At 47.6% G+C, this 140,651-nt stretch overlaps 3 protein-coding genes across 3 annotated transcripts in view; 2 read left to right on the top strand and 1 right to left on the bottom strand.

The window, feature by feature from the left end:
- Positions 1-19,540: 19,540 nt before the first annotated feature.
- Positions 19,541-88,115, top strand: kcnq1.1 (potassium voltage-gated channel, KQT-like subfamily, member 1.1). The gene is made up of 14 exons (XM_065012386.1): positions 19,541-20,290; positions 29,600-29,690; positions 61,782-61,892; positions 62,144-62,239; positions 62,713-62,829; positions 64,309-64,447; positions 64,717-64,734; positions 65,558-65,614; positions 65,796-65,919; positions 75,499-75,574; positions 79,932-80,026; positions 80,633-80,679; positions 81,687-81,748; positions 83,443-88,115. The coding sequence occupies exons 1-14, from the start codon at positions 19,926-19,928 to the stop codon at positions 83,674-83,676; spliced, it is 1,632 nt and encodes a 543-aa protein (XP_064868458.1). The 5' UTR covers positions 19,541-19,925; the 3' UTR covers positions 83,677-88,115.
- Positions 88,116-93,762: 5,647 nt separating this feature from the next.
- Positions 93,763-94,957, bottom strand: LOC115117106 (cyclin-dependent kinase inhibitor 1B-like). Its single transcript, XM_029645568.2, has 2 exons — positions 94,315-94,957; positions 93,763-94,166 (listed from the first exon to the last, which is right to left on the bottom strand). Exons 1-2 carry the CDS (start codon positions 94,853-94,855, stop codon positions 94,051-94,053), a joined length of 657 nt encoding a protein of 218 aa, XP_029501428.2. The 5' UTR covers positions 94,856-94,957; the 3' UTR covers positions 93,763-94,050.
- A 28,762-nt stretch (positions 94,958-123,719) lies between these two features.
- trpm5 (transient receptor potential cation channel, subfamily M, member 5) overlaps positions 123,720-140,651 on the top strand; it is a 94,526-nt gene continuing 77,594 nt past the window's right edge. The window contains exon 1 of the mRNA XM_065012385.1: positions 123,720-123,788. Within this exon, the coding sequence (XP_064868457.1) occupies positions 123,762-123,788 (27 nt within the window). The 5' untranslated portion in view covers positions 123,720-123,761. The remainder of the gene's footprint in view (positions 123,789-140,651) is intronic.

Below are 140,651 nucleotides of genomic sequence, written 5' to 3'. Positions count from 1 at the left end.
GTTACATTTCTTGTAATAGGAAAGATAATTCTCAGTGGTGCAAAAAGTACCCAATTATCATACTTGAGTAAAAGTATAGATACCTTGATAGAAAGTTACTCAAGTAAAAGTGAAAGTCACCCAGTAAAATACTACTTGAGTAAAAACCTAAAAGTATTTAGTTGTAAATATACTTAAGTATCAAAGTACATGTAATTGCTAAAATACACTGCTCAAAAAAATAAAGGGAACACTTAAACAACACAATGTAACTCCAAGTCAATCACACTTCTGTGAAATCAAACTGTCCACTTAGGAAGCAACACTGATTGACAATAAATTTCACAGGCTGTTGTGCAAATGGAATAGACAACAGGTGGAAATTATAGGCAATTAGCAAGACACCCCCAATAAAGGAGTGGTTCTGCAGGTGATAACCACAGACCACTTCTCAGTTCCTATGCTTCCTGGCTGATGTTTTGGTTACTTTTGAATGCTGGCGGTGCTTTCACTCTAGTTGTAGCATGAGACGGAGTCTATAACCCACACAAGTGGCTCAGGAAGTGCAGCTCATCAATGCGAGCTGTGGCAAGGTTTGCTGTGTCTGTCAGCGTAGTGTCCAGAGCATGGAGGCGCTACCAGGAGACAGGCCAGTACATCAGGAGACATGGAGGAGGCCAACAACCCAGCAGCAGGACCGCTACCTCCGCCTTTGTGCAAGGAGGAGCAGGAGGAGCACTGCCAGAGCCCTGCAAAATGACCTCCAGCAGGCCACAAATGTGCATGTGTCTGCTCAAACGGTCAGAAACAGACTCCATGAGGGTGGTATGAGGGCCCGACGTCCACAGGTGGGGGTTGTGCTTACAGCCCAACACTGTGCAGGACGTTTGGCATTTGCCAGAGAACACCAAGATTGGCAAATTCACCACTGGCGCCCTGTGCTCTTCACAGATGAAAGCAGGTTCACACTGAACACATGTGACAGACGTGACAGTCTGGAGACGCCGTGGAGAACGTTCTGCTGCCAGCAACATCCTCCAGCATGACCGGTTTGGTGGTGAGTCAGTCATGGTGTGGGTTGGCATTTCTTTGGGGGGCCGCACAGCCCTCCATGTGCTCGCCAGAGGTAGCCTGACTGCCATTAGGTACCGAGATGAGATCCTCAGACCCCTTGTGAGACCATATGCTGGTGCGGTTGGCCCTGGGTTCCTCCTAATGCAAGACAATGCTAGACCTCATGTGGCTGGAGTGTGTCAGCAGTTCCTGCAAGAGGAAGGCATTGATGCTATGGACTGGCCCGCCCGTTCCCCAGACCTGAATCCAATTGAGCACATCTGGGACATCATGTCTCGCTCCATCCACCAACGCCACGTTGCACCACAGACTGTCCAGGAGTTGGCGGATGCTTTAGTCCAGGTCTGGGAGGAGATCCCTCAGGAGACCATCCGCCACCTCATCAGGAGCATGCCAAAGCGTTGCAGCGAGGTCATACAGGCACGTGGAGGCCACACACACTACTGGGCCTCATTTTGACTTGTTTTAAGGACATTACATCAAAGTTGGATCAGCCTGTAGTGTGGTTTTCCACTTTATTTTTGAGTGTGACTCCAAATCCAGACCTCCATGGGTTGATAAATTTGATTTCCATTGATAATTTTTGTGTGATTTTGTTGTCAGCACATTCAACTATGTAAAGAAAAAAGTATTTAATAAGAATATTTCATTCATTCAGATCTAGGATGTGTTATTTTAGTGTTCCCTTTATTTTTTTTGAGCAGTGTATACTTTAGGATCAAAAATAAAAGTAGAAGTATAAATAATTTCAAATTCCTTATTTTAAGCAAAGCAGACAGCACCATTTTCTTGTTTTTAAAATTGATGGATAGCCAGGGGCACACTCCAACACTCAGACATCATTAACAAAAGATGCATGTGTTTAGTGAGTCTACCAGATAAGAGGCTGCAGAGCTGACCAGGGATGTTCTCTGTTTAATGAGTCTACCAGATAAGAGGCTGTAGAGATGACCAGGGATGTTCTCTGTTTAGTGAGTCTACCAGATAAGAGGCTGTAGAGATGACCAGGGATGTTCTCTGTTTAATGAGTCTACCAGATAAGAGGCTGTAGAGATGACCAGGGATGTTCTCTGTTTAGTGAGTCTACCAGATAAGAGGCTGTAGAGATGACCAGGGATGTTCTCTGTTTAGTGAGTCTACCAGATAAGAGGCTGTAGAGATGACCAGGGATGTTCTCTGTTTAGTGAGTCTACCAGATAAGAGGCTGTAGAGATGACCAGGGATGTTCTCTGTTTAGTGAGTCTACATCTGCACTCGGTCCGCAGGTAGTATTACATTTCATTACATTTCATTATAGTACGACGGTTTGATTTGTCTAATCTTAGCAATTTTTCTTCTTAGCTAGCTACATAGCCGTCTTTGTATCATAGATAATTGCGTAATTATCGTATTTCGTCGTCCTAACGCAGTCTACACCGCCCTGCAGCTAGCTAGCTAGCTAACGTCTACCGTTAGCTAGTCCACCGTCTACCGATTAGCAGCACAACTTACACTCAACTGAACGACTTGATTAGTGTAGTGTTAGCTAGCTACATTGTTGTCTTTGCTGTCTTCGTATCCAAGATAATTGTGTAGTTTAGAGTGTGTAGTTTTAGAGTGATTATCTTAATTTACCGAGGTTAGCTAGCCAGCTATTCGTCGTCCTTAACGTAACAGAACTTCCGCACTCAACAATCCGGTCGCATTTCGCTTCGCTCCACAGGTAGTATCACATTTTTCATTTCATTACAGTACAACGGCTTGATTTGTTTGATCGTAGCTAGCTACATAGCTAGCTACATAGCCGTCTTTGTATCAAAGATAATTGTGTAGTCTTGAGCGATTTCCTAGGTTAGCTAGCCAGCTATTGTCGTTCTTTTAACGCAACGTAACGTAAATCAACACTGCTAGCTAGCCAGCTAGCCCCGAATAGCAGCACAGTAGCACCGTAGAAACCATTACACTCAACGGAACGACTTGATTAGTGTAGTGTCAACAACGCAGACACTGCCAGCTAGCCTACATAGTCAACAACGCAGCCTCTGCCAGCTAGCCTACTTCAGCAGTACTGTATCATTTTAATCATTTTAGTCAATAAGATTCTTGCTACGTAAGCTTAACTTTCTGAACACTCGAGACGTGTAGTCCACTTGTCATTCCAATCTCCTTTGCATTAGCGTAGCCTCTTGTGTAGCCTGTCAACTATGTGTCTGTCTATCCCTGTTCTCTCCTCTCTGCACAGACCATACAAACGCTCCACACCGCGTGGCCGCGGCCACCTAATCTGGTGGTCCCAGCGCGCACGACCCACGTGGAGTTCCAGGTCTCCGGTAGCCTCTGGAACTGCCGATCTGCGGCCAACAAGGCAGAGTTCATCTCAGCCTATGCCTCCCTCCAGTCCCTCGACTTCTTGGCACTGACGGAAACATGGGTCACCACAGACAACACTGCTACTCCTACTGCTCTCTCTTCGTCTGCCCACGTGTTCTCGCACACCCCGAGAGCTTCTGGTCAGCGGGGTGGTGGCACCGGGATACTCATCTCTCCCAAGTGGTCATTCTCTCTTTCTCCCCTTACCCATCTGTCTATCACCTCCTTTGAATTCCATGCTGTCACAGTTACCAGCCCTTTCAAGCTTAACATCCTTATCATTTATCGCCCTCCAGGTTCCCTCGGAGAGTTCATCAATGAGCTTGATGCCTTGATAAGCTCCTTTCCTGAGGACGGCTCACCTCTCACAGTTCTGGGCGACTTTAACCTCCCCACGTCTACCTTTGACTCATTCCTCTCTGCCTCCTTCTTTCCACTCCTCTCCTCTTTTGACCTCACCCTCTCACCTTCCCCCTACTCACAAGGCAGGAAATACGCTCGAACTCATCTTTACTAGATGCTGTTCTTCCACTAACCTCATTGCAACTCCCCTCCAAGTCTCCGACCACTACCTTGTATCCTTCTCCCTCTCGCTCTCATCCAACACTTCCCACACTGCCCCTACTCGGATGGTATCGCGCCGTCCCAACCTTCGCTCTCTCTCCCCCGCTACTCTCTCCTCTTCCATCCTATCATCTCTTCCCTCTGCTCAAACCTTCTCCAACCTATCTCCTGATTCTGCCTCCTCAACCCTCCTCTCCTCCCTTTAGGCATCCTTTGACTCTCTATGTCCCCTATCCTCCAGGCCGGCTCGGTCCTCCCCTCCCGCTCCGTGGCTCAACGACTCATTGCGAGCTCACAGAACAGGGCTCCGGGCAGCCGAGCGGAAATGGAGGAAAACTCGCCTCCCTGCGGACCTGACATCCTTTCACTCCCTCCTCTCTACATTTTCCTCTTCTCTCTCTGCTGCTAAAGCCACTTTCTACCACTCTAAATTCCAAGCATCTGCCTCTAACCCTAGGAAGCTCTTTGCAACCTTCTCCTCCCTCCTGAATCCTCCTCCCCCTCCCCCTCCTCCCTCTCTGCAGATGACTTCGTCAACCATTTTGAAAAGAAGGTCGACGACATCCGATCCTCGTTTGCTAAGTCAAACGACACCGCTGGTTCTGCTCACACTGCCCTACCCTGTGCTCTGACCTCTTTCTCCCCCTCTCTCCAGATGAAATCTCGCGTCTTGTGACGGCCGGCCGCCCAACAACCTGCCCGCTTGACCCTATCCCCTCCTTTCTTCTCCAGACCATTTCCGGAGACCTTCTCCCTTACCTCACCTCGCTCATCAACTCATCCCTGACCGCTGGCTACGTCCCTTCCGTCTTCAAGAGAGCGAGAGTTGCACCCCTTCTGAAAAAACCTACACTCGATCCCTCCGATGTCAACAACTACAGACCAGTATCCCTTCTTTCTTTTCTCTCCAAAACTCTTGAACGTGCCGTCCTTGGCCAGCTCTCCCGCTATCTCTCTCAGAATGACCTTCTTGATCCAAATCAGTCAGGTTTCAAGACTAGTCATTCAACTGAGACTGCTCTTCTCTGTATCACGGAGGCGCTCCGCACTGCTAAAGCTAACTCTCTCTCCTCTGCTCTCATCCTTCTAGACCTATCGGCTGCCTTCGATACTGTGAACCATCAGATCCTCCTCTCCACCCTCTCCGAGTTGGGCATCTCCGGCGCGGCCCACGCTTGGATTGCGTCCTACCTGACAGGTCGCTCCTACCAGGTGGCGTGGCGAGAATCCGTCTCCACACCACGTGCTCTCACCACTGGTGTCCCCCAGGGCTCTGTTCTAGGCCCTCTCCTATTCTCGCTATACACCAAGTCACTTGGCTCTGTCATAACCTCACATGGTCTCTCCTATCATTGCTATGCAGACGACACACAATTAATCTTCTCCTTTCCCCCTTCTGATGATCAGGTGGCGAATCGCATCTCTGCATGTCTGGCAGACATATCAGTGTGGATGACGGATCACCACCTCAAGCTGAACCTCGGCAAGACGGAGCTGCTCTTCCTCCCGGGAAGGACTGCCCGTTCCATGATCTCGCCATCACGGTTGACAACTCCATTGTGTCCTCCTCCCAGAGCGCTAAGAACCTTGGCGTGATCCTGGACAACACCCTGTCGTTCTCAACTAACATCAAGGCGGTGGCCCGTTCCTGTAGGTTCATGCTCTACAACATCCGCAGAGTACGACCCTGCCTCACACAGGAAGCGGCGCAGGTCCTAATCCAGGCACTCGTCATCTCCCGTCTGGATTACTGCAACTCGCTGTTGGCTGGGCTCCCTGCCTGTGCCATTAAACCCCTACAACTCATCCAGAACGCCGCAGCCCGTCTGGTGTTCAACCTTCCCAAGTTCTCTCACGTCACCCCGCTCCTCCGCTCTCTCCACTGGCTTCCAGTTGAAGCTCGCATCCGCTACAAGACCATGGTGCTTGCCTACGGAGCTGTGAGGGGAACGGCACCTCAGTACCTCCAGGCTCCGATCAGGCCCTACACCCAAACAAGGGCACTGCGTTCATCCACCTCTGGCCTGCTCGCCTCCCTACCACTGAGGAAGTACAGTTCCCGCTCAGCCCAGTCAAAACTGTTCGCTGCTCTGGCCCCCCAATGGTGGAACAAACTCCCTCACGACGCCAGGACAGCGGAGTCAATCACCACCTTCCGGAGACACCTGAAACCCCACCTCTTTAAGGAATACCTAGGATAGGATAAAGTAATCCCTCTCACCCCCCCTTAAAAGATTTAGATGCACTACTGTTCCACTGGATGTCATAAGGTGAATGCACCAATTTGTAAGTCGCTCTGGATAAGAGCGTCTGCTAAATGACTTAAATGTAAATGTACCAGATAAGAGGCTGTAGAGATGACCAGGGATGTTCTCTGTTTAGTGAGTCTACCAGATAAGAGGCTGTAGAGATGACCAGGGATGTTCTCTGTTTAGTGAGTCTACCAGATAAGAGGCTGTAGAGATGACCAGGGATGTTCTCTGTTTAGTGAGTCTACCAGATAAGAGGCTGTAGAGATGACCAGGGATGTTCTCTGTTTAGTGAGTCTACCAGATAAGAGGCTGTAGAGATGACCAGGGATGTTCTCTGTTTAGTGAGTCTACCAGATAAGAGGTTGTAGAGATGACCAGGGATGTTCTCTGTTTAGTGAGTCTACCAGATAAGAGGTTGTAGAGATAACCAGGGATGTTCTCTTGATAAGTGTGTGAATTGAACCATTTCTGTCCTGCTAAGCGTTCAAAATGTAATGAGTACTTTTGGCTGTCAGGTCAAATGTACGGAGTAAAAAGTACATTCGTTTTCTTTATGAATGTAGTGAAGTAAAAGTTGACAAAAATATAAATAGTAAAGTAAAGTACACATAACACCCAAAACGACTTAAGTAGTACTTTAAAGTATTTTTTACTTAAGTACTTTACACCACTGAGTATAATAGACCATATATTCTATGAAAGGGTCTCACATAAAGCAGTTAACCAAATAGCTACCCAGGCTCTCTGCATTGACCCTTTTGCACTAACCCTTTAGACTCGTCACATACGCTGCTGCTGCTGTTTATTACTTATCATGTTGCCTAGTCACTTTACCCCTACCTATACGTTAGTGGAGGCTGGTGACTTGATAAATAGAGGACGGTGGGAGACGCGCAGTATAGACGCACAGGGACGACAAAGTGGGCTTAAAGAAATCATCGAAGACAAATGATTTTAAACTGAAGCATGTAATAAAGACATTTATAGTACCATATTCTAAGGAAAGGGAATGAGAAGGTGACTTACAGTGTTGGGAAGGGATCACAGCAGTGACTGAATGAGGGTATGAGGCATGAGTTGGTGTTCAGAGGCTTGACTTCAGTGCAGGACAGGATTTGACTGGGAAGACAAAAAAACAATAACACTACACAGTCAGACAATAGAGCTAATAATGAGTTAGTCCAAGTAAGGAGTAAAATCATTGATGTGTAATAATGTGATTGACTCTACATACAGTAATGAGAGAAAATGGATAGAGGTACTCACAGTGCTTGGAGAGGAAACACTCAATGTTCCAGTGGATGAACGGGCACATGAGACGTGGCTTCAGTTCATGTCAGGAGAAAGTTGACAATGGCAGTAGAGTGGAGTCGTCATCACCTCTTAATCAGTGAACAGGAGGGGACTGAGCTGTAAATACAAAATGGCAGATACATTCCATTACAGTTGCGCCATCGTAGGTTTGAATAACGAGTTTCTCCATGAAGTTAAACTCGGATATCTCAAAATTCACAAAGTCAAATAGACTGAGCATCTCGCCCACTTGACACATCAAAGTACGTGACGATAACGGAAAACAAGCAAGCAGACTGGTGGCACCATAGGTCCCAGAGTGGTGGGGCAATTTTTACCCCTGGGGCCCGGAGTTTTTCCTTATCTGTTAACCTAACCAGGAAAACTCTGGACCCTATAAGGTATGACAGTGATGAATCAGTTGTCAAAAGGTTTTACAAGGGACCTGTTTTTCAGGGCACAGGGTTTTCTATGATGGGACCAGTTTTTTTCAGGTCCCATGGTTTTAAAAAACTGAAGAAAAAAACTCCTGGCCCTTGGGGAAGCAACTTTATACTTGTTCATATGAATCACATTCAGACTAAATTAGGAGGGGAATTTCCTCTACCCAGACACAGAGACAACAATTGATAGAGAATAGAACTCACAGGGATGAGCTTTATGCATGTTTGTATCGTGCAGGTCTATGCAACTGTAGGCCTTAAAAATGTTTTACTCACATCTGTAACCACTATTATGTTGATTGATTCATTCCAGTTAATCATTTGGGATTGAAAACGTATAGACAGCCTAGCCAGCCTAATTTGGAATATGAACCACATTTGATCACATCCACATTTTCTCCTGACACACAAATGTACTATAAACACAATACGTTACTAATTAGTTTACCCTGACCAAATGGACAGCGCGCATAGGCTGTATGCAGCAGCATTTATTAGTCTACCGTTGATCAGACTGAAACATTGCCTCGTTTTCATCGCATACACCATGTCAGATCTCTAATTGTAAGGTGTAGCCTAGGCTGCTGCAACATTTATGTAACAAGTTTGTGCTTGTGTTTGTCCCGAGTAATTATGTGGTATCATCTTTGATAAATACATATCGGAGGAATGTGGAAAGCCTACATGAACGCGCGCGAAAAAAAGCGTCAACCTCTCTTTAATCAAATGTTTAATGTATGATACGATGGAAGCTGTCAATTCCTTCTGATTTGATTTCGACATCCCAGAAAAGACAGTCGAAAGTTCCATATGTTCAGGAAGTAAAGCATCGTAACGTGCAATGTCCGCTAACAGCGCGATTTCCCTCTTGTGGTGTCCTCTAAAAGCCTATTATTGCGTGCCCAAAAACGCAATGGTATGGATAATCCGTTTTAGAACATCCCAATTTCTTTTTACTGTCTCGTTGTGTTGTGCAGTTTGAATACGCAGACCTTCGTTGTGATCTATGCGGCTTTTTCCCAGAAACTTAAATCTGATGTGGGCATGTATATGCTCCCTGCTTTTGTTTTGCCGTTTAGCTGAACGATCGATGTTCTTCAGGTCACTGCTTGCTGTTTGGGATTTTAGGCTGGGTTTCTGTACAGCACTTTGAGATATCAGCTGATGTACGAAGTGCTATATAAATACATTTGATTTGATTTTTATCTGTACCCACCTTTCGACTAAGGCTCAGACTTCCCAAAAAAGCAGGCTAGCAATACAGGCGGCTTGATGACAGGCTCCCTGTAACCAGCTATACTGATACCAATTGGTATTGAACGCCCTCACCTTTGCATCTGTATTCATGAAACGAATTCTCAGTTTTAATTCGCATCTTTTCCGTGTACCCCAGAGAATGAACGTTTTTTTTTTCAACAAAGTCAATAAAATTGTAGGTAATGTTGGCGTCGAAAACTGCACATTGGAGCTGGTAACGTTAGCAAGCTAGCTACTGCTACTAACAGGGCAAATTGAAATAAATTGCACTAACTGGGCACAAACATACATTCTAAAACCAAGAAAACAATTTTTAATCTACTTCCTCCGGCTCTTGTAATTTGAAGAAACTAATTTGAAAAAATGCTCAACTATCTCTTTTCAATCTCTATCCAATAATGTCACCAAGTTTCTCAACACACAGAAACCCCAATACAACTCACTTGGTTTGTTTTCTGATCCTAATCCTATGATTGGATGAACAACATGTCAGTTTATTCTGAAAATGCTTTGATTGGTTGGAGGTCGTCCTCCGGGAAGTGGTCATAATTACCATGTATGTCTATGGAAGGGGGGGAGGCCTACAAGCCTCCTAGGTTTTCTATTGAAGTCAATGAACCCAGAGGAGGACAGAAACTAGCTGTTCCCTGGCTACACCATGGTGCTACCCCAGAGAGTGCTGTTGAAGTTACTGTAGACCTTCATTGCAAAACAATGTGTTTTAATTATTTGGTGACATGAATATATTAGTATAGTTTAATCTAAAAATGATCACTTTTTTAGTGTTTCACTATTTTTATTTGTAGGATATTTCACTGAGGAGGATGGTCCTCCCCTTCCTCCTCTGAGGAGCCTCCACTGGTATATGTACATATCTACCTCGATTACCTCGTACCGCTGCATAGTTTTTGTAACTTTTAGGGCCCAGGCTATCCACCTATTTTTGTGACTGTTAGGGCTCAGGCTATCCACTTGTTTTTGTGACTGTTACAATAGTTAGCCTGGATTATATCCCAGAACACATATTGCAGGATCTTGGTAAATGGTGAACCCTACAATACTGTGAACCCTACAACAGTAACCGTTGGGTTGCTAGACGCTCGTGTTATACGCCCGACCAAGCACCCTACTTTAGTTTTTGCCTTAAGTGACCTTGTGTCTTACAGTATTTAACCATACCTAACATAACATATCATACTAATTTGAGTGTCCCGGATTTACATGTACTATGTTACATCTAGTCTATGAGAAATATACAAGCCTCTCCAATGACCTCACTGGCACTGCTGACACCAATGTAGTGAATTCTAAGATTTCTCTTCTTAAAATCAGATTTTAAAATACCACTATTTTGGTATTTGTTTCATTAGTCCACTGCTGATACAGTCCAAAATGTTTTGCATGTCAGCAATCAAGATATAGAATTTTTTAAAAAATAGAGTGATGCATTTTGCTGGCCTACACGAATCTCTTCATGAATCTTGTGATTTTGACATCCTAATAAACAACTTCTAGGATGGTAGGTTCAAACTGATTTATGGAGTGATCGATAGAGCAGCCGAATTTAATGCAGGATGAGTCGTCAGGCAAACTTTAACCCTAACACTAACCACACTGTTGCTGAGCATAGCATTGAATGCAAAGCCAGGGAAGCCAGCGAGCATTTGGTCTCAATTGATAAAAAATGATAAAATAATAACCAATCAGTGTTGAGCTAAACTGGGTGAGCTCAGCTGTAAATGGTCCTGGCACACCAACACAAAGTGTCAAGGGAAGCCAGTTTGGATTTGGCTCAGACCAATCACATCACATCAAGCCAAATATCATTGACAGAAAACTTGAATTGTTGCATCTTGTTGTGTCGTTGTCCTTCGGTGGCTAGCTAGCTAGCTAAAATCGTTCATTTGCCATTTGAATGGAGATAGGGATTTGGAATTGTGCTATTACCGTTCAAAAGTTTGGGGTTATTTAGAAATGACCTTGTTTTTGAAAGAAAAGCAAAAAAAAATGTCCATTAATTAAAATAACATTAAATTGATTAGAAATACAGTGTAGACATTGTTAATGTTGTAAATGACTGTTGTAGCTGAAAATGGTTTTTGCAAAGAAAAAGCCATATCTCAGACTGGCCAATAAAAAGAAAAGATTAAGATGGGCAAAATAACACAGACACTGAACAGCGGAACTCTGTCTAGAAGGGCAGCATCCCGGATTCGCCTCTTCACTGTTGACGTTGAGACTGGTGTTTTGCGGGTACTATTTAATGAAGCTGCCAGTTGAGGACTTATGAGGTGTCTGTTTTTCAAACTAGATACTCTAATGTACTTGTCCTATTACTCAGTTGTGCACCGGGTCCTCCCACTCCTCTTTCTATTCTGGTTAGAGCCAGTTTGCACTGTTCTGTGAAGGGAGTAGTACACAGCGTTGTACGAGATCTTCAGTTTCTTGGCAATTTCTTGCATGTAATAGCCTTCATTTCTCAGAACAAGAATAGACTGACGAGTTTCAGAAGAAAGGTCTTTGTTCTGGCCATATTTTAATGGACATAAAATGTGCTTTTCTTTCAAAAACAAGGACATTTCTAAGTGACCCCAAACATTTGAATGGTAGTGTAATTCTCCGTACTGGCCAATGATCATAATGGCGATTCTGGTCCTACCATAAATTCATACATTGTGCCCCTGGCCTGAGAGGATGAAAGTTCAACATGTAGATCGATGTAGTAACGTTAGCCTAATGTTAACTAGCTGGCCTGGCGCATCATTGCCCATGAAAGGAAGTTAGGCTAACAAGCAAGCATTTTAGCCAGGTAGCCTAGGACAACAAAAACTAAAAGAGTGTACTGTATGTTATGATTTTGAGTTATAGACCGTTTCAGAAACATTATAAAGAGGAGGATGGCATGGGAGGTTCACTACAAAATAGGGTGAGTCAACATGTTTTTTTCGCTTGCTTGCTTGCGCGCACACACACACACACACACACACACACACACACACACACACACACACACACACACACACACACACACCAGTACCATGGACAGCCACATCATATTTAGCTTACTTTGATAGGACTAAATCACTTGTAGTTGCCACTGTATTAGACTAAGCATAGGTGATTAGATGATGTTGAAATGTTGATGTTGAAATGGTGCTGGAATAGTGGAGGCAAAGCCTGTTTTCTATGTGACTTGCGGTATCTCTTCATGGTTCTAAATCAATAGTTGTTTAGTGGTCAGAAAATGTCAGAAACATTACCTTGCTTGACCATGCAGTAGGTCACGTGAAGGGGGTTGTAACATGTTTTGTGGACTTCACCTGATATAGGTTGCTCTCCGGTTTTATGATAAAACAATGTAGTGGTTGAATCTATTCTTATTGTCTCGGCATTTAGGCCTATTTATCACAGTGGCAAGGCATATGCAGCCGAGTGATTAGATCGTTGGGCCAGTAACTGAAAGGTTGCTGGATCGAATCCCAGAGCTGACAAGGTAAAAAAAATCTGTAATTCTGCCACTGAACAAGGCAGTTAACCCACTGTTCCCCAGGCACCGAAGACGTGGATGTCGATTAAGCAGCTCCCCGCACCTCTCTGATTCAGAGGGGTTGGGTTAAATGGGGAAGACACATTTCAGTTGAATGCATTCATTTGTACTACTGACTAGGTATCCCCCTTTCCCTATGAACTAACAGGTTATAGAGCAAACAACGCAATTACCGTAACTTGACTTCCCGGTGATTTTACCCACGCATCGCTACTGGAACCATGTAGTAGGTTGTGCTGAGATATTAACAAAAACGTTTGTTATTTTTCAGTTTATAAACAACTAATTGACTGACATCAGTTCATTTATTTTGAATTCCATTTCATTCTGTTTTTTTCTGTGAGCTCAATGTCCAATTTCTGTAGAGATAAATTAGATCGAACCTGAACTGTGCGATGTAGTAGGGAGTTGTAGTTTTCAACCGGCCAATATTCTACGTAGTTTAACGCAGAAAACATGGTAATTAACTATAATGACCATAATCCATTGCGTGCACGCTTAAACTTGTCTGGTCTGTGCGGAGCATGCGATCGAGAGGGGTAGAAAGCAGTTTCTTCACGAGTCTGAAAATACATGATCTAAGTGATTGATAGCAGAGTATGTTGAGTGGAGCGGAGCTGGAGCGGACCGTGCCCAATTTGACTGGACCACTGAGCGAGATTCCCAAAGGATGGAGCGTTGGTCTTCTCGCCCGCTCTAATTTCGCTCCTACAGCGCTTACTTCACGAGCGCATTTGATGTCTACTTGTGTGCTGCTACAGCCCCTTGCTTTAGCTACTGTCATGGAGTTCACTAAATATTTTCATAAGGAAACTGATAAAACACCCAGGTGTTAAATCAAGGTGACTTACAAAGATGAGGAGGAGCAAGAGAGGGAGTGTGGTGATGTAGTGTCCACAACTAAAGAATCATTGTGGAATCTGAAAAGACACATATCCCTAAAGAATGATACATTTAAAAATCAAGTCAAATGTTATTTGTCACATGCACGTGGAATTCTTACTTACAAGCCCTCAACCAACAATGCAGTTTTAACTAAATATTTTTTTTGTAAAACTCAAGTCAACCAAAAAAAGAAAATAAATAACTTAACACAATAAAATAATAATAATGAGGCTATATACAGGGGGTACTGGTACCGAGTCAATGTGCAGAGGTACACGTTAGAAGAGGTCATTTGTACATGTACTGTAGTAGGGGTATAGTGACTATGCATAAATAATAAGCAGCGAGTAGCAGTAAATAGTCTGGTGGCCATTTGATTCATTGTTCAGCAGTCTTATGGCTTGCTGCTTTTGGAGGATCTGGGGACCCAGGCCAAATCTGTTCAGTCTCCTGAGGGGGAAAAGGCGTTTCTTGGTGTGTTTGGACCATGATAGTTTGTTGGTGATGTGGACACCAAGGAACTTGAAACTCTCGACCCGCTCCACTACAGCCCGTCTATGTGAATGGGGGCGTGTTCGGCCTTTTCCTGTAGTCCACTATCAGTTCCTTTGTTTTGTTCACATTAAGGGAGAGGTTGTTGTCCTGGCACCACACTGCCAATTCTCTGACCTCCCTGTAGGCTGTCTCATCGTTGTCGGTGATCAGGCCTACCACTGTTGTGTCCTCAGCAAACTTAATGGTGGTGTTGGAGTTGTGTTTGGCCACACAGTCGTAGGTGAACAGCGGCTACAAGAGCTGACTAAGCACGCACCCCTAAAGGGCTCCCCATGCTGAGGATCAGCGTGGCAGATGTGTTGTTGCCTACCCTTACCACCTGGGGGCGGCCCGTCAGGAAGTCCAGGATCCAGTTGAAGAGGGAGGTGTTTAGTCGTCGTGTCCTTAGCTTAGTGATGAGCTTTGTGGCCACTATGGTGTTTAACGCTGAGCTATAGTCAATGAATACCATTCTCAATGGAGAAGTAACAGCTAGTACTCTCATGCATTCAGTGTTGCTAGCCTCGAAGCGAGCATAAAAGGCATTTAGCCTGTCTGGTAGGCTTACATCACTGGGCGGCAGGGTAGCCTAATGGTTAGAGCGTTGGACTAGTAATTGAAAGGTTGCAAGTTCGTATCCCCGAGCTGACAAGGTACAAATCTGTCGTTCTGCCCCTGAACAGGCAGTTAACCCACTGTTCCTAGACTGTCATTGAAAATAAGAATTTGTTCTTAACTGACTTGCCTAGTAAACTTAAAAAATAGAAATGGGCAGCTCGTGGCTGGTTTTCCCTTTGTAGAATGTAATAGTTTTCAAGCCCTGCCACATCCGACGAGCGTCGGAGTCGGTGTAGTAGCATTCAATCTTAGTCCTGTATTGACGTTTTGCCTGTTTGATGGTTCGTCTGAGGGGATAGCGGGATTTCTTATAAGCGTCCGGATTAGTGTCCAGCTCCTTGAAAGCAGCAGCTGTAGCCTTTATTTCAGTGCGGATGTTGCCTGTAATCCATGGCTTCTGGTTTGGATATGTACTGTGGGGAAGACGTCTTCGATGCACTTATTGATGAAGCTGGTGACTGAGGTGGTTTACTCCTCAATGCCATTGGCTGAATCCCGGAACATATTCCAGTCTGTGGTGTACTTACTATGTGCACATGCTAAAAGAAAGAAATGAAGTGGGTAGATAACAAGGTGTGTCAATGTAGCAAAGTACAGTATTTATAAACAAAAAATCAGATCTCTTAAACGTTTCCTTCATTTTTGTTCTGTTATCTATACAATAGGCCATTGATTGTGGCCTGACATATTCCAACTTTCAAGGAGATTTCCATTTTGAGTGGGTTATTTTGCCTAAAAACCTTTAGGCCTACCTATAGAAAAAATAAAATAAACTCTGCATCCCTGCCCAGACTGGCAAGAGTCAAAGGGTGTTTAGCATTCCCAGTGGCTCTGCAAGCACAGAGAAGATATTCTCCCCTGCTGGCCTGCTCTCCAGGCACCATCACATGAGCCTGAATCCATAGACTCTGGCCAAACTGGTGTTTCTAGAAATTAATTCAATGACACTGTTGACTGAGCCTAATAAGGAATTTTTAGTTTAATTTGTATTTAATTCTAAGTAAGTATATTCGCAATTGATAGACTATAATAATTTAATACAACAAAATGTTGTTAAAAAGCTGAGCGCTTAATGTCACTGTCACGACTTCAGCCGAAGTCGGTCCCTCTCCTTGTTCCTACGGCGTTCAGTGGTCGACGTCACCGGTCTTCTAGCCATCGCCGCTCCACCTTTCATTTTCCATTTGTTTTGTCTTGTTTTCCTGCACACCTGGTTTACATCTCCTCATAATTACTATGTGTATTTAGCCCTCTGTTCCCCTCATGTCTGTGTGGGGTACTGTTTATTGTCAGGTTGGTTCGTTTCCGGCTGGTTTGCGCCGGGTTTTGTTTTGTACCCGTGCTTTGTGGCAGCCGGTACTTTGTACTGGGTTGTTGTACTTTGTGCTGGGTTGTTGTACTTTGTACTGGGTTGTTGTACTTTGTACTGGGTTGTTGTACTTTGTACTGGGTTGTTGTACTTTGTGCTGGGTTGTTGTACTTTGTGCTGGGTTGTTGTACTTTGTACTGGGTTGTTGTACTTTGTGCTGGGTTGTTGTACTTTGTGCTGGGTTGTTGTACTTTGTGCTGGGTTGTTGTACTTTGTGCTGGGTTGTTGTACTTTGTGCTGGGTTGTTGTACTTTGTACTGGGTTGTTGTACTTTGTACTGGGTTGTTGTACTTTGTACTGGGTTGTTGTACTTTGTACTGGGTTGTTGTACTTTGTACTGGGTTGTTGTACTTTGTACTGGGTTGTTGTACTTTGTACTGGGTTGTTGTACTTTGTACTGGGTTGTTGTACTTTGTACTGGGTTGTTGTACTTTGTGCTGGGTTGTTGTACTTTGTGCTGGGTTGTTGTACTTTGTGCTGTCTCACTTGTTCTTTGGGCATTTGTTTTTGTGACGTGTTCTGTTCTAATTATATTGCCTCAGTAAAGTGCTTTGTCCACTCATCTCTGCTCTCCTGCGCCTGACTTCCATGCACCAGCTACACCCACCACTTGACAGTCACCGACTCCCTACCAGCCTAGTGTGTCACACTCGCTAATGCTTCACAATGTGTTTATTTGTAGGCTATAGCCTTGAAATAATAGAAATAATATAGCCTAAATAATTCATATTCTTAGGCTCCCTGTCTGGGTCCTGACCTATTTAAAGTGTTTCTATGATGTTAACTATGACATAGAGACTATTTGAAATGATGAGAACTTCTTACATTCACCTTTTCATGTTAATTATAATACTTTTCATTAAAATCATATGGTTTGGTTTCAATACTTCAAACCCAAATGGTAATGTAGGTCCAGGTAGTCACAACAATAGATTTGTGTTGGTTAAATGGTATGTCCAGGAAGTCCCAACAATAGATGAGTGTTGGTTCAATTGTAGGTCCAGGTAGTCACAACAATAGATGGGTCTTGGTTAAACTGTTATTTTAATGAATGGATCAAATTTGGGGTGGCAGTTTTTTGGGGGGATTTGAAGCGCAAGAGCGAAGAGCAACCGTTCAACTCCGCTCACATACTCTGATTGATAGTTGGTATTCAGCAGTCATGAAATGATACCTTATTTACACTGAACAAAAATATAAAACGCAACATGTAAAGTGTTGGTCCCATGTTTCATGAGCTAAAATAAAAGTTCTCAGAAGTTTTCCATGCGCACAAAAAGCATATATATATAATATAAAAAATATATATGTATATCCCTGTTAGTCAGCATTTCTCTTTTGCCAAGATAATCCACCTGACAGGTGTGGCATATCAAGAAGCTGATTAGACAGCATGATCGTTACACAGGTGCACCTTGTGCTGGGAGACAATAAAATGCCACTCTATTAGTTTGCCACACAACACAATGCCACAGATGTCTCAAGTTTTGAGTGAGCACGCAATTGGCTTACTGACTGCAGGAATGTGCACCAGAGCTGTTGCCAGATAATTTCATTTTAATTTCTCTACCATAAGCCACCTCCAACATCGTTTTAGAGAATTTGGCAGTACGCCAACCGGCCTCACAACCGTGGACCACGTGTAACCATGCCAGCCCAGGACCTCCATATCCGGCTTCTTCAACTGCGGGATCGTCTGAGACCAGCCACCTGGACAGCTGATGAAACTGTGGGTTTGCACAACCGAAGAATTTCTGCACAAACTGTCAGAAACGATCTCAGTGAAGCTCATTTGCGTGCTTGTCGTCCTCACAAGGGTCTTGATCTGGCTGCAGTTTGGAGTTGTAATCCTACTTCAATGGGTAAATGCTCACCTTCGATGGCCATTGGCACGCTGGGGAATTGTGCTCTTTACGGATGAAGCCCGGTATTAACTGTACCGGGCAGATAATGCATGTCGCAAGGACCTGTCCACAATTCCTGGAAGCTGAAAATGTCCCAGTTCTTCCATGGTCTGCATACTCACCAGACATGTCACCCATTGAGCATGTTTGGGATGCTCTGGATCAACGTGTACGACAGCCTGTTCCAATTCCAGCCAATATCCAGCAATTTTGCACAGCCATTGAAAGGAGTGGGACAACATTCCACATGCCACAGTCAACAGCCTGATCAACTCTATGCAAAGGAGATGTGTCGGGCTGCATGAGGCAAATTGTGGTCACACCAGATACTGACTGGTTTTCTGATCCACGCCCCTATCTTTTTTTTAAAGGTATCTGTGACCAACAGATGCACATCTGTATTCCCAGTCATGTGAAATCCATAGATTAAGGCCTTATGCATTTATTTAAATTGACTGATTTCCTTATATGTAACTCAGTAAAATCTTTGAAATTGTTGCATGATGCTTTTATATTTTTGTTCGGTGTACTTTGAAAAACTAATAAAATAGTTATTTTGTTAGACAGAATAGGCAGCAGCTCTACAGAGATGAGATGTCTTGGAATGAAATAATAAAGTCATCAAATAAAACATATTTAATGAAGGTAAAGTAATGTGAATAAATGATGGTTAGGAAGTGATAAACAGGGCAGCGACAACCATCATGGGACTTGTATTCATTGTTTTATTCTGTGTTACAGCGGCGTTCAACCAACATAATGCGTAGTGCATTTCATGTATTACAAAAAAAAATGATCGAAACCGAACCATAATTAATTTTTAAATAATCGAACCGAAACTGAACCGACATTAAAAAGCACTAATCGCTCAGCACTAGCAGTAGGCTAGTGCTCTCTCACATTCAGGTCATCAGGTAAGGTAGGTTAATGTGTACCTGACAACAGAATCTGTCATCACTGGAACGCCACATTACTTTTCTCAATTAAAAGCCTTGTATAAGGCAAGCAAACCAGTGTCCCTCGTTCACTATCAAGGATGGTCAAGGTCATTTAAATGAATTCCGCATTGTAACTTTACACAGAGACAGTCAAGCATGGTATTGTTACTGATGTTACCATTACAGGACACATAAACTGCCAGTAGGGTATGGTATGCTTTCGTGGAGTTCATTGGTAAAGAGATGGGAAGAGCGTGTTGGAGAGAGAGAGATAACGAAAGAGAGAGGGGAGAGAGATATAATGAAAGAGAGAGGGGGAGAAAGAGAGATAATGAAGGTGAGGGGGGAGAGATAGCGAGATAGGGGGGAGAGAGGGAGATATAGGGGGGGCGAGCGAGATAAGGGGAGGGAGAGCGAGCGAGATAGGGGGAGAGCGAGCGAGAGAGAGAGCGAGAGAGTGTGTGTGTGTGTGTGTGTGTGTGTGCTGTTGTTCTATGCTGTTTTGAGGGGTCAACACTCACCAACTCAACACTCACAGCTGCAAATTATTGTTGTTCAATGCTGCCCAGAGGGCACTGCCTCCCCTTTTGTGCGATCAAGCGCGAAACAAGCACGCACAAGTAAGTCAACTGATGATAAGTAGTAGTCTAACCGTCCAGCAACAGGTAGGGACATTTCTTCCGTAATTTAACATGTGTCGGATACTTGCTCCACCAATGTAAGCTATTATAATAGGATTTCGGAAAGCTGCGGTCAGTGAGACATATCCGACAAGGCAGCGGCTTTAGTACGATTTTTGTTTTTCTTCTTTCGCGCACCGCATGCAGGCTCTGTTTTGTCCCACTTCATTTATCCACCAAGTCCGCAATACGCGGAGACTAAAGCGTGTGTCCGTCCCATTGATGAGAAAACAAACATCATGTCATCTCCAGACAAGACAACCCAAAGGAATGAAGTCCTGAATAACATACGGAGGTCCTCGATGGTGGCGGGACATGGGAGAAAACAGACGGAGTTTGAGATGTCACAAGCCGCGTCAGCCTCACAACCTGGAGCGCTTATTTCTAACAACAGGTTTCCGTGTGACGCCGAGGGCATCACCATTCACACAACTGTCACTCGACCGTCGGTGTCTCACCTACCCGGGCTCAATCTGAACCCCCGGATGTCCGTATACAGCACAACTCGTCAAGTTATCGTCAGCCGTGCTTACATTCAAGGACGCGCTTATAACTTTCTGGAAAGACCATCTGGGTGGAAATGCTTCGTGTATCACTTCTCGGTGTGAGTGTTTATAATGAATAACGTTGATATAACAATAACACATGACAACCATGCCAAGTGCTTTGTGGGCGTTTTGCCAAATGATTCAAAGCAGTTGAAGGGCATGACACTAGGCTATCCTTTTGATTATTTCTAGTAGTCCTAATACAATACTTTACACGTGATTAACGGTACAATTATGTTACTGAATTACACTATAGGCTATATGTAGATGTATACAGCTGAATCAACTCCCTTCAGTATTTAATGAACATCATGGGGACACTGGCGTCAGACTGCTATTATGTAGTATTGACCGTTTTGTCTGAACGTGGCATTTCTGCCGATCTCCACGGTCTGGTTTCCTGGACACATATTAAGCCCATGACTGGTCTAAAAATACTGTATGTTTCAATGGAGATTCTCAGTTTAGCATACTTTTTAGTCTAGGGGAAACCAGCCCTATATCATCATGTTGCCCAGGGGAAACCAGCCCTATATCATCATGTTGCCCAGGGGAAACCAGCCCTATATCATCATGTTGTCCAGGGGAAACCAGCCCTATATCATCATGTTGCCCAGGGGAAACCAGCCCTATATCATCATGTTGTCCAGGGGAAAACAGCCCTATATCATCATGTTGTCCAGGGGAAACCAGCCCTATATCATCATGTTGCCCAGGGGAAACCAGCCCTATATCATCATGTTGCCCAGGGGAAACCAGCCCTATATCATCATGTTGTCCAGGGGAAACCAGCCCTATATCATCATGTTGTCCAGGGGAAACCAGCCCTATATCATCATGTTGCCCAGGGGAAACCAGCCCTATATCACCATGTTGCCCAGGGGAAACCAGCCCTATATCATCATGTTGTCCAGGGGAAACCAGCCCTATATCATCATGTTGCCCAGGGGAAACCAGCCCTATATCACCATGTTGCCCAGGGGAAACCAGCCCTATATCATCATGTTGTCCAGGGGAAACCAGCCCTATATCATCATGTTGTCCAGGGGAAACCAGCCCTATATCATCATGTTGTCCAGGGGAAACCAGCCCTATATCATCATGTTGCCCAGGGGAAATCAGCCCTATATCATCATGTTGTCCAGGGGAAACCAGCCCTATATCATTATGTTGCCCAGGGGAAACCAGCCCTATATCATTATGTTGTCCAGGGGAAACCAGCCCTATGTCATCATGTAGTCCAGGGGAAACCAGCCCTATATCATAGCATGTTGCCCAGGGGAAACCAGCCCTATATCACCATGTTGCCCAGGGGAAACCAGCCCTATATCATAGCATGTTGTCCAGGGGAAACCAGCCCTATATCATCATGTTGCCCAGGGGAAACCAGCCCTATATCACCATGTTGCCCAGGGGAAACCAGCCCTATATCATCATGTTGTCCAGGGGAAACCAGCCCTATATCATCATGTTGTCCAGGGGAAACCAGCCCTATATCATCATGTTGTCCAGGGGAAACCAGCCCTATATCATCATGTTGCCCAGTGGAAACCAGCCCTATATCATCATGTTGTCCAGGGGAAACCAGCCCTATATCATCATGTTGTCCAGGGGAAACCAGCCCTATATCATTATGTTGTCCAGGGGAAACCAGCCCTATGTCATCATGTAGTCCAGGGGTAACCAGCCCTATATCATCATGTTGCCCAGGGGAAACCAGCCGCGTTGTCCAGGGACGTGGGCATACTGTAAGTGTTTCGGGGGCTGAGGAATGTTCAGTCTGAAGACCAACCCCCAGTGCTCAGTATCTCCTCTCACTGGAGTTGATAGCAGGCAGCTAAACTTGGCAGGCTGGCTGCTTTGAGAGCAGTAGCTTGATACTGCCACTCCATGACCTGCTGGTGAGGGATGGCTGCTTTGGGTGAGCTTGATGCATCAGGGCAGAGATAGTCGTGATGCATCAGGGCAGAGATAGTCCCGATGCATCAGGGCAGAGATAGTGATGCATCAGGGCAGAGATAGTCGTGATGCATCAGGGCAGAGATAGTCCCGATGCATCAGGGCAGAGAGAGAGTCCTGATGCATCAGGGCAGAGAGATAGTCCTGATGCATCAGGGCAGAGATAGTCCCGATGCATCAGGGCAGAGATAGTCCCGATGCATCAGGGCAGAGAGAGTCCCGATGCATCAGGGCAGAGATAGTCCCGATGCATCAGGGCAGAGATAGTCCCGATGCATCAGGGCAGAGATAGTCCTGATGCATCAGGGCAGAGATAGTCCCGATGCATCAGGGCAGAGATAGTCCATCAGGGCAGAGATGCCCGATGCATCAGGGCAGAGATAGTCCCGATGCATCAGGGCAGATAGTCCCGATGCATCAGGGCAGAGATAGTCCCAGGGCATGCATGCAGGGCAGAGATAGTCCCGATGCATCAGGGCAGAGATAGTCCCGATGCATCAGGGCAGAGATAGTCCTGATGCATCAGGGCAGAGATAGACCTGATGCATCAGGGCAGAGATAGTCCTGATGCATCAGGGCAGAGATAGACCTGTTAGCACTGGATACCAAAGGACCACCACTACAATGTATAGCGTTCCAACGAGCGTGCAAGGTAAACTAAATAACTACTTAATAGATTCATTTGTATTTAGGCAGTATTTTCCTCACCTGTTTAGGAGGCCAATCACAGCACTGTCCTAATTGTGACATATCAGATGTTAAGAGTCTGGACAGTTGGGTTCTGACTTTCTAAGTAACTTTACAAAGCCAAAACCATCTTAACAAAGGTAATGTCTAGCGTTCCAATGAGGGTGCAAGGTAAACCCTTTCCCTTTTTACACTAAACACGTGTCTTTTCTTACTACCACTGGCTTTGCTGATAGCTGCTTTAACGAGGGAAGTATTTACTATAGCTAGGTGTCCATCCAATTGGCGACAGTTTTTCATGCGAATATTCTAAAACCTTAATTTTCCCACCCACATATGTGTTACCATCTAATGTACTTGTGTCAGATAAAAAGGCTGTGCGTGATGACGTAGTGCACATAAACATACCCTTTCGCGCTTAAATTCCACGTACGGAATAAAAAAATAAAAATGACATTGATTTCCATCGCATTTTCAACTGTTATAGTTTTCTCACAACAAAATGTTGCGTTATGTAGAGACTGTGCCCACTCTAGTATTGGCACGGTGTGCTCTAGCCAACAGCGCGCAGATACGCATATCCGACATTACATGATGAGATTATTATGGACAAAAGAGCAAGATTATTTTTATTTGTCAAATGGCAGCTAAGCATCGATGATCATGTCATCAGAATAAGACCTTTCATTTTTGGAGCATCAAACTCATCACCTTGCACTTTCACCAACCTGTGAATTTCTTCCTAATGTATTTAATCTGTAGCCTAATACACTGGCTGCTTTCCCGACGAGTCTTAGTGGGAGGACCACACAACAGGTCATCGTGTGACTCAAAGTTTACGTTGAAAAAAGCGTTTCCAATGAAATTTCTCGCATACTAATTAATTTTACCGACACAAAAAGATCCCACCTTGTCTATTTTTTTGTTCTTGTGGACTTTTGGAAAGTATACATAATTGTTTTCTGTTTCCATGTCAAGCCTGGAATGACTTTTTAATTGTTTTAAAATCGGAAATGTACTTTACTTACATGAAAAGGTTGGATGGAAACCTGGTTTATAACTGTGATATGTGGTTGTCTCACCTAGCTACCTTGAGATGAATGCACCAACTTTAAGTCACTCTGGGTACTAGCGTCTGCTAAATAACTCAAATGTAATGTTAATGTTATTTCATTGTTGTGTAACTATAAGAGTGGGAGGCAGGAATGAACATTGGCTTATCACTGACCCAGAGTGAGCGCTCCAGACAGAGTGCTATCAGGACTGCAGGACCTCCCCCACAAGAGAGAGAGAGAGAGTGTGTGTATGTGTGTGTGTGTTTGCATGGTTGAATAGTTCCGTTACACCATGACCTCTGTAGTGTTGGCATGTTGCCTCAAGCTATGTGCTTGTGCTACTTACTGTATGCTGTTTACAATGCTTCCATTGATAATGACATGGCAACATTCTGTTGGATACATACATTTACCCTCAGATCCTGAGACTGTACTAAACATTGTCGAGTCATGACGTTCACAATGATTGAGCTACATAACAGGGAGACTGAGACCCTACACAGTGACACTGCCACATGAAACTATCACATTGTCCCTTCGCTCCACAAGCCAGCCGTCTATGACGTCACAAGTCAACCTGCCTTAGATGTGTTCTAGTGCCTGATAGTAAAACCTTATGATGTGATTACCTGTACACAGTGCTGCTGTCTACCCCTTTCTGCTCAGTCCTGCTACCCCCTGCAGACACAGTAGACTGGAAGAGATCCTGCCCATCAATAATACATGGAGCTTGGAGACGTGATGCTTACAGTATTGTGTAGAGCTCAATAGGGCCCACACAGCCCACTAAATAGGGGCCAGTAAAAGCCCATGTTATTTGTATTTATTAAGGATCCCCATTACTTCCTGCCAAGACAGCATTTACTCTTCCTGGGGGTTATTATGGATCCCCATTACTTCCTGCCAAGACAGCATTTACTCTTCCTGGGGTTTATTATGGATCCCCATTAGTTCCTGCCAAGGCAGCAGCTACTCTTCCTGGGGTTTATTATGGATCCCCATTAGTTCCTGCCAAGGCAGCAGCTACTCTTCCTGGGGTTTATTATGGATCCCCATTAGTTCCTGCCAAGGCAGCAGCTACTCTTCCTGGGGGTTATTATGGATCCCCATTAGTTCCTGCCAAGGCAACAGCTACTCTTCCTGGGGTTTATTATGGATCCCCATTAGTTCCTTCCAAGGCAGCAGATACTCTTCCTGGGGGTTATTATGGATCCCCATTAGTTCCTGCCAAGGCAGCAGCTACTCTTCCTGGGGTCCAGCAACATTAAGGCAGTTATATACAATTACAAATATTACATGACATTACATTTCATAACACTTTTCACAATGCATTGTGTGTGCCCTCAGGCCACTACTCTACTACCACATATCTACAATACAACATCCATGTGTTCATGTGTGTAGAGTGCTTGTGTTAGCATGTGTGTGTCTTTACAGTCCCAGCTATTCCATAAGGTTCTATCAGTTTTTTAAATGATTCTACTTGCATCAATTACCTGATGTGGAATAGAGTTCCATGTAGCCATGGCTCCATGTAGTACTGTGTGCCTCCCATAGTCTGTTCTGGACAGTGGATCCCTCTTCTTCTCTGTTCTACTGTCTGCTGCTGCATCCCTCTTCTTCTCTGTTCTACTGGCTGCTGCACAGTGGATCCCTCTTCTTCTCTGTTCTACTGGCTGCTGCACAGTGGATCCATCTTCTTCTCTGTTCTACTGGCTGCTGCACAGTGGATCCTTCTTCTTCTCTGTTCTACTGGCTGCTTCACAGTGGATCCCTCTTCTTCTCTGTTCTACTGGCTGCTGCACAGTGGATCCCTCTTCTTCTCTGTTCTACTGGCTTCTTCACAGTGGATCCTCTTCTTCTCTGTTCTACTGTCTGCTGCACAGTGGATCTGTTCTGGCTGCTGTGGATCCCTCTTCTTCTCTGTTCTACTGGCTGCTGCACAGTGGATCCCTCTTCTTCTCTGTTCTACTGGCTGCTGCACAGTGGATCCTCTTCTTCTCTGTTCTACTGGCTGCTGCACAGTGGATCCCTCTTCTTCTCTGTTCTACTGGCTGCTGCACAGTGGATCCCTCTTCTTCTCTGTTCTACTGGCTGCTGCACAGTGGATCCTCTTCTTCTTCTCTGTTCTACTGTTCTGCTGCACCCCTCTTCTTCTCTGTGGATCCCTCTTCTTCTCTGTTCTACTGGCTGCTGCACAGTGGATCCTCTTCTTCTCTGTTCTACTGGCTGCTGCACAGTGGATCCTCTTCTTCTCTGTTCTACTGGCTGCTGCACAGTGGATCCCTCTTCTTCTCTGTTCTACTGGCTTTCTCTGTTCTACTGGCTGGATCCCTCTTCTTCTCTGTTCTACTGGCTGCTGCACAGTGGATCCTTCTTCTTCTCTGTTCTACTGGCTGCTGCACAGTGGATCCCTCTTCTTCTCTGTTCTACTGGCTGCTGCACAATGGATCCTTCTTCTCTGTTCTACTGGCTGCTTCACAGTGGATCCCTCTTCTTCTCTGTTCTACTGTCTGCTGCACAGTGGATCCCTCTTCTTCTCTGTTCTACTGGCTGCTGCACAGTGGATCCCTCTTCTTCTCTGTTCTACTGGCTGCTGCACAGTGGATCCTTCTTCTTCTCTGTTCTACTGGCTGCTGCACAGTGGATCCCTCTTCTCTGTTCTACTGTCTGCTGCACAGTGGATCCCTCTTATTCTCTGTTCTACTGGCTGCTGCACAGTGGATCCTTCTTCTTCTCTGTTCTACTGGCTGCTTCACAGTGGATCCTTCTTCTTCTCTGTTCTACTGGCTGCTGCACAGTGGATCCTTCTTCTTCTCTGTTCTACTGGCTGCTGCACAGTGGATCCTTCTTCTTCTCTGTTCTACTGGCTGCTGCACAGTGGATCCCTCTTCTCTGTTCTACTGGCTGCTGCACAGTGGATCCCTCTTCTCTGTTCTACTGGCTGCTTCACAGTGGATCCCTCTTCTCTGTTCTACTGGCTGCTTCACAGTGGATCCCTCTTCTCTGTTGTACTGTCTGCTGCACAGTGGATCCCTCTTCTTCTCTGTTCTACTGGCTGCTGCACAGTGGATCCCTCTTCTTCTCTGTTCTACTGGCTGCTGCACAGTGGATCCTTCTTCTTCTCTGTTCTACTGGCTGTTCTTCTCTGTTCTACTGGCTGCTGCACAGTGGATCCTTCTTCTTCTTCTCTGTTCTACTGGCTGCTTCACAGTGGATCCCTCTTCTTCTCTGTTCTACTGGCTGCTGCACAGTGGATCCTTCTTCTTCTCTGTTCTACTGGCTGCTTCACAGTGGATCCCTCTTCTTCTCTGTTCTACTGGCTGCTGCACAGTGGATCCCTCTTCTTCTCTGTTCTACTGGCTGCTGCACAGTGGATCCCTCTTCTTCTCTGTTCTACTGTCTGCTGCACAGTGGATCCTTCTTCTTCTCTGTTCTACTGTCTGCTTCACAGTGGATCCCTCTTCTTCTCTGTTCTACTGGCTGCTGCACAGTGGATCCCTCTTCTTCTCTGTTCTACTGGCTGCTGCACAGTGGATCCCTCTTCTTCTCTGTTCTACTGGCTGCTGCACAGTGGATCCTTCTTCTTCTCTGTTCTACTGGCTGCTGCACAGTGGATCCCTCTTCTTCTCTGTTCTACTGGCTGCTTCTTCTCTGTTCTACTGTCTGCTGCACAGTGGATCCTTCTTCTTCTCTGTTCTACTGTCTGCTGCACAGTGGATCCCTCTTCTTCTCTGTTCTACTGGCTGCTGCACAGTGGATCCCTCTTCTTCTCTGTTCTACTGGCTGCTTCACAGTGGATCCTTCTTCTTCTCTGTTCTACTGGCTGCTGCACAGTGGATCCCTCTTCTTCTCTGTTCTATGTGTGGTGGTGAGGTGGTTGAATTCCAGACCAGTCATCAGTAAGCACACCGGACATAAGGGGATAAGGGCCTCAATGGAACAAACACTAACCGCAAACAAAACAGCAACCCCTCTCCCTACAGATGTAGGACCTTAATTTGATCACTCTTTTGTTGTAGATAATTTTCCTGCACTGCAGGAAATGCAAACCAGTAGTGTATTTGAGTTTTAAAAAGGCTTCTAAAGTTTGTAATTTCCACTTTGAAATTTCAGACTTGATTTGCCCTAACGAAAAATGTATCAACCCCAACAAAAATGTCCATTAATTCTAATTCACATAATAATTCACATTTCCTGTTGCTGCAGGATTATTTTCCTGCTGTAGCAAACTGGCTCAAAATAAGATCCTACATCTGTAGTTTTGCTATAGGTTCATACGGTAGGTCTATCATTACTATCTGGCCACTGGTGTAGACCTACACAAACTGCTGGATATCATCTCAATAGGATTCCCATTGACTGAGGGAAAATCAACTTGTCAAGGGGTGGAAATTGGCATTTACAACGTCATCTGCATTGTGTCTGTGTCAGTAGTATTGTAGCAGCTTGTAGCCTTATCTTGTACAAAGAAAAGCATTTTATCTCTTGAGGACTCAGTGGTCTGATTGTTGGTTCATTTGGAAAAAGAACGTATGACCTTGAGATCAAAGAGAATGACAGGATGTTGTTGTCCTTTCAGAATGTCAGGGGTTGGCACGATAGTGGTATTAGAATGTATGGATGTATATTTGTCTATTTGTGTGTGTGTGTGTGTGTGTGTGTGTGTGTGTGTGTGTGTGTGTGTGTGTAGAATGTCTTTATGTTTGGTGTGAAGTAGGTGTGTTTGATCTGGTGACATATCTTTGGAACACCATCTACTGTGAGGCTGTGTTGAAGTACAGTAACGTCTGAGTCCACGTCAGTCGAGGCCTGAGTTCAGCTGAGGTAGCTACTCTCCTGGCTACAGGCCCACTGCTCTACCCTGTTAGCACACTGCACGGCACGCACAGAGAAACTGACTCCAGTCAAAACACACCTAGTGGCTCATGAAGGATAGATACTGGACATCATGTCGGTTTATGACTGAGAAAAAAACCCACTCAAAGTGGGTTAACACCATTGAGTGTTTTACATCATAGTTCTCAGATTAGTGGGTTAACACCATGAGTGTTTTACATCATAGTTCTCAGATTAAAGTGGGTTAACACCCTGAGTATTTTAAGTCATAGTTCTCAGATTAAAGTGGGTTAACTCCATGAGTGTTTTAAATCATAGTTCTCAGATTAAAGTGGGTTAACTCCATGAGTGTTTTAAGTCATAGTTCTCAGATTAAAGTGGGTTAAAACCACAAGTGTTTTAAATCATAGTTCTCAGATTAGTGGGTTAACTCCATGAGTGTTTTAAATCATAGTTCTCAGATTAGTGGGTTAACACCCTGAGTATTTTAAGTCATAGTTCTCAGATTAGTGGGTTAACACCCTGAGTGTTTTAAGTCATAGTTCTCAGATTAGTGGGTTAAAACCACGAGTGTTTTAAGTCATAGTTCTCAGATTGGTAGGTTAACACCCTGATTGTTTTAAGTAATAGCTCTGAATTTAAAGTGGGTTAAAACCATGAGTGTTTTAAATCATAGTTCTCAGCTTTAAAGCTCCAATATGTAACTTTTGGGGGCGTCTGTGTATTCTCTTGACTGCTTTCAATCATTTCCCACATACTCTGCGTTGTTTTATATACCTCTCCACGTCGTACATAAAGTGATTTGATTATTGTTCTGTCCTGCAGGTTCCTCATCGTGCTCGCCTGTCTAATCCTCAGTGTGCTCTCTACTATAGGGCAGTACCAGGCTCTGGCACATGGTACTCTCTTCTGGGTGGTGAGTTCTTATATTATTATATACTCTACTATAGGGCAGTACCAGGCACTGACACTCTCTTCTGGGTGGTGAGTTCTTATATTATTATATACTCTACTATAGGGCAGTACCAGGCTCTGACACTCTCTTCTGGGTGGTGAGTTATTCTATACTCTACTATAGGGCAGTACCAGTCTCTGGCACTCTCTTCTGGGTGGTGAGTTATTATATACTCTACTATAGGGCAGTACCAGGCTCTAGTACTCTCTTCTGGGTGGTGAGTTATTATATACTCTACTATAGGGCAGTACCAGGCTCTGACACTCTCTTCTGGGTGGTGAGTTCTTATATTATTATATACTCTACTATAGGGCAGTACCAGGCTCTGGCACATGGCACTCTCTTCTGGGTGGTGAGTTCTTATATACTCTACTATAGGGCAGTACCAGGCTCTGACACTCTCTTCTGGGTGGTGAGTTCTTATATTATTATATACTCTACTATAGGGCAGTACCAGGCTCTGACACTCTCTTCTGGGTGGTGAGTTATTATATACTCTACTATAGGGCAGTATCTGACACTCTCTTCTGGGTGGTGAGTTATTATATACTCTACTATAGTACCAGGCTCTGACACTCTCTTCTGGGTGGTGAGTTATTGTTTTATAATCTACTATAGGGCAGTTCTGAGGGTGGTGAGTTATTATATACTCTATTATAGGGCAGTACCAGGCTCTGACACTCTCTTCTGGGTGGTGAGTTATTATATACTCTACTATAGGGCAGTACCAGGCTCTGACACTCTCTTCTGGGTGGTGAGTTATTATATACTCTACTATAGGGCAGTACCAGGCTCTGACACTCTCTTCTGGGTGGTGAGTTATTATATACTCTACTATAGGGCAGTACCAGGCTCTGACACTCTCTTCTGGGTGGTGAGTTAAATATAGTTCTACTATAGGGCAGTACCAGGCTCTGACACTCTCTTCTGGGTGGTGAGTTATTATATACTCTACTATAGGGCAGTACCAGGCTCTGACACTCTCTTCTGGGTGGTGAGTTCTTATATTATTATATACTCTACTATAGGGCAGTACCAGGCTCTCTCTTCTGGGTGGTGAGTTATTATACACTCTTCTCTGGGTGGTGAGTTCTTATATTATTATATACTCTACTATAGGGCAGTACCAGGCTCTGGTGACACTCTCTTCTAAATACCAGGTGAGTTCTTATTATTATTATATACTCTACTATAGGGCAGTACCAGGCTCTGACACTCTCTTCTGGGTGGTGAGTTCTTATTTATTATATACTCTACTATAGGGCAGTACCAGGCTCTGACACTCTCTTCTGGGTGGTGAGTTCTTATATTATTATATACTCTACTATAGGTGAGTACCAGGCTCTGACACTCTCTTCTGGGTGGTGAGTTCTTATTTATTATATACTCTACTATAGGGCAGTACCAGGCTCTGACACTCTCTTCTGGGTGGTGAGTTCTTATATTATTATATACTCTACTATAGGGCAGTACCAGGCTCTGACACTCTCTTCTGGGTGGTGAGTTCTTATATTATTATATACTCTACTATAGGGCAGTACCAGGCTCTGACACTCTCTTCTGGGTGGTGAGTTTCTGGGTGGTGATTTATTATATACTCTACTATAGGGCAGTACCAGGCTCTGACACTCTCTTCTGGGTGGTGAGTTCTTATATTATTATATACTCTACTATAGGGCAGTACCAGGCTCTGACACTCTCTTCTGGGTGGTCTTATTATATACTTACTGGGTGGTGAGTTCTTATGGGTGGTGAGTTATTATATACTCTACTATAGGGCAGTACCAGGCTCTGGCACTCTCTTCTGGGTGGTGAGTTCTTATATTATTATATACTCTACTATATACCAGGCTCTGATAGTTCTTATTATTATATACTCTACTATAGGGCAGTACCAGGCTCTGACACTCTCTTCTGGGTGGTGAGTTATTATATACTCTACTATAGGGCAGTACCAGGCTCTGACACTCTCTTCTGGGTGGTGAGTTCTTATATTATTATATACTCTACTATAGGGCAGTACCAGGCTCTGACACTCTCTTCTGGGTGGTGAGTTATTATATACTCTACTATAAGGCAGTACCAGGCTCTGACACTCTCTTCTGGGTGGTGAGTTCTTATATTATTATATACTCTACTATAGGGCAGTACCAGGCTCTGACACTCTCTTCTGGGTGGTGAGTTCTTATATTATTATATACTCTACTATAGGGCAGTACCAGGCTCTCTACTATAGGGCAGTACCAGGCTCTGGCACTCTCTTCTGGGTGGTGAGTTCTTATATTATTATATACTCTACTATAGGGCAGTACCAGGCTCTGGCACATGGCACTCTCTTCTGGGTGGTGAGTTCTTATATTATTATATACTCTACTATAGGGCAGTACCAGGCTCTGACACTCTCTTCTGGGTGGTGAGTTCTTATATTATTATATACTCTACTATAGGGCAGTACCAGGCTCTGACACTCTCTTCTGGGTGGTGAGTTCTTATATTATTATATACTCTACTATAGGGCAGTACCAGGCTCTGACACTCTCTTCTGGGTGGTGAGTTCTTATATTATTATATACTCTACTATAGGGCAGTACCAGGCTCTGACACTCTCTTCTGGGTGGTGAGTTATTATATACTCTACTATAGGGCAGTACCAGGCTCTGGCACTCTCTTCTGGGTGGTGAGTTCTTATATTATTATATACTCTACTATAGGGCAGTACCAGGCTCTGACACTCTCTTCTGGGTGGTGAGTTCTTATATTATTATATACTCTACTATAGGGCAGTACCAGGCTCTGACACTCTCTTCTGGGTGGTGAGTTCTTATATTATTATATACTCTACTATAGGGCAGTACCAGGCTCTGACACCAGGCTCTGACACTCTGGGTGGTGAGTTCTTAGGGCAGTACCAGGCTCTGACACTCTCTTCTGGGTGGTGAGTTCTTATTATTATTATATACTCTACTAGTAGGGCAGTACCAGGCTCTGACACTCTCTTCTGGGTGGTGAGTTCTTATATTATTATATACTCTACTATAGGGCAGTACCAGGCTCTGACACTCTCTTCTGGGTGGTGAGTTCTTATATTATTATATACTCTACTATAGGGCAGTACCAGGCTCTGACACTCTCTTCTGGGTGGTGAGTTATTATATACTCTACTATAGGGCAGTACCAGGCTCTGACACTCTCTTCTGGGTGGTGAGTTCTTATATTATTATATACTCTACTATAGGGCAGTACCAGGCTCTGACACTCTCTTCTGGGTGGTGAGTTCTTATATTATTATATACTCTACTATAGGGCAGTACCAGGCTCTGACACTCTCTTCTGGGTGGTGAGTTATTATATACTCTACTATAGGGCAGTACCAGGCTCTGACACTCTCTTCTGGGTGGTGAGTTATTATATACTCTACTATAGGGCAGTACCAGGCTCTGGCACTCTCTTCTGTGTGGTGAGTTGGAACAGCAACATGCTCTCAATTTAATTTATTTTATGAAGCCCATTTTACATCAGCAGTTGTCACAAAGTGCTTTACAGAAACCCAGCCTGAATCTTCAAAGAGCAAGCAATGCCCAGTGGCTAGGAAGAACTCCCTAGAAGGCAGAAACCTGGGATGAAGAAACTCTGAGGTGGCCAGTCCTCCTCATGTTTAACCAGGCTTTATGTTATTTACTGATTGTGTAACAGGTTATTAGGCCAGTCCTCAGAGTTGCTCATAGTTTACAGTCAAGTTTGGGTAGAGGACAGATTCAGTAGGATATTTATGTCCTATTTATTGTGTAACTTGCTTGGCCAGCAGAGGGCAGATCCTTATTGTGTAACAGAGTTATTAGGCCAGCAGAGGGCAGATCCTTATTGTGTAACAGAGTTGTGGCCAGCAGAACAGAGGGCAGATCCTTATTGTCTAACAGAGTTGCTTGGCCAGCAGAGGGCAGATCCTTATTGTGTAACAGAGTTGCTTGGCCAGCAGAGGGCAGATCCTTATTGTGTAACAGAGTTGAGGACAGATTTATTGGTAACAGAGTTGCAGTAGAGGGCTTGGCCAGATCCTTGCTTGGCCAGCAGAGGGCAGATCCTGTGTAACAGAGTTGAGTTATTAACAGAGTTGCTTGGCCAGCAGCAGATCAGCAGAGGACAGATCCTTATTGTGTAACAGAGGTGCTTGGCCAGCAGAGGGCAGATCCTTATTGTGTAACAGAGTTGCTTGGCCAGCAGAGGACAGATCCTTATTGTGTAACAGAGTTGCTTGGCCAGCAGAGGACAGATCCTTATTGTAACAGTAACATGTATTAGGAGGACAGTAACAGAGGCTTGGCCAGACACTCCTTCTGGTGTAACAGAGTTATTAGGCCAGTAGAGGGCAGATCCTTATTGTGTAACAGAGTTGCTTAGCCAGCAGAGGACAGATCCTTATTGTGTAACAGAGTTGCTTGGCCAGCAGAGAGCAGTAGTGGTCTATTTTCTCTCTACACTATAGAAAGGTCATTCTTCCTATGACAGTCCTCTCTCTCCCATCCTCCCAAACCTTCAGCACAACATGCATGGTCAGATATCTATCCCAAACATTAAACATCAAACCTGACCCTAAACTTCAGCCATTCCAGCCCCTAACACCAAACCTGCATTTGACATTGTATTTCATCTTCACCCTTGTCTGATTCCTCACCCTATTCTTCTGTCTAAAGACCATTTCATTCTTTAAGTCTCATTTTAGAAAATAATACTGTAATGACAATAGTTGATTGGATGGAAGCGCTCTTCATTGTATGAGTGAAACTCAATCACATTCATCACCAATATGTAGCATCCACCTGGATGGGTCCTCATAGTCAAAATGATATTATTTGTGAACCAAAAGAACTGTCAAATTTGTCCATGCTCACAGATCTGTGTTGACATACATCCCTAAATGTGATGTCTGTGCGGTCAGCCAAAGCAACTCTGAGTTTTTAAACCCATCCAGACCCTGACCCCTAAATCCTTCCCTCAAACCTAGACACCACCGACCAGCTGCTGAGTTAAACAGCTCTTGTGTTTGTATGCTTAGTCTGGCTGACAGATCCCTTCTGCAGTCAGAGGAACGGAGACAAAGGAGAAGAAAGAGGGGGACTATGCTTGAGAGTTGTTGTAGAGGAGAAAGAAAGAGGGGAAAGAGAGAGAGAACGAGGGATTAGGGTTAGACAGGAGCGGGGTCGGGGTCGGAGTGTGGGGGTCACAAGGGCACCCACACGCAGGTGGAAAGTTCACCTCAGCCAGTGTCTAACAGGATTAAATGACGCTGTCCACTCATCAGGACGACGCCCAGAATCACAGATTAATCTGCGCCTGCAGAGGTGGGATTAGCAGGGGCCCTAACTAGAGAGGCGCTTCTGTTTGCCAGGGGCCCTAACTAGAGAGGCGCTTCTGTTTGCCAGGGGCCCTAACTAGAGAGGCCCTTCTGTTTGCCAGGGGCCCTAACTTCTGTTTGGGCCAGGGAACTAGGCCCTTCTGTTTGCCAGGGGCCCCTAACTGTTTGCCAGGGGCCCTAGAGACGCCTAGATAACTAGTGAGGCCCTTCTGTTTGCCAGGGGCCCTAACTAGAGAGGCCCTTCTGTTTGCCAGGGGCCCTAACTAGAGAGGCCCTTCTGTTTGCCAGGGCCCTAACAGGGCCCTTCTGTTTGCCAGGGGCCCTAACTAGAGAGGCCCTTCTGTTTGCCAGGGGCCCTAACTAGAGAGGCCCTTCTGTTTGCCAGGGGCCCTAACTAGCTCTGCTAGGACAGTTGTCCCTCTTTTGTTTCTCAACTATAGGAAAAATAAAGAAAGAGATGTGTGAGTCGTCAGAACGTGAAAGACGGTTTTGAGCAAATTCATGACGCGACCCACTTAATGTTCAACTGATCAGGGACAGTGCTTTTTTTCTGTGGCCATCTGTGTCCATATACATATCCCTGGATTTGATTCTTCAACTTTTTGTGTCCATATTTTGGTGCCACATAGTGTCTGACCTCAGTATAACTACGTTAGTAAGTCTGATCAGAAAGCGGCCTATAGGTGGAATGACTGGACCTCAATGCTGATGACCCTGCCCTCCGTCCTCCTCCCTCCACTCCCATCCCCACCACAACAACAACAGCTCTTCCTTTGTCTGGTTTGCACCCCACTGCACGTGAGGTCACCACTTTACTCACTGTTAACCAGGTCCAGTGTAGATTTTCTCTTCCTGGAAGGAGTAACCTAGTGCATCTGTGGCACGTTTGTGATTTAATGAAGCATATTATTGAACCTTTATTTAACTAGAGCGCTGTGCCACTCGGGACCCCTGATAGGAACATGTGTTTGTCCAGCGCCAGGACGGAACATGTATTGGGCATCTGTCAAAAGTACATTAAAGGTTATTGATTTGGTATTGGTCTTCTAAATTGCTAAATGCTAAACTTGCACATTTGAATGGAATTGCATTGGCGTTTAATTTCAGTTCATTGTTTGATTCATATCATGCACTGGGAGTCATTTGGCGTTTAATTTCAGTTCATTGTTTGATTCATATCATGCACTGGGAGTCATTTGACGTTTAATTTCAGTTCATTGTTTGATTCATATCATGCACTGGGAGTCATTTGGCGTTTAATTTCAGTTCATTGTTTGATTCAATCAGGCATTTGGCTTTAATTTCAGTTCATTGTTTGATTCATGATGGGAGTCATTTGGCGTTTAATTTCAGTTCATTGTTTGATTCATATCATGCATTAGTCATTTGGTTCTTGTTCTATTGTTTGATTACATGTTATCCCTACTGGGAGTCATTTGGCGTTCCCTACTGTGTTAGTTCATATTGTCCTGATTCATGTTATCCCTACTGTAGTCATTAGAGTTCATTGTTCTTGTTCTATTGTCCTGGTTACTGATGTTATCCCTACTGTACATTAGAGTTCTTGTTCTATTGTCCTGGTTACTGATGTTATCCCTACTGTACATTAGAGTTCTTGTTCTATTGTCCTGGTTACTGATGTTATCCCTACTGTACATTAGAGTTCTTGTTCTATTGTCCTGGTTACTGATGTTATCCCTACTGTACATTAGAGTTCTTGTTCTATTGTCCTGGTTACTGATGTTATCCCTACTGTACATTAGAGTTCTTGTTCTATTGTCCTGGTTACTGATGTTATCCCTACTGTACATTAGATTTCTTGTTCTATTGTCCTGGTTACTGATGTTATCCCTACTGTACATTAGAGTTCTTGTTCTATTGTCCTGGTTACTGATGTTATCCCTACTGTACATTAGAGTTCTTGTTCTATTGTCCTGGTTACTGATGTTATCCCTACTGTACATTAGAGTTCTTGTTCTATTGTCCTGGTTACTGATGTTATCCCTACTGTACATTAGAGTTCTTGTTCTATTGTCCTGGTTACCAATGTTATCCCTGCTGTACATTAGAGTTCTTGTTCTATTGTCAGAAGCTGTTCTTAGTGTACTAGGGCCCTGGGTTTTGGTTAATCATGTCACATGACCTGAATTTGAACCTTTATTTAATAAAGTGTTTTCATCTAACTGTCCCCTTTTCTTTTTATGTCAGATAGTCCAGCACCAATCCTCCAGCACCAATCCTCCAGCACCATCCTTAGACCGTTTGCTTTCATTTGTTATCTAATTCTCCTTCCTGGAAAAGGAAAGTTAGAATCCAGGTGATGTGACATGAATAACCACAACACAGGGTCATATATTAGTCCTGTTGTGGTTCCCTGAAGGCTGTCACACATCCTGGATGTAATGTTGGGCTGCAGATAGTTCAGCACGCTGTGTTTTTAGGGACCACCAGCTGGAGACGTCTGACTGACCACATATTTCACAACATTCTACATGTAAAATCAGTGCACACTTGGTTCTCCAATGACGTTCAGAGGTGCTAAGTGCTCTGGGCCAGCTGTTGGTGTGTCTGAGCCTTTAGTTTTATCACCTGCTCTATTCCCTCTTTTTCTATCTGAGAATCACTTACTATTTCCTACATTCTCTCTCTCTCTGTGTGTGTCTCTGTCTGTCTGTCTGTCTGTCTGTCTGTCTGTCTGTCTGTCTGTCTCTCTCTGTCTCTGTCTCTGTCTCTCTCTGTCTGTCTGTCTGTCTGTCTGTCTGTCTGTCTGTCTGTCTGTCTGTCTGTCTGTCTGTCTGTCTGTCTGTCTGTCTGTCTGTCTGTCTGTCTGTCTGTCTGTCTGTCTGTCTGTCTGTCTGTCTGTCTGTCTCTCTCTCTCTCTCTCTCTGTGTGTCTCTCTCTGTGTGTGTCTGTCTGTCTGTGTGTCTGTCTGTCTCTCTGTGTGTGTGTCTTTCTCTGTCTCTCTTTATTTATTTATTTGTCTGGGGCTTTATTGGCTGGAAAACATATGTTTACATTGCCAAAAAAATATAAACTGTAACAATTGACAGTGAACATTACACTCACAAAAGTTGTCTCTCTGTCTGTTTGATTCCCCTCCCTGTCCCCAACTCTGTCTTTAACAGGAGATAGCGTTTGATGGTGGTGTTATTTGTGTGGAGTGTCTGTGCGTCTGTGGTCCTCTGTCTGTATGTTGGCTGTCTGTCTCTCTGTCTATTGTCCTGTATCTCCATCATCGGCAAGTGCCTGGAACAAACTCCACACTTCACACTGGCATCCTTAGTCTTCTGATAAAATAAGATCTGCATGTACAATAATGGTCAATTATTTGCATTCAGTATGCAAATAGATATCCTGGTTACTAATAAAGTAACAGTGACAATTCAACTCCTGGGATCCCTCCTGTAAAATTGTCCCCTCTTGTAACACTGTCTCCCTCCTGTAACATGGCCCCTCCTGTAACAGGGTCTCTCCTCCTGTAACATGGCCTCTGCTGTAACACAGTCTCTGTGTTACTCCTGTAACATGGCCCCTCTGTAACATGGTTCCATCCTGTAAAATGTACCCTCTTGTAACATGGCCCCTCTGTAACATGGCCTGTCTCTCTGTGTGTCTGTCTCTCTGTAACATGTCCTCTGTTATCCCTACTGTACTCCTGTAACATGGTTCCATCCTGTCAAATTGTACCCTCTTGTAACATGGCTCCTGGTGTAACATGTCTCCCTCCTGTAACATGGCCCTCCTGTGTATGGCCCCTCCTGTAACTGTGGTACCCTCCTGTAACATGTAAACCTCCTGTAACACAGTCCCTCCTGTAACACGGTTCCATCCTGTAACATGGCTCTGTCCTGTATCACTGGCTCCATCCTGTGTGTCTGTCTCTCCCTCCTGTAACACGTCCTCTGTAACATGGCTCCCTCTGTAACACTTCTCCCTCCTGTAACACGGCCCCTCCTGTAACATTCTTGTTCCTCCTGTGGTGTCAGTTTACCTCCTGTAACACGTGCTCCCTCTGTCTGTAACACGGCCCCTCCTGTAACACGGATCCCTCCTGTAACACGGTCTCCTCCTGTAACACGGCTCCCTCTGTAAAATGGTGACCCTCCTGTAACACGTTGAACCTCCTGTAACACAGTACCTATTGTCCTGAACTCCTCATGTGTTTTCCTGGAACAAACCCTCCTGTTCGGTTCCATCCTATAACATGGCTCCATCCTGATAACATGTCTCCCTCCTGTAACACGGCTTCATCCTGTAACACGGCTCCCTCCTGTAACACGGCTCCATACTGTAACACTTCTCCCTCCTGTAACACGGCTCCATACTGTAACACTTCTCCTTCCTGTAACACGGCACCCTCCTGTAACACGTCTCCCTCCTGTAACACTTCTCCCTCCTGTAACACGGCCCCTCCTGTAACACGGCTCCCGCATGTAACACGTCTCCCTCCTGTAACACGGCTCCCTCCTGTAACACTTCTCCCTCCTGTAACATGGCTCCATACTGTAGCACGTCTCCATCCTGTAACACGGCTCCCTCCTGTAACATGTCTCCCTCCTGTAACACTTCTCCCTCCTGTAACACGGCCCCTCCTGTAACACGGACCCTCCTGTAACACGTCTCCCTCCTGTAACACGGCTCCCTCCTGTAACACGGCTCCCTCCTGTAACACGGCTCCCTCCTGTAACACGGCACCCTCCTGTAACACGGCACCCTCCTGTAACACGGCACCCTCCTGTAACACGGCTCCCTCCTGTAACATGGCTCCCTCCTGTAACACGTCTCCCTCCTGTAACACGGCTCCCTCCTGTAACACGGCTCCCTCCTGTAACATGTCTCCCCTCCACTGTGTGCTTCTCTGCAGATTTGATTGTAGTGGTGGCCTCCATCATCGTACTGGTAGTTGGCTCCAATGGACAGGTGTTTGCCACGTCTGCTGTCAGGTAAGACACTGGCCCTCGACTCTCATGTCCTAAATGTTCTATGTTTACAGCACTATCATGCAGGGCTCCAGACTAACCATTTAGTTGCATTTTGCTACACTTTGACTTGGCTATTGCTGAGTTACATTTTTTTGTGGTCGCATTGGTGCAAGCTGCACATTCTACATGGTCACCTCACTCCAAACTTGGCTGTAACCATGATTTGGTCAAATAGTAATGTGCATTATTATCCTCATGATTCCTGTAATGAAGGTCTTTGTCCCTGTTTAGCTGGGGCCTGCTGCTGTAATGAAGGTCTCTGTCTCTGTGCCTGTTTAGCTGGGGCCTGCTGCTGTAGTGAAGGTCTCTGTCCCTGTGCCTGTTAAGCTGGGGCCTGCTGCTATAATGAAGGTCTCTGTCCCTGTGCCTGTTTAGCTGGGGCCTGCTGCTGTAGTGAAGGTCTCTGTCCCTGTGCCTGTTTAGCTGGGGCCTGCTGCTGTAGTGAAGGTCTCTGTCCCTGTGCCTGTTTAGCTGGGGTCTGCTGCTGTAGTGAAGGTCTTTGTCCCTGTGCCTGTTTAGCTGGGGCCTGCTGCTGTAGTGAAGGTCTCTGTCCCTGTGCCTGTTTAGCTGGGGCCTGCTGCTGTAGTGAAGGTCTCTGTCCCTGTGTCTGTTTAGCTGGGGCCTGCTGCTGTAGTGAAAGTCTCTGTCCCTGTGCCTGTTTAGCTGGGGCCTGCTGCTGTAGTGAAGGTCTCTGTCCCTGTGTCTGTTTAGCTGGGGCCTGCTGCTGTAATGAAGGTCTTTGTCCCTGTTTAGCTGGGGCCTGCTGCTGTAATGAAGGTCTCTGTCCCTGTGTCTGTTTAGCTGGGGCCTGCTGCTGTAGTGAAGGTCTCTGTCCCTGTGTCTGTTTAGCTGGGGCCTGCTGCTGTAATGAAGGTCTTTGTCCCTGTTTAGCTGGGGTCTGCTGCTGTAATGAAGGTCTCTGTCCCTGTGCCTGTTTCGCTGGGGCCTGTTGCTGTAATGAAGGTCTTTGTCCCTGTGCCTGTTTAGCTGGGGTCTGCTGCTGTAGTGAAGGTCCCTGTGCCTGTTTAGCTGGGGCCTGCTGCTGTAGTGAAGGTCCCTGTGCCTGTTTAGCTGGGGCCTGCTGCTGTAATGAAGGTCTCTGTCTCTGTGCCTGTTTAGCTGGGGCCTGCTGCTGTAGTGAAGTTATTTGTCCCTGTGTCTGTTTAGCTGGGGCCTGCTGCTATAATGAAGGTCTCTGCCCCTGTGCCTGTGTCGCTGGGGCCTGCTGCTATAATGAAGGTCTCTGTCTCTGTGCCTCTTTAGCTGGGGCCTGCTGCTGTAGTGAAGGTCTCTGTGCCTGTTTAGCTGGGGCCTGCTGCTGTAGTGAAGGTCTCTGTCCCTGTGCCTGTTTAGCTGGGGCCTGCTGCTGTAATGAAGGTCTCTGCCCCTGTGCCTGTTTAGCTGGGCCCTGCTGCTGTAGTGAAGGTCTCTGTCCCTGTGCCTGTTTCACTGGGGCCTCCTGCTGTAGTGAAGGTCTCTGTCCCTGTGCCTGTTTAGCTGGGGCCTGCTGCTGTAGTGAAGGTATCTGCCCCTGTGCCTGTTTAGCTGGGGCCTGCTGCTGTAGTGAAGGTCTCTGTGCCTGTTTAGCTGGGGCCTGCTGCTGTAATGAAGGTCTCTGTGCCTGTTTAGCTGGGGCCTGCTGCTGTAGTGAAGGTCTTTGTCATTGTGCCTGTAAAGCTGGGGCCTGCTGCTGTAGTGAAGGTCTCTGCCCCTGTGCCTGTTTAGCTGGGGCCTGCTGCTGTAGTGAAGGTCTCTGCCCCTGTGCCTGTTTAGCTGGGGCCTGCTGCTGTAATGAAGGTCTCTGCCCTGTGCCTGTTTAGCTGGGGTCTGCTGCTGTAGTGAAGGTCTCTGCCCCTGTGCCTGTTTAGCTGGGGCCTGCTGCTGTAGTGAAGGTCTCTGTCCCTGTGCCTGTTTAGCTGGGGCCTGCTGCTGTAGTGAAGGTCTCTGCCCCTGTGCCTGTTTAGCTGGGGTCTGCTGCTGTAATGAAGGTCTCTGCCCTGTGCCTGTTTAGCTGGGGCCTGCTGCTGTAGTGAAGGTCTCTGTCCCTGTGCCTGTTAAGCTGGGGCCTGCTGCTATAATGAAGGTCTCTGTCCCTGTGCCTGTTTAGCTGGGGCCTGCTGCTGTAGTGAAGGTCTCTGTCCCTGTGCCTGTTTAGCTGGGGCCTGCTGCTGTAGTGAAGGTCTCTGTCCCTGTGCCTGTTTAGCTGGGGTCTGCTGCTGTAGTGAAGGTCTTTGTCCCTGTGCCTGTTTAGCTGGGGCCTGCTGCTGTAGTGAAGGTCTCTGTCCCAGTGCCTGTTTAGCTGGGGCCTGCTGCTGTAGTGAAGGTCTCTGTCCCTGTGTCTGTTTAGCTGGGGCCTGCTGCTGTAATGAAGGTCTTTATCCCTGTTTAGCTGGGGCCTGCTGCTGTAATGAAGGTCTCTGTCCCTGTGCCTGTTTCGCTGGGGCCTGTTGCTGTAATGAAGGTCTTTGTCCCTGTGCCTGTTTAGCTGGGGTCTGCTGCTGTAGTGAAGGTCCCTGTGCCTGTTTAGCTGGGGCCTGCTGCTGTAGTGAAGGTCCCTGTGCCTGTTTAGCTGGGGCCTGCTGCTGTAATGAAGGTCTCTGTCCTGTGCCTGTTTAGCTGGGGCCTGCTGCTGTAGTGAAGGTCTTTGTCCCTGTGTCTGTTTAGCTGGGGCCTGCTGCTATAATGAAGGTCTCTGCCCCTGTGCCTGTGTAGCTGGGGCCTGCTGCTATAATGAAGGTCTCTGTCTCTGTGCCTCTTTAGCTGGGGCCTGCTGCTGTAGTGAAGGTCTCTGTGCCTGTTTAGCTGGGGCCTGCTGCTGTAGTGAAGGTCTCTGTCCCTGTGCCTGTTTAGCTGGGGCCTGCTGCTGTAATGAAGGTCTCTGCCCCTGTGCCTGTTTAGCTGGGCCCTGCTGCTGTAGTGAAGGTCTCTGTCCCTGTGCCTGTTTCACTGGGGCCTCCTGCTGTAGTGAAGGTCTCTGTCCCTGTGCCTGTTTAGCTGGGGCCTGCTGCTGTAGTGAAGGTATCTGCCCCTGTGCCTGTTTAGCTGGGGCCTGCTGCTGTAGTGAAGGTCTCTGTGCCTGTTTAGCTGGGGCCTGCTGCTGTAGTGAAGGTCTCTGTGCCTGTTTAGCTGGGGCCTGCTGCTGTAGTGAAGGTCTCTGTCATTGTGCCTGTAAAGCTGGGGCCTGCTGCTGTAGTGAAGGTCTCTGTCTCTGTGCCTGTTTAGCTGGGGCCTGCTGCTGTAATGAAGGTCTCTGTCCCTGTGCCTGTTTAGCTGGGGCCTGCTGCTATAATGAAGGTCTCTGTCCCTGTGCCTGTTTAGCTGGGGCCTGCTGCTATAATGAAGGTCTCTGTCCCTGTGCCTGTTTAGCTGGGGCCTGCTGCTGTAATGAAGGTCTCTGTGCCTGTTTAGCTGGGGCGTGCTGCTGTAGTGAAGGTCTCTGTCCCTGTGTCTGTTCCGCTGGGGCCTGCTGCTGTAATGAAGGTCTCTGTCCCTGCCTGTTTAGCTGGGGCCTGCTGCTGTAATGAAGGTCTCTGTCCCTGTGCCTGTTTAGCTGGGGCCTGCTGCTGTAGTGAAGGTCTCTGTCCCTGTGCCTGTTTAGCTGGGGCCTGCTGCTGTAGTGAAGGTCTCTGCCCCTGCCTGTTTAGCTGGGGCCTGCTGCTGTAATGAAGGTCTCTGTCCCTGTGCCTGTTTAGCTGGGGCCTGCTGCTATAATGAAGGTCTCTGTCCCTGTGCCTGTTTAGCTGGGGCCTGCTGCTGTAGTGAAGGTCTCTGTCCCTGTGCCTGTTTAGCTGGGGCCTGCTGCTGTAGTGAAGGTCTCTGTCCCTGTGCCTGTTTAGCTGGGGCCTGCTGCTGTAGTGAAGGCCTCTGTCCCTGTGCCTGTTTAGCTGGGGCCTGCTGCTGTAATGAAGGTCTCTGTCCCTGTGTCTGTTTAGCTGGGGCCTGCTGCTGTAGTGAAGGTCTCTGTCCCTGTGCCTGTTTAGCTGGGGCCTGCTGCTGTAGTGAAGGTCTCTGTCCCTGTGTCTGTTTAGCTGGGGCCTTCTGCTGTAGTGAAGGTCTCTGTCCCCTGTTTAGCTGGGGCCTGCTGCTGTATGAAGGTCCCTGTGCCTGTTTAGCTGGGACCTGCTGCTGTAATGAAGGTCTCTGCCCCTGTGCCTGTTTAGCTGGGGCCTGCTGCTGTAATGAAGGTCTGTCCCTGTGCCTGTTTAGCTGGGGTCTGCTGCTGTAATGAAGGTCTCTGTGCCTGTTTAGCTGGGGCCTGCTGCTGTAGTGAAGGTCTCTGTCCCTGTGCCTGTTTAGCTGGGGTCTGCTGCTGTAGTGAAGGTCTCCCCTGTGCCTGTTTAGCTGGGGCCTGCTGCTGTAGTGAAGGTCTCTGTCCCTGTGCCTGTTTAGCTGGGGCCTGCTGCTGTAGTGAAGGTCTCCCTGTGCCTGTTTAGCTGGGGCCTGCTGCTGTAGTGAAGGTCTCTGCCCCTGTGCCTGTTTAGCTGGGGCCTGCTGCTGTAGTGAAGGTCTCTGTCCCTGTGCCTGTTTAGCTGGGGCCTGCTGCTGTAATGAAGGTCTCTGTCCCTGTGCCTGTTTAGCTGGGGCCTGCTGCTGTAATGAAGGTCTCTGTCCCTGTGCCTGTTTAGCTGGGGCCTGCTGCTGTAGTGAAAGTCTCTGTCCCTGTGCCTGTTTAGCTGGGGCCTGCTGCTATAATGAAGGTCTCTGTCCCTGTGCCTGTTTAGCTGGGGCCTGCTGCTGTAATGAAGGTCTCTGTGCCTGTTTAGCTGGGGCGTGCTGCTGTAGTGAAGGTCTCTGTCCCTGTGCCTGTTTAGCTGGGGCCTGTTGCTGTAATGAAGGTCTCTGTCCCTGTGCCTGTTTAGCTGGGGCCTGCTGCTGTAATGAAGGTCTCTGTCCCTGTGCCTGTTTAGCTGGGGCCTGCTGCTGTAGTGAAGGTCTCCCTGTGCCTGTTTAGCTGGGGCCTGCTGCTGTAATGAAGGTCTCTGTGCCTGTTTAGCTGGGGCCTGCTGCTGTAGTGAAGGTCTGTCCCTGTGCCTGTTTAGCTGGGGCCTGCTGCTGTAATGAAGGTCTCTGTCCCTGTGCCTGTTTAGCTGGGGCCTGCTGCTGTAGTGAAGGTCTCTGTCCCTGTGCCTGTTTAGCTGGGGCCTGCTGCTGTAGTGAAGGTCTCTGTCCCTGTGCCTGTTTAGCTGGGGCCTGCTGCTGTAGTGAAGGCCTCTGTCCCTGTGCCTGTTTAGCTGGGGCCTGCTGCTGTAGTGAAGGTCTCTGTCCCTGTGTCTGTTTAGCTGGGGCCTGCTGCTGTAGTGAAGGTCTCTGTCCCTGTGCCTGTTTAGCTGGGGCCTGCTGCTGTAGTGAAGGTCTCTGTCCCTGTGTCTGTTTAGCTGGGGCCTGCTGCTGTAGTGAAGGTCTCTGTCCCTGTGTCTGTTTCGCTGGGGCCTGTTGCTGTGATGAAGGTATTTGTCCCTGTGCCTGTTTAGCTGGGACCTGCTGCTGTAGTGAAGGTCTCTCCCCCTGTGCCTGTTTAGCTGGGGCCTGCTGCTGTAGTGAAGGTATCTGTCCCTGTGCCTGTTTAGCTGGGGTCTGCTGCTGTAGTGAAGGTCTCTGTGCCTGTTTAGCTGGGGCCTGCTGCTGTAGTGAAGGTCTCTGTCCCTGTGCCTGTTTAGCTGGGGTCTGCTGCTGTAGTGAAGGTCTCTGCCCCTGTGCCTGTTTAGCTGGGGCCTGCTGCTGTAGTGAAGGTCTCTGTCCCTGTGCCTGTTTAGCTGGGGCCTGCTGCTGTAGTGAAGGTCTCTGCCCCTGTGCCTGTTTAGCTGGGGTCTGCTGCTGTAGTGAAGGTCTCTGCCCCTGTGCCTGTTTAGCTGGGGCCTGCTGCTGTAGTGAAGGTCTCTGTCCCTGTGCCTGTTTAGCTGGGGCCTGCTGCTGTAGTGAAGGTCTCTGTCCCTGTGCCTGTTAAGCTGGGGCCTGCTGCTATAATGAAGGTCTCTGTCCCTGTGCCTGTTTAGCTGGGGCCTGCTGCTGTAGTGAAAGTCTCTGTCCCTGTGCCTGTTTAGCTGGGGCCTGCTGCTGTAGTGAAGGTCTCTGTCCCTGTGCCTGTTTAGCTGGGGTCTGCTGCTGTAGTGAAGATCTTTGCCCCTGTGCCTGTTTAGCTGGGGCCTGCTGCTGTAGTGAAGGTCTCTGTCCCAGTGCCTGTTTAGCTGGGGCCTGCTGCTGTAGTGAAGGTCTCTGTCCCTGTGTCTGTTTAGCTGGGGCCTGCTGCTGTAGTGAAGGTCTCTGTCCCTGTGTCTGTTTAGCTGGGGCCTGCTGCTGTAATGAAGGTCTTTGTCCCTGTTTAGCTGGGGCCTGCTGCTGTAATGAAGGTCTCTGTCCCTGTGCCTGTTTAGCTGGGGTCTGCTGCTGTAGTGAAGGTCCCTGTGCCTGTTTAGCTGGGGCCTGCTGCTGTAATGAAGGTCTCTGTCTCTGTGCCTGTTTAGCTGGGGCCTGCTGCTGTAGTGAAGGTATTTGTCCCTGTGTCTGTTTAGCTGGGGCCTGCTGCTATAATGAAGGTCTCTGCCCCTGTGCCTGTGTCGCTGGGGCCTGCTGCTATAATGAAGGTCTCTGTCTCTGTGCCTCTTTAGCTGGGGCCTGCTGCTGTAGTGAAGGTCTCTGTGCCTGTTTAGCTGGGGCCTGCTGCTGTAGTGAAGGTCTCTGTCCCTGTGCCTGTTTAGCTGGGGCCTGCTGCTGTAATGAAGGTCTCTGTCCCTGTGCCTGTTTAGCTGGGGCCTGCTGCTATAATGAAGGTCTCTGTCCCTGTGCCTGTTTAGCTGGGGCCTGCTGCTATAATGAAGGTCTCTGTCCCTGTGCCTGTTTAGCTGGGGCCTGCTGCTGTAATGAAGGTCTCTGTGCCTGTTTAGCTGGGGCGTGCTGCTGTAGTGAAGGTCTCTGTCCCTGTGTCTGTTCCGCTGGGGCCTGTTGCTATAATGAAGGTCTCTGTCCCTGTGCCTGTTTAGCTGGGGCCTGCTGCTATAATGAAGGTCTCTGTCCCTGTGCCTGTTTAGCTGGGGCCTGCTGCTGTAGTGAAGGTCTCTGTCCCTGTGCCTGTTTAGCTGGGGCCTGCTGCTGTAGTGAAGGTCTCTGCCCCTGTGCCTGTTTAGCTGGGGCCTGCTGCTGTAGTGAAGGTCTCTGCCCCTGTGCCTGTTTAGCTGGGGCCTGCTGCTGTAGTGAAGGTCTCTGCCCCTGTGCCTGTTTAGCTGGGGTCTGCTGCTGTAGTGAAGGTCTCTGCCCCTGTGCCTGTTTAGCTGGGGCCTGCTGCTGTAGTGAAGGTCTCTGCCCCTGTGCCTGTTTCGCTGGGGCCTGTTGCTGTAATGAAGGTCTTTGTCCCTGTGCCTGTTTAGCTGGGGTCTGCTGCTGTAGTGAAGGTCCCTGTGCCTGTTTAGCTGGGGCCTGCTGCTGTAGTGAAGGTCCCTGTGCCTGTTTAGCTGGGGCCTGCTGCAGTAATGAAGGTCTCTGTCTCTGTGCCTGTTTAGCTGGGGCCTGCTGCTGTAGTGAAAGTCTTTGTCCCTGTGTCTGTTTAGCTGGGGCCTGCTGCTATAATGAAGGTCTCTGCCCCTGTGCCTGTGTCGCTGGGGCCTGCTGCTATAATGAAGGTCTCTGTCTCTGTGCCTCTTTAGCTGGGGCCTGCTGCTGTAGTGAAGGTCTCTGTGCCTGTTTAGCTGGGGCCTGCTGCTGTACTGAAGGTCTCTGTGCCTGTTTAGCTGGGGCCTGCTGCTGTAATGAAGGTCTCTGCCCCTGTGCCTGTTTAGCTGGGGCCTGCTGCTGTAGTGAAGGTCTCTGTCCCTGTGCCTGTTTCACTGGGGCCTCCTGCTGTAGTGAAGGTCTCTGTCCCTGTGCCTGTTTAGCTGGGGCCTGCTGCTGTAGTGAAGGTATCTGCCCCTGTGCCTGTTTAGCTGGGGCCTGCTGCTGTAGTGAAGGTCTCTGTGCCTGTTTAGCTGGGGCCTGCTGCTGTAGTGAAGGTCCCTGTGCCTGTTTAGCTGGGGCCTGCTGCTGTAGTGAAGGTCCCTGTGCCTGTTTAGCTTGGGCCTGCTGCTGTAATGAAGGTCTCTGTCCCTGTGCCTGTTTAGCTGGGGCCTGCTGCTGTAGTGAAGGTCTCTGTGCCTGTTTAGCTGGGGCCTGCTGCTATAATGAAGGTATCTGTCTCTGTGCCTCTTTAGCTGGGGCCTGCTGCTGTAGTGAAGGTCTCTGTGCCTGTTTAGCTGGGGCCTGCTGCTGTAGTGAAGGTCTCTGTGCCTGTTTAGCTGGGGCCTGCTGCTATAATGAAGGTCTCTGCCCCTGTGCCTGTTTAGCTGGGGCCTGATTTTGTAGTGAAGGTCTTTGTCCCTGTGCCTGTTTAGCTGGGGCCTGCTGCTGTAATGAAGGTCTCTGCCCCTGTGCCTGTTTAGCTGGGGCCTGCTGCTGTAGTGAAGGTCTCTGTCTATGTGCCTGTTTAGCTGGGGCCTGCTGCTGTAATGAAGGTCTCTGCCCCTGTGCCCTGTTTAGCTGGGGCCTGCTGCTGTAGTGAAGGTCTTTGTCCCTGTGCCTGTTTAGCTGGGGCCTGCTGCTGTAATGAAGGTCTCTGCCCCTGTGCCTGTTTAGCTGGGGCCTGCTGCTGTAGTGAAGGTCTCTGTCTATGTGCCTGTTTAGCTGGGGCCTGCTGCTGTAATAAAGGTCTCTGTCCCTGTGCCTGTTTAGCTGGGGCCTGCTGCTATAATGAAGGTCTCTGTCCCTGTGCCTGTTTAGCTGGGGCCTGCTGCTGTAATGAAGGTCTATGTCCCTGTGCCTGTTTAGCTGGGGCCTGCTGCTGTAATGGAGGTCTCTGTCCCTGTGCCTGTTTAGCTGGGGCCTGCTGCTATAATGAAGGTCTCTGTCCCTGTGCCTGTTTAGCTGGGGCCTGCTGCTGTAATGAAGGTCTCTGTCCCTGTGCCTGTTTAGCTGGGGCCTGCTGCTGTAATGAAGGTCTCTGTAACTGTTTAGCTGGGGCCTGCTGCTGTAGTGAAGGTCTCTGTGTCTGTTTAGCTGGGGCCTGCTGCTATAATGAAGGTCTCTGTCCCTGTGCCTGTTTAGCTGGGGCCTGCTGCTGTAATGAAGGTCTCTGCCCCTGTGCCTGTTTAGCTGGGGCCTGCTGCTGTAGTGAAGGTCTCTGTCTATGTGCCTGTTTAGCTGGGGCCTGCTGCTGTAATGAAGGTCTCTGCCCCTGTGCCTGTTTAGCTGGGGCCTGCTGCTGTAGTGAAGGTCTTTGTCCCTGTGCCTGTTTAGCTGGGGCCTGCTGCTGTAATGAAGGTCTCTGCCCCTGTGCCTGTTTAGCTGGGGCCTGCTGCTGTAGTGAAGGTCTCTGTCTATGTGCCTGTTTAGCTGGGGCCTGCTGCTGTAATAAAGGTCTCTGTCCCTGTGCCTGTTTAGCTGGGGCCTGCTGCTATAATGAAGGTCTCTGTCCCTGTGCCTGTTTAGCTGGGGCCTGCTGCTGTAATGAAGGTCTCTGTCCCTGTGCCTGTTTAGCTGGGGCCTGCTGCTGTAATGAAGGTCTCTGTCCCTGTGCCTGTTTAGCTGGGGCCTGCTGCTATAATGAAGGTCTCTGTCCCTGTGCCTGTTTAGCTGGGGCCTGCTGCTGTAATGAAGGTCTCTGTCCCTGTGTCTGTTTAGCTGGGGCCTGCTGCTGTAATGAAGGTCTCTGTAACTGTTTAGCTGGGGCCTGCTGCTGTAGTGAAGGTCTCTGTGTCTGTTTAGCTGGGGCCTGCTGCTATAATGAAGGTCTCTGTCCCTGTGCCTGTTTAGCTGGGGCCTGCTGCTGTAATGAAGGTCGATGTGCCTGTTTAGCTGGGGCCTGCTGCTGTAGTGAAAGTCTTTGTCCCTGTGTCTGTTTAGCTGGGGCCTGCTGCTATAATGAAGGTCTCTGCCCCTGTGCCTGTGTCGCTGGGGCCTGCTGCTATAATGAAGGTCTCTGTCTCTGTGCCTCTTTAGCTGGGGCCTGCTGCTGTAGTGAAGGTCTCTGTGCCTGTTTAGCTGGGGCCTGCTGCTGTAGTGAAGGTCTCTGTGCCTGTTTAGCTGGGGCCTGCTGCTGTAATGAAGGTCTCTGCCCCTGTGCCTGTTTAGCTGGGGCCTGCTGCTGTAGTGAAGGTCTCTGTCCCTGTGCCTGTTTCACTGGGGCCTCCTGCTGTAGTGAAGGTCTCTGTCCCTGTGCCTGTTTAGCTGGGTCCTGCTGCTGTAGTGAAGGTATCTGCCCCTGTGCCTGTTTAGCTGGGGCCTGCTGCTGTAGTGAAGTTCTCTGTGCCTGTTTAGCTGGGGCCTGCTGCTGTAGTGAAGGTCCCTGTGCCTGTTTAGCTGGGGCCTGCTGCTGTAGTGAAGGTCCCTGTGCCTGTTTAGCTTGGGCCTGCTGCTGTAATGAAGGTCTCTGTCCCTGTGCCTGTTTAGCTGGGGCCTGCTGCTGTAGTGAAGGTCTCTGTGCCTGTTTAGCTGGGGCCTGCTGCTATAATGAAGGTATCTGTCTCTGTGCCTCTTTAGCTGGGGCCTGCTGCTGTAGTGAAGGTCTCTGTGCCTGTTTAGCTGGGGCCTGCTGCTGTAGTGAAGGTCTCTGTGCCTGTTTAGCTGGGGCCTGCTGCTATAATGAAGGTCTCTGCCCCTGTGCCTGTTTAGCTGGGGCCTGATTTTGTAGTGAAGGTCTTTGTCCCTGTGCCTGTTTAGCTGGGGCCTGCTGCTGTAATGAAGGTCTCTGCCCCTGTGCCTGTTTAGCTGGGGCCTGCTGCTGTAGTGAAGGTCTCTGTCTATGTGCCTGTTTAGCTGGGGCCTGCTGCTGTAATGAAGGTCTCTGCCCCTGTGCCTGTTTAGCTGGGGCCTGCTGCTGTAGTGAAGGTCTTTGTCCCTGTGCCTGTTTAGCTGGGGCCTGCTGCTGTAGTGAAGGTCTCTGTCTATGTGCCTGTTTAGCTGGGGCCTGCTGCTGTAATAAAGGTCTCTGTCCCTGTGCCTGTTTAGCTGGGGCCTGCTGCTATAATGAAGGTCTGTCCCTGTGCCTGTTTAGCTGGGGCCTGCTGCTGTAATGAAGGTCTCTGTCCCTGTGCCTGTTTAGCTGGGGCCTGCTGCTGTAATGAAGGTCTCTGTCCCTGTGCCTGTTTAGCTGGGGCCTGCTGCTATAATGAAGGTCTCTGTCCCTGTGCCTGTTTAGCTGGGGCCTGCTGCTGTAATGAAGGTCTCTGTCCCTGTGCCTGTTTAGCTGGGGCCTGCTGCTGTAATGAAGGTCTCTGTAACTGTTTAGCTGGGGCCTGCTGCTGTAGTGAAGGTCTCTGTGTCTGTTTAGCTGGGGCCTGCTGCTATAATGAAGGTCTCTGTCCCTGTGCCTGTTTAGCTGGGGCCTGCTGCTGTAATGAAGGTCTATGTGCCTGTTTAGCTGGGGCCTGCTGCTATAATGAAGGTCTCTGTCCCTGTGCCTGTTTAGCTGGGGCCTGCTGCTGTAATGAAGGTCTCTGTAACTGTTTAGCTGGGGCCTGCTGCTGTAGTGAAGGTCCTTGTGCCTGTTTAGCTTGGGCCTGCTGCTGTAATGAAGGTCTCTGTCTTTGTCCCTGTTTAGCTGGGGCCTGCTGCTGTAATGAAGGTCTTTGTCCCTGTTTAGCTGGGGCCTGCTGCTGTAGTGAAGGTCTCTGTCCCTGTGCATGTTTTGCTGGGGCCTGCTGCTATAATGAAGGTCTCTGCCCCTGTGCCTGTTTAGCTGGGGCCTGCTGCTGTAGTGAAGGTCTCTGTCCCTGTGCCTGTTTAGCTGGGGCCTGCTGATATAATGAAGGTCTCTGTCCCTGTGCCTGTGTCGCTGGGGCCTGCTGCTGTAGTGAAGGTCTCTGTCCCTGTGCCTGTTTCGCTGGGGCCTGCTGCTGTAGTGAAGGTCTATGTCTCTGTGTCTGCTTAGCTGGGGCCTGCTGCTGTAGTGAAGGTCTCTGTGCCTGTTTCGCTGGGGCCTGCTGCTGTAGTGAAGGTCTCTGTCCCTGTGCCTGTTTCACTGGGGCCTGCTGCTGTAATGAAAGTCTCTGTGCCTGTTTAACTGGGGCCTGCTGCTGTAGTGAAGGTCTCTGTGCCTGTTTAGCTGGGGCCTGCTGTTGTAATGAAGGTCTCTGCCCCTGTGCCTGTTTAGCTGGGGCCTGCTGCTGTAATGAAGGTCTCTGTCCCTGTCCCTGTTTAACTGGGGCCTACTGCTGTAATGAAGGTCTCTGTGCCTCTTTAGCTGGGGCCTGCTGCTGTAGTGAAGGTCTCTGTGCCTGTTTAGCTGGGGCCTGCTGCTGTAGTGAAGGTCTCTGTGCCTGTTTAGCTGGGGCCTGCTGCTATAATGAAGGTCTCTGCCCCTTTGCCTGTTTAGCTGGGGCCTGATTTTGTAGTGAAGGTCTTTGTCCCTGTGCCTGTTTAGCTGGGGCCTGCTGCTGTAATGAAGGTCTCTGCCCCTGTGCCTGTTTAGCTGGGGCCTGCTGCTGTAGTGAAGGTCTCTGTCTATGTGCCTGTTTAGCTGGGGCCTGCTGCTGTAATGAAGGTCTCTGCCCCTGTGCCTGTTTAGCTGGGGCCTGCTGCTGTAGTGAAGGTCTTTGTCCCTGTGCCTGTTTAGCTGGGGCCTGCTGCTGTAATGAAGGTCTCTGCCCCTGTGCCTGTTTAGCTGGGGCCTGCTGCTGTAGTGAAGGTCTCTGTCTATGTGCCTGTTTAGCTGGGGCCTGCTGCTGTAATAAAGGTCTCTGTCCCTGTGCCTGTTTAGCTGGGGCCTGCTGCTATAATGAAGGTCTCTGTCCCTGTGCCTGTTTAGCTGGGGCCTGCTGCTGTAATGAAGGTCTCTGTCCCTGTGCCTGTTTAGCTGGGGCCTGCTGCTGTAATGAAGGTCTCTGTCCCTGTGCCTGTTTAGCTGGGGCCTGCTGCTATAATGAAGGTCTCTGTCCCTGTGCCTGTTTAGCTGGGGCCTGCTGCTGTAATGAAGGTCTCTGTCCCTGTGCCTGTTTAGCTGGGGCCTGCTGCTGTAATGAAGGTCTCTGTAACTGTTTAGCTGGGGCCTGCTGCTGTAGTGAAGGTCTCTGTGTCTGTTTAGCTGGGGCCTGCTGCTATAATGAAGGTCTCTGTCCCTGTGCCTGTTTAGCTGGGCCCTGCTGCTGTAATGAAGGTCTATGTGCCTGTTTAGCTGGGGCCTGCTGCTATAATGAAGGTCTCTGTCCCTGTGCCTGTTTAGCTGGGGCCTGCTGCTGTAATGAAGGTCTCTGTAACTGTTTAGCTGGGGCCTGCTGCTGTAGTGAAGGTCCTTGTGCCTGTTTAGCTTGGGCCTGCTGCTGTAATGAAGGTCTCTGTCTTTGTCCCTGTTTAGCTGGGGCCTGCTGCTGTAATGAAGGTCTTTGTCCCTGTTTAGCTGGGGCCTGCTGCTGTAGTGAAGGTCTCTGTCCCTGTGCCTGTTTCGCTGGGGCCTGCTGCTATAATGAAGGTCTCTGTCCCTGTGCCTGTTTAGCTGGGGCCTGCTGCTGTAGTGAAGGTCTCTGTCCCTGTGCCTGTTTAGCTGGGGCCTGCTGATATAATGAAGGTCTCTGTCCCTGTGCCTGTGTCGCTGGGGCCTGCTGCTGTAGTGAAGGTCTCTGTCCCTGTGCCTGTTTCGCTGGGGCCTGCTGCTATAATGAAGGTCTCTGTCCCTGTGCCTGTTTAGCTGGGGCCTGCTGCTGTAATGAAGGTCTCTGTCCCTGTGCCTGTTTAGCTGGGGCCTGCTGCTGTAATGAAGGTCTCTGTCCCTGTGCCTGTTTAGCTGGGGCCTGCTGCTATAATGAAGGTCTCTGTCCCTGTGCCTGTTTAGCTGGGGCCTGCTGCTGTAATGAAGGTCTCTGTCCCTGTGCCTGTTTAGCTGGGGCCTGCTGCTGTAATGAAGGTCTCTGTAACTGTTTAGCTGGGGCCTGCTGCTGTAGTGAAGGTCTCTGTGTCTGTTTAGCTGGGGCCTGCTGCTATAATGAAGGTCTCTGTCCCTGTGCCTGTTTAGCTGGGCCCTGCTGCTGTAATGAAGGTCTCTGTAACTGTTTAGCTGGGGCCTGCTGCTGTAGTGAAGGTCCTTGTGCCTGTTTAGCTTGGGCCTGCTGCTGTAATGAAGGTCTCTGTCTTTGTCCCTGTTTAGCTGGGGCCTGCTGCTGTAATGAAGGTCTTTGTCCCTGTTTAGCTGGGGCCTGCTGCTGTAGTGAAGGTCTCTGTCCCTGTGCATGTTTTGCTGGGGCCTGCTGCTATAATGAAGGTCTCTGCCCCTGTGCCTGTTTAGCTGGGGCCTGCTGCTGTAGTGAAGGTCTCTGTCCCTGTGCCTGTTTAGCTGGGGCCTGCTGATATAATGAAGGTCTCTGTCCCTGTGCCTGTGTCGCTGGGGCCTGCTGCTGTAGTGAAGGTCTCTGTCCCTGTGCCTGTTTCGCTGGGGCCTGCTGCTGTAGTGAAGGTCTATGTCTCTGTGTCTGCTTAGCTGGGGCCTGCTGCTGTAGTGAAGGTCTCTGTGCCTGTTTCGCTGGGGCCTGCTGCTGTAGTGAAGGTCTCTGTCCCTGTGCCTGTTTCACTGGGGCCTGCTGCTGTAATGAAAGTCTCTGTGCCTGTTTAACTGGGGCCTGCTGCTGTAGTGAAGGTCTCTGTGCCTGTTTAGCTGGGGCCTGCTGTTGTAATGAAGGTCTCTGCCCCTGTGCCTGTTTAGCTGGGGCCTGCTGCTGTAATGAAGGTCTCTGTCCCTGTCCCTGTTTAACTGGGGCCTACTGCTGTAATGAAGGTCTCTGTGCCTGTTTAACTGGGGCCTGCTGCTGTAGTGAAGGTCTCTGTGCCTGTTTAGCTGGGGCCTGCTGTTGTAATGAAGGTCTCTGCCCCTGTGCCTGTTTAGCTGGGGCCTGCTGCTGTAATGAAGGTCTCTGTCCCTGTCCCTGTTTAGCTGGGGCCTGCTGCTGTAGTGAAGGTCTCTGTGCCTGTTTAGCTGGGGCCTGCTGCTGTAGTGAAGGTCTCTGTGCCTGTTTAGCTGGGGCCTGCTGCTATAATGAAGGTCTCTGCCCCTTTGCCTGTTTAGCTGGGGCCTGATTTTGTAGTGAAGGTCTTTGTCCCTGTGCCTGTTTAGCTGGGGCCTGCTGCTGTAATGAAGGTCTCTGTCCCTGTGCCTGTTTAGCTGGGGCCTGCTGCTGTAGTGAAGGTTTCTGTCCCTGTGCCTGTTTAGCTGGGGCCTGCTGCTGTAGTGAAGGTCTCTGTCCCTGTGCCTGTTTCGCTGGGTCCTGCTGCTGTAGTGAAGGTCTCTGTCCCTGTGCCTGTTTCGCTGGGGCCTGCTGCTATAATGAAGGTCTCTGCCCCTGTGTCTGTTTAGCTGGGGCCTGCTGCTGTAGTGAAGGTCTTTGTCCCTGTGTCTGTTTAGCTGGGGCCTGCTGCTATAATGAAGGTCTCTGCCCCTGTGTCTGTTTAGCTGGGGCCTGCTGCTATAATGAAGGTCTCTGCCCCTGTGTCTGTTTAGCTGGGGCCTGCTGCTGTAGTGAAGGTCTTTGTCCCTGTGCCTGTTTAACTGGGGCCTGCTGCTGTAGTGAAGGTCTTTGTCCCTGTGCCTGTTTAGCTGGGGCCTGCTGCTATAGTGAAGGTCTCTGTCCCTGTGCCTGTTTAGCTGGGGCCTGCTGCTGTAATGAAGGTCTCTGTCTCTGTGCCTGTTTAGCTGGGGCCTGCTGCTGTAATGAAGGTCTCTGTCTCTGTCCCTGTTTAGCTGGGGCCTGCTGCTATAATGAAGGTCTCTGCCCCTGTGCCTCTTTAGCTGGGGCCTGCTGCTATAATGAAGGTCTCTGTCTCTGTGCCTGTTTAGCTGGGGCCTGCTGCTATAATGAAGGTCTCTGTCTCTGTGCCTCTTTAACTGGGGCCTGCTGCTGTAGTGAAGGTCTCTGTCCTTGTGCCTGTAAAGCTGGGGCCTGCTGCTGTAGTGAAGGTCTCTGTCCCTGTGCCTGTTTAGCTGGGGCCTGCTGCTATAATGAAGGTCGTTGTGCCTGTTTAGCTGGGGCCTGCTGCTGTAATGAAGGTCTCTGTGCCTGTTTAGCTGGGGCCTGCTGCTATAATGAAGGTCTTTGTGTCCCTGTGCCTGTTTAGCTGGGGCCTGCTGCTGTAATGAAGGTCTTTGTCCCTGTGCCTGTTTAGCTGGGGTCTGCTGCTGTAGTGAAGGTCTCTGTCCCTGTGCCTGTTTAGTTGGGGCCTGCTGCTGTAGTGAAGGTCTCTGTCCCTGTGCCTGTTTCGCTGGGTCCTGCTGCTGTAATGAAGGTCTCTGTCCCTGTGCCTGTTTCACTGGGGCCTGCTGTAATGAAAGTCTCTGTGCCTGTAATGAAGGGCCTCTTTGTGTCCCTGTGCCTGTTTAGCTGGGGTCTGCTGCTGTAATGAAGGTCTTTGTCCCTGTTTAGCTGGGGCCTGCTGCTGTAGTGAAGGTCTCTGCCCCTGTGCCTGTTTATCTGGGGCCTGCTGATATAATGAAGGTCTCTGTCCCTGTGCCTGTTTAGCTGGGGCCTGCTGCTGTAGTGAAGGTCTCTGTGCCTGTTTCGCTGGGGCCTGCTGCTGTAATGAAGGTCTCTGTCCCTGTGCCTGTTTCGCTGGGGCCTGCTGCTGTTTAGCTGGGGCCTGCTGCTGTAGTGAAGGTCTCTGTGCCTGTTTAGCTGGGGCCTGCTGCTGTCTCTGTGCCTGTTTAGTGAAGGTGAAGGTCTATGTCCCTGTGCCTGTTTCGCTGGGGCCTGCTGCTGTAATGAAGGTCTCTGTGCCTGTTTAACTGGGGCCTGCTGCTGTAATGAAGGTCTCTGTGCCTGTTTATCTGGGGCCTGCTGCTGTAGTGAAGGTCCCTGTGCCTGTTTAGCTGGGGCCTGCTGATATAATGAAGGTCTCTGTCCCTGTGCCTGTGTCGCTGGGGCCTGCTGCTGTAGTGAAGGTCTCTGTCCCTGTGCCTGTTTCGCTGGGGCCTGCTGCTGTAGTGAAGGTCTCTGTCCCTGTGCCTGTTTAGCTGGGGCCTGCTGCTGTAGTGAAGGTCTCTGTGCCTGTTTCGCTGGGGCCTGCTGCTGTAGTGAAGGTCTCTGTCCCTGTGCCTGTTTAGCTGGGGCCTGCTGCTGTAGTGAAGGTCTCTGTCCCTGTGCCTGTTTCGCTGGGGCCTGCTGCTGTAATGAAGGTCTCTGTGCCTGTTTAGCTGGGGCCTGCTGCTGTAATGAAGGTCTCTGTCCCTGTGCCTGTTTAGCTGGGGCCTGCTGCTGTAGTGTAGGTCTCTGTGCCTGTTTAGCTGGGGCCTGCTGCTGTAATGAAGGTCTCTGTGCCTGTTTAGCTGGGGCCTGCTGCTGTAATGAAGGTCTCTGTGCCTGTTTAGCTGGGGCCTGCTGCTGTAATGAAGGTCTCTGTGCCTGTTTAGCTGGGGCCTGCTGCTGTAATGAAGGTCTCTGCACCTGTGCCTGTTTAGCTGGGGCCTGCTGCTGTAGTGAAGGTCTATGTCCCTGTGCCTGTTTAGCTGGGGCCTGCTGCTGTAATGAAGGTCTCTGTGCCTGTTTAGCTGGGGCCTGCTGCTGTAATGAAGGTCTCTGTCCCTATTTAGCTGGGGCCTGCTGCTGTAATGAAGGTCTCTGTGCCTGTTTAGCTGGGGCCTGCTGCTGTAGTGAAGGTCTCTGCCCCTGTGCCTGTTTAGCTGGGGCCTGCTGCTATAATGAAGGTCTCTGTGCCTGTTTAGCTGGGGCCTGCTGCTGTAATGAAGGTCTATGTCCCTGTGCCTGTTTCGCTGGGGCCTGCTGCTGTAATGAAGGTCTCTGTGCCTGTTTAGCTGGGGCCTGCTGCTGTAATGAAGGTCTCTGTGCCTGTTTAGCTGGGGCCTGTTGCTGTAATGAAGGTCTCTGTGCCTGTTTAGCTGGGGCCTGCTGCTGTAGTGAAGGTCTCTGTGCCTGTTTAGCTGGGGCCTGCTGCTGTAATGAAGGTCTCTGCACCTGTGCCTGTTTAGCTGGGGCCTGCTGCTGTAGTGAAGGTCTATGTCCCTGTGCCTGTTTAGCTGGGGCCTGCTGCTGTAATGAAGGTCTCTGTGCCTGTTTAGCTGGGGCCTGCTGCTGTAGTGAAGGTCTATGTCCCTGTGCCTGTTTAGCTGGGGCCTGCTGCTGTAATGAAGGTCTCTGTGCCTGTTTAGCTGGGGCCTGCTGCTGTAATGAAGGTCTCTGTGCCTGTTTAGCTGGGGCCTGCTGCTGTAATGAAGGTCTCTGTGCCTGTTTAGCTGGGGCCTGCTGCTGTAATGAAGGTCTCTGTGCCTGTTTAGCTGGGGCCTGCTGCTGTAGTGAAGGTCTCTGCCCCTGTTTAGCTGGGGCCTGCTGCTGTAGTGAAGGTCTCTGTGCCTGTTTAGCTGGGGCCTGTTGCTGTAATGAAGGTCTCTGTGCCTGTTTAGCTGGGGCCTGCTGCTGTAATGAAGGTCTCTGTGCCTGTTTAGCTGGGGCCTGCTGCTGTAATGAAGGTCTCTGTGCCTGTTTAGCTGGGGCCTGCTGCTGTAGTGAAGGTCTCTGTGCCTGTTTAGCTGGGGCCTGCTGCTGTAATGAAGGTCTCTGTGCCTGTTTAGCTGGGGCCTGCTGCTGTAGTGAAGGTCTCTGTGCCTGTTTAGCTGGGGCCTGCTGCTGTAATGAAGGTCTCTGTGCCTGTTTAGCTGGGGCCTGCTGCTGTAATGAAGGTCTCTGTGCCTGTTTAGCTGGGGCCTGCTGCTGTAATGAAGGTCTCTGTGCCTGTTTAGCTGGGGCCTGCTGCTGTAATGAAGGTCTCTGTGCCTGTTTAGCTGGGGCCTGCTGCTGTAATGAAGGTCTCTGTGCCTGTTTAGCTGGGGCCTGCTGCTGTAATGAAGGTCTCTGTGCCTGTTTAGCTGGGGCCTGCTGCTGTAGTGAAGGTCTCTGTGCCTGTTTAGCTGGGGCCTGCTGCTGTAATGAAGGTCTCTGTGCTTGTTTAGCTGGGGCCTGCTGCTGTAATGAAGGTCGCTGTGCCTGTTTAACTGGGGCCTGCTTCTGTAATGAAGGTCTCTGTGCCTGTTTAGCTGGGGCCTGCTGCTGTAATGAGAGAGCCACTTACTCACTCTCTCCCCGCATTCCAGGAGATTTTTTATTTTCTTTCCGATTGTATAGGCTGTAACATTTCAAAATCCAAATTGCGGGTAATAAACATCTTTGGAAGCAACTACGGTTGTCACTGTTAAAGAGAGGAGGTTCTCAGCAACTACGGTTGTCACTGTTAAAGAGAGGAGGTTCTCAGCAACTATGGTTGTCACTGTTAAAGAGAGGAGGTTCTCAGCAACTACGGTTGTCACTGTTAAAGAGAGGAGGTTCTCAGCAACTACGGTTGTCACTGTTAAAGAGAGGTCACTGTTAGGTTCTCAGCACTGTTAAAGAGAGGAGGTTCTCAGCAACTACGGTTGTCACTGTTAAAGAGAGGAGGTTCTCAGCAACTATGGTTGTCACTGTTAAAGAGAGGAGGTTCTCAGCAACTACGGTTGTCACTGTTAAAGAGAGGAGGTTCTCAGCAACTATGGTTGTCACTGTTAAAGAGAGGAGGTTCTCAGCAACTATGGTTGTCACTGTTAAAGAGAGCAGGTTCTCAGCAACTATGGTTGTCACTGTTAAAGAGAGGAGGTTCTCAGCTTTCTGTAGGTGTAGTTTTTATTTCTCAACTCTCAGTAAGCTATTTTACAACCAAGATATTTAATATGGCTTTGAGATACGCAGCTGGAGAAATGCGAATCGGACGTTGCATCGGCCATAGCCTCATTGGGTAATAGGCTACAACTGCAATGTTTTTTTTGGACATTGAATTTAGTGTTGGAATCTTACATGGTCACCATCAGTGGGTATTATGTTTAGAGTTAGCGATCAAGCTAATATTTTTGGAGTTTCCACTTACTCAGGTGGTGAAATAGTCCCAAATAAATCAGCCTATGATATTATTGCACATTAAAGATGTGGGCAAATGTATCTCTATTGAACAAAAAGAAAATGCAAAAACCCAGCTATAACGACTATTTGTCCCAAAATTTATGACATCACTGGATTGGTTGAATCATGCTGCATTCCTGCATGGACATGTTAGATGAAACAACTTATTTCTGTAATACCATCTCAGTAGTCTGTCTATAACTACATCACTTTATCAGATGATTACTAATGGGTCATATCTGTAATACCATCTCAGTAGTCTGTCTATAACTACATCACTTTATCAGATGATTACTAATTGGTAATATCTGTAATACCATCTCAGTAGTCTGTCTATAACTACATCACTTTATCAGATGATTACTAAGTGGTCATATCTGTAATACCATCTCAGTAGTCTGTCTATAACTACATCACTTTATCAGATGATTACTAAGTGGTAATATCTGTAATACCATCTCAGTAGTCTGTCTATAATCTCAGTAGTCTGTCTATAACTACATCACTTTATCAGATGATTACTAAGTGGTAATATCTGTAATACCATCTCAGTAGTCTGTCTATAACTACATCACTTTATCAGATGATTACTAATTGGTCATATCTGTAATACCATCTCAGTAGTCTGTCTATAACTAAATCACTTTATCAGACGATTACTAATTGGGAGCCCCGATCACAGACCGTGTGTTTTTTGTTCCAGAGGGATTCGCTTCCTGCAGATCCTGCGTATGCTTCATGTGGACCGGCAGGGAGGGACGTGGCGTCTGCTGGGCTCTGTGGTCTTCATCCACAGGCAGGTTAGTTTGGGTCCTTGAAAAGCTCTATATAAATACCATGTATTCTAATTATTATGAGTTGTTCACTGCACAGATTAACAGAGTTGACTAACACTAACACACACTCCTAATTTAATGTTGAGCGACAAACTTTTATTAATACATTTATTCCTCTCTAGATAACTATGTTAAATAAGTTGTCTTGTGTGTGTGTGTGCGCATGCCTTTGTGTGTGTGTGTGTGTGGATGCCTTTGTGTGTTTGTGCCTTTGTGTGTGTGCGTGCATGTGTGTGTGCGTGCGTGTGTGTGTGCGTGTGTGTGTGTGCCTTTATGTGTGTGCGTGCATGTGTACGTGCGTGTGTGTCTGTGTGTATGTGTGCGTGCGTGTGTGTGTGTGTGCCTTTATGTGTGTGCATGCATGTGTACGTGCGTGTGTGTCTGTGTGTATGTGTATGTGTGTGTGTGTGTGTGCGTGTGTGTGTGTGCCTGTGTGCGTGTGTGTCTGTGTGTATATGTGCGTGTGTGTCTGTGTGTATATGTGTGTGTGTGCCTGTGTGTGTGTTTCCAGGAGCTCATCACCACGCTGTACATTGGTTTCCTGGGGCTCATCTTCTCCTCCTACTTTGTGTACCTGGCAGAGAAGGATGCTGTGGACAGCAATGGAGCCAATGAGTTCGGGAGCTACGCTGACGCCTTGTGGTGGGGGGTGGTAAGGCTGCTGTGTGTGTGTGTGTGTGTGTGTGTGTGTGTGTGTGTGTGTGTGTGTGTGTGTGTGTGTGTGTGTGTGTGTGTGTGTGTGTGTGTGTGTTTCACAGGAGGTTGGTGACACCTTAATCAGGGAGGACAGGCTCGTGGTAATGACTGGAGCGGAATCAGTGGAATGGTATCAAACACATGGTTTCCATGGTTTCCAGATATTTGATGCCATTCCATTGGCTCCGTTACAGCCATTTATAATGAGCTGTCCTCCTCTCAGCAGCCTCCACTGGTGTGTGTGTGTCTGGCTTCACTTAACAGGGCAGGAGTCTGGGATGACTCTCCTAGCAGTCTTTTGTCTTTTGCAGGTGACCGTCACAACTATAGGCTATGGAGACAAGGTGCCTCAGACGTGGATCGGTAAAACCATTGCATCGTGTTTCTCAGTCTTTGCCATCTCCTTCTTCGCCCTACCAGCTGTGAGTGCAATCAGGTGGAAAGATACTGTTTGTTCATCAGTAACACCACTCTTAGAAAAAAAAGGGTTATTTGTTTGTCCCCATAGGATAACCTTTTTTTCGTTCCAGGTAGAACCCTTTGGAGGTTCTACTTGGAACCCAAAATAGTTATTTTCAGAGGGTTCTCCTTAGGGGACAATTGAAGAACCCTTTATGGTACTAGGTAACACCCCTACTTTTCTAGTGTAGTAATCCTCTGCATTTGTTTGCAGGGGATCCTGGGTTCAGGCTTTGCACTGAAGGTTCAACAGAAACAGAGACAGAAGCACTTCAACAGACAGATCCCTGCAGCTGCCATTCTCATCCAGGTGAGTCTGACAGGGACAGTCCCAGTGGAACTGGCATCAGTGTGCTAGATAAGCAACATTAGCTTCCTTCTCTCCAACTACAACTCAGAGTAAACTGTCTGTTCCACAGCTCAAACCTGGGGCCCTCTGCCTCGCTAACACGCTTGACCGCCCCCCTTGACAACGTACGAACCAGTTGAGCTATAGAAAAGGATCCCATTCGATGGCACAATTGGCGACATTTCAAGCTAGCCGTGAAGTGAGCTTTTCGGCCCGTTCTTATCTCTGTTATACCAGCATGCTCTTTTACTTCACAACAACTGTTGCATTTCAGAAAACCTGTTAGTCTGGAGATGCTGTGGAGCTTGGTTAGGTAGATGCATTCCTCACTATTCCTTAAAAGTACCTTCATCTCGAGTCAACTGTGGTGTAGATTCTAGTAGTCACCTGCAGTGTTAATGTCTGTTTACTTCCTGACCACATTCCCTGTCCAGACTTCGTGGAGGGTCTTTGCTGTGGAGAACCCTGACTCGGCCACCTTCAAGATGTTTGTGAGGAGGAGACCTGCTCTGCTCAGCTCCTCTGTATCCAGTCCCAAGCCCAAGAAAACGGTCAGCTGTCCATATAGAATCACTGGTTATCAGATGCTATTTCATTCATTCATTCATTCATCAATCCATTCTTCTACCCATCCATTTATCCACCCACCCATCCATTCACCCATCCAGCCAATCCGCTCTCCGTCCGTCCATTGACCCACCCACCCATCCATTCATCCACCCACCCACCCACCCATCCATCCATCTGTCCATCCATCCATCCTTCATGCATCTATCCACCCATCCATTCATCTATCCGTCCATCCATCCATTCACCCACTGTCCGTATACCCACCCACCCATCCATCCATCTGTCCATCCATCCATCATTCATCCATCATCTATCCACCCACCCATCCATCCATCTGTCCATCCATCCATCATTCATCCATCATCCATCCACCCCTCCCCATCCATCCATCTGTCCATCCATCCATCATTCATCCATCATCTATCCACCCACCCATCCATCCATCTGTCCATCCATCCATCATTCATCCATCATCTATCCACCCACCCACCCATCCATCTGTCCATCCATCCATCATTCATCCATCATCCATCCACCCCCACCATCTGTCCGTCCATCCATCTGTCTATCCATCCATCCCATCCATCCATCATCATCCATCATTCATCCATCATCCACCCCCCCCACCCATCCATCCATCTGTCCATCCATCCATCATTCATCCATCATCTATCCACCCACCCACCCATCCATCTGTCCATCCATCCATCATTCATCCATCATCCATCCACCCCCCCACCCATCCATCCGTCCATCCATCTGTCCATCCATCCATCATTCATCCATCATCCATCCACCCCCCACCATCCATCCGTCCATCCATCTGTCTATCCATCCATCATTCATCCATCATCCATCCACCCCCACCATCCATCCGTCCATCCATCTGTCTATCCATCCATCATTCATCCATCCATCCATCCACCCCCGTCCACCATCCTATCCCATCATTCATCCATCATCCATCCACCCCCCACCATCCATCCGTCCATCCATCTGTCTATCCATCCATCATTCATCCATCATCCATCATCCATCATCCATCCATCTGTCTATCCATCCATCATTCATCCATCCCATCCACCCCCCACCATCCATCCATCCATCCATCTGTCTATCCATCCATCATTCATCCATCATCCATCCACCCCCCACCATCCATCCGTCCATCCATCTGTCTATCCATCCATCATTCATCCATCATCCATCCACCCCCACCATCCATCCATCCATCCATCTGTCTATCCATCCATCATTCATCCATCATCCATCCACCCCCCACCATCCGTCCGTCCATCCATCTGTCTATCCATCCATCATTCATCCATCATCCATCCACCCCCCCACCATCCGTCCGTCCATCCATCTGTCTATCCATCCATCATTCATCCATCATCCATCCACCCCCCCACCCATCCATCCGTCCGTCCATCCATTCACGTCTGTCCCTCTGTAAACAGGTGAAGCTGAGGAGGAAGTTGAAGAGCAGTGAGAAGGACGACGGGCCTGGTTCTCCCACTGTTCCCAGTATCTCCTACGACTCAGTGTTCAATAGTGGGAGGGAGCTCAGCTCTGATGTCTACAGCACTGTGTGTACAGGTAGGAGAGGGGTACTCTCTTATATATATTTACACTGCATCTTAGTGGCTTGGAGTAACCTAAAGGGGCAGTTCACCCCCATTTTAATGGCACTCTGCCAGGGGTTATCAGAGCCAATTCCATTTCTGTCAAATGAATTATGATTAATTTTATGAATGTATTAGACATTTCCCACGGTTTTCAACACATTCTCTATTCTCTTTACCTCTCTGTTTCTCTTTCTCCCCCTCTCTCTTTTTCCCTATCTGCTGTTTCTGGCTTCTGTTTAGCTGAAGCACTAGGATGTGGTGAGCTCCTGTTAGTGTCCACTCCTCCTGTCCAGTCACTTTTACTGTCCTCTTGACCAATCACTGTCACTGTTACTGTCCTCTTGACCAATCACTGTTACTGTCCTCTTGACCAATCACTGCATCTGTTACTGTCCTCTTGACCAATCACTGCATCTGTCACTGTCCTCTTGACCAATCACTGCCACTGTTACTGTCCTCTTGACCAATCACTGCATCTGTCATTGTCCTCTTGACCAATCACTGCAGCTGTCCTCTTGGCTAATCACTGTCTCGGTTACTGTTATATCTGTCTCTCACTGCCTGCTCCTTCGCTACATGTGTGTATAGGTATATAACCCTTTAGTCAGTCAACTGCAGATAAATCAGTCTTCAGTTGAATGTGTTGGTTCCAGCACATTGAGGTTGTAGTGGTTCTGGAACCCCCTTCAAAATGTCTCAGTTGTGCCACCCTTCTATCTTGTTATCGTGATTATCTTAGTAGCTTGTTGGTGTTTCAGGCTGGGTATCTATGAAGCACGTTGACAACTGCTGATGTAAAGAGGGCTTTATAAAAATATGTTTGAATGCATACAAAGATAACCCCAACCCATTGCCCCCTAAGTCCCCATCCATCCACCTGCTGCAATCCTCCGTCCCCACCCAGAAACCATGCTTCCCATCCCGCCTAGCCCCCACCCCCCTCCATGACCCGTAGAAAGCATGCCTCCACAGCCTTTCCCATCCCACCCAGAGGATGATGTATCTACTAGATTGCTAGCTACATGATCCTCTTGTGTGTTTGTCTCCATCCCTCCCTTCCCTCCTCTTCTTGGTCTCACAGATACCCAGCAGTCCTGGACCTCTCTTTCCTCCCTTACGTTCAGCTCTCCACTCCCAGGTAACAAAGCACTGAGCTGTTTTGTTTTCGCTACAGAAATATACAAATGTGAAAGGGTTGCAATGGATTTTTAAAAATTACATTATAAGATCATAGGGAAATCTTCTGTCACTTGGCTATGCATATTCTGAGTGTGTGTGTGTGTGCGTGCGTGCTTGCGTGGGACTGTATGTGTTGACAGTGAAAAAGACCCCTGGTTTGTTGGAGGTGCAGCACCCTCGTCCCCTCCAGAGGAACAGCAGCTTTGGGGACGATCTGGACCAGGAGGACCAGTGTGTTCTGACCCCAGTCACCCACGTGTCACAGTCAGTTTGTTTCCCTTTCAGTCTGTCGTCTATCACCCACGTGTTACAGTCAGTCTGTTTCCCTCTCAGTCTGTCGTCTATCACCCACGTGTCACAGTCAGTCTGTTTCTCTTTCAGTCTGTCGTCTATCACCCACGTGTCACAGTCAGTCTGTTTCCCTTTCAGTCTGTCGTCTATCACCCACGTGTCACAGTCAGTCTTTTTCTCTTTCAGTCTGTCGTCTATCACCCACGTGTCAGTCAGTCTTTTTCTCTTTCAGTCTGTCGTCTGTTTCCCGTTCAGTCTGTCGTCTATCACCCACGTGTTACAGTCAGTCTGTTTCCCTTTCAGTCTGTCGTCTATCACCCATGTGTCACAGTCAGTCTGTTTCCCTTTCAGTCTGTCGTCTATCACCCACGTGTCACAGTCAGTCTGTTTCCCTTTCAGTCTGTCGTCTATCACCCACGTGTCACATTCAGTCTGTTTCTCTTTCAGTCTGTCGTCTATCACCCACGTGTCACAGTGAGACAATGACATCATCATTAGCCGGTTCTCTGATTGGTTCCTTCATAATGACATTGTTATAACCCTGCTCTCTAAGTGGTCTATTCATAATGACGTCATCATATCCCTGCTCTCGGATTGGTCCCTTCATAATGACATTGTTATAACCCTGCTCTGTGCTTGTGCCTTTCGAAATGACATCATTATAACCCTGCTTTCTGATTGGTCCCATCAGAATGACATCATTCCAGTGAGTCTGTTTCCCTTTCAGTCTGTGCTCTATTTCCAGCCTGAGCCTCAGTTACCCTAACAGCTGTTGAGCCTCAGTTACCCTAACAGCTGTTGAGCCTCAGTTACCCTAACAGCGGTTGAGCCTCAGTTACCCTAACAGCTGTTGAGCCTCAGTTACCCTAACAGCGGTTGAGCCTCAGTTACCCTAACAGCTGTTGAGCCTCAGTTACCCTAACAGCTGTTGAGCCTCAGTTACCCTAACAGCTGTTGAGCCTCAGTTACCCTAACAGAGGTTGAGCCTCAGTTACCCTAACAGCGGTTGAGCCTCAGTTACCCTAACAGTGGTTGAGCCTCAGTTACCCTAACAGCGGTTGAGCCTCAGTTACCCTAACAGCTGTTGAGCCTCAGTTACCCTAACAGCTGTTGAGCCTCAGTTACCCTAACAGCGGTTGAGCCTCAGTTACCGTAACAGCGGTTGAGCCTCAGTTACCATAACAGCTGTTGAGCCTCAGTTACCGTAACAGCGGTTGGGCCTCAGTTACCGTAACAGCAGTTGGGCCTCAGTTACCGTAACAGCGGTTGGGCCTCAGTTACCGTAACAGCGGTTGGGCCTCAGTTACCATAACAGCGGTTGAGCCTCAGTTACCGTAACAGCGGTTGGGCCTCAGTTACCGTAACAGCGGTTGAGCCTCAGTTACCGTAACAGCGGTTGAGCCTCAGCAGCGTTGAGCCTCATTTACCGTAACAGCTGTTGCGCCTCAGTTACCCTAACAGCGGTTGAGCCTCAGTTACCGTAACAGCGGTTGAGCCTCAGTTACCGAAACAGCGGTTGAGCCTCATTTACCGTAACAGCTGTTGCGCCTCATTTACCCTAACAGCGGTTGAGCCTCAGTTACCCTAACAGCTGTTGAGCCTCAGTTACCCTAACAGCTGTTGAGCCTCAGTTACCCTAACAGCGGTTGAGCCTCAGTTACCCTAACAGCTGTTGCACCTCAGTTACCCTAACAGCTGTTGAGCCTCATTTACCCTAACAGCTGTTGCGCCTCATTTACCCTAACAGCGGTTGAGCCTCAGTTACCCTAACAGCTGTTGAGCCTCAGTTACCCTAACAGCTGTTGAGCCTCAGTTACCCTAACAGCGGTTGAGCCTCAGTTACCCTAACAGCTGTTGAGCCTCAGTTACCCTAACACCTGTTGAGCCTCAGTTACCCTAACAGCTGTTGCACCTCAGTTACCCTCACAGCGGTTGCACCTCAGTTACCCTAACAGCTGTTGCACCTCAGTTACCCTAACAGCTGTTGAGCCTCAGTTACCGTAACAGCGGTTGAGCCTCAGTTACCGTAACAGCGGTTGAGCCTCAGTTACCGTAACAGCGGTTGGGCCTCAGTTACCGTAACAGCGGTTGAGCCTCAGTTACCGTAACAGCGGTTGAGTCTCAGTTACCGTAACAGCGGTTGCAACTCTCTTGATGATGACTAACCTTGTCTGATACCTGAAGATTTAGCTCCCTGAGGACACACACAGATAGACACAAAGACGCATGCGCACACACACTCACAAATACACACAAACGCACTTGCATAGTATGCGTACCATGGGCATGGTGAAAGCCACTGTGATATAGACCTCTGTGAGAAAAGTGGTGTAAATGAGGCTGAGTTCCTGTCCCTGAAGGCTCCATACTAAACAGTGAGGTAATGGGTCAGGCTGGCTATTGCATGCAGGGACATCATTAACTGGGGACCCTCTCTCTGCCCCATTGCCTGCTAAACCCCTTGAAACCAGCACGGCCCCATTGAACAATGCTCCTTAATTAAACAAGCAGGGACCACTGTGTTCCCGAGTGATGCAGCGATCTAAACCAGTCCCTGGTTCAAATCCAGGCTGTATCATATCTGGCTGTGATTGGGAGTCCCATAGGGTGGTGCACAATTTTTTATTTTTTTATTTCACCTTTATTTAACCAGGTAGACTAGTTGAGAACAAGTTCTCATTTACAACTGCGACCTGGCCAAGATAAAGCAAAGCAGTTTGACACATACAAAAACACAGATTTACACATGGAATAAACAAACATACAGTCAATAATGCAGTAGAAAAAGTCTATATACAGCATGTGCAAATGAGGTAGGATAAGGGAGGTAAAGGCAATAAATAGGCCATGGTGGCGAAGTAATTACACTATAGCAATTAAACACTGGAATGGTAGGATGTGCAGAATATGAATGTGCAAGTTGAGATACTGGGGTGCAAAGGAGCAAGATAAATAAATAAATACAGTATGGGGATGAGGTAGATTGAATGAGATATTTACAGATGAGCTATGTACAGGTGCAGTGATCTGTGAGCTGCTCTGACAGCTGGTGCTTAAAGCTAGTGAGGGAGGTAAGAGTCTCCAGCTTCAGAGATTTTTGCAGTTAGTTCCAGTCTTTGGCAGCAGAGAACTGGAAGGAGAGGCGGCCAAAGGAAGAATTGTCTTTGGGGGTGACCAGAGAGCTATACCTGCTGAAGCGAGTGCTACGGGTGGGTGCTGCTATGGTGACCAGTGAGCTGAGATAAGTCAGGGCTTTACCTAGCAGAGACTTGTAGATGACCTGGAGCCAGTGGGTTTGGTGATGAGTAGGAAGCGAGGTCCAGCCAACGAGAGCATACAGGTCGCAGTGGTGGGTAGTATATAGCTTTGGTGACAAAACGGATGGCACTGTGATAGACGGCATCCAATTTATTGAGTAGAGTGTTGGAGGCTATTTTGTAAATGACATCGCCGAAGTCGAGGATCAGTAGGATGATCAGTTTTACAAGGGTATGTTTGGCAGCATGAGTGAAGGATGCTTTGTTCCGAAATAGGAAGCCGATTCTAGATTTAATTTTGGTTTGGAGATGTTTAATGTGAGTCTGGAAGGAGAGTTTACAGTCTAACCAGACATCTAGGTATTTGTAGTTGTCCACATATTCTAAGTCAGAACCGTCCAGAGTAGTGATGCTGGAGGGGCAGGTAGGTGCAGGCAGCGATCGGTTGAAGAGCATGCATTTAGTTTTACTTGCACTTGGCCCAGCATCATCCAGGTTTGGCCGGGGTAGGCCGTCATTGTGAATAATAATTTGTTTTTAACTGACTGGCGTAGTTAAATAAAGGTTAAATGTACAAAATTGTTTAAAAAAAATTATAATCACTTTCTAGGCATATTAGACTGATTTATCCTTCACTAACATGGCTGCCATAATCAGCACACTGTGTAACTATGAGGATCTATGACATCAGGTCCTCTAGTGATCTCTGTGTGTTTATAGGCTAATGGTTTTACCCTGATAGGCTACTGTCAGGTACAGTAAGGTATATCATTGGTTTATTGGGGCCTGTGACTCCAACAATGGGTAGCTGCTGGCTATAGATAGATAGATGCAGGCTTATTATGGGCAGATTTTGCTCAGATGACACAGCAGTTATTTGAGATTTGTAAAACGTTCCTGGATCTTCCTACTGGCCTTTAATGTTTCTTGCAATTGTTTTGATGAGTTAACATGTGGTGTATTTTGACCAACAAGATAAGGTTCCTGTTTATCTTATCCTGATTGCAGTGGTGGGCAGTCAAGGAGGTAGCTCTTTTCTTTCCTGTCAGGGGAGGGCACTGGAGAGGAGGTAGCTCTTTTCTTTCCCATCAGGGGAGGGCACTGGAGAGGAGGTAGCTCTTTTCTTTCCCATCAGGGGAGGGCACTGGAGAGGAGGTCCCATCAGGGGAGGGCACTGGAGAGGAGGTAGCTCTTTTCTTTCCCATCAGGGGAGGGCACTGGAGAGGAGGTAGCTCTTTTCTTTCCCATCAGGGGAGGGCACTGGAGAGGAGGTAGCTCTTTTCTTTCCCATCAGGGGAGGGCACTGGAGAGGAGGTAGCTCTTTTCTTTCCTGTCAGGGGAGGGCACTGGAGAGGAGGTAGCTCTTTTCTTTCCTGTCAGGGGAGGGCACTGGAGAGGAGGTAGCTCTTTTCTTTCCCATCAGGGGAGGGCACTGGAGAGGAGGTAGCTCTTTTCTTTCCCATCAGGGGAGGGCACTGGAGAGGAATGAATGGCAGGCAGCTACTGTTCAGCTCCCTGGTAGATAACAGCCAAGATGACTCCACAATCTTTAGCACAATGATAGCAGGGGAGGGGGCAGCCATTTTGTGCTAGTGCTGCTGTTTGTAGTTTGGTTTAAGACTCCCCTCGGTCATTAACAGCTACTAGTATGAAGAGTAGCACCTATAGACATTCATAACGTGTCAAATCAAAGATGTTAACTCATCTGGGTTGTTTTTGGCTTAAAGAAAGTAGGAGGAGTCAACGTTGCTTGCCAGAGGTCCTCATCTAGCATTGTGACGATCACAGTGTCAGCTGCTCTGAGATCAGAGAGAGAGGGAGTGGCTGTTTAGACCAGGGTGTTGACACCAGTAATGACATGACCTTTTCCTGTCACTTTCAGCTCCTTTCATACGCCTGCCTTGTTGTTGTCCCCAACAAACAAACAAACAGAAAGACAGACAGACACAGTCCAGACCCACACTACCAAGGTCATTTCTCCTCTTGTCACCCAAGTGTCACTTTGGTGAAAGAGGGGGAGAGATGGAGAGAGAGAAGGCAGGATTAAATCTATGGGTGTTTGTCTAGGCTAGGGGGAAAAGTTAGTGCATGGTCTTCTAGGTTTAGGCTTGGTGTGTATGGTTGTGTAGGGGTGGTAAGATTACTGCAAGAGTGCAGGGACGATAGATTGAAATAGACTATTAGTTGCCTAACCAGTCACACCCCCACCCTTTCAATTCCTCTTCCTCTATGGTGGATGTCCCCAGTTCCCTTTCTCAGTCCTCCCCAGATCAGAGTGGTGTGCTGCTGGCTCCCTCACTGTTCTATCAGGGTGATGAGACCAGAATGACTACCGGTTCTATCGGGGTGATGCGACCAGACCGACTAACGGTTCTATCGGGGTGATGAGGCCTGACCGACTACCGGTTCTATCGGGGTGATGAGGCCTGACAGAGTACAGATTCTATCGGGGTGATGCGACCAGACAGACTACAGGTTTTATCAGGGTGATGCGACCAGACAGACTACAGGTTCTACCAGGGTGATGAGACCAGACAGACTACAGGTTCTATCAGGGTGATGAGACCAGACAGACTACAGGTTCTACCAGGGTGATGAGACCAGACAGACTACAGGTTCTATCAGGGTGATGAGACCAGACAGACTACAGGTTCTACCAGGGTGATGAGACCAGACAGACTACAGGTTCTATCAGAGTGATGAGGCCTGACAGAGTACAGGTTCTATCGGGGTGATGCGACCAGACAGACTACAGGTTCTATCAGGGTGAATAGACCAGGCAGACTACAGGTTCTACCAGGGTGATGCGACCAGACAGACTACAGGTTTTATCAGGGTGATGAGGCCTGACAGACTACAGGTTATATCAGGGTGATGAGGCCTGACAGAGTACAGGTTCTACCAGGGTGATGAGACCAGACAGACTACAGGTTCTATCAGGGTGATGAGACCAGAACGACTACCGGTTCTATCGGGGTTATGCGACCAGACCGACTACCGGTTCTATCGGGGTGATGCGACCAGACAGACTACAGGTTCTATCAGGGTGATGCGACCAGACAAACTACAGGTTCTACCAGGGTGATGAGACCAGACAGACTACAGGTTCTACCAGGGTGATGAGACCAGACAGACTACAGGTTTTATCAGGGTGATGAGGCCTGACAGAGTACAGGTTCTATCTGGGTGATGCGACCAGACAGACTACAGGTTCTATCAGGGTGATGAGACCAGACAGACTACAGGTTTTATCAGGGTGATGAGGCCTGACAGAGTACAGGTTCTATCAGGGTGATGAGACCAGACAGACTACAGGTTCTATCAGGGTGATGAGACCAGACAGACTACAGGTTCTATCAGGGTGATGAGGCCTGACAGAGTACAGGTTCTATCAGGGTGATGAGGCCTGACAGAGTACAGGTTCTATCAGGGTGATGAGGCCTGACAGAGTACAGGTTCTACCAGGGTGATGAGACCAGACAGACTACAGGTTCTATCAGGGTGATGAGGCCTGACAGAGTACAGGTTCTACCAGGGTGATGAGACCAGACAGACTACAGGTTTTATCAGGGTGATGAGGCCTGACAGAGTACAGGTTCTACCAGGGTGATGAGACCAGACAGACTACAGGTTCTATCAGGGTGATGAGGCCTGACAGAGTACAGGTTCTACCAGGATGATGAGACCAGACAGACTACAGGTTCTATCAGGGTGATGAGGCCTGACAGACTACAGGTTCTATCAGGGTGATGAGACCAGACAGACTACAGGTTCTATTGGGGTGATGAGACCAGACAAACTACAGGTTCTACCAGGGTGATGAGACCAGACAGACTACAGGTTCTACCAGGGTGATGAGACCAGACAGACTACAGGTTCTATCGGGGTGATGAGACCAGACAGACTACAGGTTCTACCAGGGTGATGAGACCAGACAGTCTACATGTTCCCTCTAATGGATGCTAAGCACCAGGACCATCCACCACTTAGTTAAAGCACCACTCTGGGCTTAGTGTTCACAACGACACTCAAAGACCGATCCACTGACGTTTTGGAGTATAAAACATAAGTGTTTCTGAGCCACATACATATTCATCAATATATTTATTTACTGTATGTTGCAAAACCACTTAGTTGACACCCACTGGGCAAAAAGTGGTTGAATCAATGTTGTTTCCACGTAATTTCAACCTGAAAAATGTTTATGTGATGACGTTCAATCACTGTGGAAAACTGATTGGTTTTGCAAAAAGCCATCATAAGGGAATTGTGTCTTTTTCACCAAAAATGTTTACCTAAATCCAATGACATAGACATTTTTTTGTGTTAATTTTATATTTATTTGACGTTAGTTTACAACTCAACCAAATGTAAATCAAAACCAAACGTTAAACTTGTCTGTGTCCAGTGGGCAGTGATTGCTGTGAATGAAGCCTCATTGGATAATCAGACCTAAACTCTCTGCTGGAAGTGTAGTCTGTAGGGAATGGCCCCGTCTCAATCTGGCTCCATCTGTTTATTCAGAAGAAATGAGGCCGGGGTCAATTTAGGCAGCATTTATGCTGACACACCCTGACGCTCTTCAGCTACAGAATTACCCTCATGCTCTAGGACAGCGATTCTCAACTGGTGGGTCGCAACCAAAATTTGGGTCAAGGGAGGTTTTGAGTGGGTCATGGGAGTATAAAATATAATAATAAGGTATGAAGAAATACTCTGAACTCAAATAACTTAAAACAAGGAGAAAGTGTGTAGACATGATAACACATTTTTTTATGAGTAATTTAATTTCTGAAAATGTTTTCTTCAATCACAGTATTTCCAATATAGAGCTATTATCAGTGCTATGTTTGTTGATTTTGTGGTCTCAAGCCAATGAGTTTATTGACATTCTTCATATGGACAAAATTGTATTATTGACAATGAAAGAGTTGGGAATGTTGTTCCCTTGTCATATAATTGCTACATTTACTATCAATATAGCATTTGAAAATACAAATATAGTTTTCCAGATTGTATTTTGATTATTATTTATCGCGACTCCAATATTGCGGCCCGACTGAGACGACCTGGTTCAATTTGGGTCCCGAGGCAAAACCAGTTGAGAACCACTGTTGTAGGGTGCTGTACAAATGAATTTCCTTGTGACAGTATGGTTTACTTAACTAGTTTTGACTTGAGAATATTCCTGGATAGTTAGTAAGCAACTCCAGTGTATATTTGGCCTTGTGTTTTAGGTTATTGTCCTGCTAAAAGGTTCATTAATTTCCCAGTGTCTGGTGGAAAGCAGACTGAACCTGGTTTTCCTCAAGGATTTTGCCTGTGTTTAGCGCCAGTTTAATTTTTTATCCTGAAAAACTCCCCAGTTCTTAACAATTACAAGCATACCCATAACATGATGCAGCCACCAGTATGCTTGAAAATATGTAGAGTAGTACTCAGTAATGTGTTCTATTGTATTTTCCCCAAACAGAACACTGTGTATTTAGGACGAAAAGTGAATCGCTTTGCCACATTGTATTGAAGTATTACTTTAGTGCCTTGTTGAAAACAGATGAATGTTTTGGAATAGATATATTCTGTACAGGCATTATTTTTTTCACACTGTCATTTAGATCGGTATTGTGGAGTAACTACAAATGTTGTTGATCCATCCTCAGTTTTCTCCCATCACAACCATTCAACTCTGTAGCTGTTTTAAAGTCACAATGGGCCTCATGGTGAAATCCCTGAGCGGTTTCCTTCCTTTCTGTCAACTGAGTTAGGAAGAACACCTGTACCTTTGTAGTACCAATAGGTGCCCTTCTTTGCGAGGCATTGGAAAATCTCCCTGGTCCTTGTGGTTGAATCTGTGTTTGAAATTCACTGCTCGACTGAGGGACTTTACAGATAATTGTTTGTGTGGTGTACAGAGATGAGGTAGTCATTCCAAAATATATTATTATTGCACACAGACTGAGTCCGTGCAACTTATTATGTGACTTGTTAAGAAACTGTTTTACTCCTGAACGTATTCAGGCTTGTCATGACAAAAGGGTTGAATACTGACTCAAGACTTTTCATCTTTTCATTTTTAATTCATTTGTAAACAAAAATAGAAAAACACAATTCCACTTTGACATTATGGGGTATTGTGTGTAGGCCAGTGACACAGTTTTTATGTTATTTTTTTTTACATTTAATAAATGTTAAATTCAGACTGTAACACAACTAAATGTGGAAAAAGTAAAGGGGTGTGAATATTTTCTGAATACTGTGCTATAAAACATCCCTCATAGCCATCTCCCTCACACAGGCTGCAGGGGAGTCACAGAGCAGCTATCCACGTGATCCTACGGATGCGCTACTTTGTCGCTAAGAAGAGATTCCAGGTGGGTACGTTGTTTGTAGGAGTGTTTTTGACCAGGAACAATCCACTGTATTGACAGATACCACTACCTACATTCTGGTATAGGCTACCACACCTGGGTTCAAATACCATTTCAGGTATTTTAATTACTTTTCCAAACAAGTATTCAGATATTTAAAAAACAAAAACAAGTAGTTGAATATTGAAATGTATTTGTAAATAGACTTGGAAAGTATAAAACAAATAGTCAAATACACTGACTCGAATGCATTTAACCCATGCATTTGAAAAATGTGAAAGTACTTTCACATACATTTTGGTCTACATTTTTTCTTTTCTTTTTTTTACAAATAACCATTCAAATCCTCAAATAAAAGTACTTGTTTTGGGCTGTTTATTTGAAAATACTCAAATACACAGAAAAAAGTATTTAAATAAATACTCAAATGCACATGTATTTGCACCCAGGTCTACTGCTATTTCAGCTCTTTCCTCCTTCCCTCTCTACCCTAACACCATTACAATCCACTCCATACATTCACACGTCCCCCCTTCTTCCCTCCTCTCTCGCCCCCCTCTTCCCTCCTCTCTCGCCCCCACCCCTCTTCTCTCCTCTCTCGCCCCCCCCTCTTCCCTCATCTCTCGCCCCCCTCTTCCCTCCTCCCTCTCTCTCGCCCCCACCCCTCTTCACTCCTCTCTCGCCCCCCCCCTCTTCCCTCCTCTCTCGCCCCCACCCCTCTTCCCCCCCTCTCTTCCCCCCCCCCCTTCTCCCCCCATCCTGGTTCTTTCTGGTTGCCCTCAGCAGCCAACACACAGCATATCCTGTTTTATCAGCAGGCTGTTAGCCGCAGACTAGCGCTAGATAGTGTTTGGGACAATGATGTCACGCTGATGACTGTTTACCCGCCTCTTAACGGGACTGCCTGTCCTCACGTCCTCTTAACGGGTCTGCTTGTCCTCACTTCGGTGTGACTGTTTGCCTTCCAGACAGGCTGCCTTGATCAAGTCACACCGGGACTCCAGGACAAACAGGCAGCTTCACACTGCTGTCTGAGCAGGTGTTGTGGAGCTCAGCCTAAAACTAACATAGTCAATCAATGAAGAGGCTCTTCCCTCAGGCTGAAAAGCAGGACAGCGGACATCACTCAAGTTGTGGGTTTGCCTTTGAGTCTGTGTGTGTCTGGGTTCTCAGTAGTGTGTGTGGGGGATGGGAGAGTGGTGGTGGGGAGGATTTGGACTTGGTTTTGGATTGTAGTGTTATTATGGTTGTGTGTATGGGCTTAGTGTTTGAGTGATCCGGCTGTCTTTAGGGTTCTAGAATACTCTGTAGTGTGTTTTCCAGGGTTTTAGTTGAAGAGGTGTGTGTGTGTGTGTGTGTGTGTGTGTGTGTGTGTGTGTGTGTGTGTGTGTGTGTGTGTGTGTGTGTGTGTGTGTGTGTGTGTGTGTGTGTGTGTGTGTGTGTGTGTGTGTGTGTGTGTGTGTGTGTGTGTGTGTGTGTGTGTCTTTATGTTTGGTGTGAAGTAGGTGTGTTTGATCTGGTGACATATCTTTGGAACACCATCTACTGTGAGGCTGTGTTGAAGTACAGTACCGTCTGAGTCCACGTCAGTTGAGGCCTGAGTTCAGCTGAGGTAGCTACTCTCCTGGCTACAGGCCCACTGCTCTACCCTGTTAGCACACTGCACGGCACGCACAGAGAAACTGACTCTACAGTCAAACACACCTAGTGGCTCATGAAGGATAGATACTGGACAGCAGTGGTGGAAAAAGTACCTGTCATACTTGAGTAAAAGTAAAGATACCTTAATAGAAAATGAGTGAAGTAAAAGTCACCCAGTAAAATTTTACTTGTGTATAAGTCTAAACGTATTTGGTTAAAAATATACTTAAGTATCCAAAGTACATATCTGTGCTAAAACATAAAGTATAAAAAGTAAAAGTATAAATCATTCCAAATTCCTTATATTAAGCAAACCAGAGGACACCATTTTCTTGTTTTTTTTATTTATTTATGGAAAGCCAGGGGTTCACACCAACATTCAGACATCATTTACAAACAAAGCATGTGTTTAGTGAGTCTGTGTAATGGTTTTCTGCTGAAAGAGAGGCGGACCAAAACACAGCGTGGTGGTTATTCATGGTACTTTCATAAAGACACTATACATGAATAAACTAACAAAACAAGAAATGTGCAAAACCAAAACAGCCCTATCTGGTGCAAACACAGAGACAGGAACAATCACCCACCAAACACAACACAAAACAGCCCTATCTGGTGCAAACACAGAGACAGGAACAATCACCCACCAAACACAACACAAAACAGCCCTATCTGGTGCAAACACAGAGACAGGAACAATCACCCACCAAACCCAACACAAAACAGGCTACCTAAATATGGTTCCCAATCAGAGACAATGACTAACACCTGCCTCTGATTGAGAACCATATCAGGCCAAACATAGAAATAGACAAACCAGACACACAACATAGAATGCCCACCCAGCTCACGTCCTGACCAACACTAAAACATGGAAAACACACACGAACGATGGTCAGAACGTGACAGTCCGCCAGATCAGAGGCAGTAGGGATGACCAGGGATGTTCTCTGTTTAGTGAGTCCGCCAGATCAGAGGCAGTAGGGATGACCAGGGATGTTCTCTGTTTAGTGAGTCCGCCAGATCAGAGGCAGTAGGGATGACCAGGGATGTTCTCTGTTTAGTGAGTCCTCCAGATCAGAGGCAGTAGGGATGACCAGGGATGTTCTCTGTTTGGTGAGTCCTCCAGATCAGAGGCAGTAGGGATGACCAGGGATGTTCTCTGTTTAGTGAGTCCGCCAGATCAGAGGCAGTAGGGATGACCAGGGATGTTCTCTGTTTAGTGAGTCCTCCAGATCAGAGGCAGTAGGGATGACCAGGGATGTTCTCTGTTTAGTGAGTCCTCCAGATCAGAGGCAGTAGGGATGACCAGGGATGTTCTCTGTTTAGTGAGTCCTCCAGATCAGAGGCAGTAGGGATGACCAGGGATGTTCTCTTGATAAGTGCGTGAATTGGACTTTTCCTGTTCTGCAAAGCATTCAAAATATAATACTTTTGGGTGTCAAGGAAAATGTATGGAGTAAAAAGTACTATATTTTCTTTAGGAATGTAGTGAAGTAAAAGTTGTCAAAAATATAAATAGTAAAATACAGATACCCCAAAAATTGATTTAAGTAGTACCTTAATGTATTTTTACTTAAGTACTTTACACAACTGCTGTACATCATGTTGGTTTATGACAGGGGAAAAAACACTCAGTGGGTTAACTCCATGAGTGTTTTAAATCATAGTTCTCAGATTAAAGTGGGTTAACTCCATGAGTGTTTTAAATCATAGTTCTCAGATTAAAGTGGGTTAACTCCATGAGTGTTTTAAATCATAGTTCTCAGATTAAAGTGGGTTAACTCCATGAGTGTTTTAAATCATAGTTCTCAGATTAAAGTGGGTTAACTCCATGAGTGTTTTAAATCATAGTTCTCAGATTAAAGTGGGTTAACTCCATGAGTGTTTTAAATCATAGTTCTCAGATTAAAGTGGGTTAACTCCATGAGTGTTTTAAATCATAGTTCTCAGATTAAAGTGGGTTAACTCCATGAGTGTTTTAAATCATAGTTCTCAGATTAAAGTGGGTTAACTCCATGAGTGTTTTAAATCATAGTTCTCAGATTAAGGTGGGTTAACTCCATGAGTGTTTTAAATCATAGTTCTCAGATTAAAGTGGGTTAACTCCATGAGTGTTTTAAATCACAGTTCTCAGATGAGTGGGTTAACTCCATGAGTGTTTTAAATCACAGTTCTCAGATGAGTGGGTTAACTCCATGAGTGTTTTAAATCATAGTTCTCAGATTAAAGTGGGTTAACTCCATGAGTGTTTTAAGTCATAGTTCTCAGATTAAAGTGGGTTAACTCCATGAGTGTTTTAAATCATAGTTCTCAGATTAGTGGGTTAACTCCATGAGTGTTTGAAGTCATAGTTCTCAGATTAAAGTGGGTTAACTCCATGAGTGTTTTAAATCATAGTTCTCAGATTAGTGGGTTAAAACCACGAGTGTTTTAAATCATAGTTCTCAGCTTTAAGCTGCAATATGTAACTTTTGGAGGGTATCTGTGTATTGTCTTGACTGCTTTCAATAATTGTGTGTGCGTGTGGTATGACTGTCTGATGTGCTTACGTCAGAGAGAGAGATCTTTTCATATATTCTCTAGTCTGCAACTCAAACTTCTTTTCGCAAACTGTTTTAGAAAGACTTATTTTTACACAATAGCAGCTTTTTGATCTGTTGAGTTCTTTATAGAGTTTTTACTGCTGAGGGTGATTAACACTGTGTGTGTTCTGCAGCAAGCACGTAAACCCTATGATGTGCGAGACGTGATCGAGCAGTATTCCCAAGGACACCTGAATCTCATGGTGCGCATCAAGGAGCTACAGAGGAGGTGGGCTGCATCTCAAACGGTCTCCTAAGTCCCGTTCATTTGAAATTGATATCAAGGTCTTTATGCGGGTTAGCTCATCCATTGCAATTAACTCACTGATAAAAGTGCATGTGACTTTCACACTACAGACCTACTGGGCATAGACATCAGTTCAACATCTAGTTTTGATTTACATTTAGTTGAGTTGTCAACTAATGTGAATACAACGTCAAATCAACAAAAACAATCACCATTGGGTGAAAAAAGATGAATGCCCTCCCTCACGTTGGTGACGTTTTGCAAAACCAATTCGTTTTCTACGTTGATACAACGTCATCACATAGATTTTTGAGGGTTTAAATGACGTGAAAACAATGTTGTTTCAACCAGTTTTTGCCCAGTGGGGATGCAGTCTTTTTTTTTGTCACACTCGTCTGGGTCAAAAATGTAAAACAAATACTGCATTAAATTGAAATAATAAATATCCTTCTTATCACCACGGAAATGACATTTTGTGTCTGACTTTCTCTCTCAGATTTTGACCCAGGTGAGTGCGGCATGCTGTGCCGTGACTGCACCTGTATATAACCCAAAGCATTGCATTCAATGTGTTTAATTCTCCTCTAGACTGGACCAGTCTCTAGGGAAGCTGACCCTGTTCCAGACTAGCTCAGGTAAACACTCCTCTACTGTAATTTACAGCATCTTAGAGGGGCTGGACACAGTACTATATCTCTACTGTATCTTACAGCATCTTAGAGGGGCTGGACACAGTGTACTATATCTCTACTGTATCTTACAGCATCTTAGAGGGGCTGGACACAGTACTATATCTCTATTGTATCTTACAGAATCTTAGAGGGGCTGGACACAGTGTACTATATCTCTATTGTATCTTACAGCATCTTAGAGGGGCTGGACACAGTACTATATCTCTATTGTATCTTACAGCATCTTAGAGGGGCTGGACACAGTGTACTATATCTCTACTGTATCTTACAGAATCTTAGCGGGGCTGGACACAGTACTATATCTCTACTGTATCTTACAGAATCTTAGAGGTGCTGGACACAGTACTATATCTCTACTGTATCTTACAGCATCTTAGAGGGGCTGGACACAGTGTACTATATCTCTACTGTATCTTACAGAATCTTAGAGGGGCTGGACACAGTGTACTATATCTCTACTGTATCTTACATAATCTTAGAGGGGCTGGACACAGTGTACTATATCTCTACTGTATCTTACAGAATCTTAGAGGGGCTGGACACAGTGTACTATATCTCTACTGTATCTTACATAATCTTAGAGGGGCTGGACACAGTGTACTATATCTCTATTGTATCTTACAGCATCTTAGAGGGGCTGGACACAGTACTATATCTCTACTGTATCTTACAGAATCTTAGAGGGGCTGGACACAGTACTATATCTCTACTGTATCTTACAGCATCTTAGAGGGGCTGGACACAGTACTATATATATCTACGGTATCTTACAGCATCTTAGAGGCGCTGGACACAGTACTATATCTCTAATTTACAGAATCTTAGAGGGGCTGGACACAGTACTATATCTCTACGGAATCTTACAGCATCTTACGTCTCTTCTTGTTTCTTGTTACGTCGTCTTGTTTTGCTGTTCTATGACTTGGGCCATGATGCTTCTGGGGCAAAAGACAAAGCCAAAGACAAAGGCACCAACACCATCGGCTCCAGGCTCAACAGGATGGAGGACAAGGTAGGACGTTACGCCACGTTACACCCTCTGCTCTCTGAACAGAGTATGGCTACTCATCTACAGGTGTAATTTCTATTGTGCCTTTAAAACTTCTTATGGATGGGTGTTCCTGTGCAGGAACCAAATCAGCGGAAATTTTAGAGCGCCACCTATAGTTTTCGATAAAACTCAAACTTTCATTAAAACACACATGCAAGATACTAAATCAAAGCTACACTCGTTGTGAATCTAGCCAACATGTCAGATTTGTAAAATGCTTTTCGGCGAAAGCATGAGAAGCTATTATCTGATAGCATGCACCCCCCAAAATACCTGAACGACACCTAAACAAAAGATTTTGCGGTAGCCGGCGCTACACAAAATGCAGAAATAAAATATAAAACATTCATTACCTTTGACGAGCTTCTTTGTTGGCACTCCTATATATCCCATAAACATCACAATTGGGTCTTTTTCCCAATTAAATCCGTCATTGTATAGCCAAAATGTCATTTTATGAAGGCCGGTCTGATCCAGGAAAATTCCCCTTTACAAGACGCAACGTCACTTTTTAAAATTACAAAAGTTGCCTATAAACTTTTACAAATCACTTCAAACTACTTTTCTAAACCAACTTTCGGTATTAATAAATGTTAATAATCTATCAAATTGATCACGGGGCGATCTGTATTCGATAGCAGCAAGTCTTGAAATCATCGTCCATGTTTTCACTTTCATAACATCCTGCGGTGCGCCCCAAGACAGGAAGTGCCTATACGTCATCTCACCAAGGATAAACCAGCCATGAAATGCCAGTACTGGCGACATCGTGTGGAAGCTGTAGGGATTCTAATCGGATACTCATCTATTTTCTCTCGCCTTAAACAATACATTGACTGGCGGATGAATATTTTTTTTGTGTTTTTGGTGAACAGTTTTCCCAGGGATTTTTACTCCTAAACACGTTCTGTTATAGCCACAGACACGAGTTAACCAGTTTTAGAGACTTCAGAGTGTTTTCTATACACACATACTTATCATATGCATATACTATATTCCTGGCATGAGTAGCAGGACTTTGAAATGTTGCGCGATTTTTAACAAAAAGCTGCGAAAAGCTGCGAAAATTCGCATCAAGCCTAACAGGTTTTAATCAGATTTCAAAGCCCTCCATTTTGTGCCACCTTACCCACAGCCAATGATAAGCACCCAACTCAGTGACACACAGCAGCCATTTTGTGCCAAATCGGTTTGTGCCAAGTCAGTTTGACTATAGAAAAGCCACCAATTTGGTTCAACTGTGTTCAGACTGATGCTTTGCAGAGGACAGTCAGTTTTTTTTTTCAGTCCAGCACAGAGGTCTGATAGGAGGGAATTCACTCTATACTGCCATAATCAGTCCCCTAATGATATCCCTAAATAGGAGTTGAGAAACCAGGGTGGATTTTCATTTACAAAACCTTTCAAGTTTTCTATTTGTTTTGGCTTTCATTAAAACTCTTTTGATCATTTAATCAGGGATGATAATGTCTTGGTTTGTTTTCCCAAGATGAAAAGGATTTGGTGATTTGCCTGAAAAAGGCAGATAACGAGAAAATTAGAATACACATTTCCATTTTCTGCAAAAACAGACAATAAAATAGAAAGAGTATCTATGAATTATATTATATTGATCTGTACAGCATTGACTTTTCTGTTTGTCCATCTACTTACAGATACAACACATGGACCAGACACTCAACCAAATCGCAGAGTCCCTTACCCAGCTGTTGTCTGGGACAAGCCAGGGGCAGGGGGACATGGGGGGAGCACAGGGGCAAGGTAGGAGGAGGTCACAGGGTGTGGCAGGTGTCCCCAGCCAGGATAGCCTACCCAGCTACGAGCAACTTTCCACCACGACCCTCCATCCACCCCTCAACCTCAGCCTCAGCCAAGACAAGAGCTCCTGAATCGACCCTCCATCCACCCCTCAACCCCAGCCTCAGCCAGGACAAGAGCTCCTGAATCAACCATCCATCCACCCCTCAACCCCAGCCTCAGCCAGGACAAGAGCTCCTGAATCAACCATCCATCCACCCCTCAACCCCAGCCAGGACAAGAGCTCCTGAATCGACCCTCTCCACACCTCAACCCCAGCCTCGCCCAGGACAAGAGCTCCTGAATCGACCACCACTTCCACCCCTCAACCCCAGCTTCGGCCAGGACAAGAGTTCCTGAATCGACCCTCCCTCCCTCCCTCCATCCACCACTCAACCCCAGCCTCAGACAGGACAAGAGCTCCTGAATCTACCATCCATCCACCCCTCAACCCCAGCCTCGGCCAGGACAAGAGCTCCTGAATCGACCCTCCATCCACCCCTCAACCCCAGCCAGGACAAGAGCTCCTGAATCAACCATCCATCCACCCCTCAACCCCAGCCTCGGCCAGGACAAGAGCACCTGAATCGACCCTCCATCCACCCCATAACCCCAGCCTCGGCCAGGACAAGAGCTCCTGAATCGACCCTCCATCCAGCCCTCAACCCCAGCATTGGCCAGGACAAGAGCTCCTGAATCGACCCTCCATACACCCCTCAACCCCAGCATCGGCCAGGACAAGAGCTCCTGAATCGACCCTCCAGCCACCTTCAACACCAGCCTCGGCCAGGACAACAGCTCCTGAATCGACCCTCCATCCACCCCTCAACCCCAGCCTCAGACAGGACAAGAGCTCCTGAATCAACCATCCATCCACCCCTCAACCCCAGCCTCGGCCAGGACAACAGCTCCTGAATCGACCATCCATCCACCCTCAACACCAGCCTCAGCTAGGACAAGAGCTCCTGAATCGACCCTCCATCCACCCCTCAACCCCAGCCTCAGCAAGGACAAGAGCTCCTGAATCAACCATCCATCCACCCCTCAACCCCAGCCTCAGCCGGGACAAGAGCTCCTGAATCGACCCGCCATCCACCCCTCAACCACAGCCTCAGCCAAGATAAGAGCTCCTGAATCGACCCTTCATCCACCCCTCAACCCCAGCCAGGACAAGAGCTCCTGAATCGACCCTCCATCCACCCCTCAACCCCAGCCTTAGCCAGGACAAGAGCTCCTGAATCAACCATCCATCCATCCACCCCTCAACCCCAGCCTCGGCCAGGACCAGAGCTCCTGAATCGACCATCCATCCACCCCTCATCCCCAACCTCAGCCAGGACAAGAGCTCCTGAATCGACCCTCGCTCCCTCCATCCACCCCTCAACCCCAGCCTCAGCCAGGATAAGAGCTCCTGAATCGACCCTCCATCCACCCTCAACCCCAGCCTCGGCCAGGACAAGAGCCCCTGAATCGACCCTCCACCCTCAACCCCAGCCTCAGCCAGGACAAGAGCTCCTGAATCAACCCTCCATCCACCCCACAACCCCAGCCTCGGCCAGGACAAGAGCTCCTGAATCGACCCTCCATCCAGCCCTCAACCCCAGCCTCGGCCAGGACAAGAGCACCTGAATCGACCCTCCATCCACCCCACAACCCCAGCCTTGGACAGGACAATAGCTCCTGAATCGACCCTCCATCCACCCCTCAACCCCAGCATCGGCCAGGACAAGAGCTCCTGAATCGACCATCCATCCCATCCACCCTCAACACCAGCCTCAGCTAGGACAAGAGCTCCTGAATCGACCCTCCATCCACCCCTCAACCCCAGCCTCAGCCAGGACAAGAGCTCCTGAATCAACCATCCATCCACCCCTCAACCCCAGCCGGGACAAGAGCTCCTGAATCGACCCTCCATCCACCCCTCAACCACAGCCTCAGCCAAGACAAGAGCTCCTGAATCGACCCTCAATCCACCCCTCAACCCCAGCCTCATCCAAGATAAGAGCTCCTGAATCGACCCTTCATCCACCCCTCAACCCCAGCCTCAGCCAGGACAAGAGCTCCTGAATCGACCCTCCATCCACCCCTCAACCCCAGCCTTAGCCAGGACAAGAGCTCCTGAATCAACCATCCATCCATCCACCCCTCAACCCCAGCCTCATCCAAGATAATTAGCTCCTGAATCGACCCTTCATCCACCCCTCAACCCCAGCCTCAGCCAGGACAAGAGCTCCTGAATCGACCCTCCATCCACCCCTCAACCCCAGCCTTAGCCAGGACAAGAGCTCCTGAATCAACCATCCATCCATCCACCCCTCAACCCCAGCCTCAGCCAGGACAAGAGCTCCTGAATCGACCCTCCCTCCCTCCATCCACCCCTCAACCCCAGCCTCAGCCAGGATAAGAGCTCCTGAATCGACCCTCCATCCACCCTCAACCCCAGCCTCGGCCAGGACAAGAGCCCCTGAATCGACCCTCCACCCTCAACCCCAGCCTCAGCCAGGACAAGAGCTCCTGAATCGACCATCCATCCACCCTCAACACCAGCCTCGGCCAGGACAAGAGTTCCTGAATCGACCCTCCATCCACCCCTCAACCCCAGCCTCAGACAGGACAAGAGCTCCTGAATCAACCATCCATCCAGCCCTCAACCCCAGCATTGGCCAGGACAAGAGCTCCTGAATCGACCCTCCATACACCCCTCAACCCCAGCATCGACCAGGACAAGAGCTCCTGAATCGACCCTCCAGCCACCTTCAACACCAGCCTCGGCCAGGACAACAGCTCCTGAATCGACCCTCCATCCACCCCTCAACCCCAGCCTCAGACAGGACAAGAGCTCCTGAATCAACCATCCATCCACCCCTCAACCCCAGCCTCGGCCAGGACAACAGCTCCTGAATCGACCATCCATCCACCCTCAACACCAGCCTCAGCTAGGACAAGAGCTCCTGAATCGACCCTCCATCCACCCCTCAACCCCAGCCTCAGCCAGGACAAGAGCTCCTGAATCAACCATCCATCCACCCCTCAACCCCAGCCTCAGCCGGGACAAGAGCTCCTGAATCGACCCTCCATCCACCCCTCAACCACAGCCTCAGCCAAGATAAGAGCTCCTGAATCGACCCTTCATCCACCCCTCAACCCCAGCCAGGACAAGAGCTCCTGAATCGACCCTCCATCCACCCCTCAACCCCAGCCTTAGCCAGGACAAGAGCTCCTGAATCAACCATCCATCCATCCACCCCTCAACCCCAGCCTCGGCCAGGACCAGAGCTCCTGAATCGACCATCCATCCACCCCTCATCCCCAACCTCAGCCAGGACAAGAGCTCCTGAATCGACCCTCGCTCCCTCCATCCACCCCTCAACCCCAGCCTCAGCCAGGATAAGAGCTCCTGAATCGACCCTCCATCCACCCTCAACCCCAGCCTCGGCCAGGACAAGAGCCCCTGAATCGACCCTCCACCCTCAACCCCAGCCTCAGCCAGGACAAGAGCTCCTGAATCAACCCTCCATCCACCCCACAACCCCAGCCTCGGCCAGGACAAGAGCTCCTGAATCGACCCTCCATCCAGCCCTCAACCCCAGCCTCGGCCAGGACAAGAGCACCTGAATCGACCCTCCATCCACCCCACAACCCCAGCCTTGGACAGGACAATAGCTCCTGAATCGACCCTCCATCCACCCCTCAACCCCAGCATCGGCCAGGACAAGAGCTCCTGAATCGACCATCCATCCCATCCACCCTCAACACCAGCCTCAGCTAGGACAAGAGCTCCTGAATAGACCCTCCATCCACCCCTCAACCCCAGCCTCAGCCAGGACAAGAGCTCCTGAATCAACCATCCATCCACCCCTCAACCCCAGCCGGGACAAGAGCTCCTGAATCGACCCTCCATCCACCCCTCAACCACAGCCTCAGCCAAGACAAGAGCTCCTGAATCGACCCTCAATCCACCCCTCAACCCCAGCCTCATCCAAGATAAGAGCTCCTGAATCGACCCTTCATCCACCCCTCAACCCCAGCCTCAGCCAGGACAAGAGCTCCTGAATCGACCCTCCATCCACCCCTCAACCCCAGCCTTAGCCAGGACAAGAGCTCCTGAATCAACCATCCATCCATCCACCCCTCAACCCCAGCCTCATCCAAGATAAGAGCTCCTGAATCGACCCTTCATCCACCCCTCAACCCCAGCCTCAGCCAGGACAAGAGCTCCTGAATCGACCCTCCATCCACCCCTCAACCCCAGCCTTAGCCAGGACAAGAGCTCCTGAATCAACCATCCATCCATCCACCCCTCAACCCCAGCCTCAGCCAGGACAAGAGCTCCTGAATCGACCCTCCCTCCCTCCATCCACCCCTCAACCCCAGCCTCAGCCAGGATAAGAGCTCCTGAATCGACCCTCCATCCACCCTCAACCCCAGCCTCGGCCAGGACAAGAGCCCCTAAATCGACCCTCCACCCTCAACCCCAGCCTCAGCCAGGACAAGAGCTCCTGAATCGACCATCCATCCACCCTCAACACCAGCCTCAGACAGGACAAGAGCTCCTGAATCGACCATCCATCCACCCTCAACACCAGCCTCGGCCAGGACAAGAGTTCCTGAATTGACCCTCCATCCACCCCTCAACCCCAGCCTCAGACAGGACAAGAGCTCCTGAATCAACCATCCATCCACCCCTCAACCCCAGCCTCGGCCAGGACAAGAGCACCTGAATCGACCCTCCATCCACCCCACAACCCCAGCCTCGGCCAGGACAAGAGCTCCTGAATCGACCCTCCATCCAGCCCTCAACCCCAGCCTCGGCCAGGACAAGAGCACCTGAATCGACCCTCCATCCACCCCACAACCCCAGCCTTGGCCAGGACAAGAGCTCCTGAATCGACCCTCCATCCACCCCTCAACCCCAGCATCGGCCAGGACAAGAGCTCCTGAATCGACCATCCATCCCATCCACCCTCAACACCAGCCTCAGCTAGGACAAGAGCTCCTGAATCGACCCTCCATCCACCCCTCAACCTCAGCCTCAGCCAGGACAAGAGCTCCTGAATCAACCATCCATCCACCCCTCAACCCCAGCCGGGACAAGAGCTTCTGAATCGACCCTCCATCCACCCCTCAACCACAGCCTCAGCCAAGACAAGAGCTCCTGAATCGACCCTCAATCCACCCCTCAACCCCAGCCTCATCCAAGATAAGAGCTCCTGAATCGACCCTTCATCCACCCCTCAACCCCAGCCTCAGCCAGGACAAGAGCTCCTGAATCGACCCTCCATCCACCCCTCAACCCCAGCCTCAGCCAGGACAAGAGCTCCTGAATCGACCCTCCCTCCCTCCCTCCATCCACCACTCAACCCCAGCCTCAGCCAGGACAAGAGCTCCTGAATCGACCCTCCATCCACCCCTCAACCCCAGCCTTAGCCAGGAAAAGAGCTCCTGAATCAACCATCCATCCATCCACCCCTCAACCCCAGCCTCAGCCAGGACAAGAGCTCCCGAATCGACCATCCATCCACCCCTCAACCCCAGCCTCGGCCAGGACCAGAGCTCCTGAATCGACCATCCATCCACCCCTCAACCCCAGCCTCAGCCAGGACAAGAGCTCCTGAATCGACCCTCCCTCCCTCCATCCACCCCTCAACCCCAGCCAGGATAAGAGCTCCTGAATCGACCCTCCATCCACCCTCAACCCCAGCCTCGGCCAGGACAAGAGCCCCTGAATCGACCCTCCACCCTCAACCCCAGCCTCAGCCAGGACAAGAGCTCCTGAATCGACCATCCATCCACCCTTAAACCCCAGCCTCAGCCAGGACAAGAGCTCCTGATGCAGAGAAACACCAAAACCATTTCGACGCTTTCTCTCTTTGTCTTATTCTGAGATCAGTGTTCTTCATGATAATGAACCAGCTGTTCAGTGCTAGGGCAAAAAACTAAATGAGCACTCAGTGGGGGCCCCAGGACCAAGTTTGGGAAACCCTGCCCTAGAAAAGAACCGTATAGACAGGAGATTTAGCAACTCTTGGAGGACAATCGAATTAAATAAAAATATGTTTTTTTATTGTTAAAAGTGGAACCAACACGTTTCAGCTTTTGGCCTTTAAACAAAGATTATTTAATTTAATTCCAATGTCCTCCCAAGAGTTGCTATATCTCCTCTCTACTTCAGTTTGCTCCTCAATTCATGCACCTTGGTTGGAGAGCGAGGTAGCTGCAGTGCTCCCTTCCCTAGAACAGAACAGTGCCTCAGCCTACAGGACAAGCCAGCTAGACACACAGACGGGACATATTTTTCATAGATCCTGGATATGATTATGTTTCTGAATTCTCATTTACTGCAATTGTCAATGTTCTAGGGGGAACTTTTCTTGGAAATGTGAACAAGCGCCATATTCAAACGCTTTCCCCTCAATCAACAGGAAATAAGATTAGAGTGCATATATAACATTATTCCAGCTGTGTAAGAGCATTGGAATGTTACAATATCAAAAAGTAACGGTAGTATTCTATTTGATTTGAAATATGTTGATATGCAAAGCCAACACTTCAGTATAAAGGTAGCTATGTTTTTTGATGGTGAATATGGAATGCCGTCCATACTAAAAGTAGGCCGTTATAATAACACTATGTTTTCAAAAGGTTCCCCATGTATGTACCGTCGAAACATAATGTAGATTTTTTAGATCTTTTATGTAGATTTTCAATGCAATCAAATTGTGTAGCTATCCTGTTTTATAAAGATGTTGCATTGCCAATAAATTAATGTGGCAAATATCCATAACTTCTTTGGGGGGGGTTGTCAAACAATTCTGTTCAACCATGGATCTTGCATCAATAATTGAGTTATAGATTATTACATCCAAGTTAGGTCATATCAATGTCCCATTGGAAGCTGTACGTGTGGAATGTGCCTTAAAGGACTATAACATTTAAGATACATTGTCCTGTCCCTTTAAAAGCCACAACATTAACCTTGCCCCTGCCTCCCCCCCAGAGTAGACTCCATTCCATGAAGACCAAAGGGAGGGAAGAGTTAATTGCACCTAGATACCCCTTCCCCTCTCATGTCTTGTGCCTTGGGGGATGGTGGATGGAAGGACCAGTGGCGTGGCTAATACCAGAGCTTTGGACAGATGACCTCAGCTGCAGCAGATGGTGACCTCATCCCGCTTGCCTTCCGGGGATCCTTCCATTCCTTCAGTAGTAGGCACACAGATAAAAGAGCAGATGACCATCTGGGCCCTGCCTGCCTTCTGCCTGGGTGCTCATGACAATAGCACCCCCTCTCTAAGTGTGGTGTGTAAGTGTGGGGGTCGTTGTGGCAGTCATTGTGGTGCTTTTGGAGGTGGGTGAGGGGTGTTGCTATAGGAACACTGCTGGGTTCTAGAGCTTTGTAGAGGTCCGGTTGACTGGTCTTGGTGATAAGACGGGCTTGGTATTCTGACCAACAAAGAGGGAAATAACAGCTCATGTGCTGCTCCACAAACACATCCTTTATCACACTGGTGATCGCTACTATGTTCCAATGTTGGTCTATGATACATTCAGAATGGTCCTCATATTCTGGGTAGAGAGACAAATAAACCCCTATGCTACTGCACTAATTGGCATTGAATCAACGACATTTTATTTATTTATTTTAATTGTTTATTTTACCTTTATTTAACCAGGCAAGTCAGTTAAGAACACATTCTTATTTTCAATGACTGCCTAGGAACAGGGGCAGAACGACAGATTTGTACCTTGTCAGCTCGGGGGTTTGAACTTGCAACCTTCCGGTTACTAGTCCAACGCTCTAACCACTAGGCTACCTGCCGACATGTCAAGAAACATGAAGTATCTTGTCTAGAGTAAGTCAGTCATGTAGAGGGAATGTGATGTTTCTGCTATTAACATGCCCTAGTGAGCCTAGACAGAAAATGGTCCCGAATTAAGTTCTGCTGAGGTCATGATAGAATTCCATCCGTGTTTGACTTCTTAGTAGGTCTATTGATTAAATCTCACAACCATTTCATCCTAGCTTAATAAAATGGGCCGAGACAGTGTTAATACAGATGGACAGAAACAGTATTAATACAGATGGGCTGAGACAGTGTTAATACAGATGGACAGACAGTATTAATACAGATGGGCCGAGACAGTGTTAATACATAGAGGTCTTTCATCCTTTTGATTCCATTATAATAACATCCGTTCCAGTGCAGACCAAACTATTGCCAATTAAAGCCTGCCTGTCCACGTGTGGTGTGTCATATAGTCTCCCCTACAGGCAGATCAACTGTCACTGTATCACGCACTGGACAAAGGAGAGGGAACAAAGTTACATCATGGAGGGAATTCTATCAGTGGGTGGGCAATGACAAGCCCTTGGGACAAATTTAATGAAACACTGATGGTAAAGTTGGATGCCTTGGGGCGACACGATATAGACCATCTGTTATGGGAGGAAGGTGCACTAGTCCGGGCTGAATTCAGTCTACACTACTGCAGGTACAGACTATAATATTGACAACTCCATTAAATATGGAACCAAAATGAAATACTGTGAAAATGAATATAGTCAACCATATAATATACCACTACTGTGTACTAGACTAGTTTTTCATTCATGTCTAAAAATGTATCTGAAGTAAAGATAGTGCATAAAGATAAATATTGTATAAATATAAATATATCTATAATTTATAAAGGTAGTGCCATTTTTGACTAATAAGTGTTTTTTCTGTGTAGCCTATAGATCTTAATTGGTTAGGCCTACAGATAGAACGAAGGGCTAATAGAGTTTGGAACTAAAAATAACCATTCGAATGGGTTTCGGCACGAGAAGTAAGAATAATACAACGCATTTAACTGAAAAGGAAGAATGTAACTTTGTCAGTAAAAACGCGGGGGGTCTGGGAGCGTTCATTTTGCCACCAATCCGCATTTGCAGGTGAAAGAAATGGCACACTCTTTCTCCACATGTCCCTTCTTCCATGCCGCGAGCCACGATGCCAGATGGCCACTTAAATTCTTCAGGGTATTGTTCTTTTCCTGCTCTATGGCCAATCCTTGAGACGTGCGAACCTTAAATTGTACTGCAAATCTCCCATCCTCCCACTGCGTAATGTATATGCGCGCATCGCTCGTGGATCTATTACTTCCTGTTGTTGCACGATTGCTTTTACAGTCACTATTGATTTAAGTATATGCATAACATTACCATATAGTCACGCTTACTCATTCTTCTCACAATAAAACAACTATTAGTTTATACTTTATTCTCCCACTTAGAACCAGACCAAATCTAATACATTTCATTGTGGTTGATGTATTCATGTCTATTTTATAGGGACCGTTAGGTCAACCATTTCAAAGTTGACACATTGAATCATCTCTACCGTCAGACGTAGGTTAAGATTTAAAAATTTTTTATTGCACTTCTAAACTTTAAAAAATAAAATGGTATTGTTTTTTTATGTACACCAGACGTATTTTCTTTAAAAAAGATACGTCAAATAGTGTGCACCTGCCATTAACGGTTGGTCATCTTCATAGCCTGATGTTATTGAAAAGCGAAAGCACTTGGAGTTAATACAGAATTTGAAAAGAAACGTCAATCATTTGTGTAAGTCTTGATTACATGTTACATTGTTTGGTTTTATTACTATACTATCTTAGGTGTTAAGGCACAAAATCAGAGAGATCTTCCCCTAGTCAATCGGAAAACCCCCACATTGGTCTATGCTTTTACATACTGTAGAATGGATGAGTTGATTTGCATATCGACAGTGAGGGTAATAGCATCTGCGATGGTAATTAGGTTATAGTGTGTCTGCTGTTCTATGTGCGCACGCCATGTGTCCATGCGGGATTATGCACAGCAAGTGAAAGTTCGTGATTGGTATATCTATCAAAAAGGCACAATGCAGACTGATTTTATTTTCTTGAACAATGCCGATAGACATAACATATTCATTCAGTGTAGGGCTAGTCTATAGGCCTACTGCTGCTGCAATTTGTTGAGGCACTCTTCAAGTGCTGTCAAATGGAACGACTGCTGCTCTTATTGTTTCTCTAGTGTGTGTGAGGGGTGGGCATGGGCAGGTGGTGTCCCTGTTCACCTCGTTAGCACACTGATAGTCGTTTTGAGGTCTCACTAATTCAATAATAAAATGAGCCGAACGTCAGCAAAATGTAAACTAAATCGTTTTTAATTGTATTTTTCACGGATACAAGTCAACAGACAAACAATATCTCATAAACCTTAGTTGAATTAAACACATTTGAAACTTAAATAAAATAAATTAAACAATATTTTAAATAAAAGACAAAACATTGTTACTTTGGCATAAACATAGGCCAACATATTTTGGATGGTTACTCCATCTTTTTTTTTGTCCAAGACAGACAATAATAATAACATAACAAAAAGAGGCAGCCTCGTTTTCCACATAGGCGATGGTACGATTTGTCCACGTTGTTTATCGAATTATTTGAGCTTTGCGTGGCGTTTGTTCAAGAGGAATTGAGAGGGAAGAATTGGGCTGGGTGCTCTTCATCTCTGACGTTGATCTTCTCCTTCTCTTTGGGAAAAAATCTGCGGGGAAGAAATGTAGAACGGTTAGTTCTTTAATTCACATTAGAGTCAATCATACGAGAACATCGTCGTTATGTACTCGGCAAGCCATTAAAACGAGTTGCTTATTAAGGAGTTATATAGCGTTACCAAGAAAAAGTAGACCTACCTGTAATTTGAGTAACGTTGACTGCACGTTCATAAGATGTCCTCGACCTCTTACGCCGAATACATTGTGTTGATTTGGAGTTCAATTTCCTCGTATTGGGGGAATTGGACCAATTCTCTTGGTTAACTTCGTTGGAACAAAGTGCAGTCTGTTCACAGTCTGATAGAGGGGTTTGGTTGAGGCAACAACCACGCACATTATCAGTGACAACCTCTGCGCTATAGTCGGTGTTTGATGTCACAACCTGAACCCTCATTTCTCCAACTTCCGTCGACTCCTGGTAGAAGGCAGGCATCGACTCCGCTGACATTCCTTCCCATTCGTAACTCCCGGGAATCGGTGTGTTTGTCTCGAAGTGGAAATTCCATCGACGCTGGTCTCGTTCAGATATTTCCTTCAGCTTCGCCTTCAACTCGCGGTTCAGCGCATCATGGTCGACGGGTCCAAATAAGTTCCGACAAACGCTTGAATGGCGACGGGGAAGAGTTGCTCTCTGTGCCACCGCGCTCTCCAAACCCGTTGGCGTCGGATCGTTCGTCATCACGTCCTGCAATATGTCCAGATTGAAGAAATACAAAATGGATTCACACTGGGCTGTTTCACCTAACTACAATGTAACTTCAACTGCGACTACTGATATAATGTGGATATAGGAAGGCTATTTAAAGACCAGAGGATGCCGCCTATATAATGACAGGTCTTGCTTATTGGTTGCCCCTTGGTTTATTCACGCCCCTTTCTTACTACTCTGCTTGCTGGGGGGTATTTGGAATGGCGCCAAATGAGGTTGACTTTTTGCCTCCTTGCGAGGGGTTTGATGATTTAACCTTTCTGCACTGCAGGAGGGATTGTAGCCTGCACGTCGACATCGTGGAAGTTCCGCGTTATAGTTGGATTTAAATTTAAAGCCAATCTGCAGAGACTGAAGCCACCCTGTAAACCCTGCATTTATTTTAGTTATTTTTTATTTAACCAGGCAAGTCAGTTAAGATTCTTATTGACAATGAAGGCCTACCCCGGACAAACCCAGAGGACGCTGGGCCAATTGTGCGCAGCCCTATGGGACTCCCAATCACGGCCGGATGTGATACAGCCTGGATTCGAACCAGGGACTGAGATGCAGTGCCTTAGACCGCTACGCCATTCGGGAACCCCTTATGGCGGGTGGCTTGCTTTGTCTGAGGAGTCTCATAGCTGGATTGAAATGTAAAAGGAATGAGCGGAGACGGCATTAACTGTAAACGCTGTCTATATCGGCTCAATCGGAAATTGCCTTTCCATTTCAACGCAGATTATCTGCGATATTTCCGTGATACGGATTGATTCCAGCCTTTAATTAAATGCGGCTATTTTAAAAGGTTTTAAACCGTGTTGGCCTTTACCTTTTAATAAAAGACAACTTTGCTTCGAATATGTGTCATGTCCTCAGTGGAACAGATAGGTTTCAGAACATTATGGGGTTATTTGAAGCATGTTCAAATGATAGAGGAGGATGTGCTTATCAATACACTGGTTATTACCAGTATTTATTACACTCTGTTTATTAATTACTTCAGGCGTTTCAGTCTATCCAAGCTGCTGAGGGAGAATTTGGAGAAAGAAATATCTATTGAAAACTTGGATGGATTCAAGCTGAAAATTGTGTGGTGTCGTGGCCTATCAAAAGGGGACCGTCAGGCTCTCCCAGAAGTTTGGTTGGTGCGTAAAATCCGTAAATTCAGATAAGCAAGAATGGGTAATGGGTCCAAACTCAAAAAGATGTCACATAAATGAATTTGTTATTATTTTCACTACAGGGCAATTACAGTCCTCAGGGGCCTGATTGGTGTCACTTTTCGCCCATCCCTAGAAACACACCTGATTTTTTTTTAAATGCATTTTTAACTGAAGATCAAGATTGGTTGATTATTGGAGTCAGGTGTGTTAGCTGGGACTGACAGGTGTGTTAGCTGGGTCTGACAGGTGTGTTAGCTGGGTCTGACAGGTGTGTTAGCTGGGACTGACAGGTGTGTTAGCTGGGACTGACAGGTGTGTTAGCTGGGACTGACAGGTGTGTTAGCTGGGACTGACAGGTGTGTTAGCTGGGACTGACAGGTGTGTTAGCTGGGTCTGACAGGTGTGTTAGCTGGGACTGACAGGTGTGTTAGCTGGGACTGACAGGTGTGTTAGCTGGGACTGACAGGTGTGTTAGCTGGGACTGACAGGTGTGTTAGCTGGGTCTGACAGGTGTGTTAGCTGGGTCTGACAGGTGTGTTAGCTGGGACTGACAGGTGTGCTAGCTGGGACTGACAGGTGTGTTAGCTGGGACTGACAGGTGTGTTAGCTGGGTCTGACAGGTGTGTTAGCTGGGTCTGACAGGTGTGTTAGCTGGGACTGACAGGTGTGTTAGCTGGGACTGACAGGTGTGTTAGCTGGGTCTGACAGGTGTGTTAGCTGGGTCTGACAGGTGTGTTAGCTGGGACTGACAGGTGTGTTAGCTGGGACTGACAGGTGTGTTAGCTGGGACTGACAGGTGTGTTAGCTGGGACTGACAGGTGTGTTAGCTGGGACTGACAGGTGTGTTAGCTGGGACTGACAGGTGTGTTAGATGGGTCTGACAGGTGTGTTAGATGGGACTGACAGGTGTGCTAGCTGGGACTGACAGGTGTGTTAGCTGGGTCTGACAGGTGTGCTAGCTGGGACTGACAGGTGTGTTAGCTGGGACTGACAGGTGTGTTAGCTGGGTCTGACAGGTGTGTTAGCTGGGACTGACAGGTGTGTTAGCTGAGACTGACAGGTGTGTTAGCTGGGACTGACAGGTGTGTTAGCTGGGACTGACAGGTGTGTTAGATGGGTCTGACAGGCGTGTTAGCTGGGACTGACAGGCGTGTTAGCTGGGACTGACAGGCGTGTTAGCTGGGACTGACAGGCGTGTTAGCTGGGACTGACAGGCGTGTTAGCTAGCTGGGACTGACAGGTGTGTTAGCTGGGACTGACAGGTGTGTTAGCTGGGACTGACAGGTGTGTTAGCTGGGACTGACAGGTGTGTTAGCTGGGACTGACAGGTGTGTTAGCTGGGACTGACAGGTGTGTTAGATGGGTCTGACAGGTGTGTTAGCTGGGACTGACAGGTGTGTTAGCTGGGACTGACAGGTGTGTTAGCTGGGACTGACAGGTGTGTTAGCTGGGACTGACAGGTGTGTTAGATGGGTCTGACAGGTGTGTTAGCTGGGACTGACAGGTGTGTTAGCTGGGACTGACAGGTGTGTTAGCTGGGACTGACAGGTGTGTTAGCTGGGACTGACAGGTGTGTTAGCTGGGACTGACAGGTGTGTTAGCTGGGTCTGACAGGTGTGTCTGCTGGGACTGACAGGTGTGTCAGCTGGGACTGACAGGTGTGTTAGCTGGGTCTGACAGGTGTGTTAGCTGGGACTGACAGGTGTGTTAGCTGGGTCTGACAGGTGTGTTAGCTGGGTCTGACAGGTGTGTTAGCTGGGTCTGACAGGTGTGTTAGCTGGGACTGACAGGTGTGTTAGCTGGGACTGACAGGTGTGTTAGCTGGGACTGACAGGTGTGTTAGCTGGGTCTGACAGGTGTGTTAGCTGGGACTGACAGGTGTGTTAGCTGGGACTGACAGGTGTGTTAGCTGGGACTGACAGGACTGGGTCTGACAGGTGTGTTAGCTGGGTCTGACAGGTGTGTTAGCTGGGACTGACAGGTGTGTTAGCTGGGACTGACAGGTGTGTTAGCTGGGTCTGACAGGTGTGTTAGCTGGGTCTGACAGGTGTGTTAGCTGGGACTGACAGGTGTGTTAGCTGGGACTGACAGGTGTGTTAGCTGGGACTGACAGGTGTGTTAGCTGGGACTGACAGGTGTGTTAGCTGGGACTGACAGGTGTGTTAGCTGGGACTGACAGGTGTGTTAGATGGGTCTGACAGGTGTGTTAGATGGGACTGACAGGTGTGCTAGCTGGGACTGACAGGTGTGTTAGCTGGGTCTGACAGGTGTGCTAGCTGGGACTGACAGGTGTGTTAGCTGGGACTGACAGGTGTGTTAGCTGGGTCTGACAGGTGTGTTAGCTGGGACTGACAGGTGTGTTAGCTGAGACTGACAGGTGTGTTAGCTGGGACTGACAGGTGTGTTAGCTGGGACTGACAGGTGTGTTAGATGGGTCTGACAGGCGTGTTAGCTGGGACTGACAGGCGTGTTAGCTGGGACTGACAGGCGTGTTAGCTGGGACTGACAGGCGTGTTAGCTGGGACTGACAGGCGTGTTAGCTAGCTGGGACTGACAGGTGTGTTAGCTGGGACTGACAGGTGTGTTAGCTGGGACTGACAGGTGTGTTAGCTGGGACTGACAGGTGTGTTAGCTGGGACTGACAGGTGTGTTAGCTGGGACTGACAGGTGTGTTAGATGGGTCTGACAGGTGTGTTAGCTGGGACTGACAGGTGTGTTAGCTGGGACTGACAGGTGTGTTAGCTGGGACTGACAGGTGTGTTAGCTGGGACTGACAGGTGTGTTAGATGGGTCTGACAGGTGTGTTAGCTGGGACTGACAGGTGTGTTAGCTGGGACTGACAGGTGTGTTAGCTGGGACTGACAGGTGTGTTAGCTGGGACTGACAGGTGTGTTAGCTGGGTCTGACAGGTGTGTTAGCTGGGACTGACAGGTGTGTTAGCTGGGTCTGACAGGTGTGTTAGCTGGGTCTGACAGGTGTGTTAGCTGGGTCTGACAGGTGTGTTAGCTGGGACTGACAGGTGTGTTAGCTGGGTCTGACAGGTGTGTTAGCTGGGTCTGACAGGTGTGTTAGCTGGGTCTGACAGGTGTGTTAGCTGGGACTGACAGGTGTGTTAGCTGGGACTGACAGGTGTGTTAGCTGGGACTGACAGGTGTGTCTGCTGGGACTGACAGGTGTGTTAGCTGGGACTGACAGGTGTGTTAGCTGGGACTGACAGGTGTGTTAGCTGGGACTGACAGGTGTGTTAGCTGGGACTGACAGGTGTGTTAGATGGGTCTGACAGGTGTGTTAGATGGGACTGACAGGTGTGCTAGCTGGGACTGACAGGTGTGTTAGCTGGGTCTGACAGGTGTGCTAGCTGGGACTGACAGGTGTGTTAGCTGGGACTGACAGGTGTGTTAGCTGGGTCTGACAGGTGTGTTAGCTGGGACTGACAGGTGTGTTAGCTGGGACTGACAGGTGTGTTAGCTGGGACTGACAGGTGTGTTAGCTGGGACTGACAGGTGTGTTAGCTGGGTCTGACAGGCGTGTTAGCTGGGACTGACAGGCGTGTTAGCTGGGACTGACAGGCGTGTTAGCTGGGACTGACAGGCGTGTTAGCTGGGACTGACAGGTGTGTTAGATGGGTCTGACAGGCGTGTTAGCTGGGACTGACAGGCGTGTTAGCTGGGACTGACAGGCGTGTTAGCTGGGACTGACAGGCGTGTTAGCTGGGACTGACAGGTGTGTTAGCTGGGGACTGACAGGTGTGTTAGCTGGGACTGACAGGTGTGTTAGCTGGGACTGACAGGTGTGTTAGCTGGGACTGACAGGTGTGTTAGCTGGGACTGACAGGTGTGTTAGATGGGTCTGACAGGTGTGTTAGCTGGGACTGACAGGTGTGTTAGCTGGGACTGACAGGTGTGTTAGCTGGGACTGACAGGTGTGTTAGCTGGGACTGACAGGTGTGTTAGATGGGTCTGACAGGTGTGTTAGCTGGGACTGACAGGTGTGTTAGCTGGGACTGACAGGTGTGTTAGCTGGGACTGACAGGTGTGTTAGCTGGGACTGACAGGTGTGTTAGCTGGGTCTGACAGGTGTGTTAGCTGGGACTGACAGGTGTGTTAGCTGGGTCTGACAGGTGTGTTAGCTGGGTCTGACAGGTGTGTTAGCTGGGTCTGACAGGTGTGTTAGCTGGGACTGACAGGTGTGTTAGCTGGGTCTGACAGGTGTGTTAGCTGGGTCTGACAGGTGTGTTAGCTGGGTCTGACAGGTGTGTTAGCTGGGACTGACAGGTGTGTTAGCTGGGACTGACAGGTGTGTTAGCTGGGACTGACAGGTGTGTTGCTGGGACTGACAGGTGTGTTAGCTGGGACTGACAGGTGTGTTAGCTGGGACTGACAGGTGTGTTAGCTGGGACTGACAGGTGTGTTAGCTGGGACTGACAGGTGTGTTAGATGGGTCTGACAGGTGTGTTAGATGGGACTGACAGGTGTGCTAGCTGGGACTGACAGGTGTGTTAGCTGGGTCTGACAGGTGTGCTAGCTGGGACTGACAGGTGTGTTAGCTGGGACTGACAGGTGTGTTAGCTGGGTCTGACAGGTGTGTTAGCTGGGACTGACAGGTGTGTTAGCTGAGACTGACAGGTGTGTTAGCTGGGACTGACAGGTGTGTTAGCTGGGACTGACAGGTGTGTTAGATGGGTCTGACAGGCGTGTTAGCTGGGACTGACAGGCGTGTTAGCTGGGACTGACAGGCGTGTTAGCTGGGACTGACAGGCGTGTTAGCTGGGACTGACAGGTGTGTTAGCTAGCTGGGACTGACAGGTGTGTTAGCTGGGACTGACAGGTGTGTTAGCTGGGACTGACAGGTGTGTTAGCTGGGACTGACAGGTGTGTTAGCTGGGACTGACAGGTGTGTTAGATGGGTCTGACAGGTGTGTTAGCTGGGACTGACAGGTGTGTTAGCTGGGACTGACAGGTGTGTTAGCTGGGACTGACAGGTGTGTTAGCTGGGACTGACAGGTGTGTTAGATGGGTCTGACAGGTGTGTTAGCTGGGACTGACAGGTGTGTTAGCTGGGACTGACAGGTGTGTTAGCTGGGACTGACAGGTGTGTTAGCTGGGACTGACAGGTGTGTTAGCTGGGTCTGACAGGTGTGTTAGCTGGGACTGACAGGTGTGTTAGCTGGGTCTGACAGGTGTGTAGCTGGGTCTGACAGGTGTGTTAGCTGGGTCTGACAGGTGTGTTAGCTGGGACTGACAGGTGTGTTAGCTGGGTCTGACAGGTGTGTTAGCTGGGTCTGACAGGTGTGTTAGCTGGGTCTGACAGGTGTGTTAGCTGGGACTGACAGGTGTGTTAGCTGGGACTGACAGGTGTGTTAGCTGGGTCTGACAGGTGTGTTAGCTGGGACTGACAGGTGTGTTAGCTGGGACTGACAGGTGTTTAGCTGGGTCTGACAGGTGTGTTAGCTGGGTCTGACAGGTGTGTTAGCTGGGTCTGACAGGTGTGTTAGCTGGGACTGACAGGTGTGTTAGCTGGGACTGACAGGTGTGTTAGCTGGGACTGACAGGTGTGTTAGCTGGGACTGACAGGTGTGTTAGCTGGGACTGACAGGTGTGTTAGATGGGTCTGACAGGTGTGTTAGATGGGACTGACAGGTGTGCTAGCTGGGACTGACAGGTGTGTTAGCTGGGTCTGACAGGTGTGCTAGCTGGGACTGACAGGTGTGTTAGCTGGGACTGACAGGTGTGTTAGCTGGGTCTGACAGGTGTGTTAGCTGGGACTGACAGGTGTGTTAGCTGAGACTGACAGGTGTGTTAGCTGGGACTGACAGGTGTGTTAGCTGGGACTGACAGGTGTGTTAGATGGGTCTGACAGGCGTGTTAGCTGGGACTGACAGGCGTGTTAGCTGGGACTGACAGGCGTGTTAGCTGGGACTGACAGGCGTGTTAGCTGGGACTGACAGGCGTGTTAGCTAGCTGGGACTGACAGGTGTGTTAGCTGGGACTGACAGGTGTGTTAGCTGGGACTGACAGGTGTGTTAGCTGGGACTGACAGGTGTGTTAGCTGGGACTGACAGGCGTGTTAGCTGGGACTGACAGGCGTGTTAGCTGGGACTGACAGGTGTGTTAGCTAGCTGGGACTGACAGGTGTGTTAGCTGGGACTGACAGGTGTGTTAGCTGGGACTGACAGGTGTGTTAGCTGGGACTGACAGGTGTGTTAGCTGGGACTGACAGGTGTGTTAGATGGGTCTGACAGGTGTGTTAGCTGGGTCTGACAGGTGTGTTAGCTGGGTCTGACAGGTGTGTTAGCTGGGTCTGACAGGTGTGTTAGCTGGGACTGACAGGTGTGTTAGATGGGTCTGACAGGTGTGTTAGCTGGGACTGACAGGTGTGTTAGCTGGGACTGACAGGTGTGTTAGCTGGGACTGACAGGTGTGTTAGCTGGGACTGACAGGTGTGTTAGCTGGGACTGACAGGTGTGTTAGCTGGGACTGACAGGTGTGTTAGCTGGGACTGACAGGTGTGTTAGCTGGGACTGACAGGTGTGTTAGCTGGGACTGACAGGTGTGTTAGATGGGTCTGACAGGTGTGTTAGCTGGGACTGACAGGTGTGTTAGCTGGGACTGACAGGTGTGTTAGCTGGGTCTGACAGGTGTGTTAGCTGGGTCTGACAGGTGTGTTAGCTGGGACTGACAGGTGTGTTAGCTGGGACTGACAGGTGTGTTAGCTGGGACTGACAGGTGTGTTAGCTGGGTCTGACAGGTGTGTTAGCTGGGACTGACAGGTGTGTTAGCTGGGACTGACAGGTGTGTTAGCTGGGACTGACAGGTGTGTTAGCTGGGACTGACAGGTGTGTTAGCTGGGACTGACAGGTGTGTTAGCTGGGTCTGACAGGTGTGTTAGCTGGGACTGACAGGTGTGTTAGCTGGGACTGACAGGTGTGTTAGCTGGGTCTGACAGGTGTGTTAGCTGGGTCTGACAGGTGTGTTAGCTGGGACTGACAGGTGTGTTAGCTGGGTCTGACAGGTGTGTTAGCTGGGACTGACAGGTGTGTTAGATGGGTCTGACAGGTGTGTTAGCTGGGACTGACAGGTGTGTTAGCTGGGACTGACAGGTGTGTTAGCTGGGACTGACAGGTGTGTTAGCTGGGACTGACAGGTGTGTTAGCTGGGACTGACAGGTGTGTTAGCTGGGACTGACTGACAGGTGTGTTAGCTGGGACTGACAGGTGTGTTAGATGGGTCTGACAGGTGTGTTAGCTGGGACTGACAGGTGTGTTAGCTGGGACTGACAGGTGTGTTAGCTGGGTCTGACAGGTGTGTTAGCTGGGACTGACAGGTGTGTTAGCTGGGACTGACAGGTGTGTTAGCTGGGACTGACAGGTGTGTTAGCTGGGACTGACAGGTGTGTTAGCTGGGACTGACAGGTGTGTTAGCTGGGACTGACAGGTGTGTTAGCTGGGTCTGACAGGTGTGTTAGCTGGGACTGACAGGTGTGTTAGCTGGGACTGACAGGTGTGTTAGCTGGGTCTGACAGGTGTGTTAGCTGGGACTGACAGGTGTGTTAGCTGGGTCTGACAGGTGTGTTAGCTGGGTCTGACAGGTGTGTTAGCTGGGACTGACAGGTGTGTTAGCTGGGACTGACAGGTGTGTTAGCTGGGACTGACAGGTGTGTTAGCTGGGTCTGACAGGTGTGTTAGCTGGGACTGACAGGTGTGCTAGCTGGGACTGACAGGTGTGTTAGCTGGGACTGACAGGTGTGTTAGCTGGGTCTGACAGGTGTGTTAGCTGGGTCTGACAGGTGTGTTAGCTGGGTCTGACAGGTGTGTTAGCTGGGTCTGACAGGTGTGTTAGCTGGGTCTGACAGGTGTGTTAGCTGGGACTGACAGGTGTGTTAGATGGGTCTGACAGGTGTGTTAGCTGGGACTGACAGGTGTGTTAGCTGGGACTGACAGGTGTGTTAGCTGGGACTGACAGGTGTGTTAGCTGGGACTGACAGGTGTGTTAGCTGGGACTGACAGGTGTGTTAGCTGGGACTGACAGGTGTGTTAGATGGGTCTGACAGGTGTGTTAGCTGGGACTGACAGGTGTGTTAGCTGGGACTGACAGGTGTGTTAGCTGGGTCTGACAGGTGTGTTAGCTGGGTCTGACAGGTGTGTTAGCTGGGACTGACAGGTGTGTTAGCTGGGACTGACAGGTGTGTTAGCTGGGACTGACAGGTGTGTTAGCTGGGACTGACAGGTGTGTTAGCTGGGACTGACAGGTGTGTTAGCTGGGACTGACAGGTGTGGACTGACAGGTGTGTTAGATGGGACTGACAGGTGTGCTAGCTGGGACTGACAGGTGTGTTAGCTGGGTCTGACAGGTGTGCTAGCTGGGACTGACAGGTGTGTTAGCTGGGACTGACAGGTGTGTTAGCTGGGTCTGACAGGTGTGTTAGCTGGGACTGACAGGTGTGTTAGCTGAGACTGACAGGTGTGTTAGCTGGGACTGACAGGTGTGTTAGCTGGGTGTGTTAGATGGGTCTGACAGGTGTGTTAGCTGGGACTGACAGGTGTGTTAGCTGGGACTGACAGGTGTGTTAGCTGGGACTGACAGGTGTGTTAGCTGGGACTGACAGGTGTGTTAGATGGGTCTGACAGGTGTGTTAGCTGGGACTGACAGGTGTGTTAGCTGGGACTGACAGGTGTGTTAGCTGGGACTGACAGGTGTGTTAGCTGGGACTGACAGGTGTGTTAGCTGGGTCTGACAGGTGTGTTAGCTGGGACTGACAGGTGTGTTAGCTGGGTCTGACAGGTGTGTTAGCTGGGTCTGACAGGTGTGTTAGCTGGGTCTGACAGGTGTGTTAGCTGGGACTGACAGGTGTGTTAGCTGGGTCTGACAGGTGTGTTAGCTGGGTCTGACAGGTGTGTTAGGTCTGACAGGTGTGTTAGCTGGGACTGACAGGTGTGTTAGCTGGGACTGACAGGTGTGTTAGCTGGGACTGACAGGTGGTCTGCTGGGACTGACAGGTGTGTTAGCTGGGACTGACAGGTGTGTTAGCTGGGACTGACAGGTGTGTTAGCTGGGACTGACAGGTGTGTTAGCTGGGACTGACAGGTGTGTTAGATGGGTCTGACAGGTGTGTTAGCTGACAGGTGTGCTAGCTGGGACTGACAGGTGTGTTAGCTGGGTCTGACAGGTGTGCTAGCTGGGACTGACAGGTGTGTTAGCTGGGACTGACAGGTGTGTTAGCTGGGTCTGACAGGTGTGTTAGCTGGGACTGACAGGTGTGTTAGCTGAGACTGACAGGTGTGTTAGCTGGGACTGACAGGTGTGTTAGCTGGGACTGACAGGTGTGTTAGATGGGTCTGACAGGCGTGTTAGCTGGGACTGACAGGCGTGTTAGCTGGGACTGACAGGCGTGTTAGCTGGGACTGACAGGCGTGTTAGCTGGGACTGACAGGTGTGTTAGCTAGCTGGGACTGACAGGTGTGTTAGCTGGGACTGGGTGTGTTAGCTGGGACTGACAGGTGTGTTAGCTGGGACTGACAGGTGTGTTAGCTGGGACTGACAGGTGTGTTAGATGGGTCTGACAGGTGTGTTAGCTGGGACTGACAGGTGTGTTAGCTGGGACTGACAGGTGTGTTAGCTGGGACTGACAGGTGTGTTAGCTGGGACTGACAGGTGTGTTAGCTGATGGGTCTGACAGGTGTGTTAGCTGGGACTGACAGGTGTGTTAGCTGGGACTGACAGGTGTGTTAGCTGGGACTGACAGGTGTGTTAGCTGGGACTGACAGGTGTGTTAGCTGGGACTGACAGGTGTGTTAGCTGGGACTGACAGGTGTGTTAGCTGGGTCTGACAGGTGTGTTAGCTGGGTCTGACAGGTGTGTTAGCTGGGACTGACAGGTGTGTTAGCTGGGACTGACAGGTGTGTTAGCTGGGTCTGACAGGTGTGTTAGCTGGGTCTGACAGGTGTGTTAGCTGGGTCTGACAGGTGTGTTAGCTGGGACTGACAGGTGTGTTAGCTGGGACTGACAGGTGTGTTAGCTGGGTCTGACAGGTGTGTTAGCTGGGACTGAGAGGTGTGTTAGCTGGGACTGACAGGTGTGTTAGCTGGGTCTGACAGGTGTGTTAGCTGGGACAGGTGAGCTGGGTCTGACAGGTGTGTTAGCTGGGACTGACAGGTGTGTTAGCTGGGACTGACAGGTGTGTTAGCTGGGACTGACAGGTGTGTTAGCTGGGACTGACAGGTGTGTTAGCTGGGACTGACAGGTGTGTTAGATGGGTCTGACAGGTGTGTTAGATGGGACTGACAGGTGTGCTAGCTGGGACTGACAGGTGTGTTAGCTGGGTCTGACAGGTGTGCTAGCTGGGACTGACAGGTGTGTTAGCTGGGACTGACAGGTGTGTTAGCTGGGTCTGACAGGTGTGTTAGCTGGGACTGACAGGTGTGTTAGCTGAGACTGACAGGTGTGTTAGCTGGGACTGACAGGTGTGTTAGCTGGGACTGACAGGTGTGTTAGATGGGTCTGACAGGCGTGTTAGCTGGGACTGACAGGCGTGTTAGCTGGGACTGACAGGCGTGTTAGCTGGGACTGACAGGCGTGTTAGCTGGGACTGACAGGTGTGTTAGCTGGCTGGGACTGACAGGTGTGTTAGCTGGGACTGACAGGTGTGTTAGCTGGGACTGACAGGTGTGTTAGCTGGGACTGACAGGTGTGTTAGCTGGGACTGACAGGTGTTAGCTGGGACTGACAGGCTGTTAGCTGGGACTGACAGGTGTGTTAGCTGGGACTGACAGGTGTGTTAGCTGGGACTGACAGTGTGTTAGCTGGGACTGACAGGTGTGTTAGCTGGGACTGACAGGTGTGTTAGCTGGGACTGACAGGTGTGTTAGATGGGTCTGACAGGTGTGTTAGCTGGGTCTGACAGGTGTGTTAGCTGGGTCTGACAGGTGTGTGTTAGGTGTGTTAGCTGGGACTGACAGGTGTGTTAGATGGGTCTGACAGGTGTGTTAGCTGGGACTGACAGGTGTGTTAGCTGGGACTGACAGGTGTGTTAGCTGGGACTGACAGGTGTGTTAGCTGGGACTGACAGGTGTGTTAGCTGGGACTGACAGGTGTGTTAGCTGGGACTGACAGGTGTGTTAGCTGGGACTGACAGGTGTGTTAGCTGGGACTGACAGGTGTGTTAGCTGGGACTGACAGGTGTGTTAGATGGGTCTGACAGGTGTGTTAGCTGGGACTGACAGGTGTGTTAGCTGGGACTGACAGGTGTGTTAGCTGGGTCTGACAGGTGTGTTAGCTGGGTCTGACAGGTGTGTTGGGACTGACAGGTGTGTTAGCTGGGACTGACAGTTAGCTGGGACTGACAGGTGTGTTAGCTGGGTCTGACAGGTGTGTTAGCTGGGACTGACAGGTGTGTTAGCTGGGACTGACAGGTGTGTTAGCTGGGACTGACAGGTGTGTTAGCTGGGACTGACAGGTGTGTTAGGGGACTGACAGGTGTGTTAGCTGGGACTGACAGGTGTGTTAGCTGGGTCTGACAGGTGTGTTAGCTGGGACTGACAGGTGTGTTAGCTGGGACTGACAGGTGTGTTAGCTGGGTCTGACAGGTGTGTTAGCTGGGTCTGACAGGTGTGTTAGCTGGGTCTGACAGGTGTGTTAGCTGGGACTGACAGGTGTGTTAGCTGGGACTGACAGGTGTGTTAGCTGGGACTGACAGGTGTGTTAGCTGGGTCTGACAGGTGTGTTAGCTGGGACTGACAGGTGTGTTAGCTGGGACTGACAGGTGTGTTAGCTGGGACTGACAGGTGTGTTAGCTGGGACTGACAGGTGTGTTAGCTGGGACTGACAGGTGTGTTAGCTGGGACTGACAGGTGTGTTAGCTGGGTCTGACAGGTGTGTTAGCTGGGACTGACAGGTGTGTTAGCTGGGACTGACAGGTGTGTTAGCTGGGTCTGACAGGTGTGTTAGCTGGGTCTGACAGGTGTGTTAGCTGGGTCTGACAGGTGTGTTAGCTGGGACTGACAGGTGTGTTAGCTGGGACTGACAGGTGTGTTAGATGGGTCTGACAGGTGTGTTAGCTGGGACTGACAGGTGTGTTAGCTGGGACTGACAGGTGTGTTAGCTGGGACTGACAGGTGTGTTAGCTGGGACTGACAGGTGTGTTAGCTGGGACTGACAGGTGTGTTAGCTGGGACTGACAGGTGTGTTAGCTGGGACTGACAGGTGTGTTAGATGGGTCTGACAGGTGTGTTAGCTGGGACTGACAGGTGTGTTAGCTGGGACTGACAGGTGTGTTAGCTGGGTCTGACAGGTGTGTTAGCTGGGACTGACAGGTGTGTTAGCTGGGACTGACAGGTGTGTTAGCTGGGACTGACAGGTGTGTTAGCTGGGACTGACAGGTGTGTTAGCTGGGACTGACAGGTGTGTTAGCTGGGACTGACAGGTGTGTTAGCTGGGTCTGACAGGTGTGTTAGCTGGGACTGACAGGTGTGTTAGCTGGGACTGACAGGTGTGTTAGCTGGGACTGACAGGTGTGTTAGCTGGGACTGACAGGTGTGTTAGCTGGGTCTGACAGGTGTGTTAGCTGGGTCTGACAGGTGTGTTAGCTGGGACTGACAGGTGTGTTAGCTGGGACTGACAGGTGTGTTAGCTGGGACTGACAGGTGTGTTAGCTGGGTCTGACAGGTGTGTTAGCTGGGACTGACAGGTGTGCTAGCTGGGACTGACAGGTGTGTTAGCTGGGACTGACAGGACTGACAGGTGTGTTAGCTGGGTCTGACAGGTGTGTTAGCTGGGTCTGACAGGTGTGTTAGCTGGGTCTGACAGGTGTGTTAGCTGGGACTGACAGGTGTGTTAGCTGGGACTGACAGGTGTGTTAGATGGGTCTGACAGGTGTGTTAGCTGGGACTGACAGGTGTGTTAGCTGGGACTGACAGGTGTGTTAGCTGGGACTGACAGGTGTGTTAGCTGGGACTGACAGGTGTGTTAGCTGGGACTGACAGGTGTGTTAGCTGGGACTGACAGGTGTTAGATGGGTCTGACAGGTGTGTTAGCTGGGACTGACAGGTGTGTTAGCTGGGACTGACAGGTGTGTTAGCTGGGACTGACAGGTGTGTTAGCTGGGTCTGACAGGTGTGTTAGCTGGGACTGACAGGTGTGTTAGCTGGGACTGACAGGTGTGTTAGCTGGGACTGACAGGTGTGTTAGCTGGGACTGACAGGTGTGTTAGCTGGGACTGACAGGTGTGTTAGCTGGGACTGACAGGTGTGTTAGATGGGTCTGACAGGTGTGTTAGATGGGACTGACAGGTGTGTTAGCTGGGACTGACAGGTGTGTTAGCTGGGTCTGACAGGTGGTGACAGGTGTGTTAGCTGGGACTGACAGGTGTGTTAGCTGGGTCTGACAGGTGTGTTAGCTGGGACTGACAGGTGTGTTAGCTGGACTGACAGGTGTGTTAGCTGGGACTGACAGGTGTGTTAGCTGGGTCTGACAGGTGTGTTAGCTGGGTGACAGGTGTGTTAGCTGGGTCTGACAGGTGTGTTAGCTGGGTCTGACAGGTGTGTTAGCTGGGACTGACAGGTGTGTTAGATGGGTCTGACAGGTGTGTTAGCTGGGACTGACAGGTGTGTTAGCTGGGACTGACAGGTGTGTTAGCTGGGACTGACAGGTGTGTTAGCTGGGACTGACAGGTGTGTTAGCTGGGACTGACAGGTGTGTTAGCTGGGACTGACAGGTGTGTTAGATGGGTCTGACAGGTGTGTTAGCTGGGACTGACAGGTGTGTTAGCTGGGACTGACAGGTGTGTTAGCTGGGTCTGACAGGTGTGTTAGCTGGGTCTGACAGGTGTGTTAGCTGGGACTGACAGGTGTGTTAGCTGGGACTGACAGGTGTGTTAGCTGGGACTGACAGGTGTGTTAGCTGGGACTGACAGGTGTGTTAGCTGGGACTGACAGGTGTGTTAGCTGGGACTGACAGGTGTGTTAGATGGGTCTGACAGGTGTGTTAGATGGGACTGACAGGTGTGCTAGCTGGGACTGACAGGTGTGTTAGCTGGGACTGACAGGTGTGCTAGCTGGGACTGACAGGTGTGTTAGCTGGGACTGACAGGTGTGTTAGCTGGGTCTGACAGGTGTGTTAGCTGGGACTGACAGGTGTGTTAGCTGAGACTGACAGGTGTGTTAGCTGGGACTGACAGGTGTGTTAGCTGGGACTGACAGGTGTGTTAGATGGGTCTGACAGGCGTGTTAGCTGGGACTGACAGGCGTGTTAGCTGGGACTGACAGGCGTGTTAGCTGGGACTGACAGGCGTGTTAGCTGGGACTGACAGGCGTGTTAGCTAGCTGGGACTGACAGGTGTGTTAGCTGGGACTGACAGGCGTGTTAGCTGGGACTGACAGGCGTGTTAGCTGGGACTGACAGGCGTGTTAGCTGGGACTGACAGGCGTGTTAGCTGGGACTGACAGGTGTGTTAGCTGGGACTGACAGGTGTGTTAGCTGGGACTGACAGGTGTGTTAGCTGGGACTGACAGGTGTGTTAGCTGGGACTGACAGGTGTGTTAGCTGGGACTGACAGGTGTGTTAGATGGGTCTGACAGGTGTGTTAGCTGGGACTGACAGGTGTGTTAGCTGGGACTGACAGGTGTGTTAGCTGGGACTGACAGGTGTGTTAGCTGGGACTGACAGGTGTGTTAGCTGGGTCTGACAGGTGTGTTAGCTGGGACTGACAGGTGTGTTAGCTGGGACTGACAGGTGTGTTAGCTGGGTCTGACAGGTGTGTTAGCTGGGACTGACAGGTGTGTTAGCTGGGACTGACAGGTGTGTTAGCTGGGTCTGACAGGTGTGTTAGCTGGGTCTGACAGGTGTGTTAGCTGGGACTGACAGGTGTGTTAGCTGGGACTGACAGGTGTGTTAGCTGGGTCTGACAGGTGTGTTAGCTGGGACTTACAGGTGTGTTAGCTGGGTCTGACAGGAGTGTTAGCTGGGACTGACAGGTGTGTTAGCTGGGTCTGACAGGTGTGTTAGCTGGGACTGACAGGTGTGTTAGCTGGGACTGACAGGTGTGTTAGCTGGGTCTGACAGGTGTGCTAGCTGGGACTGACAGGTGTGTTAGCTGGGACTGACAGGTGTGTTAGCTGGGACTGACAGGTGTGTTAGCTGGGACTGACAGGTGTGTTAGCTGGGACTGACAGGTGTGTTAGCTGGGACTGACAGGTGTGTTAGCTGGGACTGACAGGTGTGTTAGCTGGGTCTGACAGGTGTGTTAGCTGGGACTGACAGGTGTGTTAGCTGGGACTGACAGGTGTGTTAGCTGGGTCTGACAGGTGTGTTAGCTGGGACTTACAGGTGTGTTAGCTGGGTCTGACAGGTGTGTTAGCTGGGACTGACAGGTGTGCTAGCTGGGACTGACAGGTGTGTTACCTGGGACTGACAGGTTTGTTAGCTGGGACTGACAGGTGTGTTAGCTGGGACTGAGCTGGGACTGACAGGTGTGTTAGCTGGGACTGACAGGTGTGTTAGCTGGGACTGACAGGTGTGTTAGCTGGGTCTGACAGGTGTGTTAGCTGGGACTGACAGGTGTGTTAGCTGGGTCTGACAGGTGTGTTAGCTGGGTCTGACAGGTGTGTTAGCTGGGACTGACAGGTGTGTTAGCTGGGACTGACAGGTGTGTTAGCTGGGACTGACAGGTGTGTTAGCTGGGTCTGACAGGTGTGTTAGCTGGGACTGACAGGTGTGCTAGCTGGGACTGACAGGTGTGTTAGCTGGGACTGACAGGTGTGTTAGCTGGGTCTGACAGGTGTGTTAGCTGGGTCTGACAGGTGTGTTAGCTGGGACTGACAGGTGTGTTAGCTGGGTCTGACAGGTGTGTTAGCTGGGTCTGACAGGTGTGTTAGCTGGGACTGACTGAGATGGGTCTGACAGGTGTGTTAGCTGGGACTGACAGGTGTGTTAGCTGGGACTGACAGGTGTGTTAGCTGGGACTGACAGGTGTGTTAGCTGGGACTGACAGGTGTGTTAGCTGGGACTGACAGGTGTGTTAGCTGGGACTGACAGGTGTGTTAGATGGGTCTGACAGGTGTGTTAGCTGGGACTGACAGGTGTGTTAGCTGGGACTGACAGGTGTGTTAGCTGGGACTGACAGGTGTGTTAGCTGGGTCTGACAGGTGTGTTAGCTGGGACTGACAGGTGTGTTAGCTGGGACTGACAGGTGTGTTAGCTGGGACTGACAGGTGTGTTAGCTGGGACTGACAGGTGTGTTAGCTGGGACTGACAGGTGTGTTAGCTGGGACTGACAGGTGTGTTAGATGGGTCTGACAGGTGTGTTAGATGGGACTGGGTGTGCTAGCTGGGACTGACAGGTGTGTTAGCTGGGTCTGACAGGTGTGCTAGCTGGGACTGACAGGTGTGTTAGCTGGGACTGACAGGTGTGTTAGCTGGGTCTGACAGGTGTGTTAGCTGGGACTGACAGGTGTGTTAGCTGGGACTGACAGGTGTGTTAGCTGGGACTGACAGGTGTGTTAGCTGGGACTGACAGGTGTGTTAGATGGGTCTGACAGGTGTGTTAGCTGGGACTGACAGGTGTGTTAGCTGGGACTGACAGGTGTGTTAGCTGGGACTGACAGGTGTGTTAGCTGGGACTGACAGGTGTGTTAGATGGGTCTGACAGGTGTGTTAGCTGGGACTGACAGGTGTGTTAGCTGGGACTGACAGGTGTGTTAGCTGGGACTGACAGGTGTGTTAGCTGGGACTGACAGGTGTGTTAGCTGGGTCTGACAGGTGTGTTAGCTGGGACTGACAGGTGTGTTAGCTGGGACTGACAGGTGTGTTAGCTGGGTCTGACAGGTGTGTTAGCTGGGACTGAGAGGTGTGTTAGCTGGGACTGACAGGTGTGTTAGCTGGGTCTGACAGGTGTGTTAGCTGGGTCTGACAGGTGTGTTAGCTGGGTCTGACAGGTGTGTTAGCTGGGACTGACAGGTGTGTTAGCTGGGACTGACAGGTGTGTTAGCTGGGACTGACAGGTGTGTTGCTGGGACTGACAGGTGTGTTAGCTGGGACTGACAGGTGTGTTAGCTGGGACTGACAGGTGTGTTAGCTGGGACTGACAGGTGTGTTAGCTGGGACTGACAGGTGTGTTAGATGGGTCTGACAGGTGTGTTAGATGGGACTGACAGGTGTGCTAGCTGGGACTGACAGGTGTGTTAGCTGGGTCTGACAGGTGTGCTAGCTGGGACTGACAGGTGTGTTAGCTGGGACTGACAGGTGTGTTAGCTGGGTCTGACAGGTGTGTTAGCTGGGACTGACAGGTGTGTTAGCTGGGACTGACAGGTGTGTTAGCTGGGACTGACAGGTGTGTTAGCTGGGACTGACAGGTGTGTTAGATGGGTCTGACAGGCGTGTTAGCTGGGACTGACAGGCGTGTTAGCTGGGACTGACAGGCGTGTTAGCTGGGACTGACAGGCGTGTTAGCTGGGACTGACAGGTGTGTTAGCTAGCTGGGACTGACAGGTGTGTTAGCTGGGACTGACAGGTGTGTTAGCTGGGACTGACAGGTGTGTTAGCTGGGACTGACAGGTGTGTTAGCTGGGACTGACAGGTGTGTTAGATGGGTCTGACAGGTGTGTTAGCTGGGACTGACAGGTGTGTTAGCTGGGACTGACAGGTGTGTTAGCTGGGACTGACAGGTGTGTTAGCTGGGACTGACAGGTGTGTTAGATGGGTCTGACAGGTGTGTTAGCTGGGACTGACAGGTGTGTTAGCTGGGACTGACAGGTGTGTTAGCTGGGACTGACAGGTGTGTTAGCTGGGACTGACAGGTGTGTTAGCTGGGTCTGACAGGTGTGTTAGCTGGGACTGACAGGTGTGTTAGCTGGGTCTGACAGGTGTGTTAGCTGGGTCTGACAGGTGTGTTAGCTGGGTCTGACAGGTGTGTTAGCTGGGACTGACAGGTGTGTTAGCTGGGTCTGACAGGTGTGTTAGCTGGGTCTGACAGGTGTGTTAGCTGGGTCTGACAGGTGTGTTAGCTGGGACTGACAGGTGTGTTAGCTGGGACTGACAGGTGTGTTAGCTGGGTCTGACAGGTGTGTTAGCTGGGACTGACAGGTGTGTTAGCTGGGACTGACAGGTGTGTTAGCTGGGTCTGACAGGTGTGTTAGCTGGGACTGACAGGTGTGTTAGCTGGGTCTGACAGGTGTGTTAGCTGGGACTGACAGGTGTGTTAGCTGGGACTGACAGGTGTGTTAGCTGGGACTGACAGGTGTGTTAGCTGGGACTGACAGGTGTGTTAGCTGGGACTGACAGGTGTGTTAGCTGGGTCTGACAGGTGTGTTAGATGGGACTGACAGGTGTGTTAGCTGGGACTGACAGGTGTGTTAGCTGGGTCTGACAGGTGTGCTAGCTGGGACTGACAGGTGTGTTAGCTGGGACTGACAGGTGTGTTAGCTGGGTCTGACAGGTGTGTTAGCTGGGACTGACAGGTGTGTTAGCTGAGACTGACAGGTGTGTTAGCTGGGACTGACAGGTGTGTTAGGTGGGGTCTGACAGGTGTGTTAGCTGGGACTGACAGGTGTGTTAGCTGGGACTGACAGGTGTGTTAGCTGGGACTGACAGGCGTGTTAGCTGGGACTGACAGGTGTGTTAGCTGGGACTGACAGGTGTGTTAGCTGGGACTGACAGGTGTGTTAGCTGGGACTGACAGGTGTGTTAGCTGGGACTGACAGGTGTGTTAGCTGGGACTGACAGGTGTGTTAGCTGGGACTGACAGGCGTGTTAGCTGGGACTGACAGGTGTGTTAGCTGGGACTGACAGGTGTGTTAGCTGGGACTGACAGGTGTGTTAGCTGGGACTGACAGGTGTGTTAGCTGGGACTGACAGGTGTGTTAGCTGGGACTGACAGGTGTGTTAGCTGGGTCTGACAGGTGTGTTAGCTGGGTCTGACAGGTGTGTTAGCTGGGTCTGACAGGTGTGTTAGCTGGGTCTGACAGGTGTGTTAGCTGGGACTGACAGGTGTGTTAGATGGGTCTGACAGGTGTGTTAGCTGGGACTGACAGGTGTGTTAGCTGGGACTGACAGGTGTGTTAGCTGGGACTGACAGGTGTGTTAGCTGGGACTGACAGGTGTGTTAGCTGGGACTGACAGGTGTGTTAGCTGGGACTGACAGGTGTGTTAGCTGGGACTGACAGGTGTGTTAGCTGGGACTGACAGGTGTGTTAGCTGGGACTGACAGGTGTGTTAGATGGGTCTGACAGGTGTGTTAGCTGGGACTGACAGGTGTGTTAGCTGGGACTGACAGGTGTGTTAGCTGGGTCTGACAGGTGTGTTAGCTGGGTCTGACAGGTGTGTTAGCTGGGACTGACAGGTGTGTTAGCTGGGACTGACAGGTGTGTTAGCTGGGACTGACAGGTGTGTTAGCTGGGTCTGACAGGTGTGTTAGCTGGGACTGAGGTGTGTTAGCTGGGACTGACAGGTGTGTTAGCTGGGACTGACAGGTGTGTTAGCTGGGACTGACAGGTGTGTTAGCTGGGACTGACAGGTGTGTTAGCTGGGACTGACAGGTGTGTTAGCTGGGTCTGACAGGTGTGTTAGCTGGGACTGACAGGTGTGTTAGCTGGGACTGACAGGTGTGTTAGCTGGGTCTGACAGGTGTGTTAGCTGGGTCTGACAGGTGTGTTAGCTGGGTCTGACAGGTGTGTTAGCTGGGACTGACAGGTGTGTTAGCTGGGACTGACAGGTGTGTTAGCTGGGACTGACAGGTGTGTTAGCTGGGTCTGACAGGTGTGTTAGCTGGGACTGACAGGTGTGTTAGCTGGGACTGACAGGTGTGTTAGCTGGGACTGACAGGTGTGTTAGCTGGGACTGACAGGTGTGTTAGCTGGGACTGACAGGTGTGTTAGCTGGGACTGACAGGTGTGTTAGCTGGGTCTGACAGGTGTGTTAGCTGGGACTGACAGGTGTGTTAGCTGGGACTGACAGGTGTGTTAGCTGGGTCTGACAGGTGTGTTAGCTGGGTCTGACAGGTGTGTTAGCTGGGTCTGACAGGTGTGTTAGCTGGGTCTGACAGGTGTGTTAGCTGGGACTGACAGGTGTGTTAGCTGGGACTGACAGGTGTGTTAGCTGGGACTGACAGGTGTGTTAGCTGGGACTGACAGGTGTGTTAGCTGGGACTGACAGGTGTGTTAGCTGGGACTGACAGGTGTGTTAGCTGGGACTGACAGGTGTGTTTAGCTGGGACTGACAGGTGTGTTAGCTGGGACTGACAGGTGTGTTAGCTGGGACTGACAGGTGTGTTAGCTGGGACTGACAGGTGTGTTAGCTGGGACTGACAGGTGTGTTAGCTGGGTCTGACAGGTGTGTTAGCTGGGACTGACAGGTGTGTTAGCTGGGACTGACAGGTGTGTTAGCTGGGACTGACAGGTGTGTTAGCTGGGACTGACAGGTGTGTTAGCTGGGACTGACAGGTGTGTTAGCTGGGACTGACAGGTGTGTTAGCTGGGTCTGACAGGTGTGTTAGCTGGGACTGACAGGTGTGTTAGCTGGGACTGACAGGTGTGTTAGCTGGGTCTGACAGGTGTGTTAGCTGGGACTGACAGGTGTGTTAGCTGGGTCTGACAGGTGTGTTAGCTGGGTCTGACAGGTGTGTTAGCTGGGACTGACAGGTGTGTTAGCTGGGACTGACAGGTGTGTTAGCTGGGACTGACAGGTGTGTTAGCTGGGTCTGACAGGTGTGTTAGCTGGGACTGACAGGTGTGCTAGCTGGGACTGACAGGTGTGTTAGCTGGGACTGACAGGAGTGTTAGCTGGGTCTGACAGGTGTGTTAGCTGGGTCTGACAGGTGTGTTAGCTGGGTCTGACAGGTGTGTTAGCTGGGTCTGACAGGTGTGTTAGCTGGGTCTGACAGGTGTGTTAGCTGGGACTGACAGGTGTGTTAGATGGGTCTGACAGGTGTGTTAGCTGGGACTGACAGGTGTGTTAGCTGGGACTGACAGGTGTGTTAGCTGGGACTGACAGGTGTGTTAGCTGGGACTGACAGGTGTGTTAGCTGGGACTGACAGGTGTGTTAGCTGGGACTGACAGGTGTGTTAGATGGGTCTGACAGGTGTGTTAGCTGGGACTGACAGGTGTGTTAGCTGGGACTGACAGGTGTGTTAGCTGGGTCTGACAGGTGTGTTAGCTGGGTCTGACAGGTGTGTTAGCTGGGACTGACAGGTGTGTTAGCTGGGACTGACAGGTGTGTTAGCTGGGACTGACAGGTGTGTTAGCTGGGACTGACAGGTGTGTTAGCTGGGACTGACAGGTGTGTTAGCTGGGACTGACAGGTGTGTTAGATGGGTCTGACAGGTGTGTTAGATGGGACTGACAGGTGTGCTAGCTGGGACTGACAGGTGTGTTAGCTGGGTCTGACAGGTGTGCTAGCTGGGACTGACAGGTGTGTTAGCTGGGACTGACAGGTGTGTTAGCTGGGTCTGACAGGTGTGTTAGCTGGGACTGACAGGTGTGTTAGCTGGGACTGACAGGTGTGTTAGCTGGGACTGACAGGTGTGTTAGCTGGGTCTGACAGGTGTGTTAGCTGGGTCTGACAGGTGTGTTAGCTGGGACTGACAGGTGTGTTAGCTGGGACTGACAGGTGTGTTAGCTGGGACTGACAGGTGTGTTAGATGGGTCTGACAGGTGTGTTAGCTGGGACTGACAGGTGTGTTAGCTGGGACTGACAGGTGTGTTAGCTGGGACTGACAGGTGTGTTAGCTGGGACTGACAGGTGTGTTAGCTGGGACTGACAGGTGTGTTAGCTGGGACTGACAGGTGTGTTAGATGGGTCTGACAGGTGTGTTAGCTGGGACTGACAGGTGTGTTAGCTGGGACTGACAGGTGTGTTAGCTGGGTCTGACAGGTGTGTTAGCTGGGTCTGACAGGTGTGTTAGCTGGGACTGACAGGTGTGTTAGCTGGGACTGACAGGTGTGTTAGCTGGGACTGACAGGTGTGTTAGCTGGGACTGACAGGTGTGTTAGCTGGGACTGACAGGTGTGTTAGCTGGGACTGACAGGTGTGTTAGCTGGGTCTGACAGGTGTGTTAGGATGGGACTGACAGGTGTGCTAGCTGGGACTGACAGGTGTGTTAGCTGGGTCTGACAGGTGTGTTAGCTGGGACTGACAGGTGTGTTAGCTGGGACTGACAGGTGTGTTAGCTGGGTCTGACAGGTGTGTTAGCTGGGACTGACAGGTGTGTTAGCTGGGACTGACAGGTGTGTTAGCTGGGACTGACAGGTGTGTTAGCTGGGACTGACAGGTGTGTTAGTGGGTCTGACAGGCGTGTTAGCTGGGACTGACAGGTGTGCTGGGACTGACAGGCGTGTGCTGGGACTGACAGGTGTTAGCTGGGACTGACAGGCGTGTTAGCTGGGACTGACAGGTGTGTTAGCTGGGACTGACAGGTGTGCTGGGACTGACAGGCACTGACAGGTGTGTTAGCTGGGACTGACAGGTGTGTTAGCTGGGACTGACAGGTGTGTTAGCTGGGACTGACAGGTGTGTTAGCTGGGACTGACAGGTGTGTTAGCTGGGACAGGTGTGTTAGCTGGGACTGACAGGTGTGTTAGCTGGGACTGACTGGGACTGACAGGTGTGTTAGCTGGGACTGACAGGTGTGTTAGCTGGGACTGACAGGTGTGTTAGCTGGGACTGACAGGTGTGTTAGCTGGGACTGACAGGTGTGTTAGCTGGGACTGACAGGTGTGTTAGCTGGGACTGACAGGTGTGTTAGCTGGGACTGACTGGGACTGGGTGTGTTAGCTGGGTCTGACAGGTGTGTTAGCTGGGACTGACAGGTGTGTTAGCTGGGACTGACAGGTGTGTTAGCTGGGACTGACAGGTGTGTTAGCTGGGACTGACAGGTGTGTTAGCTGGGTCTGACAGGTGTGTTAGCTGGGACTGACAGGTGTGTTAGCTGGGACTGACAGGTGTGTTAGCTGGGTCTGACAGGTGTGTTAGCTGGGACTGACAGGTGTGTTAGCTGGGACTGACAGGTGTGTTAGCTGGGACTGACAGGTGTGTTAGCTGGGACTGACAGGTGTGTTAGCTGGGACTGACAGGTGTGTTAGCTGGGACTGACAGGTGTGTTAGCTGGGACTGACAGGTGTGTTAGCTGGGACTGACAGGTGTGTTAGCTGGGACTGACAGGTGTGTTAGCTGGGACTGACAGGTGGGCTGGGACTGACAGGTGTGTTAGCTGGGACTGACAGGTGTGTTAGCTGGGACTGACAGGTGTGTTAGCTGGGACTGACAGGTGTGTTAGCTGGGACTGACAGGTGTGTTAGCTGGGACTGACAGGTGTGTTAGCTGGGACTGTGTTACAGGTGTGTTAGCTGGGACTGACAGGTGTGTTAGCTGGGACTGACAGGTGTGTTAGCTGGGACTGACAGGTGTGTTAGCTGGGACTGACAGGTGTGTTAGCTGGGACTGACAGGTGTGTTAGCTGGGACTGACAGGTGTGTTAGCTGGGACTGACAGGTGTGTTAGCTGGGACTGACAGGTGTGTTAGCTGGGACTGACAGGTGTGTTAGCTGGGACTGACAGGTGTGTTAGCTGGGACTGACAGGTGTGCTGGGACTGACAGGTGTGTTAGCTGGGACTGACAGGTGTGTTAGCTGGGACTGACAGGTGTGTTAGCTGGGACTGACAGGTGTGTTAGCTGGGACTGACAGGTGTGTTAGCTGGGACTGACAGGTGTGCTAGCTGGGACTGACAGGTGTGTTAGCTGGGACTGACAGGTGTGTTAGCTGGGACTGACAGGTGTGTTAGCTGGGACTGACAGGTGTGTTAGCTGGGACTGACAGGTGTGTTACCTGGGACTGACAGGTGTGTCTGCTGGGACTGACAGGTGTGTTAGCTGGGACTGACAGGTGTGTTAGCTGGGACTGACAGGTGTCTTAGCTGGGACTGGGGAAAAAGTGTGACACCAATTTTTATTTAACTAGGCAAGTCTACTGTGGGTTAACTGCCTGTTCAGGGGCAGAACGACAGATTTGTACCTTGTCAGCTCGGGGGTTTGAACTTGCAACCTTGCGGTTACTAGTCCAACGCTCTAACCACTAAGCTACCCTGCCTACCCTCCTCAGGCACCGAGGACTGGAGTTGTCCAGACCTGGTGAAGACGGACGTTTTTGCTTCGCCGCCTTCTTCAGTGTGTTGGTACAAACCTTTTCCATTCTAAACAGCATTTATAGGGAGCACAGGTGAGCAACCGATGAGCAGCAGGTGCTTCTAATCAGGGTTGCCACTCACCTGCCAATCAAAAGGGATGTGGCTTCTCTGGTCTACCTGTATACAAGTTACAATGTTCAATATAAATGACATGTTCTTCATATACTTATGGGTTTAGCCTCAGATAAAGATAGAAGACCCATCAACCATGTTTCATTAAAACTAAGACCACATTAGACCAGCCTGGAGCTGTTTATTTGTAACTTTATGGTGATATACTGACCCCCAGTGGCAAGTATTACAGCATCCACAACCTAACCTATTGTCGGTCCTATTTGGGAGACACAGGGGCTTGTTCAGGTGAAGGCAATTTTACAATAACATAGAAATACATTGTGAAGAGCAGATATGATTCCCATGTGGACCAGGGAATCTCATCTGCTTTAAGTCAGTTGTTGTATCATATCCGTTATTGTATTACATCGTATTATTGTATTATGTTGTTGTATTGTTGTCTCTACCTTCTTGTCCTTTGTGCCGTTGTGTCTACCTTCTTGTCCTTTGTGCCGTTGTCTCTACCTTCTTGTCCTTTGTGCCGTTGTCTCTACCTTCTTGTCCTTTGTGCCGTTGTGTCTACCTTCTTGTCCTTTGTGTCTCTACCTTCTTGTCCTTTGTGCCGTTGTCTCTACCTTCTTGTCCTTTGTGCCGTTGTCTCTACCTTCTTGTCTTGTCCTTTGTCCTTTGTGCCGTTGTCTCTACCTTCTTGTCCTTTGTGCCGTTGTCTCTACCTTCTTGTCCTTTGTGCCGTTGTCTCTACCTTCTTGTCCTTTGTGCCGTTGTGTCTACCTTCTTGTCCTTTGTGCCGTTGTCTCTACCTTCTTGTCCTTTGTGCCGTTGTCTCTACCTTCTTGTCCTTTGTGCCGTTGTCTCTACCTTCTTGTCCTTTGTCCTCTACCTTCTTGTCCTTTGTGCCGTTGTCTCTACCTTCTTGTCCTTTGTGCCGTTGTCTCTACCTTCTTGTCCTTTGTGCCGTTGTCTCTACCTTCTACCTTTGTGCTTGTCCTTTGTTGCCGTTTGTCTCTACCTTCTTGTCCTTTGTCCTTTTGTCCTTTGTGCCGTTGTCTCTACCTTCTTGTCCTTTGTGCCGTTGTCTCTACCTTCTTGTCCTTTGTGCCGTTGTCTCTACCTTCTTGTCCTTTGTATTGTTGTCTCTACCTTCTTGTCCTTTGTGCTGTTGTCTCTACCTTCTTGTCCTTTGTATTGTTGTCTCTACCTTCTTGTCCTTTGTGCTGTTCTCTACCTTCTTGTCCTTTGTGCTGTTGTCTCTACCTTCTTGTCCTTTGTGCCGTTGTCTCTACCTTCTTGTCCTTTGTGCCGTTGTCTCTACCTTCTTGTCCTTTGTGCCGTTGTCTCTACCTTCTTGTCCTTTGTGCCGTTGTCTCTACCTTCTTGTCCTTTGTGCCGTTGTCTCTACCTTCTTGTCCTTTGTGCCGTTGTCTCTACCTTCTTGTCCTTTGTGCCGTTGTCTCTACCTTCTTGTCCTTTGTGCCGTTGTCTCTACCTTCTTGTCCTTTGTGCCGTTGTCTCTACCTTCTTGTCCTTTGTGCCGTTGTGTCTACCTTTTTGTCCTTTGTGCCGTTGTCTCTACCTTCTTGTCCTTTGTGCCGTTGTCTCTACCTTCTTGTCCTTTGTGCCGTTGTCTCTACCTTCTTGTCCTTTGTATTGTTGTCTCTACCTTCTTGTCCTTTGTATTGTTGTCTCTACCTTCTTGTCCTTTGTGCCGTTGTCTCTACCTTCTTGTCCTTTGTGCCGTTGTCTCTACCTTCTTGTCCTTTGTGCCGTTGTCTTTTTTTTTAAACAACAAATCCCAGCCCCGTCCCCACAGGAGGCCTTTTGCCTTTTGGTAGGCCGTCATAGTAAATAAGTATTTGTTCTTAACTGACTTGCCTAGTTAAATAAAGGTTAAATAAAATATAAGTTATCTGATAGTTATCAGTTATTGTATTATAACTGTTGTATCATATCCGTTATCAGTTGGTTGTATCATATCTGTTATCAGTTGGTTGTATCATATCTGTTATCAGTTGGTTGTATCATATCTGTTATCAGTTGGTTGTATCATATCTGTTATCTGCTGGTTGTATCATATCCGTTATCCGTTGTTGTATCATATCTGTTATCAGTTGTTGTATCATATCTGTTATCAGTTGGTTGTATCATATCTGTTATCAGTTGGTTGTATCATATCCGTTATCAGTTGGTTGTATCATATCTGTTATCAGTTGGTTGTATCATATCCGTTATCCGTTGTTGTATCATATCTGTTATCAGTTGGTTGTATCATATCTGTTATCAGTTGGTTGTATCATATCAGTTATCAGTTGGTTGTATCATATCTGTTATCAGTTGGTTGTATCATATCTGTTATCAGTTGGTTGTATCATATCTGTTATCTGCTGGTTGTATCATATCTGTTATCTGCTGGTTGTATCATATCTGTTATCAGTTGGTTGTATCATATCTGTTATCAGTTGGTTGTATCATATCTGTTATCAGTTGGTTGTATCATATCTGTTATCAGTTGGTTGTATCATATCTGTTATCAGTTGGTTGTATCATATCTGTTATCAGTTGGTTGTATCATATCCGTTATCAGTTGGTTGTATCATATCTGTTATCTGCTGGTTGTATCATATCAGTTATCAGTTGGTTGTATCATATCAGTTATCAGTTGGTTGTATCATATCAGTTATCAGTTGGTTGTATCATATCCGTTATCAGTTGGTTGTATCATATCCGTTATCAGTTGGTTGTATCATATCAGTTATCAGTTGGTTGTATCATATCAGTTATCAGTTGGTTGTATCATATCTGTTATCTGCTGGTTGTATCATACGGGGGGGCGGCAGCGTAGCCTAGTGGTTAGAGTGTTGGACTAGTAACCGGAAGGTTGCGAGTTCAAACCCCCGAGCTGACAAGGTACAAATCTGTCGTTCTGCCCCTGAACAGACAGTTAACCCACTGTTCCCAGGCCGTCATTGAAAATAAGAATGTGTTCTTAACTGACTTGCCTGGTTAAATAAAGGTAAAAAAATAAATAAAATAAAAAATCCGTTGTTGTATCGTATCCATGATCCGTCATTATATCATATCCGTTATCCGCTGGTTGTATCATATACAGGGGGGGTACCGGTACAGTCAATGTGGAGACTACTCTCCCACTTAAAAAGATGAGAGACCTGTAATTTTCATCATAGGTACACTATGACAGACAAAATTAGAAAAAAAATCCAGAAAATCACATTGTAGGATTTTTTATGAATTTATTTGCAAATTATGGTGGAAAATAAGCCTCGGTCTGTGGTGGTATGTAGACAGCTACGACAAATACAGATGAAAACTCTAGGTAGATATTGTGGGCTACACCTTATCATGAGATAATTACCTGAGGCGAGCATAACCTCGAGAACTGCTTCCTGGAGTCTCCAAGGGCTCACCTGGTGTCACCTTCCCCAGGACAGAGATCGCTGACTGGAGTGAAGCTGACTGCACATTAGACCACAGCCATGCCAGAGAGACAAGACACGCCTCTGGTAAGTAACTATGTTAGCGACTGTAAGTGGATCACATTTTATGAGGCACTGTTGAACAGGTTGACCAAACTCTCCAACGTGTCTGTTGATTTGTCATCATTTTTTAATGTATTTTTAATTTGAGTGTGCAGGCACTATTCTATATGTATGTCTGTGATAAAGTGTTCAGCTTTTAAGAATCACTTCCTCTGACATTTATTTGGTTCTTGGAAATATTATTTCACAACCTGTTACAGAGATGGAAAATTGTAAATGTTTACAGTTTGAGATTTGTAGACATGTAATCATATGATTCATGGTGTAATGTGGCTCTCGTCTAGTGGAATGTCACTACAGATATTATCTGTAGTATATAATCATAGAATATAATCAAGTGCTATATTTCCTTTTTGAAAAGGTCTTGAAATGCCACTTGGAATATTGTTCCTGTCAGTGACTCTGATGGTAAACACATCTTACAGTGTGGCTTTCATTCCTGTTGGGGGGTTTAAACAGTGATACTCAAATAGCTGTGGGACAAATTCAGGTTTAATTCAACATTGCCTGTGGTCCTTAACATACATGACTAGTTTTAAAAGGAAAGTCAACAGGACTCTACCTTCCAAATATGCTTCATTATTAAAGTGGTAGAACACTTGAGCTCATAGAAAAATCAGCATTAATTTGAGGAGCACGCCTCCGTACCGAGGAGCACGCCTCCGTACCGAGGAGCACGCCTCTATACCGAGGAGCACGCCTCTATACCGAGGAGCACGCCTCTATACCGAGGAGCATACCGTACACGTATACAAACAGGCACCCACATATTCCCTCTCCCCCCACCCAGTCCTTTAGCCTCACAGTCCTTCCTGCCCCTCATTCAAATAAGACCCGTCGAGACCAGACTCACTTTTACATAAAAAAAAACAATCATGACAAACTGCACGCCATCAGTATGTCTTAACCCTCTACTGCACATCGGTGCCCTCAGCACAATACCATTTCGTAGGTTTCTTTGTGTCGCCTCAGGGCAACGTTGTCAGTTTGGCTACTTTTCAGGGTAATATCATGCTCTATGAAAGTTGATGTAAAATGATAGCATTGGTGAATATTTTTTCCAACATATCCACTGACAGATACATTCTATGGGCGGAGCTTCACAGAGCAGTTAGGATCATACATGCCCTCTGAGGACAGTGAGCTGAAGGACACTGACAGAGACATTCTATGGGCGGAGCTTCACAGAGCAGTTAGGATCATACATGCCCTCTGAGGACAGTGAGCTGAAGGACACTGACAGAGACATTCTATGGGCGGAGCTTCACAGAGCAGTTAGGATCATACATGCCCTCTGAGGACAGTGAGCTGAAGGACACTGACAGAGGCATTCTATGGGCGGAGCTTCATAGAGCAGTTAGGATCATACATGCCCACTGAGGACAGTGAGCTGAAGGACACTGACAGATACATTCTATGGGCGGAGCTTCACAGAGCAGTTAGGATCATACATGCCCTCTGAGGACAGTGAGCTGAAGGACACTGACAGAGACATTCTATGGGCGGAGCTTCATAGAGCAGTTAGGATCATACATGCCCACTGAAGACAGTGAGCTGAAGGACAGACAGAGACATTCTATGGGCGGAGCTTCACAGAGCAGTTAGGATCATACATGCCCACTGAAGACAGTGAGCTGAAGGACAGACAGAGACATTCTATGGGCGGAGCTTCACAGAGCAGTTAGGATCATACATGCCCACTGAAGACAGTGAGCAAATGAAGGACAGACAGAGACAAATCTTTTATGGTTCTTTTCCAGCAGTCTAATCTCATCTGACAGCCAACCCTCAAGTGTAGTGAGAATAAGGTTAAATGACAGAGTCTAATCTCATTTTACAGCCAACCCTCAGCCCTGAGCTGAGTGGCATCCATCGATTGAAAGAAAAATGAGCTGAAGGAACTCCTTTCAGTTACATGGAGAACTTTTTTGGTATTCACCTTCACAGAGCAATGAGGATAACATGCCTCCTGAAGACAGTCCATCTAACTCCCTCTGATAACATCCTGTCTCATTTCATTCACATCCTTATAAGAGCTGTCTTTTCCAGCAGTCTAATCTCATCTGACAGCCAACCCTTTGCTCAGATTATAGGGAAAATGTAAAATAAATGCATTTTGCAGTAATGTCATTGATAAAGCCAACCCTGAGCCCTGATATAGTTGGCATCCATGTGTATTGAGAAAGAAAAATGAAAGTGCAACTAACTTGGTTAATGTTATTGATGGAGCAACTTTTATAGTTGGTATTCACCTGCATTGATTAAAGAGGTTAACTGTGTGATATAGTTGGTAGTCCATCTAACTCCCTTGATAACATCCTGTCTCATTTAGTTGGTAGTATCCTATTGATAAGAGCTGACCTGTTATAGTTGTAATAATGTTTATTGATTAAATTTGCTGACTGTGTGATGATTATAGTTGGTATTGATTAATGTGTATTGATTAAAAAGGAGTGCTGACTGTGTGATATAGTTGGTAGTAATGTGTATTGATAAAGGGTGCTGACTGTGTGATATAGTTGGTAGTAATGTGTATTGATAAAGGGTGCTGACAGTGTGATATAGTTGGTAGTAATGTGTATTGATTAAAGGGTGCTGACAGTGTGATATAGTTGGTAGTAATGTGTATTGATTAAAGGGTGCTGACTGTGTGATATAGTTGGTAGTAATGTGTATTGATTAAAGGGTGCTGACAGTGATATAGTTGGTAATAATGTATATTGATTAAAGGGTGCTGACTGTGTGATATAGTTGGTAGTAATGTGTATTGATAAAGGAGTGCTGACAGTGTGATATAGTTGGTAGTAATGTGTATTGATTAAAGGGTGCTGACAGTGTGATATAGTTGGTAGTAATGTGTATTGATAAAGGAGTGCTGACAGTGTGATATAGTTGGTAGTAATGTGTATTGATAAAGGGTGCTGACTGTGTGATATAGTTGGTAGTAATGTGTATTGATAAAGGGTGCTGACAGTGTGATATAGTTGGTAGTAATGTGTATTGATTAAAGGGTGCTGACAGTGATATAGTTGGTAGTAATGTGTATTGATTAAAGGGTGCTGACAGTGTGATATAGTTGGTAGTAATGGGTATTGATAAGGGTGCTGACTGTGTGATATAGTTGGTAGTAATGTGTATTGATAAAGGGGTGCTGACAGTGTGATATAGTTGGTAGTAATGTGTATTGATAAAGGGTGCTGACTGTGATATAGTTGTAGTAATGTATATTGATTAAAGGGTGCTGACTGTGATATAGGTAGTAATAATGTATTGATAAAGGAGTGCTGACTGTGATATAGTAATGTATTGATAAAGGGTGCTGACTTATAGGTAGTAATGTGTATTGATAAAGGGTGCTGACTGTGATATAGGTAGTAATGTGTATTGATAAAGGGTGCTGACTGTGATATAGTTGGTAGTAATGTGTATTGATTAAAGGGTGCTGACAGTGATATAGTTGGTAGTAATGTGTATTGATAAAGGGTGCTGACTGTGATATAGGTAGTAATGTGTATTGATAAAGGGTGCTGACTGTGTGATATAGTTGGTAGTAATGTGTATTGATAAAGGGGTGCTGACAGTGTGATATAGTTGGTAGTAATGTGTATTGATAAAGGGTGCTGACTGTGATATAGGTAGTAATGTGTATTGATAAAGGGTGCTGACTGTGATATAGGTAGTAATGTGTATTGATAAAGGGTGCTGACTGTGTGATATAGTTGGTAGTAATGTGTATTGATAAAGGGGTGCTGTGTGATATAGTTGGTAGTAATGTGTATTGATAAAGGGTGCTGACTGTGTGATATAGTTGGTAGTAATGTGTATTGATAAAGGAGTGCTGACTGTGTGATATAGTTGGTAGTAATGTGTATTGATAAAGGGTGCTGACAGTGTGATATAGTTGGTAATAATGTTTATTGATTAAAGGGTGCTGACTGTGTGATATAGTTGGTAGTAATGTGTATTGATAAAGGGTGCTGACTGTGTGATATAGTTGGTAGTAATGTGTATTGATAAAGGGTGCTGACAGTGTGATATAGTTGGTAATAATGTTTATTGATTAAAGGGTGCTGACTGTGTGATATAGTTGGTAGTAATGTGTATTGATAAAGGGTGCTGACTGTGTGATATAGTTGGTAGTAATGTGTATTGATTAAAGGGTGCTGACAGTGATATAGTTGGTAATAATGTATATTGATTAAAGGGTGCTGACTGTGTGATATAGTTGGTAGTAATGTGTATTGATAAAGGAGTGCTGACTGTGTGATATAGTTGGTAGTAATGGGTATTGATAAGGGTGCTGACAGTGATATAGTTGGTAATAATGTATATTGATTAAAGGGTGCTGACTGTGTGATATAGTTGGTAGTAATGTGTATTGATAAAGGAGTGCTGACTGTGTGATATAGTTGGTAGTAATGTGTATTGATTAAAGGGTGCTGACTGTGTGATATAGTTGGTAGTAATGTGTATTGATTAAAGGGTGCTGACTGTAGTAATGTGTATTGATAAAGGGTGCTGAGTTATGGTAGTAATGTGTATTGATAAAGGGTGCTGACTGTGTGATATAGTTGGTAGTAATGTGTATTGATAAAGGGTGCTGACAGTGTGATATAGTTGGTAGTAATGTGTATTGATAAAGGAGTGCTGACTGTGTGATATAGTTGGTAGTAATGTGTATTGATAAAGGAGTGCTGACTGTGTGATATAGTTGGTAGTAATGTGTATTGATAAAGGGTGCTGACTGTGTGATATAGTTGGTAGTAATGTGTATTGATAAAGGGTGCTGACTGTGTGATATAGTTGGTAGTAATGTGTATTGATAAAGGGGTGCTGACAGTGGATTTATTCAGGTCTCTTGAATACATAAGCAGGGAAGATCATGATATGAAAATATCACCTCCAAGGAAACATGTTTGACATTGCTTCTTGGGGAACTTGTAGGTTTTTGTATGAGTTGTTAAACATTCATGTTTAGCTTTCTAGCTAGCACTCACTCATTTGGTTTTTAAACAAATGAATAAGCTGGTTAGCATGTGATCCAACTGCTCTTTGTTCATCTGTGATTTGTCAGCCGATGTTTGTATATTTACAATTGAATTGTTAAACAAATGTAGGGCGAGGCAAATTGAGCTCAGAGCTGATGGTAAAGTTGGAAGCCTTGGGGCGACAATATAGACCATCTGTTATGGGAGGAAACACTACTGCAGGTACAGACTATAATATTGACAACTCCATTAAATATGGAACCAAAATGAAATGCTGTGAAAATGAATATAGTCAACCATATAATAAACCACTACTGTACTAGACTAGTGGATTCATTAAACAGCTAAAGACTTGGTGTATAAAGAGATTTCTTTACTTGATATCTATATTTAAATCATTTCCTGCTGTATGGCCAATCCTTGAGATGTGCGAACCTTAAATTGTCCTGTAAATGTCCCATCCTCCTACTGCGTAATGTATATGCACGCACGCTCATGGATCTAGTCAGTCATATTACTCACGGTTTTTTTGCACAATTTCTGCATTCACTATTGACTTAACTAAATACATTTCCATAGTCCCGCTTACTCATTACTCTCAATACAACTATTAGGTTATACTTCTACTAGAACCAGACCAAATATGATACATAAACAACACATGTATTCATTAGTCTATTTGCTAGGTCAATTTAAAGTTGACGTTACTCTATACAGGCAGACGTAGGTGAAGATACAATGTATAGCACTTCTAAACGTGTTTATTTTATACACCTGACGTATTTGCTTTACAGAGAATGGCAGGGGCACACTATTTGACTTAACGGATTTGAAAAGAAACACCAATCATGTGTAAAAGTATTGATTACGTGTTACATTGTTTGGTGTATTACTATACAGCAGTCTTAGGTGTTAAGGCACACATCAGAGAGATCTTCCCCAAATCCCTGTTAAGGGCTAGTCAATTGGAAAACCCCCCACATTGGTCTCATATCGGAAATATGCTTAGATGCTGTAGAATGGATGACTTGAGTTGCATATCGGCAGGGAGGGTAATAGCATCTGCATCTCCGTGCGGAATAATAAAAAGTAAATTTAAAGCTTGTGGGATTAGTATATCTACCAACGAGCCATAATGAGGCAGATCTCATAAATGATTCAGTGTAGGGCTAGTCTATAGGTCTACTGCTGCTGCAATTTGTTGAGGCACTCTTCAAGTGCTGTCAAATGGAACGACTGCTGCTCTTATTGTTTCTCTAGTGTGAGGCTGGGGCTGGGCAGGTGGTGTCCCTGTTCATCTCGTTGGCCATTTGAGGGCTCACTAATACAATAAAATGAGCAGAAAGTCCAAATGTAAACCTCATTGTTTTAGTTTCCCCAGCTACCATTTAAACAATCGCAGAAAACTTAATTGAATTAAAACATAAATTAGTTGAAATCAAATAAAATAATTTAAAAACATTGTTACTTTGGCAAAAACCTAAGCCATCATTTGTGGGTTACATCTTTTGTCCAATGGGAAATAATTGCAAAAAAGGCAGATAACCGATGTAGCAAATGAAGCTTAAATATCATTTGAGGGCTCACTAATGCAATAAAGTGAGCAGAAAGTCAACTAAATTGTTTGTCTTTCACAGATGCCATTTCAAACAATCAGACACGTAATAAATTAACACAAGTTAATTGAATTATTATTTTTTAAATACATTGTTACTTTGGCATAAACATATGTTGCTTATTTGGGAGGGTTACTCCATCTTTTTTTTGGCCCGAGATGGAAAATATTAACTGCAGAAGCGGCAGATGGTAGCATTTGTCAGCGTGGTTAATCGAAAGGTTCCCTCGTTTCTTCAAGGGGAATTGAGAGAAGAATTGTGCTGGGGGCTAGTCATCTCAGACATTGATCTTCTCCTCGGGAACAAATCTGCAGGGAAGAAGTGCAGAACGGTTAGCCTTCAATTCATACTAGTCAATATTACAAGATCAACATTATGTAGTCGGCAAGTCATTAAAACAAGTTTCTCATTAAAGAGTTTGTGTGTTAGTGACAACTAGTCATTCAGGGCAGGTGGGGCAGCGGAGCCTCACCTGTCTTGTTACGAAAAATAAACTACAGGGAGAGCTAGAAAGTTCATGCCCCCTCGGGTGCTGTCATAGTTACATTAGACATTCCAAGCCAAGAAGCCTCAAGGGCATCGGCCATAAACATTACACAAGTTGGAAATTGCAATTTCAACAATGAGTGGTTTGGAAGGAGTCAGAGGCGGAGTTGTAAAACAATCCCTAAAAATGTTGACCTCCACTGCCAGCTAGTTGGTGGAGGGTGTGGGGTCCAAGTCTGGGTTTAAGGCTCTTTTCCAAGCTTAAAAAGGATAAACATTCACAGCAACACAATGGGCCAGAAAAGGTTCAATATATTCTGCCACATTCAAGACAATTGGTAACTGAGGATTAAAATAAAAAAATTAAAATAGTGCAGACTGGGAAATGGATGATCTAAACGCAGAGTTCCAAGTCTAGAGTGATGACGAGTCAACCTTGTTTCAAACCCCCAAGTTCCCAGTGATCTAGAAAGCACCATAAATCCAGAGAATGCCAGACTGACAAAGTCACATGACAATTTGCCCACAAAGACCGCTGTGCCATCGTCCTGTCCAAAAATGTATTGTATGCTGCATAAATGATGTCATATGCCAGGGAGGTATAGTGTAGCTAAGGTATGTTGTGTAGTAAGCCGTTAGTGTTGTCACATGGGCTACTAACAATTTAGTCCCTCCCCTCCTCCCATATTAGCCTATTTTATGGAACTGTCAGATTATTTTAAGAGCTTTCATTGTCTGTTTATACACCCCCTTTATCTTATGGTTCTGACTTGGTGTACAGGAAACTTTAAAAAATAAATACAAAAAAGGGCCCACATTAACTAAGCAAGTCATTTAAGAATTCTTATTTTCAATGACGGCCTAGGAACAGTGGGTTAACTGCCTGTTCAGGGGCAGAACAGGTTTACCTTATCAGCTCAGGGATTCAATCTTGCAACCTTTCAGTTACTAGTCCAACCACTAGCCTACCTGCTGGTTACTAGTCCAACGCTCTAACCACTAGCCTACCTGCTGGTTACTAGTCCAACGCTCTAACCACTAGCCTACCTGCTGGTTACTAGTCCAACGCTCTAACCACTAGCCTACCTGCTGGTTACTAGTCCAACGCTCTAACCACTAGCCTACCTGCTGGTTACTAGTCCAACGCTCTAACCACTAGCCTACCTGCTGGTTACTAGTCCAACGCTCTAACCTCTAGCCTACCTGCTGGTTACTAGTCCAACGCTCTAACCACTAGCCTACCTGCTGGTTACTAGTCCAACGCTCTAACCACTAGCCTACCTGCTGGTTACTAGTCCAACGCTCTAACCACTAGCCTACCTGCTGGTTACTAGTCCAACGCTCTAACCACTAGCCTACCTGCTGGTTACTAGTCCAACGCTCTAACCACTAGCCTACCTGCTGGTTACTAGTCCAACGCTCTAACCACTAGCCTACCTGCCACCCCATTTCAAATTGTCAGTGGAAAAGACTTAGGCAAGTCAGATTTTTTATATTTTTAGGCGAATTAACCGTTTCGCTGCCAGACAAGACTCCACTGATAGGTGTAGCAGTGGTACTGTTGGGACAGCTGTATGTAGGCCCTAACAGTTTGTCACAGTTAGTGAAATGTGTTGTGTTGCGTTGCATCTAAAATATATATATATATATAATATATGTTTGCCCCTCCAAAATACGGACGCTAAAATCGCCACTGTATAGACCTACCTATAATTTGACTGCACGTTCCTAAGATGTTGTCCTCGACCTCTTTTACACCGAATACATAGTGTTGGGTTATAGTTACATTTCCTCGTATTGGAACAAAGTGAAGTTAGAGGTGTTTGGTTGAGGCAACAACCACGCACATGATCAGTGACAACCTCAGCGCTATAGTCTGATCTCACAACCTGAAATTTGGAATTGCGCCAAATGAGCTTCACTTTTTCATACTTGCAGGGGGTTTAATTATGTAACCTTTCTGCACTGCAGGATGGATTGTAGCCTACGTATTTCTGGTGTTTAGGGCTGGATTCAAGCTATCGTTGAAATCGCGGAATATCGGCGTTGAATGGAATTAAATTGTATTTGTCATATCGTCAACCCACCCCTTATGGGATTAATCGACAAACATTCATAATTCACTATGGTAAAATTAATTAATCCCGGCGTTCTCTGCATCACAGTGAAAAATAAGGAATCAATACATAGTAAATAAGGTTATACAAACAATAATTACAACGCTGGAGCAGTAAACACACAGAAAAATACTTTAGTCACTAGGATCCAGTCTGGCACAAAGTACTCATGACAGACAAGCCTATACACAGAAGTGTACAATTTAATTCCAGGCTTTATCTAAATATTCCTCAAACGGAAATACAAGGGACAAAAAAACAAAACAAAAATCCTCCTCACTCAACCACATAGTGCATATCTGGTGTGGTTTCTGGAATAAGAGAACGCTTATATCATGATAGAAAAGGGCAATAGAGAATTAAACTAATTTTATCCGGCATTTCTTCAAGGTCACAATAGTTACATAGTTTTTCCTCTTCACCACAATACCGAAGTGTTTCACTATGCAGAGAAAATATCCTGGCTTTTAGAAAGGTCAGACATGTTTTACGAATTCACCCTTAACTCAAACAGGCTCATGATTAATCTCCTCCACCCATCGTCTTCATATTGCATCAGTTGTTTAATAATATCCATGTCTCCCTTAAATTAGATTCGTGCAGATGTTCAGTCAGACATTTCAGTTGCCCAGGCGCCCCCTATGGATAGATGCCACTGAAACTAACTATTCTGGCAAATCCAGTCTATTCCAAAATGTCACCATAGACGCCATCCATCTCACCTGGTTCCCAGCCCACGTCCCCAGTTATTCCAAGTATAGGTGCAAACGTGGACCTAAAAAGTTACGTACTGCTCGGTTATGAACATGTTCGTTTTTAAAATACCTCTTAGCACCCAACACCCCAGAACACACGCATGTCTGATACAGTTTGGAATACGTAGCGTAACCAATATCTTTGTGTGTTTCCTATAACTCCCAAGAGCTCAACTTGCCGAGTGGCCAGGGCAGATGTTGCGTATAGAAATGTCATGTTTATCAATAAAAACATTTTTTATAAATGCTAGGAAACTCAATGTCTTCACCAAAACAAAACACTTTAGTAGCTGGTTTATCTGTGTGTTTGGTTCATCACGAGTCGACATTTTACACACCAATTGACTACACATAACATGTTCTGCAGTTCTTGTTCAGTTCACCATCAAAATAATAATAGGCAGTCTTTTTTTTTAACACGCTGTTTTTAAATTCTTCATACACCGTTCTCTTGTATTCCCATTTTACACTAACAATAGGTACTCAGCCTTGCGCATTACTGACCCTAGATCCATTAACTTATCATTCCAATAAGGCTTTTTAGGCTTGATCAATTCAAACCTCCCATTTCAGAATATATTACGTCGTCATTTTTCATACCACACATCCAAATCAAATGTTTCTAGGCATAGTCACAGTTGAAAAGGCAATGAGCGGAGACTGCGTTCACGGTAAACCCTGGATATGTCGGCTCAATCGGAAATTACCTTTACATTTTAAGGCCGATCTTCCGCGATACAAATTCAATCTAGCCTTAAACAAGTGTATATTTTAAATAGGCTTTATGCCGTGTAGACCTACACCTTTCTAAACAAAAACTTTACTTTGAAAATGTACCTGATCCTCAGTGGAACGGCTACAGCTGATAGGTTTCAGAACATATGCCGTTATTTGAAGCCTGTTCCAATGACATACTGGTTATTACTTTAAGCGTTTCTGCCTATCCAAACTGTAGGACAATTTGGAGAATCTATTGAAAACATAATCAAGCGGGGAAAAAGTCGTGGCCTTTCAAAAGAGGAACATCGGACTCGCCTAGAAGTTAAGTTGGTGCGTAAAACCCGTAATTTTAGATATGATCAAATGTGATGGCCCGCATTCATAAAGTAGTTGCTTAACGTTCACTTAATTTCGTAATGTCGCTGCGTCAGGGAAGCGTACACAGACGTTTCTGCTTTAGCCTTCAGTGTGTGGGTATTCATCATTTTCATTCAAACCAGCATAGGGAACAGGTGAGCAGCAGGTGCTTCTAATCAGAGTTGCCCCTCATCTGCCAATTAAAAAGGATGTGGCTTCTGGTCTACCTGTAGACAAGCAGGTTGTGTGGTGGCCTCGTGGTTTATTAATATATAGAATTTCTTTAAAAACGTGGGTTTAGCTAAGTGCTGGTGCGGCAAGCAAGTAGCAAATAGGAACATTGTGCCATGATTGGCTCAGTGTTCTGTCACTCATGGGGACAGTACATAGTCAAGATTAAATACTTAGTAAGGATACACATTACAGCTGTTGGGTCCTGCCATGTAATATAGTTCTAAATGGCCTTCTAAAAGAAAAGGCTCAATGTCATTGGCCACAGAAAATGAAGTCAAATTAAATGTACAGTAGCTTTGGACTGAACAGGTCAACATTTTAGCTAGCGGTCATCATTAAATCAAACAAATGCATTTTAATCCTTGTCATATGTTAAGTATAATATATCTTCATAACGGTGCTCATCGGCTATAAAGATCACACAAGTTGGAAATCACAAATTTCAACAATTAGTCATTTGGAAGGAATCAGTGGCTAACTGCAAGCACTGCAAAGCAACCACTAGCCTGCTATCCAATGGAGTGGTGCGTTTACCATAAAGCTAGAGAAGCAACCACTAGCCTGCTATCCAATGGAGTGGTGCGTTTACCATAAAGCTAGAGAAGCAACCACTAGCCTGCTATCCAATGGAGTGGTGCGTTTACCATAAAGCTAGAGAAGCAACCACTAGCCTGCTATCCAATGGAGTGGTGCGTTTACCATAAAGCTAGAGAAGCAACCACTAGCCTGCTATCCAATGGAGTGGTGCGTTTACCATAAAGCTAGAGAAGCAACCACTAGCCTGCTATCCAATGGAGTGGTGCGTTTACCATAAAGCTAGAGAAGCAACCACTAGCCTGTTATCCAATGGAGTGGTGTGTTTACCATAAAGCTAGAGAAGCAACCACTAGCCTGCTATCCAATGGAGTGGTGTGTTTACCATAAAACTAGAGAAGCAACCACTAGCCTGCTATCCAATGGAGTGGTGTGTTTACCATAAAGCTAGAGAAGCAACCACTAGCCTGCTATCCAATGGAGTGGTGTGTTTACCATAAAGCTAGAGAAGCAACCACTAGCCTGCTATCCAATGGAGTGGTGTGTTTACCATAAAGCTAGAGAATGCCAGACTAACAAAATGCCCACCATCTTCCTGTTTACGTGATCAGATCACAAGGTGAGTCAAAAAACATCATGTATGGTGCTGCATCAATGATGTAATATGCCAGGGAGAAATGTATACTGTAGATAAAGTAATACTAAGTGTATGTTGTGTATCAAACTGATAGTAGCACATATGCCTCAACCTAATAATTTGGTCTATTTTCACCTCCTGTTCTGACTTGGTGGTGCACATGTAGCCTATAACCCGTTCGAGAAATGGCATCTAATGTTGTATGAGACGTCATTCGCTCCATTGTGCTGGAAAGAACTCTGCTGGGATAACTATATGTAGGCCCTAACAGTTTGTGGGAACGCTTGTCGTGGTTAGTGCAATTCATGCATTGTGGCTTTGCTGGTATGCATAAGAAATTAAATATAGAGTTCGCACCACCAAGATGAACATAAAGTCGCCACTGAACTCAGTGAAGACTGATTGGTCAGGAAAAGGCTAGGCTTACCTGCGTGCTCCAACTTCCGACACCTGGTAGAAGGCAGGCATCGACTCCGCTGACATTCCTTCCCATTCATACATCCCGGGAATTGGTGTGTTTGTCTCGAAGTGGAAATTCCATCGACGCTGGTCTCGTTCAGATATTTCCTTCAGCTTCGCCTTCAACTCGCGGTTCAGCGCATCATGGTCGACGGGTCCAAATAAGTTCCGACAAACGCTTGAATGGCGACGGGGAAGAGTTGCTCTCTGTGCCACCGCGCTCTCCAAACCCGTTGGCGTCGGATCGTTCGTCATCACGTCCTGCAATATGTCCAGATTGAAGAAATAAAAAATGGATGTTACCTTTAACTTCGGATGCGATCACTGACATTTTGTGAGCGGTAGGCTATTTAAAGGCCCGAGGATGCCGACTATATTATTGTCAGGTCTTGATTATTGGTTGTCCATTTGAGTGAAAACACGCCCCTTTCACATTTTAAATGGCGCGATTGTAGTCTAATTAGGAGTTTTTGCCGTTTGATCAGTTCATTGGGCAATTTCAGGTTAATATTACTCAGAGAGAATATATGAAGGTTTGCAAAGCAATTCCACTTTCTTTACTTGGACTTTTATTATGAACACTTTGTTCTCTGAGGTTGTTCTCTGTTTTCCAAGTCTACAAATAATGACTTGAATCTTTTGGATTAAAAAAATGCAACAATAAGTGGATACGATTGGCAGTTAATGAAGTCATTTTTGGTGATTATAATTCAATATATTGCTATGGAAGTGACCAACCCTCATGCTATGGTCAAAAGCGACTATCTTTTACCTTAATTGTCCGGTTATTGGACAAAAATGCCTTGTGTTTTATGTGCCTCTGCATTAGAATCGATAGAGCATTTATTTGTTTCGTGCCGCCATCCTAGTGAACTATGGATTGAAATTCATGAATGGTCGTCGATAAAATCTCCAGAGGGGGAGGGGGAGGGGGGGGGTCGCCTGGTGTTCAATTTTTTATTGTTTCATTGTATTCACAGGAATGTCCCTGTATTGACGTGGGGGACCTTGTCAGCTCGGGGATTCGATCCAGCAACCTTTCAGATATTCAATGAAATGTATTTATAAAGACCTTTTTACATCAGCCGATGTCACAAAGTGCTATACTAAATTCAAAAGGCACTCGCACATCTGAGCAAACTTATTTGCAGGTGCATGGCAACAATTGAACAAGATGAAGGGAAAAGGAAACCGCACACTGCTCTTGATAGTATCACTGATATTTAATAAGTTTATGTATCAGCCTCACGGCCTACGTCAGAGCTTTTGTGAATTTTTAACCATAACCCTAATTTTTTTAAATTCACAAAAGCTCTGACGAAGGCCGTGAGGCTGATACGTAAGCTTATTAAATATCAGTGATACTATCAAGAGCAGTGTGCGGTGGTCAGAACATGGCCAATATGTTCAAACGTTCATAGATGACCAGCAGGGTCAGATAATAATAATCACAGTGGTTGTAGAGGGTGCAACAGGTCAGCACCTCAGGAATAAATGTCAGTTGGCTTTTCATAGCCGATCATTCAGAGTTAGAGACAGCAGGTGCGGTAGAGAGAGAGAGAAAAACAAGTCTAATTGGGTGGCTTGGTGGGGGGTATTTGGAATGGCACCAAATGAGGTTGACTTTTGCATCCTTGCAGGAAGTTTAATGACAGACTTTCTGCACTGCAGGAGTGATTGTAGCCTACGTATTTAACCTGTTTGGTGCAGGATTCAATCTGGATCGTCGAAATCGCGGAAGATCCGCGTTATAGCTGGATTGAAATGTAAAAGGAATGAGCAGAGACGGTATTAACTGTAAACGCTGTCTATATCGGCTCAATTACATTTACATTTAAGTCATTTAGCAGACGCTCTTATCCAGAGCGACTTACAAATTGGAATCTTAAATTGCCTTTACATTTCAATGCAGATTATCTGCGACATTTCCGTGATACGGATTGATTCCAGCCTTTAATTAAATGCGGCTATTTTAAAAGGTTTTAAACCGTGTTGGCCTTTACCTTTTAACAAAAGACAACTTTGCTTCGAATATGTGTCATGTCCTCAGTGGAACAGATGAACAGCTAATAGGTTTCAGAACATTATGGGGTTATTTGAAGCATATTCAAATGATAGAGGAGGATGTGCTTATCAATACACTGGTTATTACCAGTATTTATTACACTATGTTTATTAATTACTTCAGGCGTTTCAGTCTATCCAAGCTGAATGACAATTTGGAGAAAGAAATATCTATTGAAAACTTGGAATGATTCAAGCTGAAACTTGTGTGGTGTCGTGGCCTATCACAAGGGGACCGTCAGGCTCTCCCAGAAGTTTGGTTTGTGCGTGAAAACCCGTAAAATCAGATAAGTAAAAATGGGTCCGCATTCAAAAACATGTCGCTCAAAGCTTACTTAATTGTTCTTATTATTTTCACTGCATCAGTGTTCACACACACAGACGTTTCTGCTTCGCAGCCTTCTTCAGTGTGTAGGTAGAAACCTTTTCCATTCAAAACAGCATTTATAGGGAACACAGGTGAGCAACTGATGAGCAGCAGGTGCTTCTAATCAGGGTTGCCACTCATCTGCCGATCAAAAAGGGATATCAGGTGCTTCTAAACAGGGTTGCCACTCACCTGCCAATCAAAAGGGATATCAGGTGCTTCTAATCAGGGTTGCCACTCATCTGCCGATCAAAAAGGGATATCAGGTGCTTCTAAACAGGGTTGCCACTCACCTGCCAATCAAAAGGGATATCAGGTGCTTCTAAACAGGGTTGCCACTCATCTGCCGATCAAAAAGGGATATCAGGTGCTTCTAAACAGGGTTGCCACTCACCTGCCAATCAAAAGGGATATCAGGTGCTTCTAAACAGGGTTGCCACTCATCTGCCGATCAAAAGGGATATCAGGTGCTTCTAAACAGGGTTGCCACTCATCTGCCGATCAAAAAGGGATATCAGGTGCTTCTAAACAGGGTTGCCACTCATCTGCCGATCAAAAAGGGATATCAGGTGCTTCTAAACAGGGTTGCCACTCATGCCAATCAAAAGGGATATCAGGTGCTTCTAAACAGGGTTGCCACTCATCTGCCAATCAAAAAGGGATATTACTCACCGTTTTTGCACGATTGCTATCGCATTCACTATTGACTTAGGTATGTGCATGTACATGACATTATACATTACCATATAGTCACGCGTACTCCTTATTCTCACAATAAAACTATTCGTTTATACGTTATTCTCCCACTAGAACCAGACCAAATCTGACTAACGCCAGTGGTTTATTTATTTTTTATTTACATTTGATAGGGACCGTTAGGTTAATTTAGAAGTTGACACATTCATCTATACCGTCAGATGTAGGTGAATATACAATGTATTGCACTTCTAAACTTGTTTATTTACGACAGACGTGTTTGCTTTAGAAAAGGTAAGTCAAATAGTGTGCACATGCCATTAACGGTTAGCCATCTTCGTAGCCTGTTATTGAAAAGTGAAAGCATTTGGTGTTAACACAGAATTTGAAAAGAAACGACAATAATTTGTGTAAAATTCTTGGTGTTACATTGCATGGTTATTACTATACAGATGTATTGGGTGTTAAGCTACAAATCAGAGATCTTCCCCAATACCGTCTTTCAGAAAACCCCCACATCGGTCTCAAACCGGAAATATGCTTTTGCTGTTGAATGGAGTATTCATGTACATATCGACAGTGCCAGGGGGTGTCCCTGCGCATTGCTGTTGAGGGCTCACTAATGCAATAATAAAATGAGCAGAAAGTCCAAATGTATGCTACATTTGTTTGTCTTTTCCCCAGCTACCATTTAAACAATCTCAGAAAAACCTGTTTAATTCAACTAAGTTAGCTCAAATAAAATATTTTAAATACAATATTTTATACAATATTTTATTGTATTAGCCTTCAATTCA

Source organism: Oncorhynchus nerka, linkage group LG27 (genome assembly GCF_034236695.1).
Source record: "Oncorhynchus nerka isolate Pitt River linkage group LG27, Oner_Uvic_2.0, whole genome shotgun sequence".
NCBI lineage: Eukaryota > Metazoa > Chordata > Actinopteri > Salmoniformes > Salmonidae > Oncorhynchus > Oncorhynchus nerka.
This window is presented reverse-complemented; position numbering and strand designations above follow the sequence as displayed.

Coding starts and splice junctions, on each gene's coding strand:
- kcnq1.1 (XM_065012386.1), top strand. CDS start 19,926: ATGTCATCTCCAGACAAGACAACCCAAAGGAATGAAGTCCTGAATAAC. Junction 61,893..62,143: donor CCTTCTTCGCCCTACCAGCT/GTGAGTGCAATC, acceptor ATTTGTTTGCAG/GGGATCCTGGGTTCAGGCTT. Junction 62,830..64,308: donor GTCCCAAGCCCAAGAAAACG/GTCAGCTGTCCA, acceptor CTCTGTAAACAG/GTGAAGCTGAGGAGGAAGTT.
- LOC115117106 (XM_029645568.2), bottom strand. CDS start 94,855: ATGACGAACGATCCGACGCCAACGGGTTTGGAGAGCGCGGTGGCACAG. Junction 94,167..94,314: donor CAACGTTACTCAAATTACAG/GTAGGTCTACTT, acceptor TCTTCCCCGCAG/ATTTTTTCCCAAAGAGAAGG.